Source organism: Microtus pennsylvanicus, chromosome 2 (genome assembly GCF_037038515.1).
Source record: "Microtus pennsylvanicus isolate mMicPen1 chromosome 2, mMicPen1.hap1, whole genome shotgun sequence".
Lineage (NCBI taxonomy): Eukaryota > Metazoa > Chordata > Mammalia > Rodentia > Cricetidae > Microtus > Microtus pennsylvanicus.
The window spans coordinates 27,802,256-27,945,101 of record NC_134580.1 but is presented as its reverse complement, the minus strand read 5'-3'; the positions used below and the strand labels follow the sequence as shown (position 1 = coordinate 27,945,101).

At 45.5% G+C, this 142,846-nt stretch overlaps 3 protein-coding genes across 8 annotated transcripts; 1 reads left to right on the top strand and 2 right to left on the bottom strand.

Moving 5' to 3' along the window:
• The first annotated feature begins 21,418 nt into the window (after positions 1-21,418).
• On the top strand, positions 21,419-30,692 carry Mcrs1 (microspherule protein 1). 3 transcript variants are annotated; one of them, XM_075960602.1, is made up of 15 exons: positions 21,419-21,550; positions 22,841-22,960; positions 23,246-23,384; positions 23,748-23,886; positions 24,437-24,595; positions 24,750-24,859; positions 26,000-26,108; positions 26,346-26,484; positions 28,794-28,869; positions 29,146-29,174; positions 29,269-29,361; positions 29,520-29,602; positions 29,753-29,840; positions 30,070-30,197; positions 30,289-30,692. In XM_075960602.1, exons 2-15 carry the CDS (start codon positions 22,951-22,953, stop codon positions 30,373-30,375), a joined length of 1,389 nt encoding a protein of 462 aa, XP_075816717.1. In that variant the 5' UTR covers positions 21,419-21,550; positions 22,841-22,950; the 3' UTR covers positions 30,376-30,692. The 3 variants fall into 3 exon arrangements, with proteins under 3 accessions (XP_075816717.1, XP_075816718.1, XP_075816719.1); XM_075960603.1 differs by lacking the exon at positions 22,841-22,960 and having other exon boundaries at positions 21,425-21,550; XM_075960604.1 differs by lacking the exons at positions 21,419-21,550; positions 22,841-22,960; positions 23,246-23,384; positions 23,748-23,886 and adding an exon at positions 24,155-24,277.
• Kcnh3 (potassium voltage-gated channel subfamily H member 3) lies at positions 30,686-48,002 on the bottom strand. 3 transcript variants are annotated; one of them, XM_075960598.1, is made up of 15 exons: positions 47,870-48,002; positions 46,410-46,643; positions 45,866-46,000; positions 44,932-45,065; positions 44,297-44,540; positions 43,770-43,927; positions 43,475-43,682; positions 39,501-39,785; positions 39,186-39,385; positions 38,538-38,787; positions 34,916-35,133; positions 33,423-33,754; positions 32,458-32,564; positions 31,696-31,772; positions 30,686-31,608 (listed from the first exon to the last, which is right to left on the bottom strand). In XM_075960598.1, exons 1-15 carry the CDS (start codon positions 47,943-47,945, stop codon positions 31,009-31,011), a joined length of 3,258 nt encoding a protein of 1,085 aa, XP_075816713.1. In that variant the 5' UTR covers positions 47,946-48,002; the 3' UTR covers positions 30,686-31,008. The 3 variants fall into 3 exon arrangements, with proteins under 3 accessions (XP_075816713.1, XP_075816715.1, XP_075816714.1); XM_075960599.1 differs by lacking the exon at positions 31,696-31,772 and having other exon boundaries at positions 31,061-31,608; XM_075960600.1 differs by lacking the exons at positions 44,932-45,065; positions 47,870-48,002 and having other exon boundaries at positions 46,410-46,548.
• A 9,618-nt stretch (positions 48,003-57,620) lies between these two features.
• On the bottom strand, positions 57,621-124,755 carry Spats2 (spermatogenesis associated serine rich 2). 2 transcript variants are annotated; one of them, XM_075960597.1, is made up of 13 exons: positions 124,618-124,755; positions 100,942-101,198; positions 94,910-94,989; positions 92,893-93,001; positions 91,204-91,253; positions 87,589-87,847; positions 85,809-85,988; positions 82,253-82,388; positions 70,730-70,788; positions 65,707-65,816; positions 63,211-63,313; positions 60,736-60,944; positions 57,621-58,808 (listed from the first exon to the last, which is right to left on the bottom strand). In XM_075960597.1, exons 2-13 carry the CDS (start codon positions 100,964-100,966, stop codon positions 58,497-58,499), a joined length of 1,632 nt encoding a protein of 543 aa, XP_075816712.1. In that variant the 5' UTR covers positions 100,967-101,198; positions 124,618-124,755; the 3' UTR covers positions 57,621-58,496. The 2 variants fall into 2 exon arrangements, with proteins under 2 accessions (XP_075816712.1, XP_075816711.1); XM_075960596.1 differs by lacking the exon at positions 124,618-124,755 and adding an exon at positions 93,884-93,982 and having other exon boundaries at positions 58,353-58,808; positions 100,942-101,104.
• Positions 124,756-142,846: the final 18,091 nt, after the last annotated feature.

Below are 142,846 nucleotides of genomic sequence, written 5' to 3'. Positions count from 1 at the left end.
GTCACCGCCTCCCATTTCCCTCCCCCTCCCCCGATCAAATCCCCCTCCCTCGTCAGCCCAAAGAGCAACCAGGGTTCCCTGCCCTGTGGGAAGTTCAAGGACCACCCACCTCCATCCAGGTCTAGTAAGGTGAGCATCCAAACTGCCTAGGCTCCCCCAAAGCCAGTACATGTAGTAGGATCAAAAACCCATTGCCATTGTTCTTGAGTTCTCAGGAGTCCTCATTGTCCGCTATGTTCAGAGAGTCCGGTTTTATCCCATGCTTTTTCAGACCCAGGCCAGCTGGCCTTGGTGAGTTCCCGATAGAACATCCCCATTGTCTCAGTGTGTGGGTGCACCCCTCGCGGTCCTGAGTTCCTTGCTCATGCTCTCTCTCCTTCTGCTCCTGATTTGGACCTTGAGATTTCAGTCTGGTGTTCCAATGTGGGTCTCTGTCTCTGTCTCCTTTCATCGCCTGATGAAGGTTAATATTCAGGAGGATGCCTATATGTTTGTCTTTGGGTTCACCTTCTTATTTAGCTCCTCTAGGATCACGAATTATAGGCTCAATGTCCTTTATTTATGGCTAGAAACCAAATATGAGTGAGTACATCCCATGTTCCTCTTTTTGGGTCTGATGAAAAGTTTTTAATTAAGTATTAATTATAATTGTTTAAATGCCATATTTCCCAGATCTCTGAGCAGTAGAGGGCTGTTTACCAGGCATAGATGAGTTATAACTACAGTATAGAATCTGCCTGGAGAGCTGGGTCGAGCTTGACTATACTGGCTCTCAACTTAACAAACAGGTAAGATTTATACCTGTAAAAGACAGAAAGAAGAAAAAAATGCTTCCAATAGAAGCATTAATGGTAGAACTGACAATAATAGAGAACAGCTTAATATATTTTAAAGCTAGCTGGGCAGGTGGCACATACCTTTAAGCCCAGCACTTGGGAGGCAGAGGCAGGCGGATCTCTGTGAGTTTGAGGCCAGCCTAGGCTACAAGAGCTAGTTCCAGGACAGGCTCCAAAGCTATAGTGAAACCCTGTCTCAAAAAAACAAATATATATATATATTTGTAAGAGACTTAAAAGTACATACCAATTTAAAACATGAGACTTATTGTTTTTGTAATCTGAAATGAGATACAATAAACAGACAATTATAACATTTAACAGTAAACATAGATGCATTTAAGTTACACATATGCACACACACATAGTGAACAGGAATTGAGCAAAGTGGATGCTTTTGGTGGGCCCTACCAAAGGCATGCCACTGCACAAAACACACATGTAACAGAGTCAGCACTAGGGGACCAGACAAGGCGTACCTCAGTAAAAATGGCGGAACTTGGTCACCTGATCTGGCCCTCCGTTAAGATGGTAGTGAGTCACCTGACCTCAGTCAAAATGGCAGCAGTCATGTGTTGTATGGAGAAGCCACATTTTTTGAGCTGTAGGAGTTTTAAATATAATAACACATACAGTGAACTGGGTCCTCCCAAATCAACCATCTATCAAAAAATACTCCACAGACCTGCCTACAGGCTGATCTAATGGAGAAATTTTCTCAGTTGAGTTTCTTCTTCCTAAATAACTCTAGCTTATGTCTGTAATAGTTTAAGTAAAATGCTGCAGGTCCCTGAGTGGCAGCAGGCAGTGGGCAGTGGGCCATGAGACCATGCCACAGGTCCCCAAGTGGTGGCAGGCAGCAGGCAGTGGGTCCTGAGACCACAGCAGGCCATGAAGGCAGCCAGGACCCTGGCAGGAAGCCACATGAGAGACCGAGACAGAAAGGCACTCCATGCAGAGTGAAGTTGGATATTTATTTAGTGGGTTATGGAAGGGAAGGGGAGAAGGGGAAAGAGCAGAGAGAGAGGCAGAGAGAGAGAGAGAGAGAGAGAGAGAGAGAGAGAGAGAGAGAGAGAGAGAGAGAGAGAGAGAAACAGAGGGGGGAAAGGGGAGAAGTGGGGAGGATGAAGAGACAGAAACTGCCTCTTCAAGAGAGTGACAGAAAGGAAGAGACTGCTAGCAGGAAGGAAGATTTGCCTGCCTCAGTGGATGGGGGAGCGAGTGGGTGGAGCTTGTCTCTTAAAGGGACAGGACAGACCATTACAGTGTCAAGTGGCCAAAAATCTAAAAGGGAGAGCTACCATCCTAAACATTTTAATTCTTGTTTTTTTTTTTGAGACAGGGTTTCTCTGTAGCTCTGGCTGTCCTGGAACTAGCTCTTGTAGACCAGGCTGGCCTCAAACTCACAGAGATCTGCCTGCCTCTGCCTCCTGAGTGCTGGGCTTAAAGGCATGTGCCACCACTGCCCTGGTAATTCTTGATTTTTGTGTCTTATTCTTTTCTCTCCTGTAATTACATAGGCAAGTACTTTCAAAGCCATGTTAAATAAAAGCAGCTACGGGAGCAAACCTTGTCACATGTCTCAATGTAATGGGAATAATCTAATTTTTTTATTAAGTATAATTATGAACTTTGGACTAAATGTGTAAAATTCTGGATTTTGTTTTTTATTTTGTTTTTCGAGATCGGGTTTCATAACAGCCCTGCCTGTCCTGGAACTTGCTTTGTACCAGTCTGGGTTCAAACTCTCATGGATCCTCCTGCCTCTGCCTCCTGAGTGCTGGGATTAAAGGTCACTACACCACTATAACCAGCTGAGTGTGGAGATTTAGTCATGTTGAAAACAATTAACTGGCCGGGCGGTGGTGGCGCACGCCTGTAATCCCAGCACTCGGGAGGCAGAGGCAGGCGGATCTCTGTGAGTTCGAGACCAGCCTGGTCTACAGAGCTAGTTCCAGGACAGGCTCCAAAGCCACAGAGAAACCCTGTCTCGAAAAAAACAAAAAAAAAAAAAGAAAACAATTAACTATGGGGCTAGTGAGATGTCTCAATGGGTAAAGACATGGGCTGCCAAAACCTATCTGTTGGAAGAAGAGAATTAACTCCCATAAGCTGTGCTCTGAGATCCACAAATTTGTCATAACACATACAATGTTATGGGGGAGTAGAGGGGAGAGAGGGAGAGAGAGAGAGGGAGGGAGAGAGGGAGAGACAAAGGAGAGAGAGAGGGAGAGAAGGAGGGAGAGAGAGGGAGTGGAGGAGGGAGAGAGAGGGAGAGGAGGAGGGAGAGAGGGAGGGAGGGAGAAAGAGAGAATAATAATAAAACATATCTTTAAAAAAAATACAACCAAGCCAGGCGGTGGTGGTGCACGCCTTTAATCCCAGCACTCGGGAGGCAGAGGCAGGCAGATCTCTGTGAGTTCGAGGCCAGCCTGGTCTACAAGAGCTAGTTCCAGGACAGGAACCAAAAAGCTACAGAGAAACCCTGTCTCAAAAATCCAAAAATAAATAAATAAATAAATAAAACCAAATGCCAGGTGTGGTGGTACATGCCTTTAGTCCTGGCATTTGGGAGACAGAGGCAAGTGGATCTCTGTGAGTTTGAGGCCAACCTGGTCTACACAGTGAGCGACAAGACAGCCTGGACTACATAGAGAGACCCTGTCACTAAAAACCAAATAAATAAGAAACGAAACCAAGGCATGAACTGATGGTGCATGCCTTTAATCCTAGCACTCAGGAGGCAGAGACAGGAGGATCTCTGTGAGTTTGAGACCAGCCTGGTCTACACAGTGAGTTCCAGGACAGGCTCCAAAACTACAGAGAAATCCTGTCTGGAAAAATCAAACAAGAAAGAAAGGAAGGAAGGAAGGAGGAAGGAAGGAAGGAAGGAAGGAAGGAAGGAAGGAAGGAAGGAAGGAAGGAAGGAAAAGAGAAAATAGTTTGACTCCAGATCCAGTGGTTCCAACCACTGTGTCTGGAGTCCTGAGCCAAGATCCAAAGGACCCCTGAACATGGCCCTCACTGTAAGCCACATCCATACCAGGAAAAGAGAGCTGGACCCTGAGGGCTAACCACACAGGATGATTGAAGTCATTGCTGTTTTGTTTTCATCTACACCCTCTTCTTTATTTTGTATGTTGGGAAGGGTCCCTGCACAGGTCTCGGCCCTTCCTCATTCTACCTGTCTCCACCTTCTACCGTAGGCATTCCCATCTGCATCTTCTGGTGGCTTTCTGTGCATCTCCAGGCCTCTTTCCTAGCCAAGCTCTCACATCTGCCTTGTATACTCAACACCTCCACCAAGACGCCGCACAGGGAGCACAGGTGCCCAAAGTGGAACCTATTTAACTCAGAGCTCTTTGTTTCTGCGCCTACACAATTCTGGGTCTCCCACGGAGTCTTCCCTTTTAGTAATTTGTTGATTACTCAACGAATATAAAGTACATACTTTAGTACTGAAATAAACAAAAACAAAAACCGACCCAAACAACTGCCCTCAGAGCCAAACAGTTGGGCAGGCATGAGGAGACAAAAGCAACTGAAAGCATAGTTCAGTGCTGAGAGCCAGGCTGATCCAAGGCTTTCCCCAGCCCCGATGTGTCGTTTCTGGTAAGTTTTAGGGGGTGTCTCTTTGCCATCTTATGCTTATACATAATTGAGTGTGCATATGATTAAAATCAGATGCATTATGGGAAGGGGCATGTGTAATAGGAAAACAATGTATGATTTAATCTCTCAATTAAAATAGAGAAACACTCAACTTTCTAGATCCAATAAAAAGAGACCTCCGGCTTTAGCTTAGGGGAAGGGCCCTCTCCTCACGTGGCCTGATGTCAGTCTTGACAGTGCATCCTTCTGCGACCTGTACTATTGCTTTGGTCTGATAAAGTTAGCCTGCTACTTCTGCCAATCTCCCTGAGCCCTTCTTTTCCAGTCTTTGAACAAGAGGTCCAGAAGACCACACACTGACAACAGGATGAGGTCAGAGAGGCAGCAGCTTTTTTCCGAGAAGATCGGGGTTTCAGACAGTGGTCAGAATAAGAAGTCCACAGGAATAGGAGCAGCCTGGGTGCGGTGAATTCATGGTAGGAAGGGCAGTAGATAGGGCAGGTGGAACCTGGGGACTCGGAGCAGGAGATGGAGGGAAAGCAGGCAAGGTGGTTTGAGATGTGAAATATTCTGCTCCTTTCTCAGCAGGCTTGCTATGCATTATGTGATTCCCCTGCTTCCATGGCCAAGCAGCTGCAATTTCAGGTGTGGGTCATAGCAGCCACCCAGTTTCTTAGGCTGTCTGGGTCTTGTTTTTTTTTTAATCCCCTTTCTTTCCTAAGGCTAATCCCAAAGAAACAACATAGATCACAACGTCACAGCCAAATTAATTAAAGCAGATCACACCATCAAAGCCTAATTAATTGAAGCAAATCACACCATCACAACTAAATTAATGAAAGCAGATCACACCATCACAGCCAAATTAGTTTAAGCAGATCACACCATCACAGCCAAATTAGTTAAAACAAATCACACCATCAGAGTGAAACTAATTAAAGCAAGCACGATGTGAGATTTCCCTCGGTTTGCTGTGAATGTTTTATTACCATTTGCTAATAAAGAAGTTGCATTGGCCTATGGCAGAGCAGAATATCCAAGCAGAGTGGAAAATCCAAGCAGAGATAGAGGAGGAAAGAAGGCAGAGCCAGGCAGATGCCGTGTAGCCGCCCAAGAAGCAAGCTGTGAGGTATCAAACTGTGGGACCCTCACCACTTATTCTCAAAGGGGCAAGAAGAAATTTCCTAGCAGAATGTTTTCCCAGGAAGATAGTGGCCTTCCCCTCTCCAGCCCAGCCAACCACACGGTACAGGCTGATAAAGATGGCCTAACTCAAGAACAGCGGCCTTGATCTAAGAACAAGAAAAAAAAGCTAATAGGAGGGAGCAAAAGTCCTTGTACCCATGCCAAAGCATCTTCAAAGATTCTCTTTATAGTTATGCCTTTAAAAGTTTACCCCCCCCCAGAGGAGATACAACTCCTCTCTACCTTGTTGTAACGGGGATGGAGATGAGTTCCAAACATGTTTGTATTATGCTGATTAAACCTTGCTTATTACAGTCTGGGTCTCTTTAGTGGTCTCTCTCTGGGGGTCACAAACCACGAGCCTCATGATAAAATATAAAATAAAAGAAGTGGGTTAATTTAAGATGTAAGAGTTAGTTAATAAGAAGCTTAAGCTAATAGGCCAAACAGTGTTGTAATTAATATAGTTTCTGTATGATTATTTGGGGCTGGGTGGCCAGGAAACAAAAAAGCAGTCTCCACTTACACAACAGTATCCCTGGCAGTCCTGGAACACGCTCTGTAGACCAGGCTGACCTCAAACTCAGAAATCCTCCTGCCTCTGCCTCTGGAGTGCTGGGACTAAAAGTGTGCACCACCATTGCCAGCAAAGCAAGATTCTTAAATTTGAGTACACAGGCTGCCCACCCCCCAAGATGCCAGCTTTGGATATGGGAAGATAAGATTTTTATAGGTTAGGAGGTTTCCAAATGGGGCACTTGACAGGCAACGAGTCATAAGTTAGTCATAATAACCTTTAAATCAAATACATGATTTCAAGGTGGTCATAAGATAGTCACAACAACAGGTAGTCCCAATAACTTTTGAAACAGTTGCCATTTCCTGGAGTAGGCAATACAGGACCATTTATAGCTAAGGCTACAGGTAAGGCGTAGCCCAATCCTTGAGAAACAGAGGGTTAATGACAAACAGGAGCTCACCCCCTGAACTCAACTCCTAAGCCCCTAAACTGAAACCCCTGAGCTGAACCCCTGAGCTGAACTCCTGAGCTCACTCTCTGAACTAAACCCCTGATCTCACTCTCTGAGCTGAACCCCTGTGCTCACTCCTTAAGCTGAAACCCTGAGCTCACCCCCTGAGCTGAACCCCTGATCTCACTCTCTGAGCTGAACCCCTGTGCTCACTCCTTAAGCTGAAACCCTGAGCTCACCCCCTGAGCTGAACCCCTGATCTCACTCTCTGAGCTGAACCCCCGTGCTCACTCCTTAAGCTGAACCCCGGAGCTCACCCCCTGAGCTGAACCCTGATCTCACTCTCTAAGCTGAACCCCTGAGCTCACTCCCTGAGCTCACCCTCTAAGCTGAACTCCAGTTCACCGGCACTGGAACTGCTTCCCGTTGCTGACCTGCCTCTTCTTCCGGCCCTAAGTTGTGCTCTTCACAAAGCGGTAAAGATTGCTCTAAACACAGAGTCACATCTCAGGATATTCTTTCTTATTTGTAATCATTAAGGATCTAATATATCAAGAATAAGAACTAAAACCTAGCTGGGCTGTGGTGGCGCACGCCTTTAATCCCAGCACTCGGGAGGCAGAGGCAGGCGGATCTCTGTGAGTTCAAGGCCATCCTGGTCTACAAGAGCTAGTTCCAGGACAGGCTCCCAAGCTACAGGGAAACCTTCTCTTGAACAAAAATTAAGAAAAAATAAATAAAACAATAAAATAAAGAACTAAAATCCAGCTGGGCGGTGGTGACGCACGCCTTTAATGCCAGCACTCAGGAGGCAGAAGCAGGTGGATCTCTGTGAGTTTGAGGCCAGCCTGGTCTACAGAGCTAATTCCAGAACAGCCAGGGCTACATAGTAAAGTCCTGTGTCCCGGGGAGCAGTGCAAAACCCACACTGTGAGTTACAAGGTAACACGAGCTTTCCTGAGGCACACTGCTCCTCTGCTCCCACCTTCTAGAGTGTTTTCTTGGTCATTCTGCTCCAGCCACACTAGGATCCTTGTTCTTCAAATTCATCAGATTCTGGGTGTGAAGGTCAACTCCCATCACTCATCTGATGGATTTAGAATTACCTAGGAGACACACCTCTGGGTATCTTTACGAAGGCTTTTCCAGTAAGGACTGACTGAGGTGGGGAGGACCACCCTGAATATGGGATGCACTACTCTAAGAGCTGGAGTTCCAAAGTAAAGAGAAAGAAACCACGAGGAACAGGAGCGTGTCTGCTCTGTTTACTGACTGCAGATGCAGTGTGACCAGCTGCCTTCCACTGCTGCCATCACTGCTTCCCTGCCATGATAAAATGCACCCCTCAGACTATGTGCCAAAGTAAATCTGTCCTTAAACTGTTTTCGTGAGAACACAGTAAAATGAACAAGTACAGAAACTCAGTACTGAGGATGGGGTATTGCTGTGATAAACATGACCTATATATGGTTCCTAGGCCTCTGGAAATGGTTTTGGGTTTGGGAGTGGAAGACTTTGGGGTGGTAGGCAAGAGGAGTCCTAGAATGCTCTATACACAGACTTTTTAATGCCACTGTGGTGTGAGTTTGGAAGAGCGGAGCACTAACAGGCAGACGGTAAGTGCCATGCTCCCAGGATCTCAACAAGAGCGGGCAGCACCATTCTTGTGGCCTTCCGCCAAACAACCTGGCTGCACTCTGCTCATGTCCTGAGAATGTGAGTGAGGCTGATTTTAAAAAGTAATAAATGAATTTGGGGGGTAGGAAATGTCATGACTGTTATTCTTTTTTAAAGTTATAAGGGGGTTAGGCTGGTCCCATGAGGGGCAGCCGACCCATGAAGGGTAGTGGCGAATGACCCGAGACCTCGGCAGTACCCCAGGCCTCAGCTAGTCCCCTGAGGCCTTGGCAGTCTCCTTGGCAGGTGGGAGATTGCGGAAGGTGAGAGACAGCCAGATACATCATGCAGAAAGAGAGAGAGTTTAGGTACAGAGTTTATTTAGTGGGTTATGGAGGGGAAAGGGGAGAAGGGAGAAGAAAGGAGAGAGGTACAGCCAGGCGGTGGTAGCGCACGCCTTTAATCCCAGCACCCGGGAGGCAGAGGCTCTGTGAGTTCGAGGCCAGCCTGGTCTACAAGAGCTAGTTCCAGGACAGGCTCCAAAACCACAGAGAAACCTTGTCTCGAAAAACCAAAAGAAAAAAGAAAAAAAGAACAAAGAAAATAAAAAAAAAAACAGTGAATATTTTCAGTGGTATTCTCAATTTAGGCTCTCAAATTTTAGTTTTCTTAGGCTAGTGTCTCAGTGAATGGGGTATTGCTTGCAGGGCACCTTTCCTATTGCCTGGCTCTCTCTTTTACTGTTGGATAAGTTTAGTGAGCAGTAACCATGAATATAGCCTGAACACTGTGTTGTCATTGTTAAGATCTGCTGGCCTGGCCTGTCACCTGGGCACACTGTCCCTTTAAGAGACACCCTCTCCCAACCCGTCTTCTTCTGCTGAGGGAAGAGGATAACCCCCCTCCTCCAGCTTGTACTGGCTCTCTTTCAACTCTCTCCTGAAGAAGTAATTTCTGCGCTCTCTCTCTCTCTCTCTCTCTCTCTCTCTCTCTCTCTCTCTCTCTCTCTCTCTCTCTCTCTCCCTCTTTCCTCATCTGTCTTTCTACACCTCTCTCTCTCTCTCTCTCTCTCTCTCTTTCCTGAGAGTGCTGGGATTAAAGGCGTGCGCCACCACCGCCCGCCCGGCGAAAATATTCACTGTTGAAAAGCAGCAACTAGAGAGACACTTTCCCCAGGTGCTCCAGTGGCACTGGTGTGTGCAGAAGCCAATGCAACTGTGATAGAAAGGGGACAGACTATATCTTGAAGCAACAGTAGAACTTAGTGGCACCCACATGGTGTTGGCTTTACAAGTGTTGCAGGATATTTGATCACACTATGAACCCCGAGATTACGTTATTTATTGGAAAAACCTGTTCCTAGTTATGATGTGGTTCAACCCTAGTGTTAAGTTGGGAGCGTAGGCCCCAGCCCCTCACATCTATCCTAGCCCCCTGACCCTGAGAGCACTCCAAATCCCAGCAGGCCAGCAGTCCCACAGAATATTTAAGTGAACTCCCAAAAGGGAAACACGTGGTCTTTTTTTCTTCCTCCCGGTGTTCGCATTTGCACGACTTCCCAGTTCCCCCTTGGGGCCACCGGAAACTCCCATTAAACCTGGATATCTCTTAATTTGGCTTGTTTTGATTTGGCTTGGTTGAGATTTTGCTGAGAGCTCGCATTAGGAAAATATTCCCAACACCTAGCACACACCTTTAATCCAAGAGCTTTCTGCTTATTGTAAACAGGATTAAAGTCAAGAGGCCGGGCAAGCAGCCAGTTGACAGGAAAAAACCATAGAGAGCAAGAGGGAGTCAGGAGGACGGATAGAGAGGCACACAGGAAGTACAAGGGAGGGGCAGCCGACTGAGAGTTTTGAGACAGCCTAGGAGAAAGTTCTTTCTGTGAGGTCAGTGGAGGTTTTCACCCCAGCATTTGGATCCCGAGTTTTTATTGATAAAAATCAAATGATTGAGATTTAGTCAGAGACAACATTTGGCACTCCAAAATGTGCCACAACCACCGGACGGAGAAATCATGCCAGCTGCAGACAAACTCCTTAGTTTATCCAGTTACTGCGCAAGAAAGACCAGGAGACAATAGACACCCTAAAGGTTGTGTAGAAGTTAAAAGGAATCCTACAGAAATATTAGATTTGAGGAGATTTAAGGAAGTAGTAGTTTCATATGGTATTCATTCACCCTATGGGAAACAAATATTAAATTCATGGGCAACTCAGAACAGAATTATCTCCCAAGACTAGAAGATTTGGCAACAGCAATATTGGAACCTGGTCCTAGTTACAATGGTAAACATGGTGGAAAGAGGAAGCTATCACCATAGAACAAAGAAATAGGGTTAGAGGTATTGGTAGTTCCCAAGATCAGTTTCCCTAGAAGTCAGTGTGCTGAGGTACAAAGGCAGCTTGAATTTGATGATCACACCTATGTCATTTAGCAGCTTTAAATGCTTGGAACAGGGTAGAAGAATCGGGAAAGAGGTCTGAGTCATGTATTAAAATTATATAAAGCCCAAAATAAGCCTTCACTGATTTTTTTTTTATAAAAATTGACTTTAGTTGTAAATAGAACAGTATCAGATCCGGAAGTTGGACAAACATTAATCAAATATTTGGCTTTTGGAAATGCGAATCCAGAATGCAAAAGGATGAATAAGTCTTTAAAGGCAAGGTCAGCATCAATAGATAAATGGATTAGAAACAGGGCTGATAATTGGATCTCACACTTATGATACTACTCTGATAGAAGTAATTTCTAAAAGTATTAAGAAAAATCAAAATGTCAGATGTTTTCATTGTGGTAAGCAGGGTCATTTCAAAAGTGATTCTAGGCAAGACATTCCTAGAAACAATGTTTTTTCTAGAGACAATCCAAAATGAAGGACCCAGTCTTCTGGAGTATGCAGAAGGTGTGGCAAAGGCTGGCATTAGACTAATGAATGCAGATAAAAAAGGGACCCACAAGGTAACTCTTTGTCATCAGGAAATGCACTGAGGGGTCTCCTGCATGTCCCAGTGTCAATTGGATTCAATCATTCCCTGACAGCAATGAAGAAACTCATCCACAGTGTAATTAAAAGACTTAATGTCTGTTGTTAAAAGCAATGCTGCTATGAATGTAGTAAGGACAAAACAGCTTCAGTAGATAAAATAAAAAATTCAGGAGAGATCAGTAAACAAGTATTTTGGCCAACTGCTATAAATGCTCTGAGACCAAAGCTAATAAAGTATATATATATATATATATATATATATATATATATATATATATATATACACACACACACACACACACACACACACACACACACATATAAATGGTGCTGCATTTGAAGGTTTAGTAGACACAGGAACAGATGTGACTTTTTTTTCACTAAAATCTTGGCATCCAGATTGGCCTCTTCAGGAGGTAAATATTGAGCTTTTATTGATTGGAAATTTATCTCAGGTAAAGCAAAGTGCAAGATGGATCAAATGTATAGAACCAAAAGGACAAATAGGAAAGTTAAAACCGTATGTGGCCAATATAGCCATAAATTTATGGAGGCATAGATTGTTGCAGCAATGGAAAACAAGATTGACATTCCTCCAATCTCAGAAACAAACCACAAAATAAAGAATGCTTCTGAGAAAAATATTAAAAGGTATTATCAAGAACAGTCACAGCCCATTCAGGCTGTACATAAGCAGGGCACAATACTTGTTGGTCTTTCAAAGATACCAAACTTCTTATCTTTTTGTTGTTGTTATTTTTTTTTTGAGACAGGATTTCTCTCTGTAGCTTTTGGAGCCTACCCTGGAACTCGCTCTATAGACCAAGCTGGCCTCGAACTCACAAAGATCTGCCTCCCTCTGTCTCCTGAGTGCTGGGATTAAAGGTGTACACCATCACTGCCCACCTCCCTATCTTTAAAATAGTTAACTGACAAGTCTGTGTAGGTGGAAAAATGGCCTTTGGCATCAGAAAATTTGCAGACAATAGAACATCTGGTACAGGAGCTCAACGTATTGAAGAATTGACCAGTCCTTGTAATTCTCCTATATTTGTCATTAAAAAGAAATCTAAAAGATGGAGGATGGAAATCATATCTAAGAGTCATAAGCAAGCATGGACTTCCAGTGTCTTCTTTATTACCTAAGGGATGGCCTATTATAGTGACTGATTTAACAGACTGCTTTCTTACTATACCTTTACAAGTACAGGATAAAGAAAAATTTGCTTTCACAGTGCCAGCCTACAATAACGCTCAACCATTAAAAGGTATCAATGCGGGTGGGAGAGATGGCTCAGAGGTTAAAAGCACTAGCTGCTCTTCCAGGATCCTGAGTTCAATTCCCAGCAACCATTATAGGTTGTTCACAACAGCCTATAATGAGATTTAGTGCCCTCTTCTGCTGTGCAGACATACATGCAGGCAAAACACTGTATACATAATAAATAAACAAAATATTTTTTCTGAAAGAAAAAATATCAATGGAAAGTTCTTCCATAAGAAATGTAAAACATTTTCACCAAGTTGCTGTGGGAACTCCTTCAGCCAATAGCCTTTAAGATACTGCCTACCAGCCCGGCAGTAGTGGCTCACACCTTTAATTCCAGCACTTGGGAGGCAGAGGAGGGAGGATCTCTGTGAGTTCAAGGCCAGTCTGGTCTACAGAGTGAGTTCCAAGACAGGCTCCAAAGCTAAACAGAGAAACCCCGTCTTGAAAAACAAAAAACAAAACAAACAAACAAAACTAAAAAAAAAAAAAAGATACTGTCTACCAACTACTCAGAGACTATTTACAATTATATCAGACAGTAATCTTAAAACTTATATTTTTGGTTGTGAGCCTAGCCTTTAATGGCTGAGCCATCTCTCCAGCCCAGTAATCTTAAAACTTAACCATCATTTTAGGTTTTATAGGATCCCATAGAAATAACATCGCCCCCATGACAGCTGAAAGTAATTCTAGAAGACAATGTCCTCTCTCCCAACAAAGTTTATCTTCAGGGTTAGGGACATCAATAAGAGGTTGATTATAACTGGTATATGGTTGGGGTAAAAATTATGTAGGCTCAGGGATTTCTTTTTTAATATTTATTTATTTATTATGTATACAATATTCTATCTGTGTGTATGCCTGCAGGCCAGAAGAGGGCACCAGACCTCATTACAGATGGTTGTGAGCCACCATGTGGTTGCTGGGAATTGAACTCAGGACCTTTGGAAGAGCAGGCAATACTCTTAACCACTGAGCCATCTCTCCAGCCCACTCAGGGATTTCTTTAAAAAACAGGGGGGCCGGGCGGTGGTGGCACATGCCTTTAATCCCAGCACTCGGGAGGCAGAGGCAGGCGGATCTCTGTGAGTTCGAGACCAGCCTGGTCTACAGAGCTAGTTCCAGGACAGGCTCCAAAGCCACAGAGAAACCCTGTCTCGAAAAACCAAAAAAAAATTAAAAAAATAAAAATAAAAAACAGGGGGATGGGATAATAGGTAGATTACTATGAGCTTACTCACACTAATAATAATAGTGAGTAATAGAGCGAATACTTGTGAGCTATTATTTATAGACAATTTACATTGGTATAGATTCTTATATATTGATACAAATTCAAATTGTATTTGTTATATTGAATATTCTTCTATTTCTGTTTACAATATTTGTACACCTATACAAAGTTATTTTGCATATTGTATGTATGCATGCTTCTACCACTGCTTAAGATATTATTTAAGATAATTTTAGGATATATTTATCATATTGTACTTTACATTTCTACCTCTAGTCAAGCTACTTATACATTGTTTACATTTTGAGGTCATTGACCTCATTTGCTGCACAGTTGTTTAAAGATTGTTTAATATTCTAATATGAAGTCTTAGTCTTTAAGCTATATAGGTATTAAGAATTATAGGTCAATAGTCGTCCATGTTTGTCATAGTTATAGTTAGACTAATCAGGTTCTTTAGATACATAGCAATTGTGTTCTACATATATAGGTAATTCATTTTTTTTAAAGATTTATTTATTAATTATGTATACAGTGTTCTGCCTGCATGTACACCTGCAGGCCAGAAGAGGGCACCAGGTATCATTACAGATGGTTGTGAGCCACCATGTGGTTGCTGGGAATTGAACTCAGGACCTCTGGAAGAGCAGTCAGTGCTCTTAACCTCTGAGCCATCTCTCCAGCCCCAGGTAATTCATTTTTTAAAAAAGATTTATTTATTATGTATTCAGTATTCTGCCTGCATGTATCCCTGCAGGCCAGAAGAGGGCACCAAATCTCATTACAGATGGTTGTGAACACATGTGGTTGCTGGAACTGAACTCAGGACCTTTGGAAGAGCAGGCAAAGCTCTTAACCACTGAGCCATCTCTCCAGCCCCATATATAGGTAATTTCAACCACTTCAAAGAACTGTAGAATATGGCATTTAAATATATCAGGGTTCTGATGATGTGAGACACAATTGCTCCTAGCAGCACCGATCTATTCCTGAGAGAATGTTGGGCACCAAAGACACTCCACTTTGAACTTGTTTTTTTCTTGGCAAAACTGGCCTTTGGGAAAAGAACTGCCCATGCCTCAACCACTAACCACTGACAAAATACACATTGTCCAGACTAGACAAGCAGGATACAAGAAAAAAGACTGCCAAACCTTGCCAAGACAAGGTAAGACAGTTTTGAAACTTTTCCTGCTTCTGAAAATGGTCTGTTGGTTACTCTAGGCGTTAGCCAAAGTTGGTTGCTCCAGTGTTGCAAATAAGACTTTGGGTGGTCGGTTGTCTCTGTCATTTATTGAACATGTTGGAAGCTTCTTGATTACACTTCCTGTTAATTCAAGCAGTATAATTTCCCTTCTCAAGTCTTTTATGGGATTGAAGACTAGATAGTGATAGTTACTTTCCTCTCAAGACTTAGCTAAGCCATTTCTAATACAAAACTTAGATTCCTTATGATAGGATAACTATTGAAACATTTAGCATATGTTTATTGCTTGATATTGTTTATGCTGGTTGTAATTCTAATTTTTTTAAAGGTTAGATTGGGAAACTCTTATTTATTTATTTATTATGTATACAATATTCTGTCTGTGTGTATATCTGCAGGCCAGAAGAGGGCACCAGACCTCATTACAGATGGTTGTGAGCCACCATGTGGCTGCTGGGAATTGAACTAAGGACCTTTGGAAGAGCAGGCAATGCTCTTAACCACTGAGCCATCTCTCCAGCCCTGTAATTCTAATTTTTATACTTGATATTTGTTCTTATTGTATATAGTTTTATATTAAGCTTAGAACTCTTTTATTTTAGACAAAAGGGGGAGGTGCTGTGGGAACTCCTTCAATCAATAGCCTTGAAGATCCTGGCCCACTTTGGGCATGGTCACATCTACTATATTTACAGATGTAAAAACATGTGCAGTCCCTTGGCTGCTGGATTCGGTTGCTCTTCCCTGTTCAAGCAGAGGACTGCTGATCTGTGAGTCTACTCCTAAGTAAAGGAACCTTTATTATACATTACACATTCTGGGCTAGTGTGGGACTATTTTATTGTAATAGACAATAACCTGTGTCAGTATTGTGTACAACAGCCACTAGAAATAATTTGTAAACAGTTTCCTCAATCTAAGATTTATTATTAAAATAATATATATTAAATAATAAATATATATTTATTATTAAAATAATATATGGATGATGTCTTACTGGTTGATTCACATGCAGATATCTTAGAAAAATGTTTGATGAAGAAAAGATAATTTTGCCTTGTTTTCAAATTGCTTCTGAAAAATACAAAGAAGAGATTCTATCAATTATGTTCTAACAATTATATAAGATAGGTTTATAGGAAATTTGACTACAGAAAGTACAAATAGAGGGAGATCAATTACAAATTCTTAATGATTTTCAAAAGTTTCTGGAAGATATTTACTGGATTAACTACTCAAGAGATAAGTAATTTATTTCAAACCTCACAAGGATAAGGACTTAAATAGTTCAAGAAAATTATCAGCTAAGGCTGAGAGTTTTAGTATTCAGGCATTATACTGGCCCACCCTTGGGGTCTTCAACTGTAGTCACTAAGAGCACTCCTTATGTACATGTGTTGGTTAGTAATCAGGCACCTACACTGGCCAGCCCTAAGGGTCCTGACAGAATATGTCATCAAGTTACGTGAATATCTACCATACCCCCTTATAAAAAGCAGGACCCTTCCTTGTCTCCCTCTCTTTCCTGCTGCTCCCATCCCGAGACCTCTTCTGCCACCCTGTCCCTTCCTTCCCTTCAATGAACCTCCAAAGAGTTCTGTTGTATAGTGTTAAGTTCCTTCTCACAGCTGCACCATACTGCAAAACAACAACAGAGATAGAATTGGCTCTGTTAGAAAACAGATTACAGGATGTACATGTAGATCACTTGATCCAAAGTTTTATTGTACTTTATTTATTTTACCTTCTACGCATAGAGATTCTTATGCAGAGAGAAGATAATATGTTAGAATGGATATTTTTAGCACACAAACAGAGTAAAAACTTAAAAGAGAAATGTAGAATAGGTTTCTGAATTGATTCTGAATGGAAAAAAATGAGACTTCACCAATTAGCAGGAACAGACAGCAGAAATTGTGGTACCTTTTACTAATGCTGAAATTGCCTATTATGAACAGAAAATGAACATTGGCAAAGAGCTTGCATTAATTTTTGGGGAGAGATTAACAAATATGGCAAAAGCAAGAGACTTCCACTTATTAAAAGAATTAATTGGATTCTCCCTCATATAATAAAAGAGACACCAATTTCTGGAGCCCCTACTTTCTACAGTGATGCAAATAAATCAGGAAAGGCAGGTTATAAGCCAGGAAAAATAAGCAAAGTGGATCAAAGTCCTTATGATTATGCTCAAATACTAGAGCGGTATGCCATTTTTATGATATTATTAGATTTTTATGAATCTATTAATATAGTTACTCTCAATATACAGTAAGAGTTGTTTTGCATATTGAAACTGCTGAACTTGTTTTATATAATTCAGAATTAACTTTGCTATTTATCCAACTACATCAAATAATCAGAAATAGAAACCATCTATTATATATAATGCATATTAGATCCCATATGTATCTACCTATGGCTATGACAAACAATGCTGCTATGAGCATAGTTGAGCACATGTCCTTGTGGCACGATTGAGCATCCTTTGGATACATACCCAAAAGTGGTATTATTGGGTCTTGAGGAAGGTTGCTTCCTAATTTTCTGAGAAATCGCCACAGTGACATCCAAAGGGGGTTGTACCAGCTTGCATTCCCACCAGCAATGTAGAAGTGTTCACTTTTTCCGCACAACCTCTCCAGCATAAGTTGTCATCAGTGTTTTTATCTTGGCCATTCTTTTGGTTGTAAGATGGAATCTCAGAGTTGTTTTGATTTGCATTTCTCTGATGACTAAGGATGTTGCACATTTCCTTAAGTGTCTTTCAGCCATTTTAGATTCCTCTGTTGAGAGTTCTCTGTTAGGTCTGTACTCTATTTTTTTATTGGATTATGTGTAATTTTGTAATGTGTAATTGGTGTCCAATTTCTTGAGTTCTTTGTATATGTTGGAGATCAGACCTCTGTCTGATGTGGGGTTAGTGAAAATCTTTTCCCATTCTGTAGGCTGTCATTTTGTCTTGTTGACTGTGTCCTTTGCTTTACAGAAGCTTTTCAGTTTCAGGAAGTCCCATTTATTAATTGTTTCTCTCAGTTTCTGTGCTGCTGGGGTTATATTTAGGAAGTGGTTCCCTGTGCCAACACGTTCAAGTGTACTTCCCACTTTCTCTTCTATAAGGTTCAGTGTGGCTGGCTTTATGTTGAGGTCTTTGATCCATTTGGACTTGAGTTTTGTGTATGGTGATAGATACGGGTCTATTTTCATTGATATCCAGGTATGCCAGCACCACTTATTAAATATGCTTTCTTTTTTCATTTGATATTTTTTGCTTCCTTGTCAAAGATAAGGTGTTCAAAGATGTGTGGATTGATATCCGGGTCTTCTATTCAGTTCCATTGGTCTTCCTGTCTGTTCTTATGCCAGTACCAGGCTGTTTTCAGTACTGTAGCTCTGTAATAGAGTTTGAAGTCAGGGATTGTGATGCCTCCAGAAGTTCTTTTATTGTACAGGATTGTTTTGGCTATCCTGGATTTTTTGCTTTTCCATATGAAGTTGAGTACTGTTCTTTGGAGGTCTTTGAAGAATTTTGCTGGGATTTTGATGGGCATTGCGTTGAATCTGTGGCTTTACCAAGTTTCATGCAGATGAATTTGAAGACATAATAGTTGAGAACCAGCTATCCCTGATGGTTATGGGATCAAATAACTCCCCAATTACAATCCCCTGGGCAAGTGGCAGACCATGCAGTCCTGATGGCTTCCACTGTGCTCTCCTATACCCACCCCCAATCACGTTCAGTAATAAATCTTACAGCCAGTCAAAAAAAAATGATCATGAGACTTTAGGGAATGTTATATTATTTTTTTTATTTTTATTTATTTTTATTTATTTTTGTGTGCGGGGTGGTAATCAAGACAGGATTTTTCTGTGTAACAGATCAGGATGTCCTAGAACTCACTCTGTAAACCAGGCTGACCTGGAACACAGATCCCCCTACCTCTGCATCTTAAATGCTGGGATTAAGGGCATGTGCCACCACCAACCTGGTCTACATAGTGTGTTATAGAACAGCCAGGGCTACATAGAACATAGAAAACTCTGACTCAAAAACAAACAAACAAACAAGAAAGGAAAGTGACATTTGGCAGAACTCCAGTAGCACAAGCAGTTAGTTCCTACACAGAGGTTATAAACTTTTTTTTAAAATATTTATTATGTATACAATATTCTGTCTGTGTGTATATCTGCAGGCCAGAAGAGGGCAGCAAACCTCATTACAGATGGTTGTGAGCCACCATGTGGTTGCTGGGAATTGAACTCAGGACCTTTGGAAGAGCAGGCAGTGCTCTTAACCACTGAGCCATCTCTCCAGCCCAGAGGTTATAAACTTGAGTGAGTGTCAGGAGTGTATCTGTGATAGTTGAACTTGTCTTTTTTTTTTTTTTTTGGTTTTTTTCAAGACAGGGTTTCAGGGTTTCTCTGTAGCTTTGTTGCCCGTCCTGGAACTAGCTCTTGTAGACCAGGCTGACCTTGAACTCCCAGAGATCTGCCCGCGAGTGCTGGGATTAAAGGCGTGCATCACCACCACCCGGCCTTGAACTTGTCATTTTTGCCTTATTTAGAGACACCTAGAAAACAACACTCTGGGTGTGTCTGTGAGGCTGTTTTCTGGAGATTGAACTGATATGGGAAGCCCTCCCATAAATGCAGGAGACACCATTCTCTGTGCTAGGGCACCCATACTTCATCTCTCTGCACCTCGGAACTGTGGACACAACAGGGAGCAGACACCGATGCATCTGCCACCGTGCCTTTCCTGCCAGGATGTTTTGAACCCTGCCCCCAAAGTGTAAGCTAAAATAACCCCTCCTGCCCTAAGTTGCTTTTGTTAGGCATTTTGTCACAGCCTGGAGAAAACAACTAACAGACACTGGACCATAGCAACCCAGCTCTTCGCCAGATTGATGCCTGGTTAGGGTAGGTGACGTGGCTTGGTGGTACAACGCTTGCCTAGCATGCACCAAGTGTTCAATTCCTAGTTTTTTGTTTGTTTGTTTGTTTGTTTTTTTAATGAGCCCCTTAGAGAAGAGCACCTAATTAATTCTCATCCAGCATAGATACTAAACTACATTCTATTTAGCACCACCCACCAGACTGGGTCCTAGTTTGCTTCCTATTGCCGAGACCAAGGCACCACTACTAAAAGCAACATGGGAAGGAAAGGGTTTATTCCATTCCAAGTCACACTCTGTTACCAAGGAAAGCAGGGCAGGAACTGAAGCAGAAGCTCTGGAGGAAAACTCTCCAAGGCTTGTGAACGCTGCTTTCATTTACAAAACAGGACCCCTGCCCAGGGACAGTACATCCCACAGGAGGCTGAGACCTCTCACATCTATCCCAACCAAGAAAATGTTCCACAGACCAGCCCGCTGGTCAATCTGATAGAGGCTTTTTCTCAATTGAAGTTCCCTCTCCTTAGATGACTCTAGCTAATGTCAAGATGGCAAAAATCTAACTGTTTTGGGGAGATAAAGCAGGTACATACTCATTAAATAAATTCGTGTTTAGAATCCCAGTAAATTAAATGGAGACTTGAAGCTAAGAGTTAATCGTAAAACTGTCAAGGTGAAGACGGGCAAGTCGTCCCTTTGACACTTGAATTCAGGAAGTCAGACACGTTAGGCAAAAGCTCTTCCAAGGAGCTACGCCTGCCACAGCTCCTTTTTGTGCCCCTCAAAGGGGGCATGAAACAAACAGAACTACTAAAGTCCGGTTTCGCTAGCTTTCTCAGGCATCTCTCACAGCCCGAACTCCCAGCGTTTTCTGTTCTCTGGGAGCTAGTTCTTCCCAATATTCTCTCAGGGGACACTGAAAGTGATTCGGCTGGTTTCCCAGCACCCACGACGACCCTCAGTCAAGGCAGAGTCCATGTGATGTAACCGACTGGCACCGCTCCTTCTCCTTCTTAGACATGAATCTTGCTTACCATACTGTATGCCAGTTCTTCCCTGCCTGAGCAAGTCTTGTGCTCCCCAAAAGGGCCTGACAGAATACTTTATCTAAAAACACTGGCCGGGCCGGGCGATGGTGGCGCACGCCTTTAATCCCAGCACTCGGGAGGCAGAGGCAGGCGGATCTCTGTGAGTTCGAGACCAGCCTGGTCTACAAGAGCTAGTTCCAGAACAGGCTCCAAAGCCACAGAGAAACCCTGTCTTGAAAAACCAAATATGTATATATTTATTTATAATAAATAAATAAAAACACTGGCCGATCAAACAATACAAAATTCGGTCCTGGGAGACTCTCCAAGCTTAGTGCTAATCAGGAAGCTCAAATTTATACTGCGGCCCCGCCCTCCCAGAGTGGCCTAGGCTGTGTCTCACCACATGCCCGCCCTCCCCGCTACTCTTTTAACAGGGAAACTTCTCTTAAAATTAATGCCTGGTGCCTCCCTAGGTGCCTTTTCCAATTGGGAAAGCTTCACTTCCGGCTTCCGGCAAAATGGTTTATTCTAGGCCACCTAGCCACGCCCCTTTCACTCTCGTTTCCAGCACGAACCGGAAAAGATCGCGCAACCCCGCGTTCACAACCCGGAAGTAGATGCTTCTCACGGAAGCCGGCTTTGGCCCTGCGGCTCCTGCAGTCGCCGCGGAGAAATTGTTGGAGCTGGCAGCCTAGGAATGGTGAGACCTCGCGGTTCGTCTCCTAGTGTTCTGAGTAGAGTTGGGGGCAAAACGGAGTTTCACAATGTGCCGCGGGGCACAACACCCCCCCAAGATTCGGGGCCCCGCCCCGGTATCGCCCCGAAAAATCTGCGCATGCGTGAGTCTGATCGAGCTAGAATCGGGCCTGCGGCGTTCCACGCATGCGCAAAGGTGGCATGTTTGAGGTGGGGTGAGACTTGGCCGGGAGTTGGTCCTGGTTCGCTGTCACCAGCCGGTGGGGCTCAGAGCCAGACTGCGAGCGCATCGCGGTTTATCGGTGCAGTACTGTGTGCTGCAGCGCTGACTAAATTACCACTTCTCTCCAGAGTCCCTGAAACAGCCCCGGACTGACCCCTCACCTCGGGTGGGCTCCCGCGGGAGGGGCGCGGAGGGACGGGAAGGAAGGGCGAAGACCGCTTCAGTTGCGTGTGGGACTGGGCACCTTTCCCCTCTCCGGCGGTGCCCGCGTTCCCCGGCCGTGACCTGCGGAGCAGGTCGAGGAGCGTCCTGCCGGGCAGAGCCCGGAACTTTGCCCCGGGAGGCACCAGAGTCCGAAGGGGCGGGGCCTGCAGACAGCCCTCCAGGAAGTCTGTCCCTGAGTTTTCCTGGGGCTAGAGGCGGGTCTGCCAAGGCAGTGGGGATTCACACAGTTCCCAAACCACTTTTAATCTTCAGCACCCACTTACATAAAAGCCGCAAATGGAAGTGGGAGAAAGGTGTAGTGAGACACCGGGATTCTGTCTACCCTCCCCGGCTGCGGCCTAGAAGAGGGGCTGGGGCTACTGCTGTGAGCGGGCCATTGAAGAAAAAAAGCGAGCCAGGAATCCCTTGACTCTCTTTTTGACAGTCAAGATGTTTCATTTGGGATTTGCTGGTAAAATTAGAGGGGTCTCTGAACCGAGTGTGTCTTTTGTCTTCAGCTTTTATCATGCTCCCCAAGGTCTCAGTGACTTAGATTTTTGTCTCTATTATTTGAAGCAGGGTCTCACTTTATAGCTCTGGCTTGCTGGGTAGGCCGGGCTGGGCTCAAACTCGACAGGGATCCACCTGCCTCTGCTTTCTGGTACAGGGATTAAAGGCAGGAGCCATCACACTAGGTAATAGCTACTGATCGTTAAGTGTAATTGGGAGTGGCGCTTCATGCCTCTTCCCACTACATTTGCCCTCCCTACCTCAGGAGACAGCAAACACGAGCAAGTTCAGGAAGTGGGAAGTAGGTTTGGCCCCTTAGAAACCTGAGCCTGAGGGAGCTTTATTTCTCCTTTGCAGACTCTCTACTCAACTTCTAAGCTCTCTTGGTCAGAATCCTTGGATGAGCGTGCGGGACCCTTCCTCCTAGCCCTGTGGTTTGGCGCCAGTGGCTTTGGGACTGTGAGAGGATGGAGAAAGGTAGTGAGGCCAGGCCAGCTCCCCAGATGCCCGGTGTGACTTGAGCGCCATGTGCTGCGCGACATGACAGGTGGCACCGGGAGAACTGCCCAGCGTGGAAGGTCTGGGCCAGGTCTGAGCCCAGACGGGATCTGGATGGCCGGAAACCCCACGTTAGAAGCTTTGAGCCTCAAGGAGGCAGGGAAAGGGCTGAAGGGACTAGCGGGGGGGGGGGGGGCTGAAAAAAGGGGTCCCATGTGCAGAGGGTGCCTGGGAAGCCTGAGTTCACCATTTCTATTTTTCTAGATTCCCAGGGGCTGCTAGATTCATCCCTGATGGCATCAGGCACTGCCAGCCGTTCAGAGGATGAAGAGTCACTGGCAGGACAGAAGCGAGCCTCCTCCCAGGCCCTGGGTACTATCCCTAAACGGAGAAGCTCCTCCAGGTAGCCGGGTTCCGAGAGACTGGGAAGGGGAGGGCTTGTGGGATTAGCTACCACATGCTTTAACCTTTGCTGGGAATGGCCCTCTGACCCTGCCTTGGGTCCAGACAGAGCCGGCGCTTTTCCTTTTCGAATTTCCCTGCTGTTCCCTCCCTGTAGCATTCAGGACAGGCAGAGGGGTTACCAGCCTCTGTGGCGGTTGCAGTCTCTAACCTGTAGCCTCTCATCTCAGGACTCGCTTATAGCCATTCCCTATGCACTAAGCCAGGCGCTGGTGGAAATGAAGGCAGTTAGCGCCCACTGGAAGCCTGCTCTTTGGAGGCTGGATGGGCTGACCAGTGGCTAACAGTGCAGGGCTTCCTACAGGTTCATCAAGAGGAAGAAATTTGATGACGAGCTGGTGGAGAGCAGCCTGGCCAAGTCTTCCACCCGGGTGAAGGGGGCCAGTGGAGGAGAGTCGGGCCGCTGCTCAGGGAGTGAGCCCTCCTCTAGTGAGAAGAAGAAGGTAAGGAACTGGTACAGCAAGGGGCCAGGCGTGCTGGAGTCTGTTTCCCCAGATAGATGAGGCTGTGAGGGGACCAAGCTGCCCCGCCCCCACTCTAGGCCCCTCCCTTCTGTCTTTCCCTACTCCCTTTCTTGCGGCACTCCTCGCTCTGCCAGTGCATCCTGTATCACATTCGGTGTGGGAGGCAGGGAGCATGTATCTATTCTGGGAGCAGACAGCTTGTTCCCAGCATTGCAGGGTGTAAAAATAACCCCCAGGTGGCATTACTCTGGCCCCAGACAGTGTACCAGCAAGAGTAGTTCCCTGGTATCCTCCCCACCCACCCTCCATTCTCAACCCAAGGGTACCACGAGCAGAAAGAAGACCCCATCTGGTCAAGAATTATGCAGAAGTAATTTGGTGGGGGTGGGTATTGGAAAGCTGAGCTCTCAGCTTGGCTCCCTGGTGTTCCCTGAGCCTGCAGCTGTCACAGTTTGTGAAGCAGTAGGTCGGAAGCCCTAGCTTTTCTGCTACCAGCTTTGAGTTTATTGTGGTCCTGCCCTGTACCCAGGTATCCAAGGCCCCCAGCACACCTGTGCCACCCAGCCCTGCCCCAACCCCTGGACTCACTAAGCGTGTGAAGAAAAGCAAACAGCCACTTCAGGTGACGAAGGATCTGGGCCGCTGGAAGCCTGCAGACGACCTCCTACTCATCAATGCTGTGCTGCAGGTAGTTCACCCCCCAACCCCACCATGGGACTGGGGCTCCCTTCCCCTACCCTCCAAATCCCGAGCCCCACACTAGCTCAGTAGGACCCTATGGCTTCCAAGGGAAGGATTCTTCCCAGTGCTGAGACTGGAGCAAACCAGTCTGGGTCTTGCAGACCAATGACCTGACATCCGTCCACCTGGGTGTGAAGTTCAGCTGTCGTTTCACCCTTCGGGAAGTTCAAGAGCGTTGGTACGCCCTGCTCTACGACCCTGTCATCTCCAAGTAAGTGGGCTAGCTCCAGTAGAGGGGAGGTGCTGGGGGTACCCAAATTTGGAACTAGGTATAGGAAAGCCAGATTCTACCAGGGCCCAAAGGAGGGGCTTGGGAGGCAGGTCTGGGGCCTTGTGTCCCCTGGGATAATTGGGGACCTGCCAGGTTCACAGAGCAGCTCCTTCCTCTAGCTCCTTCTAGTCCCAGGTGGAGAGAAGCAGCAGAGTCTGGCAGTAGAGAAGGTAGCATAGGAAACAAATGGCCACAGGTGCCAGGAGCCCCAGGTCCACCAGGGTCACCTCTGAACTTTTCCGCACTGGCCTCTCATAGATCCTTATATGAAGAGGGAACTGAGCCCCTTGCACTCAGGAGGCAAAGACAGGTGGGTCTCTGAGTTCAAGGCCAGCCAGGTCTACACAGAGTGAGTACCTGAACTCCAATGCTACACAGTGAAACCCTGCCTTGAAAACAAACAAACAAACAAACAAACAAAAAAGAGAACCAAAACAAAAGAGTTCCTAGACCCGCTAGGTTCAGAATTCCCACTAAGCTCACGCACATAGGCAGCTTAGTGCAGTGTCCTCAGAGCTCAGGCTGATGCTGAGCGCCCATCCTCTCCTCCACAGCCCTGCCACCCACTGTAGCTGTAGCCACAGCCCAGAGACGGCAGAATACAGGCTGGCCTCAGCATGGGAAGAAGGGGACAGTAGCAGTGGTTAATGAGTGCAGCGTTAGCCGTGTACTGGGGAAGTGCTAGAAGGAGTTACAGCTTGTCCCGTCCCAGCTCTTTCTTGTACGCTGTTTTGAGCCCAGGTTTTACTTTGTACACCTGCCTGATTTGGAGCTTATCTATAGCCTAGACTGGCCTTGAACGTTGAACTGTCCTCCTGCCTCCATCTTCTGCAGGCTGGAATTACAAGCGTGTGCCACCACACTGGGTTTTTAGAGAATGTGACTTCCATTTAATGAGTTGCCTCTTCATTCACTGGACCATGCCCCGGTGCTGTGCTAAGCCTCAGGTTATTTCTACCAAGGACTTCTAGGCTTGGGATCTCTAAGTCCCAAAGGTTTATAGGTTTGGGGGGGAGTAGGAACCCCAGAATACTTGACTCCCTCCGTTCAGCTCTGTCCTTCATCTCTTTCCATGCTCAGGCTGGCTTGCCAGGCCATGAGGCAATTGCACCCAGAAGCCATTGCAGCCATTCAGAGCAAGGCCCTGTTCAGCAAGGCTGAAGAGCAGTTGCTGAGCAAAGTAGGATCGGTAAGGTTGAGGACTGGGACAGAGTACCAGCTGGGCCACTCGGAAAACCACCACGTGGGTCTGCACACACGTGCAGATGAGCGCATCTGCTGGGACCTTTGTGATGGGTCTTGGGAGAAACCATTCCTGACCCCCTGGTTGACTGTTGCTTCTTCCAGTTCCTTGGGAGGGCTTGGGGACAAGGACGGGGCAGGAATGAGGAAACCCTGGCATGAAAAGCTTATTTGTTGTCTCCAGACCAGCCAGCCCACCTTGGAAACCTTCCAGGACTTGCTACACAGACACCCTGATGCCTTCTACCTGGCTCGTACTGCCAAGGCTCTGCAGGCCCACTGGCAGCTCATGAAACAGTATTATCTACTTGAGGACCAGACAGGTAACACCCCAGGAACTGCAGTGTGAGCGGCCAGGTGTTCAGGTGGGAGAGCTTGTGTGAAGTGCTCTGGGCACAGCTGCCTGCCGGTGTCAGAAGCCCCTAGTATCCTCTTCACCTCGGTTTGCAAAAAAAAAAAACAAAAAAAAAACTCAGCAACAAAACTTGCTTCCTTGTAGAGCTGGTAAGGCCTTTGGCGTCATGGAAAGGGAGACCAGCTTGCCTAGTATCTTGTGCTTAAAGTCCAAATAGCAGTTATTACTGCTTCTTGTTTTGGGGTCTTGTTTTTTTCTTGACCTATCTTGCCATCACAAACGATACATTAGTATATTATTTATAGGTAGCATTAAAACTGGAGCAGCCTGGGAGTGTCCGTCTTTATTCCCTCTTTCTCATGTCCTCAGAGATAATGACTGCCTTTACAGTTGCCCTGTCAGCATACTGCACCCCCTCCCCCATTGCCTTGTTGTGGACCAGGGAGTGTGTGTTGTCAGGTGGTTTAGGCCTAGGACTCTCCAGTGGGACTTGGTAGCTAGGCCCGCATCTACTTCTTCCCCGAGGGCTGGAGCGCTTTCTGCCACCCTCTTACCATTGAACTCCCTTCTCCAGAGAAGTACTGGGAAAGCCATCTTGTTAGGCTGCAGAAAGCCTGTAGGGGGACTGGTGACCCAGGTCCTGGTGTCTGTGGCTTGGGCACACTCTTCTTGCCTGAATCCACTGCCTGCTGTGTAGTGCACCACACCACCATAGTTCCCCGTACTAGGAAAGTGAAGCCCTTCACTGTGGATTCTCCTGCAGCTCTGCTTCCAAAAGATGGTCTCCTGCACGAGGCCCGTGGAAAATACAGCCACAGGTTTTAGTGCTCTGGGAGCTTTCTGTCTTACCTGTCACTGAGTCTTCACAGAGACCATTTGCTAGGTGATATTTATTTCTATGGCTTTAAAGCCAGCTTGTCTTTGTTTTTATTGTTTTTTTGGTTTTTCGAGACAGGATTTCTCCGTGTAGCCTTGTCTGCCCTGGAACTTACAGAGATCCCCCTGCCTCTGCCTATCAAGTGCTGGTATTAATGGCATATGCCACCACTGTCCGGCTTTATTTATTTATTTGTTTGTTTGTGGGTCTTGGTTTTCTACAGCCCAGGCTGACCTCCTGCCTCCATCTCTCAAGAACTGGAATTCTAGGTTTGTGTCACCAGATTCTGCCTCTTTTGCCATTGTTTTGGAAGTCACTCTGTTGACTGAAAGCCTTATCTAAAGGTCATAGAATTTTTTTCCTTCGAGAGTCTTTGTGTGGGAATTAGTTTCTCATTGCTTAGATCCCAGGGTCCCAAGGATCAGACAGTTTCCTTGGCTTAGCCAGCAGGTTGGTCATACATTAGTCATGGATTTCAGGTGGACCTGATGGAAGGCAGCTTGGTGGCAGTGACCAGAGAGCCTACTCCTCTGTCACCAGTCTCTGGCCTCCTGTGTAGCCCTCCAACCCCCAAACTGGCTGCTGGCTACCCTGCTGTGGAGCGCCACTGCAGTCTTGGCACAGCTGGCCAGAAGTCGCAAGTTCTTATATTCTGGGCTCCTCAGTTTCTTCTATTCTCACCAGAAACTTGAAAACTTTTCATGAAACAATATTTTTCCAGAACATAACCGTTCGGTTCTAATATTAATTCTCCTGCTCCGTTTCATCTCTTAACAGCAATAAAGCTAACTTCATGGCCTATAAGGAGTCACCCCCACAGGTTGAAGTGGAAGCAGTGCTGCAGGCCTGTGCTTTCCAATGCTGCACGCCTCTTAGGGCGGCCAGAAGGCTGGGGAGCGCGTTAGGTCCTGTCTGTGCCGAGCATCTGCCCTCTGCTGGCCCTCATATACAGGGGAGCTGAGCAGTCCTCCCCTGGTCTCTGACCCCTCACGTGTACAGGGAGCTGAGCAGTCCTCCCCTGGTCTCTGACCCCTCACGTGTACAGGGGAGCTGAGCAGTCCTCCCCTGGTCTCTGACCCCTCACGTGTACAGGGAGCTGAGCAGTCCTCCCGTGGTCTCTGACCCCTTACGTGTACAGGGAGCTGAGCAGTCCTCTCGTGCTTAGTATGAGATGTCACGGGTGAGCGTGTCATGCACCACAAGCCCATGCAGGTCAGCTGTAGATCCCTCATCTTGAACCGCCTCTGTCCCAGGACGCATTGTATCAAGTCAGAGTGTCGCTGACTTGGGACAGTGCTCCCTCTGGCTCTGGTACCCTGGCTACTCGGCTTGCCTGGCTGTTGGCAGCCGGAGCTGAAGAAGGAACCTCGACATTTACACTTCCTCTGTTGTTTGTTCAGTGCAGCCACTGCCTAAGGGGGACCAAGTGCTAAACTTCTCTGATGCAGAGGACCTGATTGACGACAGTAAGCTCAAGTGAGTTCCTGGAGAGGGTTGACTCCAATTTGTTGGGCACACCAGGCTGCCCAGCAGACGTAGCTTCAGTTGCAGCTGCTGGGCCTAGCCACCCTGTAGCACCCTCTCCTATGGGGGCCGCTTAAGCTCACTGCCTTCCCTTTCCCCGCCTGGTCCCAGGGCTAGGCCAGGCCTTAAACAACTTCCTGAGCCCCAAGGCTGAAGAGCCTGGGGTGCCCTAGTGGGCCAGGTACCGGGGCCTAATAGTGGGCCTGATTCACCCTTTTCACCACCCAGGGACATGCGAGACGAAGTCCTGGAGCATGGTAAGCCTGCCCTCCTGGGGACAATGGGGGTGGAGGGGACCAGTTCACGGTGCTTGTGGCATCAGTGTCCCTTCTTCACCCCACCTCACCTCAGAGCTGACAGTGGCTGACCGGCGGCAGAAACGAGAGATCCGGCAGCTGGAGCAGGAACTGCATAAATGGCAGGTGCTTGTGGACAGCATCACAGGTGAGGCTGGAGACCAGAGAGCATTCTCTGTGGTATCTGGCCCGTCGAGCCCCTTTGCTTGCCCTATCTGGGTATGCTGTTTGCCAGCCCAGTCCCTGTCTTCCCCACCCTGGTGCAGGGCTGGGAATTTCCTACTTGCTTACTCTGTTCTTCCTCAGGCATGAGCTCTCCAGACTTCGACAACCAGACCCTGGCCGTGTTGCGGGGCCGCATGGTGCGATACCTAATGCGTTCTCGTGAGGTAAGACAGTCACTGTTCCCACCCTGCCTAGGCACCCGTCCTTGTTGTCCCTTACTCTGCCCAGTCCTTGTTTTCTCATTGTTCCCTGGCCTATGTGGGGCTCCTTTCCCTCATTCCCTGTCCCAGCCCTCACCTCCACCATTTTCCCAGATCACCCTGGGCAGAGCAACCAAGGACAACCAGATCGATGTGGACCTGTCTCTAGAAGGTCCAGCCTGGAAGATCTCCCGCAAGCAAGGTATACCCTCCTGCCACTCCAGCGGCCTCTCACTGGACTTTCCAGCCATGGGCCGTGGGCCTCAGGAGCCCTCGTGGGCCAGTGAGGCAGGCCAAAGGAATTGGTGCCCTGAGGTCTCTTGAGGGGGTCTGAGGCGCCTTCAAACCCTCTTCCCCAGGAAGCGGAAAGGCACTTGGCTCTCTCTCCGGGTTGCCTCCCTTGTCATTCGTTTTCCTTTCTGCCTCCACAGGTGTCATCAAGCTGAAAAACAATGGTGACTTCTTCATTGCCAATGAGGGCCGGCGGCCTATCTATATTGATGGCCGGCCTGTGCTGTGTGGTTCCAAGTGGAGGCTTAGCAACAACTCTGTGGTGGAGGTGAGTTGGGGACGGAGCATGCCAGGGGCATGACAGTCCAGTCCATGGATGTCCTGTTCCACCTCTGTACTGAGCCGTCTTTCCTGCCCAGATCGCCAGCCTGAGATTTGTCTTCCTCATCAACCAGGACCTCATTGCCCTCATCCGGGCCGAGGCTGCCAAGATCACACCACAGTGAGGCGGGTAGCAGAAACCAGGGCATCCTCTAGCCTCAGTTTCCCCTGTCATTCCAGCTCCCTTGAGCTGGGAACTCAGGCTCCTGGAAAACCCTTCTACCCAGAGTGGGTAGTGGAGACCCAACTTCTGGCCCATTGATTTGAGCCTTTGAGGCAAGGTGGGAATCACCATGGGGAAGCAAGAGAGGCTGGGACCCCTGAGCCTCCCCAGAGCCAGAGCCCCCATCATTGTCCCATCACTCCTGTGTCTCCAGTGGGTCAGCTTTAGACTCTTCTTTTTTGTTTTTCTTTTTGTAAATAAAAAGCACTGAGTTCCAAAGTAGTTTCTTTTATTTTTTTTTGTGTTGTTTTGTTTTTTAATATAAAATACATGAGGACAGGTGGAGATGGGCACATGCAAGGAATGGCAGAACCCCTCCTTGAACTCAGGCCTCTGCCCCCATCTGGTGGCAGGTGAGTGGAGCAGAACCTGTGGACCCCTAGTCTGGGGCCTGTCTGAGGCTCCAGCTCACCCTCCGAGGCTAGGCTAAGCCTCTTCCTTTCTCGGGCTCCCTGCCCTGAGCCAGCGGGCAGCGCACAGCTGTGAGGCTCGGAGAGCAGCAGTGGCAGGTGTTGGTAGTGCTGACCTCCAGTGGTCAGACCCCTGTGCCTTCTTCCTGGGTCCACTGGACTGTGCCAGGACCGTGGCAGCCAATGAGCACCATCTCCAGGCTGTGGGGATCCCAGGGCAAGGCCCGGCTCCCTGACCCAGGAGGGGGCTCTCCAGTACTGGTAGCCTCAGCCTGGCTCACAGGTGCTGGGGTCCCAGTCCTAGCCTCTTCCTCAGGAGGGGGTGATGCTGGGGTGCTTGGCTCCGAGCAGAGGTCTCCAGAGCCAGGGGGCTCCGAGTCTGAGGTGGAGGTCCATAAAGCTGTGGCTCGAGGCCAAGGGGAGCTCTGAGATGCTGGGGGGCCCCAGGGCCAGGGTGCCATGAGGGGAGGGGGGTACCCTGGACGAGGGTGAGGCCAGGTCCCACTCAAGACAGAGCCTGCTGGGGGCTGCAGGCAATAGGAGGATGCCCCAGTGTCCACACGCAGGGGCTGTAGCAGCCCAGAGGCAGTGGCTGGGCACGGCCCCTCCCCTGATACCTGGGGACACTGGCCTTCCCCTTGGGGCACCAGGATGAGGTGCACAGCCTGGCGAAGTGACTGCAGTCCCTCTCGCATCTGCAGCACCTGTTCTGACAGCTCCATCACCTTGGGGGGAAGAGGTCACAAGGTCAGCAGGCCAGCCATCTCAGCAGAGCCTAGTCGTCCCTCCCTGCTCCCGTCTCATCCACCCACCGCCTGCCGCAGCTTGTCCAGTGTGTCTGTGCTCCTTGCCTCACTGGGCCCCAAGGGGACGGTGAGCAGGCCACTCTCTGTGGAAAGGATGGGGTTATCAGCCAGAGCTGCTAAAAGATAGACAGTTTAGGATCCAGGCCCGGCCTTCTTAGACCACTGACCTGGCTCACCCAGCTCCCTTCTGGGCTTAGTCAAGTTGTTAAGTTTTGCCTCAATTATCAGCAGCATGAAAACCCCTCCCAGCAGCCCTGAGTAACACTGTCCAGTGTCCTCCTCCCTGCAGGATGAGATAGTCTCATAGCCCATGGTACTCTTAGATCTCCTGAATAGCCAAGGCTTGTCTTGAACTCTGTCTGCTTCCACCTCCCTGGCATTATGGGCATATGCCACCATGTCTAGCTGGGAGTTGTTCTTTGCATCTGTCCCTCATTCTCCTAGAGGATGCTCTGTCACTCTGTCCACTTTGAGGCTGCCTCTTTCCAGCCCTCTCTCCATAAGGGCATTAGGAAGGTTCTCTGATTAACATGCACAACAACCCATCTTATAGACGGGAAGCCGGATCAAGATGCTGAGTTTATACTGTTAGAAAGCGGACAGGGCAGGCATCCAAGTCTGCATCCCAGTCCTCACCAGCAGCCTGCAGGGGCGTCCAGGCAAGCTGCCCCGCCAGTTCCTCTAACACCAGGCTCAGACACCACAGTGCTTGACATCCGTGAGGAAAATGGGGTGCCCACCCACACTCTCTGTCCCCCAGCCCAGTACCTGTTCCTGGAGAGGGGCTGCTGCTACATTCTGGGCCAGACTGACCCACTCGGAAAGAGAACTTGTGCTGGTCCGAGCCACAGCCATCCTCAATGCCATCTACGACCCTGTGGATCCAACAGATCAAAACAAAGCAGACGATAGGCAGCCACCGTGGTGTCGGGATGGGATGTTCCAGTGTTTACATGTGTCATCTGCAGAAGCTCGGGCCTAGCTGGGGACCTGGACATCCTAAGAAGCTAGCACATGGTCCCCTTTCCTAGGAGCTTGCATTTTAGTTGAAGAGTAAATTGGAGTAACAAAACAGCCAGAGTTAAGGGTCAGCCACCTACTAACAGAGGTTTTGCAGGTATTAGGAAAGGCTTCTTGGAGGAGGCAGGCTTGGTCCATGAGGGCTGGATGGATTAAGATGGAAGGATGGGGCTGGAGAGATGCCTCTGAAGTTAAAAGCCTGTTTCATCCTTGCAGAGAACTCACATAGAACAGGTTATAGTCACCTGTAACTCCTGTTCCAGGGGACCCAGTGCCCTCTTCAGGCCTCTGGGTACCTGCCCCACACCCCCACATTTAAAAATAAAATCTTGGCCAGGTGGCAATGGTGCACACCTTTAATCCTAGCACTTGAGAGGCAGAGGCAGGTAGATCTCAGCTCAAGGCCAGCCTGCTCTACAAAGCGAGTTCTAGGACGGTCAGGACTGTTAAAACAGAGAAACCCTGTCTCAAAAAACCAAAATAAATAGATAACAAATAAAATATTTTCTTAAATGTGAAAATATGAAACCAGGCATGGTGCACATATGTAATCCCAGCACTCAGGAAACAGAAGCAGGAGGGTCACTTGGTGGAGAACAACCTGGGTCACATAGTCTCAAAAGTAAAAATGGCTAACACTCAGGGCAGGGTATGCTTAACTGTACCTCCATCCTATCACCACAATCTTGCCATGAAGTCCAGGGCCTGCTCACCTGGGACTCAGGTCTGGGGGTACATTCCATGGCACGGAGGGCAACCTCAGCCCGTCTAGGGTCCTTGGATGAGCAGAGGGGCCAGCCTCGTGCTTCAAAACCCCTGGCCTACTTGGCCGCCCTCTGCCTCCTAGACGTGGTCGGGGTGCAGTTCGACGTGGGGATAGGAGTTTGGCAGCTGAGGAGGAGGAGGTGCAGCCAGGTGACAGCAGAGGACTGGAGGGCTCATCTGCTGGGGCCGGTGAGACCGTGTGTCCCTGTTCCCCGTCCGTCTCCTTCTCCTCCAGGGTGGACATGAGGGTATTGTCACCACTCAGGGAGCTGGTATCCACCTGGGGACAGAGGGGATGGGGTTCAAGATGGATGGCCACTGCTGTGCTTCTCTCCCTCCCCCCAAGGCACAGGAAAGACCCCCACAAAGAGGAAAAGGCCCTGGCAGAAGTAACCTGCACCACGGTTGATGACGAAATCACCAAGCCCTGGAGGAAATCTTCCTCCAGGTTCCACCCAAATGTGGATATAACACCCCTCTACTTAGTCCTTCTGACTGACAGAACTATACAGTGTGTGCTAGTGAAAATCCAGGGGACCCCCAAGACCTCTGTGCTGGGTCAAAGGCGAGATGCCCTCCCCCACAGTCTCAGGCATTTCAACACTTGGTCGGCTTCACTCTCTCCACTCACTGCCTGTGGTAAAGGACATGAGCCCTCAGCTTCCTGCTCCCATCGCCATGCCAGCTGCCGACTCCTCCAGCCCTTTGGACCCGTGAGCCCAGATAAACCCTTCCTTCTGTAAGACGCTGGTCATGTTTATCAGCAGGAAAGTAACTAATCCACCTCAGAACATGCTCTTTGATGATGAAGAGGGAGGCAAGGGCCTCCACGGGGCTCTGTTCAGAAGCAACCCCCAGGGCTGCTGCCGGTCTGACCACCCCTTCATCTGCAGCTCACAGGGTTCTGCAGGTTAGCAACTGCACGTGGCTTCCTTCCCAGTAGAATTTGTTCTGGTCAGAGCCTAGCATGTCTGGGAGACCAAAGCTGGACTGGCTTGTTTTTCTGAGACAGGTAGCCCGGGCTGTCCTGACCTACATTGACCAGGTTGGCTTTGATCTCACAAAGATTCACCTGTCTCTGCCTCCTCAGTGCTGGAATTAAAGAAATGTGCTACCATGCCCTGGCTTGGACTGACTTCTAAAACTGTTGTTAGCTGTGGTGGCAGCGGCGGCGGCGCACGCCTTTAATCCCAGCGCTTGGGAGCTCTGTGAGTTCAAGGCCAGCCTGGTCTACAGAGGGAGTTCCAGGGCAGCCAGGACTACACAGAGAAACCCTATGTCTGGAAACAGAAAAAGAAAGGGCTGAGTGTGGATTTCCGCCCTGAGGTGTGTGTGTGTCTTTCACACAACCCCACACCTCCGTCTTCACTCTCCCAACTTTGTTCACTTCACCTGCTCCCTGGCACCCCAGCCCCTCCATACACATACCCAGCACCCTTACCTCGGCAGAGACACCTCCAGCCCCCAGGTTGTAGCTGAGCTCCCCGCGGAGGCCACGGCTAAAGCGTGGGGCAAACTCAGGGTACAGGGCCAGGCTTTCATGCAGCCCAGCCAGCTGCAGACACTGCAGGACGCAGTATGTCAGCCCTTTCACATCCGCATTGGCCTTCACTACCTGCTCCCGCTGGGGTAGTTCACAGCCAATCAGATCACCCTTCCCTGAGGAGAGGAAGTCAAGGGTAGCAAGTCATTAGGGGAGGGGAGATGAGCTGTCGACTGAACACAAGAGCCTGGCTGGGGTGGGATGCCCAGGTCGCGCTGGTCACACACACGCGCACACACACACACGTGCACACACACACACGCGCGCACACACACACACACAGTGAAGAACAGTGGGACCCAGGCTCAAGCACAAGGGCCAGGCTGTGGTGGGATGCCCAGGTCACGCTGGTCACACACACACATACACACACACATACACACACACACACACACACACAGTGAAGAACAGTGGGACCCAGGCTCTCAAGCACTTCCAACGGTTGAAACCTCTGCATCTAAGTAGGATGTCATCAATTCCTGTGGTTCTCAGACAGGCAGTTAATTAGACTCCCCTGGGGAAATTAAACCAATCAGACTCCCAGGCCCTGGCCCAACTTTTACAATCTGATTTTCTTCACGGCCCACAGGTGATTTGGATGTGGCTTGTATCTGTTTAGTGCTCTGTGTAACATGATGAAGATGTGAGGTGGCTATGCGGTCCCTGGTCTGGGCCGCCTCCTCCACACTCGGGATGGGGAAGGGAGCGCCTTGATATCACCACCAAGGGTTTTCCAATGCTAAACTGAGACTACCACCTGGCTGACAGCAACTATCACATGACGTAATGTCCTACAGCCTCAAGGATGTTGGATGGGGAGGGTCTTAGAATCACACCCAGCGGGGCACTCGGGAGGCAGAGGCAGGCGGATCTCTGGGAGTTCGAGGCCAGCCTGGTCTACAGAGCTAGTTCCGGGACAGGCACCAAAGCTACAGAGAAACCCTGTCTCGAAAAACAAAAACAAAAACAAAAACAAAAAAAAAAAAAAAAGAATCACACCCAGTCTGTGGTCCTAATGGAGAGTACGGAGTGAGTCAGTGCTGGCCCCAGACAGAGCCAACCAGAGAACTAATTTTGTTGTTTTCCTCTCTCTTGTTCCCTTTTGGTTGTCCCTAGCCTGGGCACGGGCATAGGCAGCTCGGCCCTATCAGAGCAGCCAGGAGATTAGAAAGAGCAGTCAAGGCCTTAGGACAAGGCAGGTGGCTGCCAGTCAGCCCACACACAGCCCAGAGGCCTCTAAACGTCCGTGCACCTCATTTAAGTTCTCTGTTCTTGGTTTGAGGCTCCCTGGATCCTTCAAGAACTGTTTGGATTACAGAGATACTTTGTGGAAGGAGCTGTCTTTTGTGTCATCTGAGATAAGATAGGTGTCATTTGTTCTCATCAAAGAAATGACACAAAAAGGAGAAAACAGGGACTAAGGACAAAGTCAACAGCAACCAGAGACCTTCCACTGCACCTGGGCCACAGCCTCCAGGCCCAGCTCATCTAGTTGCCACCTCTATCAGAGGTCTTGGAACACTTGGCTGAATCAGTTCACAAACAGGCTGGGACCAGAATCACTACTGTTGACTACAGGGCCAGACTCACCTGCCAGGAGTCAGCTGGGTGCATCTGAGTGCCCAGCTGAGAGGCAGGTAGGAGGCCGGGATGAAAGCGAAGTGGAAACCAGGTCACAGCTGGGTACACTTACTCCCAGACCTCAGAGGCTAAAATAGGAGACTGGGCCACACCACACACACAGAACAAAACACCCAGTTCTCAGGCAGGATTGGAGCCAGGCACTCGCTACCAAGTGACCACCTTATAGTCCTGCTAGTCTGGCCGTCACTCTTTGTCTTTCCGGCCTCCTAATTTCTTTAGCTCAGTTCCTCGGAGGTTTACAGCCACAAGTGCCCCTCAGTTCCTCAAGGGTTACCAGCCATACCCGTGCGGCACAACTCTACCTTAGTTATTTTCTCTCTTTTGCTTTTTGAAACAGGGTTGAATTTATCCCAGGTCGGCCTCCAGCTCCCTATGTAGTCTAGGGTGGCCTAAACTTCTGATCCTCCTGCCTCCACCTGCTGGGATTACAGTGTGTGCCTCTGTACCTGGTTTTATGTAACATCAGGGCTAAGCTCGCACTCACTGAGCTTCATAGCAGGGCTTGCCCGTCTGCCTGCTTTCCTCTCTCCCTCCCTCCTCCCCTCTCTTTGCTTTTCCTTTCCCTTTCTTCTCCTCTCTCAGATGGTCTCGCTATGTTGCCTAGGCTGACTCACAACTCCTGGGTTCAAGCGAATCTCTTGCGTGAGTAGTCCACCTGGTTTGGACTCCAAGCATATGCCAATACCTGGCCGTAACTCCATTTTCTCAGTTCTAGTATACACTGCATCTAGGCTCATGAAAGACGAACAAAATGCATGCTTTAACAGTCTGTCACCTTGCTCGGACTCTGAGCCCTCATGTGGCATTTCCTCCTTCTAATGCCGTTGGAGGGAGTGAGAGTGAAGCCCCTGTAGCTGCTGGGGTGTCCAGCGTCATGCCACACCACCACCTTCCGTGTTCCTATGTGTTCTAGTCTCCTTAGTGGCCCACGCCTCTGGGTTCTAGCTGTTCCGTGACTTGGTCATTACCTCCCTTCCACCTGCTGCATGAACCTGCCTGCATTATCTAGGCTGGTCTCAGTCCCTTGCCCTCTAGGGTTACCTCCGTGAGCCCCCACAGCTGCACAGTAAAGCTCCTCTACCGGCTTCTCCTAAGTGAGGCCTGTGCTTCCCAGAGCGCGCGGGCATGCTTTCCTGACGCCTGTGTGCACACCAGGCCCTCCTGAAATGCTTCCGTTTTGTGGCCATGGCTTTCTCAAGGCACCTGGTAGACCGTGTAAGACTCATGAGATTTAGTCAGACAGCTGTGCTCCTGCCCACCTGGCCAACGCCTGGCTGTTTCTCTCTTCTGTGCTTACTTCCCTCCTGTGTGAAATGTGAACGATGGTGGTTTCTGTGAGTTTCCAGAGTCTCGGCATAGAAGGCCTGAGCAGACAATCCTCTGGGAGCCTCTTGTGCTTAGTTAACACTGTCCCCTCTGCAGAGGTGACCCCTGGTCCTCATCCAGGAAACTGATGTCTCCCATCCCCTCTTTCTTCTGCCAAAGGAAGGGTTTGCTCTTTTCTCAGTGAGTCTACCCTGTCACGCAGAGACATCTGGGCTTCGGGCCTGCTGCGTCCTCCCTCTGTCCACCCTACTAGAGTACTGTCCTCTGCGCTTTCCTCCCTGGCTTTTCCATCCCATCATGCACTGGATCTCCTTAAAAGCCAGCCTCCTCCCTGGCCTCTTCCTGGGAAAGCCCCAGGTTGTCATCTCCTCCTGTGTGATCACTAACTCATCCTTGTCTCTCTGAAGGGCTCTGGTTGTTTCTGACTCGGTCCTGTCTGTCTCTCCCCTCGGTGGCTTTGTGTGCACACCCCCACCTTCTCTTCTGCAGGATGGCTCTGCATCCCATAGACACATGAGCCCCCAAGCACCCTCTCTCCCCTCACACAAACCTAGAATGGCGAGCACGGTGCCACCTTTGAGGACCTCCATGGAACCCGAGCAGACAAAGTAGAGGGCCTGGAGAGCATCACCTTGGTGAATGAGGTACTCGCCGGGTGTGCAGAAGGCAGGTCTCAGTGCCAGGGACAGCGCCCGCAGGCAGCCACGGCTCGCTGCCTCGAACAGCGGCAGCTGCAGGACCTCCTTGTGCAGGTGCATGGCGATGTCTGCTCGAAGCTCGTCCGGGAGGCTCTGCAGCAGCTGGAGGCAGGCAGTAGGGCAGAGTTAGGGTGGCAGGGGAGGAGGCCCCTTCCAACCAGCTCCTCTCCACCATTTCCAACTTCAGGAGCAAAGGAGGGAATGGAAGGATGCCTGAGCCTCCTGAACAGCATTGGTCAATGGAAGAAAGCTCTTTGCAGCCCCCGCCCTGCCCCTTTCCTCCTCCTGGCCTCAGACTGACATCAGTGAACACAGTACCCACAGCCCCAGCTAGGGCTCTGCTCTGCCTCATGGGTGGGTGCTGTCCCTGCAAGAGAACCAGGAAAACCAAACTTCTGCATCTCCCACCTACCCACACCCCCATTCCTGATCGTTGAGACCAAGCACAAACCCCTTGAGGAAGCAAAATCTAGAAGGAGCAGCCTAGGAGGCCACCACACCTCAGTGGTGTCGATGCCATTGTTCACAGCCCAGGTGGCTTGAAAGTACTCAAGCATACGCTGCTTGAGGGGCTTGGGGATACGGTGGATGCGGATGTAGTCTCGCAGGTCACGGGTGCGGCTGTGGTACAGAAAGCGGCGAGCATACATGCGCTGGATGATGGCCGTCACATTCCCAAACACCACTGCATGCATGAGAGCTGGGGAAGAGTGGAGTGGAAGGGTCACCTCCAGGTCTGGCTAGCAAACATGTCCTCTGGGGACCCTGAGAGAGGTGGGCAGGGAGGGGCCCAGAAAACCATAGCCCAGCCTCACCTCCAATGAGCATGGTGCAGATAGAGAATATCTTCTCAGTGTCCGTGTTAGCAGACACATTGCCAAAGCCCACGCTGGTGAGGCTGCTGAGTGCGAAGTACAGGGAGGTGATGTAGGCGCTGCGTAGGGAGGGGCCGCCCAGAAGCTCCAGCCCGGTGCCATTGGCTTCGCCGCTGCTCCTGCTGCTACAGTTTGCATTCTGACCTGAGCTGTTCCCTTCATCTGCAGTCCGGCTCACCAGATAGTAGGGGGTCTCCAGCCTGCGTGCCAGCTCCTGCAGCCAGCCTGGGGAGAGGAAGGGGGAGGGGGGACTCAGAGAGCAGGACAATTCTGCTGCTCCCTGGAAGTGAGGAACCAGCAAACGTAGGCTCACCCCTGTGTCTCTGTCACCCTTTCTCTTCTCTGCTAACAGCACATCCTTAGCTATCCCTTCAGCTCTCAGCAAGACAGCACAGGAGAAAAGCTGCCTGGCTCCACAGCCGGATTCTGTTGGCGCCTCTGGTAGAGTAAGGAGAAGCACACCCATTTCTCCAAGGCTGCTGTCAGTCTCACAGAAGGTAGCCAGGCATAGGCGCTGGGGTCAGGGGTGGCATTTCACAGCATTTAGCCTCAGCCTGGTCCCCTAGTTTGGATGGCTGAGGGCACCCCCTCTACCTTGTCCACTCACACATTTTTTTTTTTTTTTTTGGTTTTACGAGACAGGGTTTCTCTGTAGCTTTGGAGCCTGTCCTGGAACTCACTGACCTAGAACTCACAGAGATCTTCATGACTCTGCCTCCGGAGCGCTGGGAATAAAGGCGTGCGCCACCACCCGCAAGCAAACAATTTTCTTTTGTCCAAGCTATCTGCTACTGAAAACCCTGTCCCTGCCCATCCGGCCATTCCCTGTCCCGCAACCTCACAGCCAGTCTGATATATGCTGTCACCAACAAGTCCACATGGATGTGTGCACTATGCCACTGAGGTGACCATATGCACCACACTATACCGATGTTTGGCCACAACCATGCCATGCACTAAAAAAGCCTGTGTATGCTTGAACACCTAATGGCCACAGGTAACTGCACACTGACACATAGGCAGAGGTGGGGACACACTTGCACACAGATGAATCTACATATACTTGCATAGTCACACAGGCGTGTGCGCTCACACCCATACGCCCTCCCAAACAAACAGACTTTCCTGCATGTACATGGCTACTACTGGGCGGAGGCTGAACTTACCCGGTCTTCTCTGGACACGGGAGAAGACAGCAAGTTCACAAGGTCAAAAAACAGACCCTGTGCCACACGTCCCCAAATTATTTTTGCACATGGCCTTGGAGGTCCTCATAGCTCTCTGCCCATCCACACCCATCCCCTCAGTAGCTGAACGCACACAGTGGCAAGGCTCTAGCAGAGGGGCAGAGGCTGTATTGTAGGATACGAACTAGCAGAGAGGAGCCGCAGGAGGGGAGCTAAACCTTAGGGTTACTGGGCAGGGACTCAGCATCTCCCTAGAACAGGAGATATGTGTACTTAACCTTAAAAGATAGGGAGGGATTTTTTTATTCAAAGCCCGCCTGCCTGCCTGCCTTCTTTCTCCCTCCTTCCCTTCCTTCTTTTCTCCTTCCCTCCCTCCCTTCTTCCCTCCCTCCCTCCCTCTTTTCCTTCCTTCCATGGGTACACCTGCCACGTTAAGCATGTGGAAGCCAAGGACAACTTGTGGAAGTTGGTTCTCTCCTACCATGTTGGCCCCAGGGAGCAAATGCAGGTTTGCCAGGCTTAGCAGCGAGTGCCCTTAATCACTGAACCATCTTGTATGGACTCAAGACCAAGGGTATCTGGATCAGTTGCAAAGAATGGGGTTCACTAGGGAACTTAGTGATTCAGGGCCACTTGGAAGTGAGCTGGAGGCAGGGTTGGAGTGGATGCTGAGCTCAGAGCGGCCTGGACTATAGACTCCCCCTGGGAAAGGCAGGTGCCAGCGAGCTGGAGCATCCCTGCTTCCACATGCTCAGCAACTAGAGGGCTCAGGGGAGCCGCCAAGTGGGCCCTCGGGGCACACACTGTCTCCATGTGCCCGGCAAGGAGAAGGTTCACAGGAGCCTCAGCATCTCTTGGGGGAAGCAATCAGAGCAAGTTCTAAGACTGACTGGTGACCCTGCTGAGGTCACTGGACACAAGAGGTCACCCAGGCAGCTGGAAACTTGACAAATGTCAGTTACCGAGACGCTGACAGAGGGTTGGAGGTGTGGAAGAAAGGTGTGCTCAGTTTGGGATGCACCAGACATTGGCACTGGCTGGAATGGGATTGTTAACTGGGAAAATGAAAAGTGTGTTCTGCGGCCACACCATGGGCTGGCAAAGGAGGAGGAGAGGTGCTAATAAAACCTGTCTGTAGGCTGGGGACTTGGAGGGGAAGTGTGTGGCTGGCAGTGAAGGCTATAGCCTTACTGGGGTTCAGGGGTGAAGGGCTATAGCCTTACTGGGGTTCAGGCGGTGAAGGGCTATAGCCTTACTGGGGTTCAGGCGGTGAAGGGTATAGCATTACTGGGGTTCAGGCAGTGAAGGGCTATAGCCTTACTGGGGTTCAGGCGGTGAAGGGCTATAGCCTTACTGGGGTTCAGGCGGTGAAGGGCTATAGCCTTACTGGGGTTCAGGCGGTGAAGGGCTATAGCCTTACTGGGGTTCAGGCGGTGAAGGGTATAGCCTCACTGGGGTTCAGGTGGTGAAGGGTATAGCCTTACTGGGGTTCAGGCGGTGAAGGGTATAGCCTTACTGGGGTTCAGGCAGTGAAGGGCTATAGCCTTACTGGGGTTCAGGCGGTGAAGGGTATAGCCTTACTGGGGTTCAGGCGGTGAAGGGTATAGCCTTACTGGGGTTCAGGGGTGAAGGGTATAGCCTTACTGGGGTTCAGGGGTGAAGGGTATAGCCTTACTGGGGTTCAGGGGTGAAGGGTATAGCCTTACTGGGGTTCAGGCGGTGAAGGGCTATAGCTTTACTGGGGTTCAGGCGGTGAAGGGTATAGCATTACTGGGGTTCAGGCGGTGAAGGGTATAGCGTTACTGGGGTTCAGGTGGTGAAGGGTATAGACTCACTGGGGTTCAGGGGTGAAGGGTATAGCCTTACTGGGGTTCAGGGGTGAAGGGTATAGCCTTACTGGGGTTCAGGGGTGAAGGGTATAGCCTTACTGGGGTTCAGGGGTGAAGGGTATAGCCTTACTGGGGTTCAGGCGGTGAAGGGCTATAGCCTTACTGGGGTTCAGGCGGTGAAGGGCTATAGCATTACTGGGGTTCAGGCGGTGAAGGGTATAGCGTTACTGGGGTTCAGGCGGTGAAGGGTATAGACTCACTGGGGTTCAGGGGTGAAGGGTATAGCCTTACTGGGGTTCAGGGGTGAAGGGTATAGCCTTACTGGGGTTCAGGGGTGAAGGGTATAGCCTTACTGGGGTTCAGGGATGAAGGGTATAGCCTTACTGGGGTTCAGCCCTAGAAAGCCCCACAACCTTGTGAGTGACATGGAGAGGTGAGAGAGGAAATGACTGAGTGGGTGGTGAGTGGAGGGAGGAGCCCAGCAGTGGAGGTGAAGTGAAGGAGGGGATGCTGGGATAAAAAGGCTGCGGTTTAGACCCAGGGAAAACATGGACTCAGAAACATATGAAAAAACATATGAACTGGAGATGATAAAGGCGGGGCAATGGCTTGAAGAACCCGTGTGGACAAGCTTCAAAGAAGCTGACGTAAACGGAAGCCACGAGGCCAGCAGGTCCTTACCTGGCCTTCCACGGCTGGACAAGAGCTTGAGAAATGTAATCTAGGTCTGGGCATTAGGAGGCTCCCACGGGTGACTAAGACTCCCCAGGTAGTCACTGGGCTGTTCCCACATGGCGGTGGCCATCACATACATGCACACCGTTTCTCTGACATTCCCACATGCAGACGGTCACATCCTGGCACCTGCCACGCACACCCTCCTCTCAGTCTGCCGTACCGATCTCAGGCAGCTCGGATTCGCTGCTCTCAATCTCCTGTTGGCCGATGTAGAACCAGACACAGGCCACCCAATGGGCAAGCAGCGCGAAGACAGCCATGAGCAAGGTGAGCACGACCGCGCTGTACTGCGAGTACCGGTCCAGTCTTGGCAGCAGGCGCAGCAAGCGCAGCAGCCTCACGGTCTTCAGCAGGTGAGCCCCAACATACTAAGATTGGGGAAGGGAGGTCATGCCGGGCCAACTCTAGCCCGCTGCTATCACCCAAAGCTCACCACCCAACCCGGCCACACTGACCACGTTGACCTTGAAGGCGTGCAGTAGGTCAAAGGGCAGCGCCGCTATGACATCCAGCAGGAACCAGGTAGTGACGTAATGGAGGCAAATGGACTTTGGGGCAAATACCACCTGGCCTGACTTGGACACAAATGTGGTACGAAAATTCAGCACAATATCTGTCGGAAGATAGGCAGGCATCAATAGGATACAGCTCTTCACCACTGGGCACTGCCCTGTCCAGTGCGTGGTCCTGCCCCAAGCCCTTCACACTGTGGCCAGACTAAGCTCTGTAGCTCTAGCATGCGCACATTGTTAGACCCATTTTACAGAGGGAGATACCAAGGCTTCCCCGGGCTAGTCTCAGCTCAGGTTCTAGACCACTGTATTGGCAGAGACACCTTTGTATGAATTCAAAACTCCTGGTGAGAAAGGAGGGAAGGCAAAGGAGATGCTGTGGGGCACTGCAGACCATGCAAGGAATGATCCCCACAGAAGCCCAAGGCGGGCTGGCCCCGAGGAAAGTAGCAGGCAGACATTACACGTACCAAGGATGAAGAGAACCTCCACGGCCAGGTCACAGACACTAGGCGGGCCACGGGCAGCGCTGGGCTCCCGCGCTGTGCTCACACACACGCTGTAGGGCACAGTGACAGCCACGTAGAGTGTGGCAAGAAGGATGAAGCCATCCCAGGTGGCTCTCAGAGCCCCACAGTGCAGCAGGATGAAGGGTGACTTCCGGATGGCAGCGACTTTATATTCAGGCAAATTTGGCTTCTCTCCAAACACTCCCTGAGTGAGGAGGGGCGGGTCCAGAGAGGAGAAAGGCTAATTCAGGAGCGTGACTAGGTGGGCATTCATCTCCTTTCTCTCCCTGCACTCTCAAAGTGGCCCTTATTTGCAGACCAGAAAGCTGAGGACGGGAAAGAGCCAAAGACTTAGCCGAGGCCAAACAATTGCTTAGGAGTGGAGCCAGGGTTGAACCCAGGCCCATACGACTCCACAGCTGAAGAGTTCTTTTAGGCCTCTGATGGATCAGATAGGATTTATTCTCTCTTTTCCACCCACAAAGGGCTGGTGGGACCCGAGTAACTTCTGGGCATTCTCTCTGAGGTGGTTTAGCTCTCCTCAGCCTGCCCTACCCTGCCCCCAACCCAAACACACACCCAGGTGCTCAGTCCACCTTATTGAGCTTGTGCTTGCCCTTAGGCTGCTTCTGCAGGTGGCCAGAGAGGTGATAGAGAACGGCTCGGCTTCGTCGCCGATTGGCATTAAAGCCTTTGCTTCCTGACCGGCCATATCGGCGCCGGCCACCACCTGCAAAACAGAAGGTCCTGTGATGTTAAGCTATGGGATAGGGGTATAGGACACTAGCTGCTAGTCTGTGGACCGATCTGGCTTGTTGACCCTCTTGTTTCTTCAGAGTGAGGGGTTAGGCATTCCTCACTGCACTAGGTGACTTGTCAATCAGAGCTGTACAGTCCTGGGGTACTCAGTACCCCAGTTCCAGGATCAGCTGCCTGTCTGGATCCAGCAAGACAAGAAAAGGAGAAAGGCCCGAGAGAGCAAGTTTCCATGAGGGTCTCAAGATGCAGAGGCAGTGGGATGCCGCCAGCAAAGGTGCGGGAGCTCTGTGGAGCCCATACTGAAGATTGACACCAAGCAGAGGCAAAGCCAAGGCGGAGTGGGGACAGAGCAGTGAGAATGGACCGAATTCCCAGCTTCCCGGACGGCACGGAGGCCTTGGACCAGTGTCTAACGACAGCTCTGTGACCTGGACAGCCTTGCCCAGTCCTTGGAGGGGGCTTTGCCCTGGGCTCCCCAACAGGATGCTGTGCAGAAAGGAGACAGGTGAGCATTGCGCAGCCTCATTGGTGGGAAAGGGGAGCTTCCTAGATACAGACGGAGTTTGCCCAGTGGCACTGGTTTGACAACTTCAACTTTGACAAGATCCCAGGACACCAAACACAGAGCAGCGCCGGCCACTCTGTCAGATGGAGTGGGACTCAGCGAGCACAGGAGGGGCTGGAACGGGGCACGTGTCCCAGCCGCGCCTGGGCTGAAGGTCCGAGTGTCCCAGCTTCAGTGGCGTCTAAATCAACATTGCAAGCACCCACCTCTTTCCTTCCAGTTGTCGGGGCCTCCGCGGGTCTTGGTATCACTGATGTCCTTGTGAGAGACCAGGAAGAGGGCCACCTCCCCCTTTTCATTTTTTATAGGAATCACATCCAGGAGACACCAGAATGGAAGCCCTAGGCAAAGAGACAGACTCAGCCCTTCCATTCTGAGTCCAGCTTAAGGTTGGAGCAGAAGCAAGCTGATACAGCTTCCTGGGGAAGAGCGGCAGCATGGCTTCATTGAGGACAGGGCTTGGGAGAGGGAGCAAAGGAGAGCAGACATAACCGCCAGACACTGAGATGGGGTGTTCTGCCCCCCTTCTGAATACAAGAATCTCAAGATTGGGAGGGAGTGGAGACAGACTGGAGCGAGGGTGATGGCTGGGGGGGGGGGCAGGACAGCGGTAGGGCAGAGAATGGGATTGAAGAAGAATGGATGGGTACATGGGAAGATGGGAAAGGAAGAGTGGCCACGAATGGGGTGGGTGCCCAGCCCACCAGGGTGGCACTAAAGGTGAGGCGAATTGGTACCATGGTGCCTCACCGCTCTTCCGGTACAGGATCAGTTCAGCTTTGAATTCCTTGTGTTCATCCAGGGCCTTGCGGATCTGTTGACGGACCAGCTCACTGGTGTCTGGCCCATAGAGGAAGGAGCAGGCACAGCCCCGTTGCATGACCTCAGCCCTGGAGAAGCCCGTGAGGTCACAGAAGCCATCCGAGCAGTAGACCACAGGGAAGAGCCCTGCCACCTGGGCGTTGCCCAGCACGAAGTTACTGTCTGCAAGAGAACACCCCTCAGAAGAGAGCACGGATTGAAGGGCACCTTCAGCTACCAGCCCTGCTTTGCAAAATACCCCAGGGCTCTGTGTACTGGCGAAGACCTGTTTATGAATGAGACTTAAGTATGTCATCTGTGCGTCAATATCCCCAAGGGTCAGCTGCCGGCTGCATGTGTCGTGGTGTGTGTGTGTGTGTTTGAGGGTCAGCCCATGCCAATGCAGATTGCCAAGTGCAGTCCAGTGTGGGCACTGTGCCCTGGCAGAGTGTGTCCTGAGCAGTTTGAATAAGGAGTGGGGTTAGGGGTTTCCCAAAACTGCACCTGCTCTAGGCCCACCTCTGCCTCTGCCAGGCTCACCCACCAACTGGATAAAAATGTTGGCTGGATGGCTCCTTCAATGAGACCCACTTGTTCCGGAAAGCAACCCAGGCCCCTGTCCATCCTGTGCCGCGTTTGCACCCTCACAGCATGGGCATGCCCTGGCTCTGGAACTAGTGAATGCGACCAGGAATGGGGGTGTATGGATAGTGACTGAGCAGAGCCCGGAGCCAAGCATGTATTGGGGAATGAGGGGTGCTGAATCAGCAGGCTTCAAGCCTGAAGCAGATGGAGAAGAAGTCTGGGTGCAGGGAGGGAGTCAGTGATGAGTTCCTAGGCTGTCTACAACAGGAGGAAGGGATGCTACTTAGAACCGGGAAGCCCCGCTGGGAGTGAGAGGGGGAGGGACCCTGTTTTTATGTTTCCCTGTGTTCAGAGCCCAGGAACCCGGAATCTGGGAGCTCAAGTTGCCATTTCCAAACTTCCCCGGTCCCGATAGGAGTCCCCAAGCTCATCTTTGGGCTGGGTGGGCATTCCAAGCAAAGTGTTTAGGCTGTGCGATGGTTTGCACACACAGTATCTGCTGAATCCCGCCTACTCTATCTTCCTTTGCAAATCTTATTTCTAAATCTGGATTTTGAGCCCTGTGTGCTGTCCACAGGCTTCACCCTACTCGGCCCTTGCAACAGCGCCGGGTCCGAGGTGGGGATGGGTTATTGATTCATCCCGGCCCCGCACCTAGGGACCCTAGCAGTGCTGACCCTGAAAACCTCCGGGAAACCTTCAGTGACTGGAATGAGAGGATGGCTTCAGCTTCAAGAGGGTGAGGAAGAGGGGAAACCCCGTGGGCGCCAAGCAGCAGGAGGCAGTGGACTACTCCCCAAGCTAGGGGCTAGGGCCTGACTCACGAGTCCCGTCGAAGCGCGTGGCGATGGTGTCCAGGAAGGTATTCTGTGGCGCCAGGAGCCCCCGCATGGCCGGCATCTTAGGCGGCGGTGGCCGCCCGCCCCATCCCTCCGGGGCGCGGGGACTCAGCGCCGGGGGAGGGCGCCTCGCTGGGCCACCCTCCGCCGGGCCCCGCGCCCCCTAGAGTAGCCGTCGGGGAGCAATGCCCGGCCCAGGCTCGCAGGCCCCACCAGCGGCCGGCGCACGAGGGGGCGTCCGCGCCGTCGGGGCTGGGCGCATGGCGCGCGACTGACCCCTCGCCGCCCACGGATTCCGGGCTGCCGGCCCCGCGGCCACCGCGCACTCTGCACCTTTCGTCTGCCCGCGGCTCCCGTTTCGGCTGGTGGGGTGGCTCCCGCTCCGGCTGGGCTCGGCGCCGGGTCCCCGCAGCTCCCTCCGTCTGTCGGGGAGAAGCGGCAGCCTACCTCCCGCACCGCCGCCGCCTGCACCGGGGTAACCATGGAGACGGGGCACACCCAGTCAGGGCCGCCTCCTTAAAGAGACATGCCTCCCGCGGAGGGATCCCCCTCCCCTAGGGACCTTGGTGGGGGCAGGGAAGGCTGCCGCCCCCTAGCGCTGCCACGCTCCGGGAGGCGAGAACCACTGCCGGGTGGGCTCAGACTGACAGCCTGGGGCGCAGCCCGGAGCTTCTCTTCTCCACCAGAGGGACCAGAGGACTTGGGGACGTGTGCGTGTATGTGTGCGTTGTAGATGTGCTTCGGAACGAGAAAATTGTCATGAGAAAGGGAACTGGCCTACAGAGAAACCCTGTCTCGAAAAAACAAAAAAACAAAAAAAAAGAAAGAAAGAAAGAAAGAAAGAAAGAAAGAAAGAAAGAAAGAAAGAAAGGGAACTGGCGACCAGGTGGTGGGGAAGGTCCAGTAGTTGGATGTTTGGGCCCCTGAGGCAGAGTGCTAACTGTGCCGAGCACTCCGAAAGGAGGTGCTTCTGAACCCAGCTTCGAGCAGCCAAGCTCCCCCCCACCCCGCCGACTCTTCTTGACCCCTGAAAAGTGCAGGCAGGTGCTGAGGACATTCGATGGTGGAGCGCCCCAGGAGTGAAGTCCAGACACCTTGGGCGAGACCCCGGAGCGCAGAAGGCGCACTGGACAGGCGGACCCCAATCCTCCGTCTTGCCTCCTCTCATCACTCTCTCAAGTTTCTGCCTCCAGTTTCCAGGCTACTTGAGGGTCGGAGACTGCTCGAGGTCGGACACTAGGGAAAACTTCCCACCCCTGTGTGTGCTCGCCTTGCGCCCCCCCCCTTCAATCCCAGAACTCGGTTCTCCCGGGAGTCCGCACATTCAGCGAGGGGGCGGAGAGCAGGGGCGGACGGCCGTCTCCTGTCCCCGCGCGCCGCGACCGTCCCCGCGGCCTCTCCTGCCAGCGCCGCTCCTCCTCCCTCCTACGATTTGCCAGTGAGTGAGGCTGCCGCCCGCGCCCAGAGGAGCCACCGGGGCCAAAACTGCAATTTGCTCTCCAATGGGTGAAGCCGGAGCTCAGCATTGCTCCGATGGAGGAGACACACCCACTGTCACCAGCGTTGGAAAGAGGAGTATACCCTGCTCCAACGACCCGTCAGCAGCTAGCAAAGGCTAAGCACAAGACACCTGTATTTAAATGAGCGGGCGCTTTGGGAAGAAAGGGAGGAAACGGTCCCCTCCCCCAGTCCGCTACACCCTGGAATCCAGCTCACAGGAGCGGGGGCGAGCCTTAGAAAAGTCCGCAGATTATGTCCCCCCACTCCTGATGGGTCCATGTCTGAAGAATAGCCAAGGGCTAGCAGCATTCCGCTAACCATTTTTAGAGGGACATTTTTTAGCTGTGGTTAGAAGCACCCCATCTGGGGAAACAGGCTAGCCGGCTTTATGTATGGCTCTGCCTCTTGCTATCTACGAGAACTTTTAAAGGCAGGCTTTGTTAACATTTCTGTGGTTCAGTTCTCTTCCCTGTGAAATGGAAAGGGCAGTAACTACCTCTGGGGGTTCTGAGGAAGAAATAAGGGGGCATGAATAAAAGACCCAGGACAACGCGTGATACTGCTTCATACAAATGTTTATTGTTTGATTTCGAGTCTCAGAGGAACCCTGAGCACAGCCAGGGTAGTCACTTCACAAAAGGAGAAGAGAGAGGAAAGAAGGGAAGGAGAGAAGGGAAGAAGAGGGACAAGGCCAGGGTCCCACCCCTGACAATCTCTCCCCACCCCAAACCTAGATCCTGTCCTCAGAATAGCTGAGGCTGTCTATACTTATAGCACTGATCATCAGGGGTCCTCAGGTCCTTCTGGTCCAAGTCATTCCGGTGCTGTCAAAAGGTGTCCAGACTCTCAGGCTCGCCAACCTGGACTGCCGTGGGTTGGCTTGGGGCCATCAGCGAAGCCAGAGGCATTGGATTAGAATGAGCAGGGAGATGGGGGGAATTACTGAGGGTCGCATTTACTGAGGCAAACACTGTGCTAAATTGGTTATTTGGATTCCCCTGTTAATTCTAATACTTAGAAGTGGTTCCTATTTGCAGCTGCCAGTGTGCAGATGAGAACATTAAAACAACGAGGCTGCAGACCTTGTCTAAGACGCATTGCCTGCGTTAACTCGCTGCCTGGGGTAAGCCTGGTCCTATTTCCAGGACATATGTACTGGATGTTGTTATTATGATCTATGATCACTTTTTTTAAAAAGGTTTTTTGAGATAGGGTTTCTCTGTGTAATAGTCCTGGCTGTCCTCACTCTGTAGACCAGGTTGTCCTCGAACTCACAGAGATCTTCCTGCCTCTGTCTCCTGAGGGAGTGTTGGGATCAAGGGTGTGCACCACCGCCGCCCTGATGACTACTCTTGTCCCAGAACGAAACTGCAGTCCAAGTGCCTTTCATCCCATCAACCCCGCCCTCAACATGTCTGTGTACACTTAAGGGGGCAGGTCGTGCCCTGTAGCCTGGGCTTTCTGTTTGAAGGATGTACTTGGACGGGGCAGGGGCTCTTCCTTCCATCTCTACCAGCTCTCAGATCTGCTCGGGTCTGGCATGTGTTTGTTTAGGCTTTCCAGCTCTGGGTGATTAATCCCTATCCTCTCCTTCCACCATCACACATGAAGGCACAGGCACCTGTGGCCAGGAGCCAGCGAGGAGGTTGCGGTGCTGAAGATGGAAGAGCATCAGGAGCAGTACTGTTTTCTCCCTGAGCTTTCCCCCTTTGGTCCCCAACCCCGGACTCATTCCGGGCCCTGCTCCCTGCTCTGAAGGTTTGGGGAGGGGCTAGGCTGAGGGGGAGCCCTACTCAGAGACAGCTCAAAACCTTTGTCAACAAGAAGAAACTCAGGAGGCTGCATTTTGGAGCAGCCGTGGGAGGCCTGTGGGAGTATTATCTACAAAAAGGAACAAGGAGAGAGAGCAAGGAAGAACAGAGCAAGGAAAAAGCTGCTCAAGACACAAAAGATGGAGAAAGCCCTCCTCCCAATCTCAGGGCGAAGGTGGAGTCAGACGCTGTGTGCAGGGGTGGGAACAGGTGGCTGTCGAGGAATGGGGCCCAGGACTCCCTCCTATCTTCCTGCTCCTTTTAGGAGGTCCCAGACCTGATGGCTCCTGGTTCCCAGCTAATGCGTCCAAGCTTTACTCTGGATCCTGAGGGAGCACAGTGGGAAGATCTGGGATAAAACTCTAGTTTTGCCATGAACCAGCAGGACCTGGGGTGGGATGTGCAAGCGAGGGTGTGTGTGTGTGTGTGTGTGTGTGTGTGTGTGTGTGAGAGAGAGAGAGAGAGAGAGAGAGAGAGAGAGAGAGAGAGAGAGAGAGTCGTCGCAGTGTGGGGGATGTCCTTGTAACATGATACTTATAAAGAATATTGTAAGGGCAGGGGAGGTAACTAAGTTGTACTTTGCCTTGCACACATGAAGCCTGGATTTCATCCCCAGTACCTCATATACTAGATATGGTGGCTCATGCCTATAATCCCAGCACTTGTGGAGGCAGGAGGACCAAAAGTTCAAGGTCACCCTCCCATACCTAGAGAATTGAGGCCAACCTGGGCTATATTAGACCCTGTCTCAAAAAAAGGAAGTCTAGTTGTACAGATCCTTTACATGTGGACATGAACTCAGGCTAAGGCCGGGTGGAAGGATCCTTATCCAAGCAGTACTGGAAGTCCCTGAGACCTTCAGTTACTTTTAGAGCGAGCATTCCTTCGCTTAAATGGAGGATCTAGCTGGAGTACAGCATTGTCAACAAGGGATCCTAGAAGGTCCACCCATGATTAGAGAAACCTAATACAGACCATAGACTTCTATGTAAAGGAGCCAGATCAGAATCGCAGTCCGGCAGGCTGGCAGCGGTGGGCTCCTGTGCCGTGCTCACCAGCGTCTTTCAGTGAACAGCCTATGGGAAGGGAGGGGCGTGACCATTTTGATGGGTAGTGTGCTGATAACCTTGAGTGCCCCAGGAAGACAGCCTTGACTGCAGCTTCCCAGGAAGGAGAACCCCATTTTCCCAAACTCTATGTTCTGGAAGCATCAGTCTGTTTAAAATCTGGTTAGAGAGAAAGTCTAAGTCGGGTTAAGCTGTAGAGACATAGAAGAGACCTGAAGTTTGCTTGAGGAGTCGGGAGTGGGTGGCATTTGTTTCTGCTGTTTTGACAGCAGCAAAGGGGCGGGTGGGCAGAGTCGGTGGGCTGATGATGGTGGGCGAGTTCCCCCATCCAGAAACATCTTCGGATAGGCTTTCCTCATTATCATAAAATTTCCTCGTCACCCTTATAGAAGTATGGAAACATCATTCCTTGGCAAGTTCTGACCCGAGTCACTTCTGCAGGCTGTGGTGACTGTCCCCTGGGCTCAGCTCTGCTTCTGGCCTGACCCATCCACACAGCCCTGAAGCTGGGCCAGGGGATGCTGTCCTGGGAAGCAGGGCAGAGCCCTCACAATGGACAGTGATAGTTCTGATTTCCTCCTTTTGATTAAGGGCGTCTGAAGAGATGGGACTGTTAGTAGGGCAGCGGAGACAGATGCTGAGGATGGGTAAGTGGGCCTTCTGCTCATCACAGGCCAGCTGAGACCAGGCGCTGTTCTGATCTCAACTAAAGTACTCACAACCGTGTTCATACCGCAACAGATTTAGAGATGCTTTGCCATGGTGTCTTCGAGGTCATCTACCAAGCTAGGAAACAGGGAACCAAGTCCAGGGTCTCTCTACTTGACCCTACTGGATGCCAGGCAGGGTTTTGCTGGTTGGGGAAAAGGTGAAGCCATTTCCTTTGTCGTCAGAACGTACCAAGTGGCTTCAGCCAGAACCTTGGTATTGTACAGCTACCGGCATCATTAGCTCCTTGCACTTACTGGCTAAACGGCTGCGGAACAGTGGTCTCCCAACAGGCCCTGTTTTGGATACCCCTTCCTTTCAGGCTTGCTGCCACACAGTCACACTGCTCCCGAGGCTGCCTCTGCACACCAGACAGATCAAGCCCTCACGTTGGATAGGCCAGGCGAGTTTCCACAATCACTACTCTGCTTCTTCCAGGGATACGCAGGTCAGCCAGCACGTCGATGGTCACGCATCTTGGATACTCTAGGCCGTGTCTAATCTCTAAATGGTTTGCCCTATTCCCTTCCATATTTATAAGACTGTGTCCTCACCTGCAGGTCTAGTTCCAGCCCAGGTGGGACCCAGTGCTTCTAGCAATATTTCCTCACCCTACTTACGCACAGTGATGTCACGGCCTTCATCCATCCATCACCTGCTCTGCACTGCATCTGCGTCTTCGCTGCCTCCCATCCTCTCTCACACTGAACCTCAACTCCAGCCCCTGGACCAATCAATTTCTCAGCTACTAAGGAGCCTGGAGCTATGGTTTTGTGTGTTGTTGTTTTGGAAACAATGTGGACATACACGTGGTCTCTCACTGGCCTGGAACTTGCCAAGGTTTGGCTGGTTGGCCAGTGAGCCCCAGGGGTCTGCTTATGTGTCTGCCTCAACTCTACCACACCTGGCATAGGGGGTTAAACTCAAGCAAGCACTTCACTGACAGAGCTACAGCGCCAGCCCTGCACGTATTTGTATTGTTTAAAGAAAAGTCTAAATAATTCAGAAATTCTGCATTGCTGGTCCCATCCATGGAGGCATTCTGAGGTTTCTAGTTAAACTCTACAGATCTCTGCTAGAGCAGGGATGTCCTAAGAGCGCAAGCCTGGAGACTCCACACCAGCATTTGTGAGCCACCTTAACACCCTGCTCACCGTATGAATCCCATGGTACGAGGCTAGCCAATGCGGCGAGTTTTCAGGTTTGTGTAGGTTGCTTGTTTTCTATTGATAAGCATCGCTACAATGAACAGGAGCTACCACAGGATCAGTTCTCACTTGTGAGGATACACCCAAAGGACACATGACTAGAAACCACTGCTGGAGCTCGCAGCTGACAGACTTCTCTAGATGACTTACTGTTCCTTAGCCCGTGACATCAAACTCGCAATCCTCCTGCTCCGTGCCCAGCTGATCTCTCTACTACTGACAGCGGTCCAGGTGCATGCCCTCACCACTAACGTGTGAGCACTTGCTCAGTGTTGAACTGTAAGCTATGGAGAAAGAACTAGAACAGGCTGTGTGGAGGCTCACACTTTACTCCCAACACTCAGGAGGCAGAGGCAGTCAGAGTTCTGTGAATTCAAAGTCACTGGGTTTAACATAGTGAGCTCAGAGTTCAGTTACACTGAGAGACCTTGTGTCAAAAACTGAGGAACACCCAAGGCTGACCTCTGGCCTCTACATGAAGGTGTACCCGTGAGCACACACAAATCTACCCCTCCAAAAAAAAAAAAACCTAAACACCTGTATGCTTTAATTTTTTTATTTTAAATTTTGTTGCTTCTGAGACAGGTCTCATTATAACACCCAGCTAATCATGCGATGGTCTTTTGGGGGAGGGGTGGAAGCTATACGGTCTTAGACCCAGAAATTACTAAGTAGCTGAGAACCTTGAACTTTTGACTTTCCTTTAACGCCTAAGTGCTAGCATTACAGCAATATGCTATCAGGCCTGATTTAATGCCTTTTTTCCTTTTTTTCTTCCCACCCCCTCTGTCCCTGGCTTTGGTTTTCTGAGACTGGGTCTCACTAAGTAGATCCCGCTATCCTGGAACTCACTATGGCCTTGAACTATGCCTCGACTCCCAGTTGTGGGATTAAAGGATACATCAGTGTGCCAAGCTTTTATGCTTTTTCTTAAAAACACAAAGTTAATAGTTAAAAAGCAAAGACAATAAAAAACAAGTTGTGTAAAAGTATGTATAATATTATTACCAGTTATATAACAGGAAGAATAATAGTTATTCCCAAATTCTAGAATGGCTTAGGAGACAGCTAACCACAAGGACCTGAGTTTGATCCCCAGAACTCAAGTGAAAAATCCAGATGTAGTTGCTCATATCTGAAATACCAGAGGGGGAAAAAAAAGAAAAAGAAAAAAGAAAATCAGAATCAGGCCAGGCAGTGGTGGCGCACAAATTTAATCCCAGCACTCAGGAGGCAGAGGCAGGCGGATCTCTATGAGTTCGAGGCCAGCCTGATCTACAAGCTCCAGGACAGGCTCCCGAGAAACCCTGTCTGGTGGTGGTGGTGGGGGGAAGAAAGCAATCTCACTGGGTGGCAATCCTAGCCTAACTGCTCCAGGCCAGTGAGAGTCCCTCTTTCAAAGCAATAGGGTGGGGGCTGGATTGCAAAGATGACTCAGAGGTTAAGAGTGCTTGCTGATCCCCCTCCCCCGCAATTTTCCAAAACAGGGTTTCTCCAAAACAGTTCTGCCTGTCCTGGAACTTGCTCTGTAGACCAGGCTGGCCTTGAACTCAAGAGATCCGCCTGCCTCTGCCTCCCCGAGTGCTGAGATTAAAGGCGTGTGCCACCACCGCCTGGCTTCATTTTCCCTTTTTAAGATTTTAGTTTTATTACTTTTGTTTGTGTGTGTGAGTGCCTGTCTGAGCCAGAAGATGATGGAGATGTTGGTTTCTCTGGAACTGGAGTTACAGTGGTTGTGAACCACCTGACATGGGTGCTGGGAATCAAACACAGGTCCTGAAACACAGCAAGTGGTCTTAATTGTGGAGCTCCAGTCCTCTTTTTTTTTTTTTTTTTGACAGGGACAATCACTGAACTGGTCCTGCTGACTGGCTGGGTTCCCTGGGATCCCAGGCATGCGCTGCAGTGTCTAGCTGGGACTCTGAACTCAGGTCTGCACGCTTGCAGAACAACCACTTCACTCACTGAGCCATTTTCTCCAGACCCCCAGTTTTTTGTTTGCTTTTTTTTTTTTGAAAGCTAAAATTATTACTAGGCATAGTGGCACACATCTATAACCTCAGCTGCTCCAGGGGCCCAGGCAAGTATATCACAAGCATAAGGCCTGCCAGGGCAACTTAATGTCTCAAAAGAAAGATTTCAAAGGGAGCTGAAGGTACCTATTTCAGTGGCAGACACTTGTCTACATGTGAGGCCTGGATTTAACCCCTCTAAATTTAAAAACAAGGGCTGGAGAGATAGCTCAGCAGTTTAGAGCACTGACTGCTCTTCCAGAGAACTTGGGTTCAACTCCCAGCAACCACATGGTGGCTCACAACCATTTGGTGCCCTCTTCAGGTGTGCAGGCGTAAATGCAGGCAGAACACTGTATACATAATAAATAATCTTTTCTTAAATTTATTTTTATTTTATGTTAATTGGTGTGCATGTATGTCTGTGTGAAGTTATCCGATCCTGGAGTTACAGACAGTTGTGAGCTGCCACGTGGGTGCTGGGAATTGAACTCGGGTCCTCTAGGAGAATAGCCAGCTCTCCCAACTACTGAGCCATCTCTCCAGCCCCAATAAATAAATCTTTTTTTTTGTTTATTTATTTATTATGTATACAATATTCTGTCTGTATGCCTGAAGACCAGAAGAGGGCGCCAGACCTCTTTACAGATGGTTGTGAGCCACCATGTGGATGCTGGGAATTGAACTCAGGACCTTTGGAAGAGCAGGCAATGCTCTTAACCACTGAGCCATCTCTCCAGCCCTAAATAAATCTTAAAACAAAAACAAAAAGGTAAAATTTCAACGAGGCTAAAAGGTAGAAGCCCAAACAGATAATATGATCTCTTTTCATGAAAAATAAAACAGAATTAGGGAGGGAAGCTCTCTTGGCCCTCCAGGGTCATGTTAGTCTCTGGATTCCTGGAAAGTATAAAGCAGTTGATCAGCAAAGGAGGCTTTCTCCAGAGCCCCAGCGGACATGGCGGTCAGTCCCTTGGAAAAATGACTTCCATGGTACTTGTGGCTGCTATTTTCCTGACTACAAGTCAATCTCATTCTCGTATTTCCCTCTCCTTTCTTCTCCCCGCTCCTTCTCCCCCTCCTCTTCTCTTCTCCCTCCCCCCTCCTCCCCCTTTGTAGCCACCCTGAACTCTTGGCAGCTCAGTTCCACTGAGAGCCAGGGGAGGCCTGAGGCGCCACCTGCTACACGCAGGAGCTCAGTTATATAGTTCCATTCACTCCTCCTGTCAAGGCACAGGGAAGAGCAGCTCATCCGCTAAGTCTGCATTTACTCATCCTGGCCTGCACATTTTAACCTGCCTCTAAAACCAGGCGACAGCAAACCAATGACTTGGGAATCAGATACCGTCGCTGAAGCACAGAACAAGCTGTCCGAGTGACTGCTACCCGCGAGGCCCAAAGAGAAAGAGATAATGAAGTCACCTGCTGCTGTGAAACATGGAACATTGATGCAGTTGCTTTTATTTATTCACCTATAAAGATGACGGCAACGATTGTGCTGAGTAACCCTCAGATTAACACTAATTATTTACTAGAGATGGGTTCCTAACCAGATCAGGGAAGGGCGAGAACAACAAAAATCTCCAAAACACTAAAACAAAGAAAAAACATTTTTTTTTTCCCTTTTAAAAACTTAAAATGCTACTTCCCCATAGACTTCTTTAGACTGGGTTGCAGCCTGAGGTAAGAGGAAACAAGGCTTTGGGCATTTTGAAGAAACTGAAGGTTAAGGTCAGTGCCAAGCATGGGACTGAAACCCTGATGTGAGCGTCTGATCTCAGGCACATTCCGAAGAGAGGCAGGTTCCCAAAGGATTCCTAGTGTTCGCACCTCTTCACACTATAACGCTGAGTTCCCTTTTCTGGCTGATTCGCTATGGATGAAGTCCCTCACTGCTGCCCCCCTTTAACCGACACTGAGGGGGAACCTGGCAGACCTGTGGCGTCTGCTCCGAATGGAAAGGTGACAGGCTAGCGCCGTCACCCTTCCTCTAAGGCAGCCTCTGCGGGCAGCTGGAAGACAGGCGCACTGGGCGAAAGGCTCCTTACCCTCGGGAAAACCAACCATAGCTGTCCTCATTCCTGGTGAAAATGACCAACCAGGTCAGTCCATATCACTAGGAAAGGCCAAGGAAAAACAGCTTTCTCTCAAAAAATAACAAGAGGAGAAAGCAAAAAATATTTAGTATGGCCCAATGTGATATGCATAAATTTCTTTTTGTTATTATATCTAAGTATACATTTCCTAAAGCCCAGTTACTAGATTGAACTGAATGGGAAGAAGAGAGAAGCCAACTGGAATTTCCCTCAAGAGTTCACAGCTTCAGCCTGAGAGGTCCTCGGTTTGCGCTGTGGAAGCCCCTTTTTGAATGAAGGCTTGGGAAGGCTAGGTGTCATGCTGGCTCCAACTCCATTGGTCCCTGAAGAATAAGCCTGGCTCCATTCACTAGCATTTCCTGAGGCCTGAGGTGGAGTATTCTGGTAGCGGGACCCAGATGAATACCACGAGTTGTTTCTGTAGCGACTCGCACTGTCATGCCGCCCTTGGCTTGTGGGGTCAGTGGTCTTCTGGCTTTGTGGTCTGTAGCTTTGGCCTCCTCGCCGGTTTCCTGGAAATACCTACAGATAAAAAAGCACAACGTTCACGGTGCTCTGTCATTATGATGCCTGCTTTGTTCCACTATTTTGAAAGCGTAATCAATCATGATTGGGATTCAATCCTACCAGCCAGTCCAACCTATTCACTCCTTCGGAATACACCTTCCATGAATCTCCCTGCCTCTCGTACTTAGGTCTTCCCTACTGAGGAGTCCCATCTCGTTAAGACATGCACAGGAAGGAAATAAACACAGAAGAGTCACAAGCTCTGAATCAGACAAGTGTCTGAACACATAGATCCCACGCCTCCTGTAAAGACACGAGCACGTGTGTAGTATTTTGAACGCAACTGTCCCCATTAAGCTTATAGGAAGTGACACTATTAGGAGGTGTGACTTCAATGGAGTAGGTGTGGCCTTGTTGGAGGAAGTGTGTCACTGTGGAGGCGGGCTTTGAGGTTTCATATGCTCAAGCAAGGCCCAGTGCCTCAGACCACTTCCTGTTGCCTTGTGGGTGGAGGGGTGTAGAACTCGCAGCTCCTTCAGCACCACGTCTGTCTACACGTCCATGATGATAATGAACTGAACCTCTGAAACTGTAAGCAAGCCACCCCAATGAAACGTTTTTCCTTTATAAGAGCTGCCATGCGAGGCTGGAGAGATGGCTTAGAGGTTATGGCTGCTCTTCCACAGCTCCTGAGTTCAATTCCCAGCAACCACATGGTGGCTCACACCCATCTGTAATGAGATCTGGTGCCCTCTTCTGGCCTGCAGGGATACATGCAGACAGAACACTGTATACATAATAAATAAAATAAATCTAAAAAAAGTTGCCATGGTCTCTTCACAGCAATAGAAACTCTAAGACAGAAGTTGGTACCAGGGACCAGGATATTTGTGTGAGAGGCCTGACCATGCTTTTGTTTGAAGGAATATGGACCATGAGACTGTGGATTAGAAAAGCAGTCAAGTCAGGCAATGGTGGCGCACGCCTTTAATCCCAGCACTTGGGAGGCAGAGGCAGGTGGATTTCTGTGAGTTTGAGCCATCCTGGTCTACAGAGCAAGTTCCAGGACAGCCAGGGCTACACAGAGAAACCTTGTCTTAAAAAAAAAAAATCAAAAAAAAAAAGCAGTTGAATGCTTTAAGTGCTGCTCAATGGGCCACTCTTATAGGAACACAGAGGGTTTGGACTGTGGGGCCTGGCTCCAGAGGTGTCAGAGGGGAAGAATTTAGTACGTTACCTAGAGACAGTCTTATGATATTTTGGTGAAGAAGGTGGATGCTTTTTGCCCTTGTCCAAAGAGGCTGCCTGAGGCTAAAGTGAAGAGTTTGGGACTAATTCTGTGGCCAGAGGAAACCCTAACTAAGATACACGCAGCATAAGAAAAGTAAGCAGAGGAAGTCCGCTTTGCTGGGTCCTACAAGCCGTGGACAAACCAGGAGCTGTGGAAGTCAGCATGCCTTTCACGTCACAGCCCAGGAAGCTCCTAGGACTGGCTTTTTTACCTTCAAACCAAGGAAACGAGACCATGGGTTACTCTGCCACTTTCTAGAGTTTGCTCCTACCCTACGAGGTTCACTTGTTTTGCCCTGATCTACTCTTACTGGGCTCCTGAGTCCTGAGGCTTTCAGCTGCATGGTGGTGAACCTTGACACTTGAAGTACTTGTCTACCCACTTGAGATGGGTGCACAAATCCTAGCGTGACTAATTATCAGACAACATAACCTACAACAGACTGCCAACAAATGTAAGTCAGCTGCTGGGGCAACAGGAAGTCTCAACTGGCTGGTGGTGTGGAATACTGTCTCAAATGATTTCCCCGGAACTAATGGAGACTAGATGGAATGGGAACAGAGAGGAAGGTAACACAATGAGCTATCAGCACTGAAACACAACAACTGGGGGTCATTTCCCCTGAGGCACTCAGTGTGAAAGCTATATTACCTCCCGATGAGCCTGGCCGGGTCCATCACTGGAGTCTGTCATGGCTGCTGAAGTCTCTCCTGGGGCACAGTGTCTCTTGTTAGCACCTGGAAGGCTGGGAGCACAGGGGGAAGAGGAAGCAGGAGACCCATCACCCGGGCTGTTCAAGGACACAGATACCACGGAGCTGCATCGAGATCTGGTCGAATAGCTGTTCTTTGGATGGGACACTGAAACAGGAACATGAGGAATATGCTGTGGTCATATGATGCATTTCACGGTGAGCAATTTAAGGGAAAGAACATTTGAGGGCTGCCGTGCTGGCGCAGTGCATGAGAGCACATGCTGCACAAGCCTAGAGCCCATGGAGCGGCGGGCAGAGAGAAACAATAAACACGTGTTCGGACTGTCCATGGGACAGTCATAGGAAAATCTACAAAATAGCAAACCTACTGCCCTGTGAAGGATTCCAAGACAGGAGGACAGCCTCAGACAAAACCACACCGGCCTCCACTGATGCCTCTCGGCATCTCCTCTACCTAAACTCCTGGCTGTACTTCCAGCAGCCTGGGAACAACAGGACAGGCCTATGTTTTGTTTCCTATGCAAGTTAAATAAATAGATCTTGTCTTTACAACAAACACACATCTCACTGCATTTCTTACTACAAAATGACCCCAAATTCAATAACCCATATAACTGAAAAATATTATTTTCAATTCAAATGTTCTTAGATATCACAGTTTGAAACAATCCCCGGATGTCTTCTTGGTTCTAAGCCTGAGCTATGATGGGGCCAGCATGTCACTGTTTTGTTCTGTACAGCTGGAGAGCAGACCCACGGTCCTTGACACAGAGTAGGCAAGTGCTCCCAGCCCCCATCCCGTACTGACAAGAAGAAAAAGGGGCGTAAGCTCAGAAGCCTGATCTTTATGAGACAGGGTTTCTCCATGTAACTTTGGAGCCAGTCCTGGAACTCTGTAGACCAGGCTGGCCTCAAATTCACAGAGATCCACCTGCCTCTGTGGGGTGGGACAATTTCTATATTCTGTCAATTATGTTTTAAATAAATGCTGATTGGCCAGTAGCCAGGCAGGAACTATAGGTAGGACAACCAGACAGGGAGTAGAGGCAGGTCAATGAGAATAGGAGAATTCTGGGAAAAGGGAAGCTCTCTCTTGGCAGTCCTGCCCAGACACTGAAGGAGGAAGATATGACCTGCCCCACTGAAAAAGGTACCAAGCAAGCCATGTGGCTAACATATACTAGAATAATGGGTTAATATAAGTTATAAGAGTTGGGGGCTGGAGAGATGGCTCAGTGGTTGAGAACATTGCCTGCTCTTCCAAAGGTCCTGAGTTCAATTCCCGGCAACCACATGGTGGCTCACAACCATCTGTAATGAGGTCTGGTGCCCTCTTCTGGCCTGCAGGCATACATGTAGACAGGTTATTGTATACATAATAAATAAATATTTTAAAAAAAGAGTTAGTAAGAAGTCTGAACTAATGGGTCAATTAGTTTATAACTAATGTAGACTCTCTGTGTGGTTTTCTTTGTGACTAAAAGGCTGCAAGAACCGGGCAGGACAGAAAGCTCAGCCAACACCTCTGCCTCCCGAGTGCTGGGATTAAAGGCATGGGCCACCACCGCCTGGCACCTGATCTATTACTACAAACTCTCATTTTGGGGCCCTGTTTTTATTTTGTGTGTCAGTGTTTAGTTTGAATGTATGTATGTGCACCATATGCATGCCTAGTGCCCATGAAGGTCAAAGGAAGACACTGAATCCCTTGGAACAGGAGTTAAGGATAGTTGTCTATTATTCCGTGGGTACCAGGAATCGAACCCAGGTCCTTTATAAGAGCAACAAGTAATCTTAACTAGAGTCATCTCCCCAGCCCCAGAGAGATTCATTTTATTATTTATGTTTGTGTATATGTGTCTGTATGTGTGCAAATGCCTACAGAGCCAGGGTTACTGGGGCTAGAGATATGGATGGCTATGAGGCATCCTATGTGCGTTCTAGGAATTAAACTCTGGTCCTCTGGAAGGGCAGCGGTCCTTTCAACCCCCCGAGCTATCTTTCCAGCCCCAGCTTGTTCCCATTTTTATGCTATTATTTAAAGGCCTAGTATGTGCCTCTGTTTGAGGAGTAAAATGATGTTCAGGACGTCAATGCCGGAGAAGGATTCGACCTGGTCTGAGTTCTGAGACCCTGCTCTTCACACTCTCACAGCTCTCGACTCAGAGGGAAGACTGCTGGAGACTGGGGAAGAGATCTACAGCCCGTGGAAGTTTAAGGCCAATCTGAGCTCCAAAGAACAAAACGTATTCCATATGTCAGGACTGTCAAATACCAGTCTCTAGAGTTCAAAGTACCTGCAGCCCCGGACTCCTATGTATCCTGGTGATTTGAGGGGTGTACAGTGGAAGGCCAGCCAGCACAGCTGCCCACCAGAGGACAGTCTCCTTAGCATTCTAGAGTCCTCTCACCTTGTCCAAATGAATCGATACTCTGTTTCAGAGTCTCCACATCACAGGTGAACCGGGCCACCCTTCCCAGGTCTTCATCGTACTTCCGCTCACTGACAAAGTGCTGGAGAAAAGAGAGAAAAGCTTCCAGGTAAGAAACATTGTACAAAGAACCTAAAGCACACACAAGTGAACGGAATCATCTTCAATTTTCTCAGTTTTACTGCTTTAAAGTTTGCTGTGCCCATTACATTTGCAACAGTGAGTACTCAGACGGTCACTCATTTTCAAGGGCCCGGCTAAGCCTGACAGCTCCATGACATGTTAGAAAAGGCCGACAACGCTGGCATAACCCGAAGGCAAGGTAAGGAAGAAAAAAGAATTGATGGCAAAGGATCTTCTTCCCCCTGAGCTATTCTTCACACAGTTCCAATGTAATCGTAAGCTCCAACTCTGCTTAAGTAGACGCTGTTGTCCTTTGGTAGGATCCACCTTCAGAAAAGGCACTGCGTCTCCTTTAAAACAGGGTTTCAGAGTCTTTGAAAAAGAAGCAATTTCTTGAGATAGAAAGTCATTCATGTGGAAAGGCAACTCTGCAAACGAGACATTTATGCTGCAAGTGATTTAATCCTTTTAAAAGCGGACTGAGCTGAGAAGTAACAGCCCCCTGGGTCAAAGGCTGACTATACTATGGGAACTGTGGGGCGAGGAGTCAGTCAGGAAAGAAGCAGTTCTGGGGATCTGTTAAACAAACAATGTCTAGGGGGCCAGGATCACCCCCACCACACACACCAGATGAGTAGAGGAAAAAGAAAAGTGAAGAGCTCTGAGAGAATTTGTAACTGAACTCCTCACTGGGGGTAGTCTACTCCCACTTCAAATGCATCCGAATTCTTGGAATGCATCCAGAAACACCAAAAGAGAAAGAGAGAGAAAAATTACCCTTGAGACGACATCCTAAAAATTCTGAGTACACTGCAGCTTAGGGAAGTGTATAGACCTCCTGTAATGGCGCTTTCAGATACAGAGGATCTGTCTGATATTAATTCTGAAACAAATTTTAGGGTTTGTTGAGCCAAAGACATAATAGAGATGACAGAAGTACAATGATCTGGAAATAAGACATTTAAATTGCACAGCACCCACTCCAGTACATCAGAAATGCGGAAAGAAACAGATCCTTAGTCAGCCTGCAGAAATATTTCTAGAAACCTTTCAGCCTCGTAGGAAGAGGAACAGATGAAGCCTATGGGAGCCAGAATTCTCATCTAATTACGAAGGGATTTCTGGTTTCTCCTAGACAGCTGAATGAGACTGACTGGCATCAGTGTGAGGGAAATGTTCTCCACAATCCCGTAATGTGCTATTAGTTAATAGGAAATAGGAATTTTAAACTTACATTTTTTGGGTTTTTTTTTTTTTTTTTTTTTTTTGGTTTTTCGAGACAGGGTTTCTCTGTGGCTTCGGAGCCTGTCCTGGAACTAGCTCTGTAGACCAGGCTGGTCTCGAACTCACAGAGATCCGCCTACCCCTGCCTCCCAAGTGCTGGGATTAAAGGCGTGCGCCACCACCGCCCGGCGCAATTCTCAGGGGAAGGAGTGAGGGATAAGAGACACTCAACAGGTTTGTACGAGCGCTGGTTCAAATGGTGCCCAGAAGGCTCTCGATCACCTTACAGCCATGTCTGTGCTTTCTCCAGGCTGTTGTGTGCCTCCACAGGAAGCATTCCTCTCAAATAAGTCAATAAAGTTCATGTGTTCATAAGAGCAGAGGTGAACGCTTAGGAATAGAAAAGGTCACCCCCCACTCCTTGCTTGAAAAGCTTTCTGTTCATAAACAGTGATTTAGAACACGGTGTCCATGGGTATCTACAAATAACCCAACCTCTCTCGGGGTCACACATTTAGTATCAGAAATACAATTTTAAAAATTTATTTTTACTTTATGTGCAACGAATACTTGCTTGCACATATGCATGTGCACTGCATGTGTGCCTGGTGCCCAGGGAGGCCAGAAGGAGCAATGGAGCTCCTGGAGCTGGAGTCACAGAGAGCTGTGAGCAGCCATGGAGTGTGGGGAACTGAACCCGGGTCCATCTGTGTTTAAGGATTACAGAAGATTTGAGGCAGGCTACTCAAGTATGAGAATCAGATATGGGGGTGGGGAGAACAGAAAGACTTGAGTGAGCCCAGTGCAGAAGGCCAACCTACGGCTGAGCAGCTTGACCGCTGTGGTAGAAATGGAGATGAAAATCAAGGTCACTCTGAGGTTCAGCACTAAGTCCAAGGACTGGCAGGGCTCCCTGACAGATTAATTCGAGGGTGAAGAAGTTTGCCAAGATTTCCTGCCTAGACAACTGGAGAGACGACAGAACCATGTAAAGAAAAAGAAAGTCTGGAAAGAGGCCACGCTTGGAAGGGAAGTTCATGGTTTAGTGTCCTCTGTACAGCCATGTCTTCTGGAGATTTGCTGTGCTGGTCCAAGTCAGTGCAAGGCAGAAAGGAGAAGGATGTTCACCTTGATATCAGCCCTGAGTTCAACCAGCTGCTCCTCTGACATCCGTACAGCCACATCCGTCATCTTCTTCAGAACTTCTGCTTTCTTCTGCCGGCTGAGCAAAATTTCCACTGTGGAAGAAAAAGAAGCATGAAGTCCATGCTGAGGTTAAATGAGATACGGAATGGGAGCACACGCCTTGAGAGTGCACCAAGACAGCCAAGGGCCTAGCTGCCCACTCATCCCAAAAGTGAAAATACCAAAGGTCTAGTTTCTGGCTTAGGAGTCTCTGAAGGCAGTTAAAATACAAACACTGATGAATAACAAAGACTTATAAATCACTTGCCATTTCTCTCTCCTCTTCCTACCTCATTTTTTTTTCTCAAGAAGCATATAAATTAAGACAGAAATATACATATAAAACATTTGACACAAATTCCATGAAGAACCAGCGGGTACAGAATGTCTCTCTACTTCTGACTTTGCTGTCCCTACTCAGAGCCACTAGCAGCTTCCTATGTGTACTCCAAATGCTGTCTATGTATGGACAGCACAGACCTCTCCCTCCCTCGTGGGGTATCTGTAAAATACAGTCTTCTCTTTATCATAGCCGGTCATCTAATCTACAGATATACCCCAAATACTGAGCACATCTACTAATGATGGATATCCAAGTCCTTACGCTCTTTTTATAAAAGCACCTGTCCCTAGGGCTATGGTAAATAACAGACCAAAACAAAAAAGGCAGGGAATCGCTATTCCTCGCTAGCACTTGTTCTGTTTTGGGACAGCATCCAGGCTTGTCTGGAACCCACTATGCAGACCAAGATGGCACGGTAGTCTTCCACCACAAGTCTATAAGCACTGAGACTCTACATATAAGCCCTCACACCCCACTCTGTCCTGCAAGGTTATATCATTGGGTTTTTTCCTTTCTTTTTAAATTTACTCATTTTGCCAGGCGGTGGTGGAACACGCCTTTAATCACAGCACCCGGGAGGCAGGGGCAGGCGGATCTCTGTGAGTTCGAGGCCAGCCCGGTCTACAGAGCAAGTGCCAGGACAGGTTCCAAAGCTACTGAGAAACATTGTCTCAAAAAATAACCCCAAAAATAAACAAATAAATAAATTTACTTATTTTTATTTTATGTGCACTGGTGTTTTGCCTGCATGTATGTGTGAACACGTTGGGTTCCCTAGAACTGGAATTACAGACAATTGTGAGCTGTCATATGGGTGTTGGGAATTGAACCCAGGTCCTCTGGAAGAGCAGCAGTGCTCTTAACCACTGAGCCATCTCTCCAGTCCCTGATCATTGTTTTTCTAAGTCCAACACTTACTTTCATTCATTCTTTCAGTCTGGATTTGTTTGTATGCATGAGTGTTTGCCCACATGTATGTATGTGGACCACATGTGTGCCTAGTGCCTATGGAGATCATATTCCCCCTGGACCTAGAGTTACAGTCAGCTGTGAGCATCATGTGGATGCTGAGAATTGAGCCTTGGTTTCTGTCAAGATCAAGAGCTCCTAAGTGCTGAGCCAGCTCTCCAGCCCAACACTTGACTTTCTTAAGAGCTACAAAAGATCTATTGACTTAGCTCCCAAGATAAAACCCACCTGCCGTTCACATCAACCTCAGTTCTCAGCCTCCAACACTGGGATTTTAATGCAAAATTATAGATTTCAAGGTAGACAAATATATTTAGTAATAATTTCAATTTTTTATTTAGTTTCATATGTGGGAGTGTGTTGCCTGCATGTATGCCTGTACACCAAGTGCATGCAATGCCTGAAGAAGTCAAAAAGGGGCATGGGACCCTTTGGAACCGAAGTTACAGGTGACTGACAGACACCATACATGTCAGTGTTGGGAACTGAACCCAGGTCCTCTCCAAACCCTCAATAAAGACTTCTACAACACATCACAAGACTTGGAAAACCAAATTAGGGTTTGAAAAATGGCTCAGTGTTTGAGTCTCATCACCCACACGATGGCTCACAACTCTGTAACTCTAGTTCCAGGATCTGATGCCCTCCTCTGGCCTCCCTGCACACATGTCATGGTACACACACACACACACCCCACATACAGGTGGGTATCTGAGTTTGAGGCCAGTCTACTTTACATATAGAGATGCAGGCCAGCTAGGACTACACAGTGAGAACCTGTCTCAAACAAAAAAAGAACAAGAAAATTTTATTTTGAGGGGGCTGGAGGGGTGGCTCATCAGTTAAGAGCACTGACTGCTCTTCCAGATGACTCAGGTTCAACTTCCAGTACCCACACAGCAGCTCACAACTGCCTGTAACTCCAAGATCTGATACTCTCACACAGACATACATGCAGGCAAAACACCAGTGCACAGAAAATAAAAATAAATCATAAAAAATTATTTTGAGGAAAAAAAAAGAAAATCAAATATGATACTGAACAAGTCATATTTTTCCCATACAAGTTTCTTCACTTATTAAATAAGAAGATTAAACAAAATAAGAAAACCTACCTACTTCAAAGTATTGGAATAAAGGATATATATGAGTATGTATAAAGAAATTCTGAACTGTGAAATAATATAAGTAAAGTATTTAATAAACTAAAACATGCTTTCTTGACAGTACTGGTAACACAATTATTACATCATATCCCTGAGAACCAGCAATTTCAGAGAGAACAAAGATAAAGACATAAAACTGATGAAGTTAGGTAAATTTTTGTAGCCTCTAATTTGATAACTGGTTTAAACTGGGTGATGGGACTCCCTTCGCCTCTCTATTGAAATTTTCTATAGATGATTTGTGTATTCATACTCACATATGTGAGCACACGTGGAGAACTTGGGTATCTCCCTCAATTTAAGGGTCTCTTGCTAGCCTGAAGCCCATGTTTTGGCTGACTGGCCAGGACAGTGAGTCCTTGAGATATCCTTGTCTCTGGACCCAGCTCTGAGGTCACAGACTCAGGCTACCACACTCAGCTGTCCTGTGGGTGCCAAAATTTGAACTCAGGGCCTTCTGCTTGAGTAGCGAGCACTTCCTTTATCCCAGGTTCATCTTTCCAGTCATGCTCCGCTCTGTTGTCTGAGACAGGGTCTCTCGCTGGGATCTAAGCCTTATCAACTGGCTAGACTGGCTGGCCAATAAGTTCCAGGTAATCTATTTTTTCTTCTCCAGAGCTGGGGTTACAGGTGTGTGCCACCACACCCAGCTTTTAAGGTGGGTACTGGGGATGCTAATGCAAGAACTTTATTGACTAAGCCATCTTCCTAGCTCCCTCAGACAGACAGACAGACAGACAGACACACACACACGCACGCACGCACGCACGCACGCACGCACACACGCACGCACGCACGCACACATGCACATGAATGTTTTGCTTCAGGCTGGCAAGATGGCGCAACAGTTAAGAGCATTGCTGCTCTTCCAGAGGTCCTGAGTTCCCAGCAGTCACATGGAGGCTCAAGACCACCTATAGTGCGGTCTGATGTCCTCTGAATAAAGGTGTACATGCAGATAGAGCACTCATACATAAAGTAGATAAATAAATCTTAAAAAGGTCTGTCTGTTTACCCTGTGCATGCCTGGTGCCCATGGAAGTCAGAAGAGGGCATTAGATCACTTGGAACTGGAGCTTACAGGCGGTTTTTAGCTACTATGTGGGTGCTGGGAATAGAGCTCAGGTCCCCCACAAGAGCAGCCAGTGTTCTTAACTGCTAACCCATGCTCCCACCCTTAAAGGATTTATTTTCAAAAAGTACCTTCTCCTCTAAAGTAAGTGTGTCTTTTCACTAATGTTAGTTTATCTGAACCTTTATCTTGGAAAGAATCAAAGAACAAGAATAGGGTACAGATGTGAAATAGGAGATAGAATGCCTGCTTCATTCTCAATACTTCCCTTAAAATGGACTGAACTAAATTCTGCTCAGTATTTTCAAGGTGTCTCTTCTATGGCTGTGTTCCACAGGCACAACGATCACCTAATAAAGTAATTCTATTCTTACTAGTTTGAGGGTAGGTTAAAAGAAACAACCTTCCTCAATAAGATGGCATTCAATGCATGAAGACAACCACCACCAGACCAGTGAGATGGCTCAAAGGGGGAAGCACGTGCCATGCAAGCCTGACAGCCTGAATCCCATCCATAAATCCCAGGGGGGAAGGAAAGGACCAATTCCATAAAGTCTTCTCCTGGCCTCCACACCTGTGCTGCACACCTGCACACACACCTGTGCTGCACACCTGCACACACACCTGTGCTGCACACCTGCACACACACCTGTGCTGCACACCTGCACTCAGAAGCACAACCAGGTTTCTGGTTCTTCCATCAAAAGCCACACAAATTATCCAAGCTAGACTTCATTCCTCCAGAGTCTACTTTAATAAGCATCCGTGGCATGTTGAATTCTCGGCTCACCGCCCTCCCCCACTCCCTGATTACAGACACTGAATAAGGATCATCCTAAAATGGAAAAACAAAAGAAATTCTGTGACAGCAAATGACAAGAACATACACTCAACTGCACGGTGAAGCCTCCTCAGATTAGCCTAATGTTTTAGCCTTATCAAAATAAACAAAACCCAGTGGAACCGCTTAATCACTAGAAAGAAAAACAAAACAGAGGAAAGCCCAGGCACCTGCGGGGAGCTTTATTTCCTAAGGGCGATGCTATGGCAGCAACACAGTGATACAATGATTTGTAGACTAAATTCTACATTGAGAATGCTAAACATTTGGGGGGAAAATGTAAAAGACTCTTGTGAAGAATTAAAAGTAGAGTATAACTGCTCAAGACTGACTAACTGAATTCATAAACTTGTTTGTTTTACTGACAGTATTTAATACATGAACACTAAACTCTGACTGAGAGGCAGCTGCCTACTCTTTGCATTGGTAATAGTTTTTTCCAAGTTACTATGTAGACCAGGCTGGCCTCAAACTCACAAAGATTGAACCGTCTCTGCCTTCCAGGTGCTAGGACTAAAGGTGTGCGCCACGCCCCTGGCTCAGGAATAGCTTCAGTTAACTATCAGTCATCTTACTTGCTTCAGCTTTCACTTTGTCCATTTCTGCAAGCAACGCCACTTCTCGGTCCATTAAACTAGGGGGAAATGACAAAGAAAAAAGGTTAGATAAGAAACTCAAATACCAAAATAGTATATAATTAACAATGGAGAAAAACTAAATTTGTTCACTAAAAACATATGGTTAAGAAACAATGAATGGACACATGGAAGTCTAGTATTGTATTCACAACAAAGAATATTTAAAGATCCTCAAGAAAATAATAGACCCATGGGGCCAGAGAGATGGTTCAGCGGTCACCCACATGGCAGCTCACAACTGTCTGCAACTCCAAGATCCGACACCCTCACACAGGCATACATGCAGGCAAAACACCAATGCACATAAAATAACAACAAAATAATAGTAATAATAAAATGAACCCACTCCCTTTTGTTCTATGTTCTAGCAGCAATTCAAGCTACTAGAAATCCAGGTTAGAACCAGCAGATGGCAGTAGCAAGCCACAAAAATTTTTTAGTTATGCTAATGTAAGAATTTATGGAAATTATTTATTTCCACAATTTCTATATTTTGATTTATCTCTTCATAAAAAAAATATGGTCTCACTTTGTATCCCTAGCTGACCTGGAACTGTATGTAGACCAGGCTGGCCTTGAGCTCTATAGAGATCCACTTGCCTCCGCCTCTCAAATGCTGGGATTAAGGTGAGCACTGAGCTTGGTTTAAACAATTTGAAAGTTGTTTTTAATTTTACCAGGTAGTATCGCTTTCTGCGAGAGTATAGAAAGTTGTCCAAGATTAGGATCTACGTATCCAACATGTGAACACCATATTATTGCAGCCAGATCAATGGCGCTACAATCCCTAGGATACGGAATAGTTCGAGTTGATTCCTGATACAAAACTTAGCAGTAATTAGAAAAGATGGAATTAAAAGTTTCGTACAGATTTTTCCATTCCTCCATGTTGGGGACCAGACCAAGGGCCTTGTATAAGTGGTGCAAGCACTCTGCTTCTGGTTTCCTTTCCTCCTCTGCAGACTGGAGATGGAACACGGCCTTGTGCGCTAGGCTAGCATTCTGCGATTGGAGCTATTCTTCCAGCTCTTGTTTTTGTAAAAAACACTCTCACTGACCCTGAACTCGTTATTCTTCTGCTCAAGCATCCCAAATGCTGGGATTATAGGTGTGTGTTACTAATCCTGAAATTACTAAACCTCAATTTAGTTATTTATTCTTTATTACATGTTTATTTATATGTGTACGTAGACTGTTGGAATCAATGCGCAGGAGTTCACTCTCTTTTGTCACCATGTGGGTCCAAGCTAGAACTCAGTTTGTCAGGCACGGCGGCAGGCACCTTCACTCTGAGCCATTCTATCAATTTGAGATTTCTCCTTAATAAAGTACGGCAGCCAGGCAATCTGGCACCCGGAGGCAGAAACAGGCAGATCCCTCAGTTCAAGGCCAGCCTGGCCTACAGAGTGAGTTCCAGGACAGCCAGGGCTGTACAGAGAAACCCGGTTTTAAACAGTCCCTTCCCCCAGAAGTATACCGCTCTAACGTTAGTAGAAATCTTACTCTTTCTGATTGTAAAGGCAATCACAGACACATATGACCATTCAATTTATCTCACTATGTAATTACGTTAGCACAGTTAATACAGAGACTACAAACAAATCCTTCACAGAAAACTGCCAGAGAACACCAGTTTGATGATTATCCGTGTTAATAAACAGACTTGTAACTAAAAAACAACAACAACAACAAAAAAAAAAAAACCTGGGTGGCAAATTAATCCAACAGCCCCAGACACAAGAGAAAAAGACAACGATCCTGAGGTGGCCACTCTCTGCTGGGAACACTTCCCACTTGGGTAGTTTGCTTAAGAACCCCAGCCGCCTCTGGAATACCCAGAAGGCACAACCGGGCCAGGAACTGCCAGGCCTACAGTTTGGTGCTGCCAGTTCGTCTTACGATGCACACACCGTGCCCACCAGATGACAAATTCTTTGTGTTTGGCAAAACTTATAAAATATTTATTAAAGACTTCAAAAAACAAGTGTTTCACATCTCATGGTCTTCGCTGAGAAAAGAAGAGCTGTGTGGGATGTTTCCAGCAAAACCAGTTCTACAATGGCACGGTACCAGACCGTTCTTGTGGGAATATGAGGGGGAAACGTGACTGACATTCTTTCCACTGTAACGACCAATGGTGTTCACTGGTTTCTTGACTGATTCACTGGTCACAAAAAAATTCATAGCACACTGACTAGCAATGCAATGTTATGGGAATACCTGTTACATTCTAAGAGACTATAACTTTTTTTTTTTAATGTTTATTTATTTATTATATATACAATATTCTGTCTGTGTGTGTCCGCAGGCCAGAAGAGGGCACCAGACCTCATTACAGATGGTTGTGAGCCACCATGTGGTTGCCGGGAATTGAACTCAGGACCTTTGGAAGAGCAGGCAATGCTCTTAACCACTGAGCCATCTCTCCAGCCCCCGAGACTATAACTTTTGCTGGACTTCACAGCCAGATTAATAATACACCTCTGGGTTACTTAGGCTTTAGACTGAGAGCCTGCTATGTACTCAGACTGTTTGTTTAACCTGCCTTTAGAACAGTGTGACACCCAACTTACTTGCCCTGGATTTCCCAGTAGTCGGCTTTTACAAGTGGAGCTAATGTCACTGTAAGCCTGAACTACTCACTCTTTCATGCACCCGACCTAGAGTAATGCATGTGCACCACTGCTGAGAGCAGCAAGTGGAGTGGTTGAAGCAATCTTATAAAATGAATATCCACCGCTGAACACATTCACGGATAATGTTGAACTTAACTACTTGATTATAAACAATGATATTTGCAATACTGTCTGTCATTTGGGTGAGCAAAAAAATTTCTCTATAAAGTACTCCTCATTTCTTCTTATGTAATATTTTCTGTGCTGTTTAACTGAAGAGAGCAAAGCCACATTTAGGATCAGACATACATATACACATTTGTTGTAAGAAGGCTTCTTGGTCGTTCTGGCCACTCAGGAGTTCAGACCCGAAATAATCACACAGAAACTATGTTATTTGAATCACTGCTTGGCCAATAGCTTAAACATATTGCTAGCTAGCTCTTACATCTAGAATTAACCCATTTCCATTATTTTATATTTTACTACGAGGCTCATGGCCTACTGGCAATGTTCCACCTGGCAGCTCGCACACCTTTCCCCTCCGGTGGCTACATGGCATCTCCTGACTCTGCCTTCTTTCTCTCAGCATTCAGTTTAGTTTCCCCCTCTAATTCCTGTTCAGAGGATCTGATGACCTCTTCTGACCTCCACAAGCATCAGGCATGATGTGGCAAACAGACACACATATAAGGAAAAGCATTCAAGTAATAAAAGTATAAAAAAAAGAATGTGTAACGTGGGATTCCCCTCTGTATGCTGTGATTACCATTCATGAGTAAAGAAACCACTTTGGACCTATAGCTGGGCAGAATTTAGCCAGAACGTCAGGAGTCTGGGCAGCCAGGGAATGAACAAGTAGCTTCCCACAACAGATTGGTGCTCCAATGTGTGCTAGCTAAATCCACAAAAAACCTGATAGGGCTTTGAAAGGAACTGAAGACACTAAAAAGCAAAGTTTCAAAACGACAGCTTCCTGGGCTGTGCTCTTTCAGGATGTTCTCCACTGAGCATTACAGACCACAAATGGGGTCTGTAGCGGAGTGCTACAACTTGCTTAGTGGCAACACAGACCTGTTGTGGCCTGACCCTGGATCTGGCTCTCAGAGGCAGAAAACATGCCTCCATCGTGTTGGACTGGGCGGAGAAAGCAGGCAGGGCTTTCATAAAAACATAAAAAAAGGATGCTTCTGGTCAGGAAATAATGACAGACACTCATGCAATAAAGACCAATCCAGATGGAAAAGACCTCTAAATGGGTTACAGTGTTGGATAAATGTACATAGATAAGCTTGGGAGAGAAAAAAAAATAGTTGTCAAAAAAGTAAGTGGTTTAAAAAAATAAAACAAAGTCTTTACAGAGACAGATTAAACTTGAAGAAAAAGTAATAGGAATAAAGAAAAATAAGACAAATAGAGATGGAAAATACACAGTCTGGATTATGTATTGTGGGGTTTTTTTTATAATTTTTTGACTGAGAAGAACTAAGTACAGAGAGACATTTCATTGTATGGGCTGCTAAACTAAGCCAACATATAGATTTTAAAGGTATCGTAACTTCAAAATTTGGGTCTAAGGATTTGTTTCTTTGGAAAAGAGGTTCTTCTTTTGTTTCCAGAGGATGAGAACCTATGGAATCCTTCCAGACTAACATGGTTTGATGGACTAAAACCCCCCTCCCAAAAGGTCGCTGTGAACCCCCCTCCAAATTACTTTGCCCAACAAAAAGCAGGAAGCAGTTTGGAGAGAACTACACCCAAATTCCCTAAATGATTGTTTATATATGCTTGTTTACATTTAAAGAGAGATATGATATAAAGATGGATACTTTACATTGGAATGGATTTTGGTTTCTTGATACAAATTTAAGGTCAATTTTGTTATATTTCTGCTCTTGATTAAGGTATTGTGTTTGTGCAGCTCATTTAAAATGTAATATATAGGGCTGGAGAGATGGATCAGTGGTTAAGAGCACTGGCCGCTCTTCCAGAGGTCCTGAGTTCAATTCCCAGCAACCACATGGTGGTTCACAACCATCTGTAATGAGATCTGGTGCCCTCCTCTGGTGTGCAGGCATACACGGAGGCAGAATGTTATATACAGAATAAATAAATAAATTAAAATGTAATGTATAATTAAGAAACATAGGTTAATAGATGATCATCTGTAATAGTCAAGAATGTAGTCATGTTAGTTAGATTTTCTAGATATATAAAGATATAGTTCAGTTAGATAGGTATTCTTCAAATCTTTCGGAGACCTTCAGAATATGGCATTTAAAATGTTTTAAGAACTTAGGACTTTTCATGACTGTGAGACACATCTTCTCCTGGCAGCACCAATAATTTCAAAAGGAAGATGGGCACCGAAGAGGCTCCTTATGGAGTTTGGGCAAGAAATCGCTCTTGCCTGGACTGCTTGATGTTATGCTGTATGAACTGGACATGCAGTACTCACAGAAAAATGACTGCTGAAGCTGCCTAAAGAAGGTAGATGGTCCTTCAGGGTTCCTGCTTCATAAAAGAACAAAACAAAAAGAGTCTGCTAGATATTCTGCAAGACACAGAAGAAAGTGATTGACAAACTGACAATATAGGTGGAACTGTCTTTGAAATTTCCTGCTTCATGGGAAAGTCTGCTGGATATTAGGGGTCTGAAGGCTGAAGATGGATGCCCCAATGGTACAGAAGAATTTTGGGTGACTGTCCAGGGAGAGAGATGTCTCTGTCAATTCTAAAGTTGGAAGTAGCTTACAATGCACTTCCTGTTTTCTTAGGTAAGATTATATCTTCTGGAGTCTTTGATAAAACTGAAGAATAGATGGCTATAATTATAGTTTTCCTTAGTTATGATAAAAAAGATATAAATATTGTAACTGTAATTCTTGCTTGATATCTGTTTTTGTTATATGTAATTTTACTATATTAAAGTTAAAACCTTTCTTTTTATTTAGACAGAAAAGGGGAGGTGATGTGGGATTCCCCTCTGTATGCTGTGAAACTTAACTATTTGTTGCTGAGATAAACAGTGGTCCCGGTATGTCATGGTGGCTGAGGGATCCATTGTCCATGGTGTGAAGTAATAGTTCTTAGATATCATAAATGTATTTGATATCAGAATGAGCTCTCACAGAATGACAAAGGCTCGCTCAGGCTGTCAGACTTTCCATGACCTTGCTCACTCCAACACCTCAGGCATAAGCTTTCCTCAAGGTTCTCTTCAATGGCAGTAAGCCACGAGCATTGGATAGGCTGTGAAATGGATAACGCAGTTTGCTCAACATTGCTGGGACCCTGCTTGGAAAGATACTAGGTTTTATGAAGCCTGAGCCCTTATGTAGTGTATTTAAAAAAACAAAACAAAGCAAAACAAAACAGTATATCTCCCCGGTCAGTAGTGCCGTCTGTCTTCAATCCTAGCACTTGGGAGGCAGAGACAGGAGGATCTCTGTGAGTCTGAGGCCAGCCAGGTCTACAAGAACAAGTTCCAGGATAGGCTTCAAAGCTACAGAGAAAACCTGTCTCAAAAAACAAACAAACAAAAAAAAAACAACCAACCAACTAACCAAATAAACAAACAAAAACAAACAAACCAGGATTTCTCTCTATAGCTCTGGCTGTCCTGGAACTCGCTTTATAGACCTCAAATTTAAAGATCTACCTGTCTCTGCCTTGGCCTCCCAAGTGCTAGGATTAAGGCATGCATCACCACCTGGCTTGGTGTAGATCATTTCTGTACCTTTAATCATTAAATGGTCACTTTACTAGAGAACACTGGCCACTGAATGTTCTCTATATTCCCTTCCCTCTCAGGACTTGTTACAGAACTGCAACTACTTACCTTATTTTAGAGCCTCTGCACAATTTACTGCTCAGTAGCTGCTACTACAGCAGCACCACAAACATCTGAGATATTTTCTGTGCCTGTCATTTCAAGCAAAATCTTTGATTGATAGTCCTAACATCAAACTATTCATTTTGAGACTAGTCTTGCGTTCAGTAGTTCCTACGTACCAAAAATAATTATCATTTGTTTATGGTTATTGCATTAGAAAAACACAGTATTTTAAATACAACTGTAATTCTACAGCAAATTATGTAACAGGGTAACACTCTGTCTATTATTAAATAATAATAATAAACCACTTAGTAGGAATCTCAGGTAATAATTTTTACTTGATTTTGTTTTGCTCAAAACTTAAAACATATTTATCCCAATATATTTGCAAATCAGAGCCGAAATTGAAGCAAAGCCAATGAATGGATCTTTTTTCCTTTTAAGACTTTATTCTTCCCATTTAAAGCAAATGGGAATTAAAAGAATTATCAATAGTTTGTTTTTGAAACAGGGTTTCTCTACATCCTGGCTGTCCTAGAACTCCCTGTGTAGAGCAGGCTGACCTCAGACTGATAAGATCCACCTGCCTCTGATGTCCAAGAGCTAGAACATGCCTGGCAACAGTTAAGTGCATGGCTGTTTTGCCTGCGTCCAAGTCTGTGGTTCACCAGTGGCTAGTGCCCTTGGAGGCCACAAGAGGGCTTAGAGTCCCCTGGGATGTTATCACAGATGATTCATGGATGAATCCAGTATAGCATCATCTGATGGGTGCTGTGAACTGACCCTGGATCCTCTGGGAAAGCAACAAGTGCTCTTAGCTGCTGAATTGCCTTTCTAGCCCCCAACAGTTTTACAGCAGAGAATAAATGACATTTCCTGTGTTCTCTAAACCTCCACACCCCTAGCACTGATCTTCCTGGAGTTTATTCATTCTCCTGTGCTCAGAACAAAAAGTCCTTTTTTACTATAAAAAAGAAAACTACTTAGTAGGAAAGAAGTTGGGATAAATATATCAGGCAATCTATCCAAGCACGTTTAGTAAGATATTTGTGCTAGTTAGTGTTGTCACTGTGCTACCCAGAAGGAAGGAATCTCAGCTGAGGAACTGCTCCTCTCCAACTGCTGTAGATACAGCTGAAGCATTTTCTTGGTTGCTGATTATGGGGAGGTTGAGCCCACTGCGGACTGTATGCCCCGGGCAGGTGGTCCAGGGTTGTATTAGAAGGGTGGTACTTCAGTTCATGCGCTGACTTCTCTCAGGCAAATAAAGCACACAGACTTTCTCTCATCTTGGTTTTGGTCAGTGTTTGTTACAGTGACAGGAGACGAGGCCAGCACCCTAGCAGTAATTTTCACAGATAGTTAAGAGAGCTTTTTAATGTGGGTGTTTCATAAAACTAAAACACTATTTTTATTCAAATAGAAACGCTAGCATATTTTCTGTAGGCTTTTTGCAGGCGCACCTTGACCATCTTCTACTACACACCACCTTTCAGGATGCATTTACTTCAAATCCTGCTTCATTAATAGTCTTCAGCTTGAGCCAAGTAACTAATCTCACACTGTAAGTTTTATAGATCAACAAGAAAAGTAAACCTGGGTCTAGAAATTGTTATTACTAAGTCATCTTAAATAAGGATGGATTTTAAGTTTAAATACCTCGCTGTCCTGGAACTCACTCCACAGGCCATGCTGGCCCTGAACTCACAGAGATCTGCTTGTCTCTGTCTCCTGAGTGCTGGCATTAAAGGCGTGCGCCACCATCACCTTTTATAATCGATCTTATTGTTGCAAATCTGTTAAAAATTCTTTGGGTTTTTTGTTTTGTTTGTTTCGTTTTTTAAAAAAAGCCAAGTGGTGGCGGTGCACACCCTTAATCCTAGCACCTGGGAGGTAGAGACAGGTGGATCTCTGTGAGTTCAGAACCAGCCTGGTCTACAAGAGCTAGTTCCGGGATAAGTTCTAAAGCTACAGAGAAACCCTGTCTTGAAAAACAAAATCTTTGTTTTTCTTTGCTATTATAACAAACACAAACATGACTTTCAGCATTAATTCCAAGCTGTTTGGTGCCAAATGAAGTTAGCTTGCTTGTCCATTACGTCTTATAGTAATAACTACAAGATGCTCGGAAGAAGGCAGCTTTTAGAGCCCCAAAAGCCTGAGAAGGCACCAGCAGAAAAGGGCAGGAAGTTTCTGACCTTCAAGCTCAACTGACCTGGTTGTTAGCCTGCTGATCTATTGATCACACAGTTCCCAGGGAAGAAACCATTTCACCTGTCCTTACTCAAAGAGGTCCCTCCTGGCTGGGCTCCAAGACAGCAGGAACTCACAAATCTCTCTCAGAAGTGTGTTTCCTGAATGGAATCGGGTCCTGTAGCCGAGTAAGCAGTAAGATGAATGATCTTAAGAGACTAGAGACCTACCAAAGCAAAGCTGCTTTTCCAAATATGCCAATCAAATGTTAAGAATCTCTACGGAAGACATGGCATGTCACCCTTGTACGTGTTGAGAGCAAGGGCACTTCACTACAGACAGCCACAGAAGAATGCATCGAATGGGGAAGGTGGCACTAACTCGGAGGAAAGAGGAAATCTAAGTTTGCAATGAGTAATTTGGCAGGAGCAAAGATGTACATCAAGAAAGAGACGACATGTTATAGCTACAAAACTGAAAGGTAGAAACGGGGGCTCCAGGGCAAGGTCAGACTACGAGGTGAACAAGCTGTCTTAATCAGTACTTTTTTGGAGCTGGGCAAGTGGCACAGGTTCAAAGCCAGCCTGGACTACATAAAAAAAAAAAAAACAACCCTCTCTTAAAACACCCCTCACACAAACACGCAAGTACGTCTTGGTTGTAAGGACAAGGTTTTGGAAGTGTCATTTCGTTTTTATTACCGCACTCTCTTTTTTTCAATCCCAGAGACAAGGAGGACTGAGGGGACCCACAATCACAATCCTCTCTGCCCTGCTCCTTCCATCTGCTGTGGCACACAGGGACCAAAGAGATACGGTCAGGCATAAGCTCGGGGAAGAGCACGGCTCATCAGTAAGAAGGAAGGGGATGCGCAGGGCTCTCTGCACCACTCACTATAAATGTAGGTAGTTCTTACACAAGCAGAATGCACAGTCCTACATCTAAGTGACCCCTGGCTGTCTTCCTGACATTTTCCTTTTTAAAATGACATATACTAATTTATCTTTATATCTGTGGGGCAGGGGAGGTGGGAGGTGCACGCCATGGCATGCCTGCAGAGTCAGGGAACAGCGTTAGAGAGATAAATTCTCTTCTGCCACGTGAGCCCTGGGGATCACACTCCAGTAGTCAAGCTTGGAGGCAAGCACCTGTTGAGCCATCCTGCCTGCCTTTTCTTGACGTTTTTGGAAAGTTTGTTCAAAACATTTTTTTAAAAGCATCCTTTAAAAATACAATTCCTAGCTGAGCAGTGATGGTGTACACATTTATTCTCAGCAGAGGCAAGAGAATCTCTGAGTTCAAGGCCAGCCTGGTCTATAGGGCAAGCTCCAGGGCAGCCAGGGATACACAGACAAACCCTATCTCAAAAACCCAAAAATAGCAGGGCGGTGGTGGCGCACGCCTTTAATCCCAGCACTCGGGAGGCAGAGGCAGGCGGATCTCTGTGAGTTCTGGCCAGCCTGGTCTACAGAGTAAGTTCCAGGACAGGCTCCAAAGCCACCCAGAGAAACCCTGTCCTGAAAATCAAATAAATAAATAAATAAATAAATAAATAAATAAATATATATATATATATATATATATATATATATATATATATATATATATCAGGGAACACTGTGGTTCAGGGTTAAACATTTTTTAAGAAGTGTTTTCTGGAGTCTGGGAAGATGGATCAATGGGCAAGAGTGCTTTCTCTGCAACACTGGGACCTGAGTTTGAATCTCAGCACCCACACAAGAGACTCAGCATGGCTGAACATGTGTGTAACTGCATTTAGGTGCAGGACTGAAGAAGGTGAATCCTGAGAGTTGGCTGCCCAGACACCTATGAAAACTCGCAGAACAGCGAGAGTCACAGAGGATGACACAGTGCCCTGTTCTGGACACTGGAGCACATGCATACCCGTGGGTCCACACAGTCACATGTGTGCACCACACTCTCCCTCCACACACACACACATGAACTATTCTCAAGACTTGAGAGATGGCTCAGGGAGTAGTCCAGACAAAGTCAGGCACATGGTAGCAGCTTTCTATAATCCCAGTGTTGCTATGGTAACATGGCAGAGACAAGACAATTCCTGGAGGCTCCTGGAACAGCTGCAGGTATATTGCAGGGGCAAACAGGAGACCAGTTTTGCTAAGGTGGAAGAGACCACCATCCATGCATAAGTATTTTCAAATCTTTACCAAACCTGCTTTTTTCCCCAACAGAATACAAACTGGTACATTTTAAGAAATGAGTACAGAACACAACTGGTAAAACACAAGACCAAAAGTAAATAAATGATTAACAGGGCACTGAAGAGATTATTAGGGTAAGAGAGATAAGAAAGATGAAAAATTCAAAAAACAGATATTCTCTACCTTACGCGTTCTGGTTTTTGTTTCAAAATAAGGTCATGCTTGTAGCCAGGCTGGCTTGAAAGCTGGTGATCCTCTTGCCTCAGCCTCCCAAGTGCTATGATTACAGGGTGGCTAAACACACCTGACTTTCTACTTTACAGTTTTAATCTAGCAGTATGTCATTTATCATATTGTTGGCTCAACAGACTGGCCCTACTCTATAATTATTTGCCTCTTCCAAAAAAAAAGATTCCCATTAAGCCCATTTCTAGAGCACTGTGAGTTCTACCACTCAATCCCATACTATGGCCAAAAGAAACTGAACAAAGCAGAAAGTTAGATACACTATAGGACTTTTAGGCTATCCCCACACGTAGCTAGAAGGGCATTAAAGAAGCTCGTGAATGGCTGGCCATATTTATAAATGAACACTGTGCTAATGATGTGTAAATGCAACTCCTCTTACCAGCTCTGCAACTCAGCAAACGCTTGCTTCATTTTCTTGATGGATGCATCCATCTCTTCTTTAACTACCACTCGGTACCGCGCAAGAGACACGGTGCAGCGCTGGAGGTCTTTCACAGATTTCTCAATGTTAGAACCTTGGAGGGAAAAAACAAGCCATTACTTTAAAAAGAAACATGCAAATTAAAAGTTGGATCTGAATGTGTTAAGTCAAACATCATCATATGGACTAAGACCCAAATGACCACCTTTTCCAATTCCAACAAAAGAAACTCTTTTTTTTTTTTTGTTTGTTTTTTTCAAGACAAGGTTTCTCTGTGTGGCTTTGGGAGCCTGTCCTGGAACTCGCTCTATAGACCAGGCTGGCCCCGAACTCACAGAGATCTGCCTGCTTCTGCTTCCTGAGTGCTGAGATTAAAGGCATGCGCCACCACCGCCCAACAAAGATGCGCATTTTTGTTTTCCCTGTCTCTCATTTCTGTTTTCTAAGATCAAGTCTCTGTAATCATGGTTGGCACTGGAATTCATACGTGTATACCAGGTCAGCCTTGAACTTGACATGATCCTCCCGCTTCTTCCTCCTGAGAGCTGGGATTAGACAGCAACTATCAATAGTTGTGTATGTATGTGTACAATATGGGCCTACACACACTTTTAATTTTACATGTATGTGCATGCAGGGGTATGTGCCAGAGATCAACCACGAGTTTCATTTCTCAGGAGTCACCCACCTTTTTTATTTCTATGTTTTAAGATTTACTTTTTCATTTTATGTATGAGTTTTCAGCCTGCATATATATGTGCTTACCCAACTTACAATAAACAGTGGGATGGAAGCTATGAAAAAAAATGTGTTTACCATGTGTGAGCTATAATGTGGGTCATGTGGGTTCTGGAAACTGAACCCTGATCCTCTGCTAAAGCAACTTAACTGCTGAGCCATCTCTCTAGCCCCCTACCTTGCTTTTTGAGAGAGAATCTCTCACTGGGACCTAGGGCTCACCAACAGGGAAGGCTGGTTGGCCCAGAGACTCTTCTGTCTCCAAAGCACAGGGCTTTTCATGCACCTGACCACGCCTGGCTTTTCTATGCTGGGCTCCACACTCAGGTCCTCATTCTTGCACAGCAGACACTCTGCTGACTGAGCCATCTCCCCAGTAGCTACATTTCCAATTGCATCAATTTTTTGGTGGACTCTTAGTATACTACTCAGGCTAAACATAAACTCCTCAGTCTCTAGAGCAGCTGGAACTAAAGCCTTTGCCAGTGAATCCTGTTGCAGGGAGCCACTTGTTGCTTCCTGGCTGCTCAGCAGCTCAGCCCCGAAATAATAACCAGGAACTATATTATTTAAATCAATGCTTGCCCCATTATCTCTAGCTTTTTTTAAAAAAAAATATTTATTTATTTGTTATGTATACAATATTCTGTCTGTATGTATGCCTGCTGACTAGAAGAGGGCACCAGACCTTATTACAGATGGTTGTGAGCCACCATGTGGTTGCTGGGAATTGAACTCAGAACCTTTGGAAGAGCAGGCAATGCTCTTAACCTCTGAGCCATCTCTCCAGCCCTCTAGCTCTAGCTTCTTATTTGCTAATTCTTACATCTTAATTTAACCCTTCTCCATTAATCTTGCATCACCACGAGGTCATGGCCCACAAGCAAAGTTTTAGCGTGTCTGTCTCTGGCAGCAGTTCCATGGCTTTTCTCTGACTCCTCCTTCTTTCTTCCAGTATTTAGTTTTCCCCGCCTAGCTAAATTCTGCCCTGCTATAGGTCCAAAGCAATTTCTTTATTCATTAATGGTAATCACAACATACAGAGGGGAATCCTACATCAGAATCCAGTTCATTTTTCAATACAAATTATTCCTCCTTCCAATTTGATTTCCTTTAGGATTTATCTAAGTTTTTAATCCCTGTGCATACTTTTATTTTTGCTTGGTTGGATATTCTCAGTCTGGCCATTCGGCAGCAAGCTGGGGGCTACTACCAAATGAAAAGGAAGTGCTGACCAAATGTAGGTCATGAGCTAGCAAAAAGGCTCAGAGGGCAAAGGCCCACACTGTCAAGCCTGACAATCTGAATTTGACCCCGAGATGCCATGAAAGAGAAACAAAATTGACTCCCAAAAGTTTTTCTTGGAGTATATGGTAGGCAGGCAGGAAAGCACAGACACACACACAAAAATAAATAAATAAATGAATAAACAAGTGAGTGTTGGTGGGGTGGTGGTGGTGGTGGTGGCACACAACTTTTAATCCCAGCACTTAGGAGACAGAGACAGGCAGATCTCTGTGTGTTCAAGGCCAGCCTGGCCTACAAGCAAGTTATAGAACAGCCAGGACCATTATACAGTGAAACCCTGTCTTGAAAACAAGTAAATAAATAATGTAATAAATAAATAAATATAAAAATTTTTAAATGTAGCTCTTATGGAAAAATATTTTTAAAAATAGCTACAACTTATGACAGCCCTCTATATTTCTATCTCATTGTTCACTTGAGAGGATCGTTACATACATACATACAGACAGACTAGTATGTCTGTTTAATAACTGACTGTTCATTTAAATGATTATTATAAGTTTAGAAAAACAGGACTTGTTGGATGGGGTGATGAATATCTTTGATCCCAGCTCTCAGGAGGTAGAGGCAAGCAGATTTCTGTAAATCTGAAGTAAGCCTGATCTACAGAGAGAATTCCAGGCAAGACAGAGCTACACAGTGGGACCCTGCTTCAAAATACACACATGCATGCACGCTCAGCGAGAGTTATTATTAGTTAGTGCTAAGTATTATCTGTTGTTGAGATGAGGTCAACTGCTTTAGCCCAGGCTAGCCTAGAAGCTGTGGTCTTCCTTCCTCAGGCTCCCGAGCACCAGGATTACAGGTATGTTCTAAGCATACAACTTTCTGCCAAAATAAATGATTATAATAGTCGTATTTTAAGAAAGAACTGGGCCGGGCAGTGGTGGCGCACACCTTTAATCCCAGCACTCGGGAGGCAGAGACAGGCGGATCTCTGTGAGTTCGAGGCCAGCCTGGTCTACAAGAGCTAATTCCAGGACAGGCTCCAAAGCCACAGAGAAACCCTGCCTGGAAAAACCAAAAAAAAAAAAAAAAAGAGTAAAGAACTACCACCACCAATCAATACCAAGTATTTCAGAGGACATGCTCCTGTTAGAGCATCCATCTGCTGGACTTCAGGAAGAGCACAGAGCTGGAGAGAGCAGTGAGTGTCCTGTCAGACACAGGCTTTCACACGTTGATTCAACCAGAATAAACACGAAGGAAACAGCATAGGCATCTGCAGTGACGCAGAGGGAACAGGGCAGTGTTAGCTAGGTCATCCTGGCAGTAGGATTTGGCCATAACTCACAAAAAGGTCCCTGCTGCTATATCAAGACACTGTAACATGCAGGGATTACAGCACTGGCAGAAACGGTCGCCTGAGGCCCCCTGGAGCTTCAGCCACAGGAGCAACAGTCACGCTGTTCTCTTTGGTCAAAACAGCTGCTTTTTTTTTTCTCTCCCAAGTGGGCCTTGGATTTACCTAGCTTTTTATTGGTAGAAGACGATGGAACATTCTCCATTCCCAGATTTGAAACCTGGGCTCCTGTGGTGGCTCTTGAGAGAGATTTGGCAGCATTCCGGGACTGCTGGGCATTCGGAACAGAGTGCGGAGTCAAAGATTTGGGCTCAAAGTCAGAGACACCATTCTCCAGCACAGATCCTGTGCAAGAAAGAGGGGGAATTATCTAAGTTGTATTCAGTATAGAAAGAAAGCAGATAAAAAGTGCTAGACAAAGCCATGCCTATTAAAAAGGCTATTGGCTTCCATAAGCTACAATGAAGAAAAAAAGTTTCATAACGTCTCAGAGGAAAAAAAATAATTTAAAAGTTTTAGGGAGTAAAGAAAGGGCAGAACTGGAAATAAGAGAGCGCTTGTACACAATGAACTAGAATCCACTGGTTATCGTTGGTTTGGTTTGTTTGCAGCCAGGTACAGTATTTTTTTCTCTGCATCTTTAAAAAAATATGTATGTGTGTGAATTAGCCAATAAAAAAAAAAACAGCAAAAAAGCAGAACAAAATTTTTACACTAGGGGGCTGGAGAGATGGCTCAGCGGTTAAGAGCATTGCCTGCTCTTCCAAAGGTCCTGAGTTCAATTCCCAGCAACCACATCATGGTGGCTCACAACCATCTGTAATGAGGCCTGTAGGAAGAATACTATATACATAATAAACAAATAAATAAATATAAAAAAGATATCCCTACAAAAAAAATTTTTACACTAACATCACCTTTAAGAACCCAGGTACACTAAAGCAGAGGGAACAAGATTAATAAACAAATACCTTTTAAAATGTAATTATGTTACATTTGTTTTATTATTTTGTGTATATGGTTTTTTTTGCCTGCATGTGTATCTGTGTAACACATGCAAGCAGTGCCCCGGAGGCCAGAAAAGGGTGTCAGAACCGCTGGTACTGGAGTTATCGATGGCTGTGAGACACAGTGTGGGAACTGGGGATCAAACTGGGCCCTACGCAAGAGCAACCAGTGCTCTTAACCACTGGCCCAGCACTCCAGACTCCCTCCAAAACAAAAACATTACTTTTTCTGTTCTTTTCGCTCTTTGTTGTTGTTGGGAGGGAACAGGGTTTCTCTATGTACCACTGGAACTCTCTGTATGAGACCAGGCTGGTCTCAAACTCCCAGAAATCTGCCTGCCTCTGCCTCTCAAGGGCTTGGATTAAAGGCGTGTGCCACTGTGCCTGGTTTCCAAACAAGTTATTTTTCAAAGAGAAACATTTACAAAATCATTAATACAAGATAAATGAATGCAGCACGAACAATAAAAAGCCAGAGACAAATATCGGAGTTCAATTTGAAGATCAGAAAAGCAAAGCAGCCAGTCACTAGAACGACCTTTTACCTCTATCAACTCTGTAGACTGAAAGGGCGAGAGCCTGTCTCCATGAATCCTCAGACTCCACACTCCACTGAGTTCCTGTCTCTTCCCCTTTATATGCCTCTTTCTGCCCAGCCATTACCACACTCGTCTCCACCTCCCTAGTACTAGGATTAAAGGTGTGAGCCACCATCACCTGAATCTGTTTTTGGATCTTGTGTAGCCTAGGATGGCTTTGAACTCACAGAGATCTGTCTGCCAAGTGCTGGGATTAAAGGTGTGCGCCACCACGGCCCAGTGACCAATTATATTTAATGTAATAATAAGTGTCTCAACCAGTAGACCCCTTCACTGTCCTATTTTTTTTTTTTTTGCGCAAATTAACTTCCCAAAATCTTTATAAAAACAAAAACTCACCGGTTCTATCCAGTGTATCTGGTGTGGCAAACTCAGGATCTTCCAATTCTCTGGCATCTATAGAAAGTGTCTCCAACCCTTCACTGAGTGAGTCCACAGACTCAGCATCATTGATGGCACCGTTAACATGGTAACCATTGATGCCACCTTTCTCTGAAGATGCAGGTTGTTCCTCTTTAATGGGTACTGACTTACTGGAGTCTGGGACACTGTTATTTGCTTCTGATGCAGGCTTTGGTTTGCTTTTCTTCTTTTTGTTCTAAGGTTATCAAAGATTCGAAAAAAAAAAAAAAGGAAAAAGCAGATCCTCCAACACAACTCAGAGGTAACTAATTCCAGCTACAAAAGAAGTCAGTGTTACCAACTTTGTACACATTCTTCTAAAAACTGAAGCAATTTTGTTTATGTTGAACTAATGACAGAAACAATACTTTACTATGTAAAACTGCATTTTGAATGAACTCTTGAAATAAAATACTTTTCATAGCAAAACATATTTTTATTTCTTTTTATTTTATGTGCATCGGTATGACAGTTGTTAGCTGCCATGTGGGTACTGGGAATTGAACCCAGGACCTCTGGAAGAGCATTATAAGTGCTCTTAACCACTGAGCCATCTCTCCATCCGCTGCAAAACCTATCTTTAAGCAAAATGAAAAGTTATAAAAAGTAAAAGGCAACAACAAAAAATGTAACATATTTTTAAAGTGAAATATAAACAGAGCTCTAAATAACCACGATAACCACAAAAAATAATAGAGAAAATATAATCTATAAGTAATTTAATGAAGCATACCTCAGTACAATAACTGACAAATAATGAAACCTGTGCTGCAGTGTGGCTTTCAACTACTACATTAGCAAAGGTCCACTCTGCAGACAGCTAGGACTGCTCTGGAAATAGCCAGGCATTTTCATAAATATCAGGGTGAGTGGAAACCTAGTAGTGCTTTTGAAAGCTACAAACGCACACACCTTTCAACCGGCAGTTCTAACAACAGCAATCTATCCTGGCCAGCACTGTCAGTGTATACAGGATTATTCATCGCAGCACTGCTATATTAATGAGGACGGAGAAATCATGCAAATGTATGTCAGTAGAGGACTGAGACATTCCAGGCTCCATTACATGGAATGTGCGAAGAAGAAAATGCATATTTGCAACTGTTTATGTGAATAAAGTATCTTGGAAGCTACATAAGCTTGGGGTTGTAGCTCAGTGGTAAAGCACTTGCCTAGCATGCACAAGGCCCTAAGTTTGATCTCCAATGCCAAAAACAACAAAAAATTAATGAATAAATAAATAAACTAATAATTCTGTCTGCCTGGTGGAAAAGTGGGCACCAAATGGCTGGGGAAAAGAGGTAGGGTAAAACTATTACAGGGTACATTTATACCTTGGAAATCGGAAGCATGTAAATAAAAAAATCTTTGTTTTAGCAACAGATAGCTATGCTGGCAAGCTTCTATCCTAAGACTAGATGAGTAAACCAGTCAGTTCTCATGCCAGGCCTTCTGATGACCTTGTCCAGCAGAATAACTCCTGAACTTGGCATTCAGTTTCCTCCTCTCTCTTACTTTCTCCCATGTTATTACACATGTGTAATTAGCACCACACACTCATGTCTTATTAGGCTAATTTAAGGGTTGTGTTACAGATTCAAGCACTGGAGAGTATCAGACTACTCATCTATTTTCTTCCACCAGTTCATGTCACACACATGCACACACACACACACACACACACACACACACACACACACTAGGCACATGGCTTGTGTTGTTAGTAATTTATGTTTTGAAGTCAATCAATCATGACACTGGTGTTTTGGGCACTCAAAGCTATGTATGCTGGGTGAAGCCAGTGAGACAGTATGAAGAGCAGCAGGCCCAGAAAGCTTCATGAGGACCTGAACAGCATAACATGACTCTGGGAAAAAAATTCTCAAAGGTTAATAAAGCCAAACCTGGCTTGGTCAAGAAATCATTTCAGGGCTGGCAAGACTTGTCAGTGAGTAAAGTATCTTTCACACAGCCTGGGCACCTGAATCCAATCCCTGGAATCCACGCTGGAAAGAGAGACCCAACTCCCCCAAGCTGTTCTCTGCACCATGGCAGGTATACACCTACACACACACACAACACAATAATGAAATTAAAAAAAAAGCATTTCAGAACACAACACTAACTTAAAGGAAAATGCTCCTAAAAGAGTTGGTACTTAATTCAAATCGGCACTTAAGCATTCTTTAAAGTCAGCACACCTGGGTTACAGAGCCTTGGGAAGAATTCAGAACCCAGCTAGTGTACCACGGGAGGGAAGCAATTTGGGTCTTAGAAGGATATAAGTAAAGGGATTAAGAACTAATGTATTAGGCATTATAATGAGAATATGTATGTATTAGTATTTAGTATTATTGTAACTTTGTTGTGGCTTTCCCCCCCCCAGACAGGGAATGGCCTTGAACTCCTGATCCTCCTAAGTGCGGGGACCACAGGTAAGAGCCATCACATCTATATACTTCTACTTCATAGATGAGCAAACTAAAGTCAGACGATACCCGCAGCTCACAAGACCAGATGAGGCAGAACAGGACAGAAACCCAGTTCTGACTGACTCTGAAGCCCAAATGCTTTCTATTCTTTAACATGTAACATCAGATGTCCCAGGAAGGCAAGCAGCCCGAAGGAACAAACTATGGGCTAGTAAGACAGGCAGCAGGTGAACATGACAATCAAACCCGGCAACTTGAGTTCCACCCACAGAAAGCACTTAGAGGTGGAAGGAGAGAACACACCCCACAAAGCTACCCTCTGGCCTCCGTGAGCTCACATATATGCAAACATACAAACAATAAATACACATACAAGGATGAAGCTTTTAAAGAAGCTAAAGCTCCCATTTGGCTTTAAGTCAAAACCACTACTACCAGAAACATGACACAGTTGTCTGACCTGAAAATGAACTGTTTAGCCTATGAAACAAATCTGACTGGAAGCCAGTTGCCTTTCCTGGAGGCACTGTATTTCTGACATGCTTGCTTGCTTCTCCTCTTGTCTAGAGCAACCCCAGCAACTGTACCTGCAAATTTAATACTTTCTGCCTCCAACCACAGGGGGCAAACTCTGGAATACAGCAGTGTCGCAATGTCAAAACGGCATTGTCGAGATGGTAAACAGATGGCAAACATATGGAAACATTTTCTTTCAAATATTATGGGATGTATGGAGTTGGCTGTGAAATCTGACGTCAGTGATCACCAGGGTAGATAGACAGGTGTCCCGCCTCCACCCACAATGCTCCTCTACTGGAGCCTCCAAAGAAGCTCTAATGCTCTTTAAAGCCTTTTTTCTTTTTAAAAATTATGTGGGGTTCTTTGTCCTCCTATACATATGTGCACCTAATGCCTGTGGAGGTCTAAAGAGGTCCAGACCTTCTGCCCCTTGAGTTACAGATAGTAAGCTGCTATGTGGAGCCAGGAACTGCACCCAGTTCCTCTGCCGGAGTAGTAGGCTGCTATTACCTGCTAAGCCATCTTGCCAGCCCCTAAAGACTAATTTATAAGGAAACAAAACAATATAAATATCATGCTCTTACATATAACTCATCTGTACCTTTTTCTTGCCTGTTACTATCCATTCCTTGAGTACTTCACTGGCACTGCCTGAAAAAGAAATCAGAGAGATAGATATATTTCCTCTTGTGCCACACACACGGTAAAGGAGGAGTCAGTCTGTTTCATAATTGCTGGATAGAGTAGTGAAGTAATCATGTCATGCTTCTGCTACACTGGCCTACCGCGGTCTCCTAGCCATTTAAGATTCTCTATATATCTCTGTCTGAGCACAAGGATGACTAGTCTTCCCCTAAGTATGCTGTCTGCCTCCTCCATGTTACAGACCATCTTGACTGTGGTGTTTGGGAAGAGCTGCACCCTACATCAGACTCAAACCCTAATATGAAGAAAACATGATGACGGAGGAAAAACTCTGTAGACTTTGACTTGTTTCTCCTGTATTCACAAATCCAGGAAAGGGCAGTGGGGAGTCCTGACCTGACACCACTCTTCTTAAAGGCAAAACAGCTTCAAGTAAGGTTATACTGAAAGAATTTTAAAAGCACTTAACTCTATAAATTCCAGAAGTTGAACAAGATTATTGTTTTCTATCTAACATATAGAGAACATAAGGAAACTGAACTCGGGCTGGAGAGATGGCTCAGTGGTTGATGTGGGAGTGTCATATATCAATCTGTTGATTTCATTGGTTAAGCAATAAAGGAACTGCTTGGCCCTCATAGGTTAAAACATAGGTGGGAGGAGAAACAGAACAGAATGCTGGGAGAAAGAAGCTGATGGTTCTCCCACTCCAGGCAGACACAGGTTAAGATCATTCCTGGTAAGCCAGCTCGTGGGCTACAGCAGATTATTAGAAATAGGCTACTCCAGGTGTGAGAGCTAGCCTAGAAGAGGCTAGATAGAAATGGGCCAAGCGGTGTTTAAAAGAATACAGTTTCGGTGTAATTATTTCGGGGCATAAGCTAGAGCTAGCCATGTGGGCAGCCGGGTGCCAGGGACGCAGCCCCGCTGCTCTTATTACTACAAGTGGTTAAGAGCATTGCCTTCTCTTCTCAAGGTCCTGAGTTCAATTCCCGGCAACCACATGGTGGCTTACAACCATCTGTAATGAGGTCTGGTGCCCTCTTCTGGCCTGCAGACATACACACAGACAGGATATTGTATACATAATAAATAAATAAATAAATATTTTTTTTTAAAAAAAAGGAAACTGAACTTATATGTTTGAGTTACCTGCCAGAACCAAACTAAATGATAATGGAGTTTGGAAATAAATGCTGAGTCCTTGAATTGGTCAGCTGTTCCTGGCTGCTGAGTTACTCCTTTGTAACAGTCACTTAAATTACTTTATCCAGCTCCATTCAAGCCCCTTATACCATCAGTTCGTTTGGGGAGGGGGAACATAATTTTTTAAATGGGGTCTCACTGTACAGTGGGAGACTGGCCTAGAAGTCACTATGTAACAAGGACTGGCCTCAAGTCATAGTTGCCTCAATGTCTCAAATACTGGGATTGCAACAATGTGCCACCACACTTGGTCTGATTTCTTAAACACTAGTAGATAAAACTTTTAATAATAAAGGAGTTTTCTTAGTTTGTCTCTTTCTATAGTTTTTCTATAGCTTGGGAATGAAAAGAGTATCTCACATTAACAAAATATCACAGTACACAGTAGACTGTGAGCTATGGTTCAGGTCCCAAAAGTCTAAACTTGAGATAGGATTACCTTCCATGAATGCTTGAACTGTTTTGTCCACACAATTATCAAAGTGCTGCAAAACCAGGATGATTTCATTGTTGCTCCTATTAGGAACTATTGCACGCACTGCGTTTATCTGCAAAAGATGACAGAGTTGTGTAATTCTAACACGAGCAGGTCACTGGCCAGCTGAAGTGCGTCAGGGAGAACACAGTGTCATTTCACTTTCAGCAGTGTTATCGCTCTTTAATGTCAGTAAGGACACACACAACCATCACACTGGGAACAATAAAGAGAAAAATGATAACGCCACATGAAAACTTAATTTCAAAAAGGCAGAACATTTATAGAAATAAAAGGGTACCACTGAGATGGCCGGTGAATAAAAGCATTTACAGTGACCCGAGGATCTGAGCTCAATCTCTAGAACCCACGGTGAAGGCAGAAAACTGACACCGCCACACAAGCTACAAGGTCCTTATACATCTGCATGTACACACCAACACACTCTCTCTCCCACACACAAATAATATTAATTTATATTTTTAAAGTTAGAGGGTGCTGAGTATGGGCTTAACTCCCTGCACTCAGGAGCCTGGCAGATCTCTGTAAGTTCAAGGCCAGTCTGGTCTACTTAGTGAGTTCCATGTCTCAAAAAAACAAAAACAAAAACAAAAAATTAGATGGTATGCACAAGATTATATGCCAAGAAAGAGTAGGCAATTAAGATATGGTGTCACACAAATGTAGTTTCATTTAGGTGCCAGCTATTAATTTACCATCAGTGGCTCTTCACTGTAAGCATACTATAGATTAAGTAGAAAATTTAATGAACCATTAACCCTAACAGCTTAGGTTTTTGTTTTTTAAATGTCTGTGTGTCATGCATGTGTGAGTCTGGTATACAGGAACATATGTGTGTGAGTACAAGTCCCCATGCACACTGTAAAAGCCAGAGGGCACTGGCTCTTCCATTCCATAACTCTCTACTTCATTCCCTTGAGGCAGAGTCTCTCACCTGGAGTGCGGCTGGCAGCCAGCAGACTCCAGGGGTCCTCCTGTCTATTCCTCCCATCGTGCTGGGGGTCACAGCTACATGCAGGTCTGTGTGTGGGTTCTGTGGATCCAAATTCAAGTCCTCATGCTTGCACAGCAAGTGCTCTCACCACTGAGTCAAAATTTTTCCAGTCCAACAACTTAGATTTGTATACAGCACTATTCAGAACACTTGTTACAGAGATAACTGACAGAGATCGTCTGAATTATTATAGGCTATTTTAGGTGCATAAAACATAATGCAGTAGCAATAATCCAGCTTAATAAAATAAAACAAATGCAAATAAAGTCCACTGGACATCTCCTACATCCTGTTTCACCAGGAATTCCTATTGCAAAATTTGATTTAATTTTAATAATATTTGTATTTTCATGCAGTATATGTATATCTCCATAAATAATATATACTATTTTATATAAGTATTATTTCATCATGGCATACCTTTTTTAGTTTTTTGCCACACATTATTTTCTTCATATTGATAAGCATGTTTGTTATTCATATATTTTAACACACACATTGTACACAGCATTCCTACTGTATAATATATCTAATTTATTCATTCTCCTGTTAATGGGTAATTAGAACTTTTTTTGTTGGTTAGCTTTTGTTTTTGCAGTGCTAGAGATTTCACATGCTAGGCACACACTCACTGGAGCCCCAATCCTAGAACAATGAAAAGCCATGTCTTCTGTGTAACTAGTAGAATTCTGATGGCGCCACCACCACCTAGCTCATTTTCTTTTTTCCTTTTTTTTTTTTTTTGAGACCAATATCACTATGTAACCCTGACTGCCTGGAACTTACTATGGAGACTAGATTTCTGGCTTCACAGAAATCCATCTGCCTCTGCCTCCTGGAATTACAGGCATGTGCCACTACACCAGGGCAGATTTCATATTCATAATGCATTTGTGATAATCACTGCTTATATTAACAAATTTTCCTATGGTATTCAAATTTAATATCCATAGTAATTAATCTTACCTTCTCTTTCATGTTCTCAAAAGTTCCTCCCTGGGCAAATACGGTATTGGACTGCAAATCAAAAATGAATCCTGAAGAATCTAAAAGAATATAAAAAAACCTGATATACTCTATGTGCTGTATTCATCCAAGACAAAAAGATCAAGAAAAAGAAGAAGACCTTCCCCCATGTAATTACTAATAATTTAGTTACGACTTAGAAAATCCCATTATATACACAGCTCATATATAACTACATTTTGAGTTAGTCATAAAATCAAATTTTATTTTTTAAAAGATTTATTTATTTTTGCCAGGTATGGAGGCACACACTTTTAATCCCAGCATTTAGAAGGCAGAGGCAGGTGGATTTTGGTGAGTTCAAGGCCAGCCTGGGCTGTACAATAAGTTCCAGGATAACTAGAGGTACATAGTGAGACTCTGTCTCAGAGTGTTTGCCTGCATGTATACATGTGCACCACATGTGCCTGGTACCTGCAGATGCCAGAGGGAGCACTGGATCCCCTAGAAATGGAGTCTTGGAAAATTGGGGGTCAGCAAGTAGGTACTAGAACTTTTAATTAAAGTTTGGTTTAGCCGGGCGGTGGTGGCGCACGCCTTTAATCCCAGCACTTGGGAGGCAGAGGCAGGCGGATCTCTGTGAGTTTGAGGCCAGCCTGGTCTACAAGAGCTAGTTCCAGGACAGGTTCCAAAAGCTACAGAGAAACCCTGTCTCGAAAGTACAAAAAAAAATAATAAAGTTTGGTTTAGAGTTTAACTTTTATCTTCTTTCCAAATAACTCCTGGTTGCTATGAAAGATCCAAGTTTTATGTTACGGTAAGTAAGATGCGGGCAAGTGTGAAAGACGACACGAATACAACCCACGTCATTTAAGAGAAATTATGTTTGCCAGTTACAATGAATTGTGAATTCATTGAGCTCTACTAGCCTCTGTTAACACAAAAGGACCGGGAGGCACTTAGACAAACTCACCATGTGTACATCTTCCAGAGGAGTACAGAACATGGGTAGTTCTCAATTATCTTTATCAATTGGAAGAGATGCGCTGAGAAAGAGGAAGACCCTAGACAGCACAGCACTATCGTCCAGACCTCCTGAGAGCACAGAGCAGTCAAATGATATCATCTGAATGCTGCAGTGAGCTCCCTCGCTCCACTGAAGAACTACCAATGAGCAGGGGGATGGTACAGAGACATCAATCATCTATCTACTTACGGTTACAGACTCAAACCACCGATCTCCTTTCGGAGAGGGGACAGTCGGATTAAAACAGCAATTTATAGTTTCTGTTAGAGAAGGATGCCTACCAGCCTTTTAATTATTCCCCTCACAACACACCAGCAAACACAAACTACAGAGACAACAAATGGCAGCTCTCCACTCAGCTCCCAAAATTAATCTCCATATTATTTGAATTTATCCAGCATGCCAATTAACATAAAACTAACATACAAAACAACTTGGGTGTAGTAAAGCATGTCTGCAATCTCATGACTAGATGGGTGAATGAAGGAAAGGAAGAAAGGAGGAATGAAAGGGAACAAACTCAGATTAATAAAATTAGAATAGTTAAAAAATAGGGTCCAGCTGGGCATGGTGGCTTTAATCCCAGCATTCGGGAGGCAGAGGCAAGAAGATCTCTGTGAGTTTGAGGCCAGCCTGGTCTACAGAGCTAGTTCCAGGACAGCTAGCTGTTACACAGAAACCCTGTCTCAAAAAACCTAAAAAGAAAACAACAACAACAACAAAACCATATATATGTATATGTTTATTTAAGAAGATCCTATTACCCTACCCCTTGGCTAATAAATGCAGTACTCATCCCTGCCCCCAGGTCCTAAAGAGATAGGGGACTAGGGAGGTGGCTCAATGCTAAAGTCAGAAGAGTATGTTGGATTCCCTGCAACTAGAGTCACACAGTTGTGAGCTGCCATGTGGATACTAAACTTGAACTTGGGTCCTCTGGAAAAACAGTCAGTGCTCTTAACCACTAAGCCAACTCTCTAACTCCCAACCAATTTAAAAAAAAAAATTCAAGCATGTTTGTGTTTGTAATTCAGCCCAGGGGAGGCAGAGACAGGCAGATCCCTGGAGCTTGCGGTCAGCCAGCCAATTTATCCTCCAGTGAGCTACAGACCAACAGAAGACCCTGACTCTGATCGGGCATGATAGTGCACACCTTTGATTCCAGCACTTTGTAGGCAGAGGCAGGCAGATTTTTGTGAGATCCAGACCAGACTGGTCTACAGAGCAAGTTCTGGGCCAGACAGGGCTACACAGTGAGAACTTGTCTTTAAAAAAAAAAAAAAAGACAAAAAGTATATTAATACGACAGCAACTAAGAATTAGCTTATCAAACTGCATATAACTAAAACCATACAACAGCCAGGCTTGGCAGTGCACATTTTTAATCCAGAGCTTGAGAGGTAGAGGTAAGTGGATCGCTCTAAGTTTGAAGCCATTTTGATTCACACAGTGAGTTCCAGGCCAGCCAGGGCTACACAGTGAGAACCTGTCTCAAAATAAACAATAATAATAATAATAAACCATGCAATGGACTCCCACAACAGCATTTATGGAGTAGAGATTACTAAAAGCCCCACCACCCTAGACCCTACCCCAAAAAGTTAGCCAAAGCTAACATTATAAATATACAGAGGCTCTCTGAAGTACTGAAGGGAATTTGATTAACAGATTTCTCTTCATCAAAGCCCTGCCCACCCCCAACTCTAGACTGCTTACAGCAAACTCAAGTGTACAGATCTGCTCAGGTATGAAGTAAGTTGAGAGGTTCTCAGGAAGCTACTAAATTTGCATCTATTATTCAGACTGCTTACACCATGTCCGAAGAATACAGACAATGACAAATTATTTCCTTGACAAAGTGAGGTGAAATTGGGATTATAAACTCTGAGAATCCCTCCCCATATTCTGCAATTCTGGGCAATGAGCTCAAGGCTTCCTACACGCTAGGTAAAAGCTCTACCACTGAGCTATACTCCCATTCTGAACCTTGTTAAATTTTTCACTGATGGAAAAACGAGGAAGTCAGTTGCAGTATTATCCCTTGTCCAGAGTAACACCCTTAGTCCTCCTGGAGAGTCAAGGGGAGTCCGAGGTGTCAGACAACACGGCTGCTGCTACGCACTGGATACTCTACTTCTTAAGGGTCCATTACTCTGACAACTCCTTGGCAGATCACAGCTGTTGGCTACTCACTGTTATACACAGATGCACAGCAAGATGAGGAACAATATGGCTAACATTTTTACCAGGGCCAAAGGAAGGCAAGAAAAGGTAAGATCCAATTAAAAGGGTAAAGTTGGAGATAAGGAAGTCTAGAAACTCAACTACTTTTAGTCATCTTTATTCTTTTATTCAACGTCCTTTTAAAAATTAAAAGGTTAACTCAAGAGCCCACAAGATGATTACACAGGTAAAGGCCTCACTGTCAAGCCTGATGACCTGAGTTGGATCCCTGGGACTCAAACAGAAGAAGAAAGTCGACTCCTACCAAGTTATCCTCTGAGCTCCTCAGGAAACTGTGTATGCACATGTCCTCACACACAAAATAAATAAATATGCAAACAAACAGATACAAGTATTTTTAAAGCTGAAATGAATGCTTGAGCAAATATAAGCTCTTGGAAAAGTGGCTATTGCATGAACTGAACACAGCTGGCATGTGGCAATCAAAGTGACCATTTCTCAGACATTACCTCTCACCACCGGTCTAGGCTTACAACTAGACTAGGTCGGCTGGACAGTGAGGATCAGAAAGCCATCTGTCTCTGTCTACCTAGCACTGAATTACAAGATTGATAGAAGGGAAGAAGGAGGGGAGGGGAGGAGGAGAAAGAGAAGAAGGGAGGAAAGGAAAATAGGAAAGAAGGGAAGGGGAGGGAAAGAGAGAGAATAAGTGGAAGAAAGGAAAGGGAGAAGGGACAGATAGAAGTAAAGGAAGGAAGGAAAGAGGGAAAGAAGAGGTGGAAGGGAGGGGTAGAAAGGAAAGGAGCAAGGGACTGAGGACATATTATGAATAAAGGGACAAAGCAGAAAGGTAAAGGTGGGTATTCTGTCTATGTGTTACTTTCATTGGTCAAATAAAGAGACTGCCTTGGCCTTTGATAGGACAGCAGCTTAGATAGGCGGAGTAGACAGAAGAGAATGCTGGAAAGAAGGGAAGTGAGTCAGATGCCATAGCTCTCTCCGAGATGGACGCAGGTTAGAATCTTCCTGGTAAGCCACCCTCGTGGTGCTACACACATTAATAGAAATGGGTTAATCAAAATGTGAGAGTTAGCCATCAAGAGGATAGAACTAATGGGCCAGGCAGTGTTTCAATGAATACAGTTTGTGTGTTGTTATTTCCGGGGCTAAGCTAGCCATGCGGAAGCCAGGCAGGATGAAAAGCAGGCCTGCTCACCTCCTCACTATAGGTATCTACATGGTAGTTCCTAAAAGATAGGTCAGGAGGTTGCCAAAAACAAATACAGTGGCAAATGAGGTTATAACTTAGCTCTTTCCTTATGAATGAGCCTTAGATTTTCCTTTTTCTCTAACAGTTTAAGAATAATTTAAAGCTTAAAGTGAAAGGCTGGGTGATGGTGCTGCACACCTTTAATCCCAGCACTTGGGTAGCAGAAGCAGGTAGAACTCTGTGAGCTCAAGCCCAGCCTGATCTACAAAGCAAGTTCCAGGACAGTCAGAGATACACAGAAAAACCCTGTCTCAAAAAAAAAAAAAAAGTAAGTGGTGCTGCTTCTTTCTTCCCACGGACACTGGAAAGTGTAGGAGCTGGTCCTACTGTACAAACCTAAGTGCAAGGAAGAAAGCATGTTGTTGCCAGGTAGTGGCGCAAGTGAGGCAGAGTCAAGCAGATCTCTCAGTTAGAGGCCTGCCTGGTCTACAGAAAGAGAGTTCTAGGACAGCCTAGGCTACATAGACCCTGTCTGAAGAGAAAGGCAGGCAGGCAGGCCACTGTCACAGAACTGCTAGCTAATGCCTAGAATACTCCCAAACTTCAAAACTGAAGACAGCACCAACTTTAGTATGCGAGAGATAATCTTCTCTTCTGCTAATACTACAATGAAATTAGTTTTCAAAACTATAAGTAACCGTGGCTTATTATCTTTTGAGGTTTTTGAACTTTCTAATCTAAATTAAAAGCATTTCCACCACATTGAATCTGTGAAGACCTCAATCTATGAAATTCTGTTTTGAATTAAAGACCATATTAAAAATGAAAATGAACAAGAGAAGAAGGTCACTCTCTGAATGAATCCTGTGCAGTGGCTCAGCTGCTGTTACACTTGCTATCCCAGCATACTTGGAAAGGGGTTCTACACAGCCTCTGTTTTGCTTCCCCTCACTATAACCTCTTTTGATATTTCATGTCTGTATCTTCCATTCTGCCAGGGTAGCAAATGCGGAAAGAAAGCTAAAGAAGGAAACAAAGCCTGGAAGTGTTCACTCTTGCTCCATTTCCTGTCCCTTGGAATATGAAGCATCCTGCAGGAAGCTAGCTAGCCTCTATTGCATCTCCCTAATACATGTCACTCTACAAAAGTGTGCCATCAGGATACGTCCCACTCGCTAACAAATCTATTGCAATTGGATAAATCTGTCTGAGTAGAAAAACAAGTTCTACTAGTTCCAAAGCTACGGAGAAACCCTGTCTCGAAATTAAAAAAAAAAAAACAAGTTCTAGTAAGATCAATTCTCAGACTTATACACAAAACTAAAACCTAACACAATCCTTGCAAAATCATTCAGAATATGTTACTAAAGGAATAGTTGTAAAACATACAGACGAAAGTAAGTATTGTTGGTTTACAACCATGCTTTGGTTTTAAGTTTTGCAGTTCTTGGGGATCAAATCCAGGCTGACCTCATGCATGCCACTAAGCGCGTGAGCTTTATTCCCCACCCCAGGGCCCTGTGCATGCCGGGAAGCTCTCTACCACTAACTACACACATTCCCCAGACGGCAAAAACTATTCCAACAATTTATGCACATATGTGATCTTACCCTTCTGGCTTTGTTTCCTAGACATTGCAGTTTTCTCAATGTCAAAAAAAAAAAAATACAGAAGAAAATATCTTGTCCAAATTCTGGGAATCCTGATAATTTAAAAGTATGCAATATAAGTCTGTAGTTAGAAGTAACAAATGCAAAATCCTGGTTGTTTAAAATTCTGTTCACTAGCTGTTGATTTCTTTTCCTTCTCTGGTATTAACTTCTTGTCAGGATGTATCATTGCAGACAGTCATGTCTTCTTCCAGAATCTAGAAGGAAAAATACAAACACATTTACTATTTCAATAATATCAGTAAAAACTGTGTAAGTGACATATGTGGGTTTTCAATTTCTGCAAAACTAGTTTTAGCTAATGAAAAGCACCATTTTCTGAAAAAAACTTAACCTTACAATCTGATCATCTTAGTTGGTAAGTATGCTTTCTCTCTCGCCCCCCTCTCCTCTCTCTGGGACTCACCGATCCCTGACACTTTAGCCTGCCCACATGCACAGAGACATAAGCATAGCACTAATTCCTCATGAAAGCGTCTTTTTCATCAAGATTATTATAGAAAGCCACAACTGATCCAAATGCAGAGAACTACTGACTGGGGTGCCCAGCCCACACCAATACATCTACAACACAGCCCCTACACTTAAGGCTTGGGGATCATTGTGGAAGATGGAATGGAAAGAGAAAAGAGAAAAGCAGGAAATCTGCTGCAAGGCTGTGTCTAGAAATGACAGGGAAGCTACATCCATGATACTCAACTATAAATAGTTGCCCTAACAAAACCTAACAATGACACCAGCTGGCAGGCCGTGGATGAGGGTAATCTCTCCAGACCCCATCCTTAGATGAGAAAATACAGGCCGTTAATAGCCGCTGAGAGAGGGAGAACTAGTCTGCCCTAGGGTGAGTGATCCAGTCCCAAGTGCTCACCCCTCAAAACACATCACACAACAGCAACACTAACTGTACTCAGCAGATTGCATGATGTATTTTTTTCACACATATGTGTAAGAATAATAACTAAAGAAACCATGGATTTGATAGGAGGGAGGCAGAACATGAGAGAGGTTGGAGAGAAGAGGGAAGAAATAATCTTTTGGGGGCGAGAGTTTTAAGACAAGGCCTCTCTGCGTAGACTTGGCTGTTCTGGAAATCGTTCTATAGACCAGGCTGGCCTGGAGCTCTGCTTGCCTCTGCCTCCCAAGTGCTATGATTAAGGCATGCGCTACCACTGCCCAGTTGATATGATTATATTTTAATTAAATACATTTAAAAGTATACTCTCTTTTTTATTTCTTATTTTATTTCTTCAAATTTTTTATTGATCAGGAGCTACTCTATTAAAAAATACAATTGAATCCCATCATTACTGTCACCATGCAAATGACCTGCAAAGAAAACTGCACACATGAATATTTTGTTCCCCATTTTCAATCAGGAAACAGTTGTCACTGATAAGCAGATAGTTCAGAGTCTGCTAAGAATGCTCAAAGTACACTGCTGCCCATGTTACAACCAAAGCTCACTGGGACATCTGTGGTCTGGACTGTTGCCTAAAGCCATGTTAATATCTGTGGTTTCAGAAGAGCTGGCCCCACACTTTGCCTGTGAGCACAGGGCAGGTAACATCAATACATATAAAATTTTAGGGTGGTGTACACCTTTAATTCCAGCATTAGGGAGGCAGAGACAGGCGGATCTCTGTGAGTTCAAGGCCAGCCTGGTCTACAGAGCGAGTTCCAAGACAGAGCTACAGAGAAACCCTGTCTCAAAAAAAAAAACAACCAATAAATAAATAATTTGAATTCTTTTTTTTTTTTTTTTTTTTTTTTTTTTTTGGTTTTTCGAGACAGGGTTTCTCTGTGGTTTTGGAGCCTGTCCTGGAACTAGCTCTTGTAGACCAGGCTGGTCTCGAACTCACAGAGATCCGCCTGCCTCTGCCTCCCGAGTGCTGGGATTAAAGGCGTGCGCCACCACCGCCCGGCTAATAATTTGAATTCTTAAAAGCACAGATTGTAATTACGATTAAGTCTGACTTCTGTAGGAAAACTAAAACAGCTTCAGACAGAAACTAACTGGCCCCAACAAAATGGAAGAAGGAATACTGGAAGAGACCAGCAAGAACGACAGCAGTTACGAAAACTCATGCTTTCTCCACTGTGTACTTCCAACCAGACATTCTGAAAGAGGGTGGCTTTCATCTGCTAAGTCACTAAAACTCTCTCAATTATTCAGCAGCAGTTTAATTAAGCTTTCTTCACTTTTTCCTAGACAGTCAAAGGTTTGTTTTAGCAAATACCAAGAAAAATATAATCATAATTAATTTAGTAGGAATAAAAATACATATCCTGCTTTATGATGATTCTTTAAATAGTCAATAATACAGATATTTAAGGCTATTTTTTAGGATTTATTTTTATGCTATGTGTATGAGTGTTTTGCGGGCGTGTAAGCGTACCACACACATGGATGCAGTGCACGCTGAGGCCAGAAGAGAGCACCAGATCCCCTGCAGTTCTAGAGGGTTGTAAAATGCCAGGCCCTCTTTAAGAGCAGCAAATGCCTGGTGTCTAAGCCATCTCTCTAGTCCCAATCCAAGACTATTCCGTCCACCGAACTGTTTAAAGAGATTTTATATCACTATATTCAATAGTTTATAAAAAGCAAGGAAAGGTTAGCGTGCATACTATAATCCCAGCACTCAGAGGCTGAACCAACAAGACTGCTGGGCGTCCAAGGCCTGCCTGGGATACACAGCAAAATCCTGTTTCAAAAGAAACTAAAAACGTCTGTTTAACCCTTAATGAGGTTGTGGTTTTGTTTGTTCTTCTATTGTTGTTGGTGTTTGAGACAGTTTATCACTGTGTAGCTCTGGATGACCTGGAACTCAGGGACTGTCCTGTTTTTGTCTCCTCAGTGTTGAGATTAAAAGCATGCACCACTACATCCTACCAACGTGGCTGATCTAAGTATTAGTCTGGGCTTTGGGACTAACGGCAAAGAAGAGTCTTCTCATTCAGAAAAAGGTGGGATCTCTCTTGCTCACAGGGCAAATATTTAGGTTCCTACTTTAAAAAGTTTTGTTTTGTTTTTTATGTCCATGATGGCCTGGAACTCCCAATCTTCCAGCCTACTTGTAGGTAATGTTGGCATTACAGGATCGTACAGTCATGCCAGCTGTCTATGCACATTTCCAGCTTAGTAATAAGTAAGCACTGCTTTCACAATGAGCCCCACAACTACCTAGTAACTTTTGCTTTGTTCAAAAGTTCTACTGTTGTTCAATAAAATTAACTTCAGACCTGTCAGAAACTGCGGAGGATGGCAATACACCTCTTTAACCTGAGTAACTAGAGGCCAACCTGAGCTATACAGAGAGTTGCCTTAAAACAAACAAACAAATAAACAAACAGGTTTTAGGGCAGGAGAGACAGACGGCTGAGCAGTTAGGAGCACCTGTTGCTTGAGACCCCCCAGGTTTGAATCTCAGCACTCCCCCACATGGCTGCTCCCAACACCTCTATCTCCCTTCTCAGGGATGCCACACCCATTTTGATCTCCCTGGGCACCAGGCTTGCAGAAGGTACATACACAGACATGCAGGTTAAATACTCATACATATAAAATTTTAAGAAACGTCAAAGGCTAGGCTGTAGCTCAATGATAGAGTGCTTAGCCAGAATGCTAATGAGTCTGAATTTGATCCCCAGAGCACTGAAGGAAAAAAATAGTAGAAACAACCAGGGGCCCAAGGTGGTGCAAACCTATAATCCTAGCACTCAGGAGGCAAAGACAGAAACCCTGGAAGATCAAGATTAGCCTCAGTTACATGAGATTCTTTTCAAAATATTTAAAAACTGCCAGGCGGTGGTGGTACACGCCTTTAATCCTAGCACTTGAGAGGCAGAGGCAGGCAGATCTCTCTAAATTGGAGGCCAGTCTGAACCCTTTCTCAAAAAACAAAACAAAACCAAAAAAAGTCAGGATGGTGATACATGCCTACAATACCAGCATTCGGATGATGGAAGGGTTATGAGTTCAACTGAGCCTGCCTGTGTTACATACCAAGACCCTGTCTCAAAAAAAAAATACTCCTGGGGGAGGAGGGAGGTGAGGTGGGAAAACTCAGTAGAGGGGAGAGAGGGGAAACTGGTCGGGATATATGTTAGAAAAGTTTTTTTTTTTTTTTTTGGTTTTTCGAGACAGGGTTTCTCTGTGGTTTTGGAGCCTGTCCTGGAACTAGCTCTGTAGACCAGGCTGGTCTCGAACTCACAGAGATCCGCCTGCCTCTGCCTCCCGAGTGCTGGGATTAAAGGCGTGCGCCACCACCGCCCGGCTAGAAAAGTTTTTTAATAAAATTTAAAAATGAAAAAGAAAAGAAAAAACAAAAACAAAAAAACCTACTCTTGGGGCTGAGAGTTGGCTCAGCAGTTAAGAGCACTGGTTGCTCTTCCATAAAATCCAGGTTCAATTCCTAGCACCCACATGGAGGTTCATAATCACCCACAAGTCCAGTTCCAAACAATCTGACACCTTCTTCAGGTACCAGGTACACTCGTGGTGCACAGACTTACATGTAGGCAAAATACTCATACATATTAAAGAAATTTTTTTAAAAATTTAAAACTGCTCCTAATAATATCAGACATAAGATTACAGAGAGACGCATTAAGATGATAGAACATGCCTGTAATGCTATCACTCAATGGGCTCAGGGAGAAAGATCTCCAGCTTAAAACCAGCTTAGGGCACAGAATGAGACTCTTGGAAAAAATTTAAATATAAAAAAGTCTGGCTCCAAGGTTTGTAGTTCACAAAACTGACAGTCTACATTTACTGGATCAGCAACAGTTGTAGAAAGGTCTTGGGGGAAAAAAAATCAAGTTTTTCCTACTCCATTTGCCCTGAATGGTATGTCCAGGTGCGATACATGGAGTCAAGACACTTTTACATTCCCAGAGAGTATTTTCCCTCTCCAGCTGGGAGAGATATATACTTTGTTAGACAGATATACACTTAGTTGTTATTTCTGTTTTTGTTTATTTATTATTTTATATTTATCTGTGTTTTGCCCTCAAGCGTAGCTGTGTGAGGGTGTCAGATCCCTTGGAACTGGAATTACACATAGTGTGTAAGCAGCCTGCTGTGGATCCTAGAAACTGAACTCAGGTCCTTTGCAAAAGCAGCAAGTGTTCTTAACTGCTGGGCCATCTCTCTAGTACCCAAGTCTCTTTCTGAAAGACGAAAATATAAACATTTACAATACAATGTGATCAACAGGATGAACAAACTTTGAATTCAGACCTCTAGATTCGAATTTTGATACTAATACTTAAATGTTTAACATTAGATATGTTATTAACAACTATGTAGAGGCTGGGAGACAGTTCAGGTGGTCAAGTATTTGCTATGCAGTCATGGGACCTGAACTGGATACCTAGAACCCATGCAAAAAAGTCAGGAATAGTGGTATATGCTTATATTCCCAACACTAGAGAAGCAGAAACAAGCAGATCCCCGGCCAACCAACCTAATCTAATCATTGACTGCCATTTAGAGACCTTGTTTCAGAAGGCAAGACAAGAGAGACTTACCTCCACACACAGATGCACACATGTGCACGCGCACACACATGCACACATGTGCATGCGTGCACACACACACAGATTATAATATAAATAAGTGTACATATGTAAATGTGTAAAGCATTAAGCATGATGGATTGCTGGCGGCTAGTTATAATCCTCATCTTAATACAATATAATCTATGAAACCATTATGATGAACTAGACTAGATGCCAGCTAACTTTTCTGTAACAAGATGGTAATTATTTTAGCTTTCTAAGTCATACAGTCTCTGTCATAACCAAACGCTGATGCACTGTGGAAGCGGCCATAATGGCAACACAGAAAGAGGTCAAAAGAAGGCATTTCATCCCCTGGAACTGGAATTATAGACTGTTGTGAACCGCCATGAGGGTGGTGAGAATTGAACACAGGTCTTTGCAAGAGCAACAAGTGTTCTTAAGCACTGAGCCAATTCTCCAGCCCTATGTATATGTATTTGTGTGTGGTGTACATGGAGGCCAGAAGAGGGCATTCCTGGAATTCCCTGGAGCTAGAGTGCCAGGTGCTTGTAAGCTGATGAGTGCTGGGAACCAAACTCATGTTCTCTGAAAGAGAACGTAAGTGCTCTTAACCTCTAAGCCATCTTTCTAGACCCCTTTTAAATAGCTTAACATCTCTGAAAATCAGAAGCCGCTGACAACATATTATTGTTACATATGTGTGCCAAGTTCCTGGAGCACTACTAATCTGAAAAAAAGAAAATTAAACTGAAAAAAGAATAAATAAAATTTATTACATGTGGAGAGATGTCTCAGTGGTTAAGAGTATTGGCTGCTCTTCCAGAGGACCTGAGTTCAATTCCCAGCAACCACATAGTGGCTCACAACCACCTGTAATGAGATCTGGCGCCCTCTTCTGGCCTGCAGGTACACATGCAGACTAAAACAGTGTACACATAATAAATAAAATCTTTTAAAAAGAAAAGGAATTAAGACAGGATCCCCTGAAATGAGAGTTATGGATGGTTATGAATCGCCAAATGGTTGCTGAGATCTGAACCAGTGTTATCCGGAAGAGCAGCCAGTGCTCTTAACAGTCAGTTGAACCACCTCTTCAGCCCCACTGAAACAACTTCTAATTTAAAATCTCCATTTGATAGATGGATCTAAAAAACACATATTGAGTGAGGTAACCCAGACCCAGAAAGACAAATATATGTATTCATTCATAAATGGATTCTAGACAGGAAAAAAACCAACCTACAGCACAGTCTGCAACCCAGAGAACCTAGACAACAAAGAGGACCCAAAGAGAGACACCCATGGATCTACATAGGAAGGAGGAAAAAACAAGACCTCCTGAGTAAACTGGGAGCATGAGGGTCACAGGAAGGGGCGGGGGAGAAAGGAGGTAGCAGAGAAAAATGTATAGCTCATTAAAAACAATTAAAAAAGAATAAAAAATAAAAATCAAATCTCCATTTGAGATTTGGTAGCCTGCAGTTTGGAATTCACACTCGTGTTTCCTCCGCCTGCTGAATGCTAGGACGACAGACTTGTACCAGTATGCCTTGTTTGACTTATTCCATTCTCAGCTGTAGTAAGGGTCCTTCAACAGACTACTTCCACTTTCCAGTAGTACACAAACAGTAGTGCTTCTTAATACAGACAACAGAAATAACAAGCCAAAGATGTTCATCAGGGAAATGGAGATACAAAGAACGTGATATCCATTCTTTGCATCTCCATTCTCCAGCACAGAAAAGACAGGGAGTAGCACTGCCTAGGCTTAGAGTCGAGCCTGACACAGAGCAAGTACCAGGCCATCCAGGGCTGTACAGGGAGACACTCCCTCAAAAAAATAGAGGTAGGGTGTGAGATAGCTCGAGGGGTATGGTGCCTGCTACCAAGCCTGAAAATGTAAGTTTAATCCCTAGACTCCACAGTGAAATGAGAGAACTAACTCTCGCAGGCTGCCCTCTGACATCCACATGTGCAACACACACACACAATCAATTAATTACCAACAGGTAAATGACTTTTAAATTTATGTATTTTTATGTATTTATTATGTATACAGTGTTCTGTTTGCATGTATGCCTGTATGCCAGATCAGGGCACCAGATCTCATTACAGATGGTTGTGAGCCATCATGTGGATTCTGGTAATTGAACTCAGGACCTCTGGAAGAGCAGCCAGTGCTCTTAACTGCTGAGATATCTATCTCTCCAGTCCTGTAAATAATTTTCTTTTTTAAAAAAAATATTTATTTATTTATTAAGTATACAATATTCTGTCTGTGTGTATGTCTGCAGGCCAAAAGAGGGCACCAGACCTCTTTACAAATGGTTGTGAGCCACCATGTGGTTGCTGGGAATTAAACTCAGAACCTTTGGAAGAGCAGGCAATACTCTTAACCACTGAGCCATCTCTCCAGTCCCCGTAAATAATTTTCAAAAGAGAATACAGACCTGAAGCCAAATAAATAGGTAAAAATACCTACACAATACCTACATACATAAGATAAAACTCATCCAATCCATCCAGTGGCATTGCTGGCACAGTTCATAGAAATAGGTGTGGAGGCCTTGGGAAAGGCAGGAGAGCTCAGGACAAAGCTAGGTAACACACGGAGAGAGACCATCAATAATTACTACTTGCTGAATGTATATGATTCATAACATTTAGTCAAAGAGATTAAGATTTGTGGTCAGCTTTCTGTACATTCTGCTTAAAACAACTACTCCACCCCAGATGATGGCATCATGAAATGAGCAAGTCTACCTGCCACCCCGGCAGGAAAACAGCCATCAGTCCCAGGTGGCTGTTCTGTGCCAGCATGGTGATGCACTCCCACAATGCCAGCACTCAGCCGGTGAGGCTACGATGGACTACATACATAGTAAGGACCTGTGCAAGAAACAAACAAAAGATCCCCCCTGCAGGGTAAAATCCCCCTTTCTTCTACCTCTGACCATGTTGTAGCAGCAGAAAGATGACGGTGATACAAGGCTGGCAGTTGGTGGAGTCCTTGCCTACCATGTTCTCCAGCACCAAGTATGGGTGGGGCAGAATAAATGCATCAATGCCCAGTATCATTAACTATAAAAAGTGGGCTTCCCCAAAGACTTCCTAAAAGTATTCTAATTGTGGCATTTACAAGTTAACTGTCTCCTAAAAGGGCAGAATGAAGGAAAACTTGTCTAAGTATCAGTGTAAGTAGATGGTGACTAGACGGTCTCCCTGAGATACTTGGTTGGGCAGGAGTTAGACACTGTTCAGTGTTGTTGAACACTACAAGTCCACTGTAATGTTTGCCTTTATTGAAAGCACCCCTTTAGTGTTTACTCTCCCTTTAAATAAGCTAAGGTATTGGGAGCCAGAGCCATTTGGTTCTTTAACTAACAGCTGTTAGACCCTTCCCTTATCCCCCACCAAACTTCAATGGAGGACAACACTCACGCCAGCACTAGCTGCTTTGAAGTTTCTGTGGCTGCCTTGAGGAATCTGCATAGCAATCACAGCTGGTTGCTGCTTAAACAGGCACCGTACCAGCCACGAGTGTTTGAAAAGCTAGTGCTAGACATGTGCGTGCCACCATGAGCCTCAGTGGACTCTAAATGACCCTGCAGCTGTTTCCATCCAGGCTAGAAGAGAGGCAGGTCCTCTGAAGCAAGTCCCTTCAACATGGGGGACTGTAGTGGATTGGCACAGAGTCTTTATTTACATGAGGGTCTCCTATGATTGGTGCAAACACCCTTGCCACACACACCCATTTTCCTGTGTTGCCCCCTACTGCTGGAACATTTGGCCCAATAAAAGATGGGCTGGTGCACATCTGTAATCACAGTACTCCAGAGGCTGAGGCAGGAAGATGAACCCAAAAGAACTAGAAAATGGAGGTCATCAACAAGATGAAGCCTGTGAGATTCTTGATGAAGCTGAGACATGAACCTATAATCACTGGATTGAAGAATGGAACACAGGGCCATGGAACAATGACCAGCATAGATCAATCAGCACGGACACATGCTGGAAAATAACCTGCACAGTAAGAAACAACAAGTATTTGAGGAACGGCACTTAATTAATCCATTACCAACAGTTTGCCAGTGGATAGCCTACTTGTGGATGCTGGCTCTAAGAAAGGAGGCTGCTGCAGGAGGCAGAGGTAGAGGAAAAGGATGTGGTCTGGCAGAGGAAGAGGGACTCCCTAATTAATAATGTCTCTCACAATTACTATTCCAAGGGCTTTTATTAACTGGTTTTTTATTAATTGTTTACTTATCTTTTATTTTATATGTATGCGTATGTAATTGTATAAGTTTATGTGTCCGACATGCATGCAGGATCCTGTGGAACAGAAGAGGGTATTGGATCTCCTGGAACTGGAGTTACAGAGTCACCATGTAGGTGCTGGAATTCAAACCCAGGTCCTCTAGAAAAGCAGTCAATGCTCTTAACCCCTGAGTTCCAGTTCCAGTTTGGAAACCTTTTTCTCTCTTTCTGTTTGTGTATCTGCCATGTGGGTATGGATGCCCACAAAGGCCAGAAGAAGATCCTCTGGGGCTGGAGTTGCTGTGAACCAAACTGGATCCTTTGGAAGAGCAAAAAAGTGGTCTTAAATACTGAGCCATCTCTCCAGCCCCAAATCTGGTATATTTCTTATACAGGTTCTGTCTTTGTTGTTGTTTGTTTTTTGAGACAGGGTTTCTCTGTAGCTTTGGAGCCTATCCTGGAATTAGTTCTTATAGACCAGGCTGGCCTCAAACTCATAGAGATCTGCCTGCCTCTGCCTCCCAAGTGCCCCCACCACCCGGCATGTTTGTCAGTTTTTAATAAGTATAGACATGAAGGGAAGAAGAAAAAAAACCTCAAGTGATCTTTTACTGGCCCCTTTTTTGGTTGTTATTGCTGAGAATAGAATCTAGACCCTCGCATACAGCAAGCAAGAGCTTTACCATTGAGTACACTCACATTCAAAGGCTTCTTGGTTTTGCTTGTTGTTTTTAAAAATTGAGATGGGGTCTCATGTAGTTCAGACTGGCCTTAAATTTACTAGGTAGCCAAGGCTGACCTTGAATGTCCTCTACCCCCACTGAGTTCCGAGGTCAAAGGTACTGGCCCTTTCTAGCCTACTTTTGTCCTTCACCATCAGTTGAGAGGACTGGGCTAGAACAAGAAAGGACAACAGAAGCAGCAGCAAGTGTTAGCAGGCTGAAGACAGCAACAGTGACAGTGGAGGAGCAGCAGTAGCCACAAAAGGGTAGCTGAAGCAAAACAGCAGGGAGTGGAGGCCTCAGGGACACCAACGGACAAAAGAAGAGAAACTACAGGGCCTGGTCACTGGAAGACTTCCAAAGAGCCAACTCTAAAAAGCCAAGGAGTTCAGACACCTAGGACTGAGGATTCTGAGAGCCCAGACCTGAGTCACAGTACCATCACTACAGGGCCAGGGGTTCAGCACCTGAGGCCTAGGCAGGAGCTACGCACGGGACAGGGCCATCTGCTGTTCGTCGCTGTTGTCAGCTGCCCGCCACACACTGCTGCTGGAAGCTAGCTGCCAAGTGATCACGCTAATGGCTGTTAAAGCCCAGAGCAATAAGCTTCAAGTAGACTGCCTAAAACTGTGTGCTGATAACTTCTAACACGTAGAGCAGCAGGCCCTAAGCATCCAGAGCTTATAAAAGTCTAGGAATCCACCAGTCCAACCTAGATCCTGGCACTCCATGGCTCGAGGACTGTCAGCTTTTCTTTGCCTACCCACAATTCCTCCCTGGGTAGAGCATTAGGACCCCAGCAGATAACAGAGGCATTGGGGATGACTTAGACACTGATGATTTAGGACATTAAGAGCAAAATATCAACACTGGCAGTTAAAACTTTAATTGACAATAAATATAGATTTTGTGGTTTCACCTCCTACTTTGGAAAACGTAAGCACCATTTCCTGCCAATGCAGGTAACGATAGCAAATGTGATCCTAACTGTAGGATCAGCTAATATTTACTGAGTACAAATCATGTACACTAACAGAGCCAAGTGTTCCTAGCCACTGGCTCAATAGTCATACGGAATCTGAGGCGGCAGGATAAGAGTCTAAACCTAGTACCAGGCCGGTCTTGGCAACAGAGACCTGTCTCAAAATTAATCAATTTAATTAATTCTAGAAATGGAAGAAAGATTTCAATATACATTCCTCTAAAAAAAATACAGAAAGAAAAAAACACATGACAAGACACTCAACTATGGTCTGGAAAATTAGATGTCACAATGGTAAAGAGTACTTACTGCAGAGGACCGGGGTTCAGTTCCCAGCACATGTGGCAACTCACAACTGTGGGTCACTCCAGTTCCAGGGGATCCGTGCCCTCTTCTGTCCTCCATGGATTGCTGCATGCACATATGCACATAAACTCACCCAGGCACTTACACATACACAAAGTTTTTAAAAGATGCTCAACATTAACCAGGCAGTGGTGGCGCACGCCTTTAATCCCAGCACTTGGGAGGCAGAGGCAGGTGGATCTTTGTGAGTTTGAGGCCAGCCTGGTCTACAAGAGCTAGTTCCAGGACAGGCCCCAAAGCTACAGAGAAACCCTGTCTCGAAAAATCAAAGAAAATAAATAAATAAATAAATAGATGCTCAACATCACTAGTCAGTAAAGAAATGCAAACCAGAACTGGGCAGTAACGATGCACACCTTTAATCCCAGCACTTGGGAGGCAGAGGTGGATGGACCTCTGAGTTCTAGGTCAGCCTGGTCTACAAGAGCTAGTTTCAGGACAGGCTCCAAAACCACAGAGAAACCCTGTCTCGAAAAACAAAAACAAAAAACCTCACAAAATCCCACAAAACCCACACAACTACATACCACTTCACACCTAAGATGTCTACAGTAACAATCACAAGCAGGTGGGTGGGACAGGAGCAGGGCTACAGAGGATGTGGAGAAATTAACACACTGTATTACTAGTGCAACATAAAATGGTGCATCTGTGGAAAACTACGTGGTAGCTCCTCAAAATCCTAGTCTCGAATTCCTACTCAGCTCATCAATTCCACTCAGCTGTAGATGGACCCAGGACTGAGAACAGGCACTCAGCCGAAAGCTCAGGAAAGCTCACTGGGACAACAGCTCAGGGAGGCTTGCTCAGCATTTCTTTTTTCCTATTTCTTTTTGTTTTTTGTTTTTCAAGACAGAGTTTCTCTGTGTAGCCCTGGCTGTCCTGAACTCTCTCTGTAGACTATGCTGGCCTGGTCTACTCTCGGAGATCTGTTTGCCTCTGCCTCCTAAACATTGGGATTAAAGGCATGTACCGCCAGCACTATCTCACTATATATCCCTGACAGGCCTAGAACTTGCTAGGTAAACCAGACTGGTCTCAAGAACCAGAGTCAGGCGATTGTGGTGCATGCCTTTAATTCAGCACTTGCTAGGCAAAGGCAGGCAGATCTCTGTGAGTTCTACAAGAGCTAGTTCCAAAAAAACAAACAAACAAAAACAAAAAACAAAACAAAAAAACAAAAACACAGCGATCTATCTGCTTCTGTCTCTGAGTGTTGGGATTAAAGGAATGAACCCCCAAGCACTTTTCATAATAGCTAAAGGTAAAAATGACCAATAGTCAAAAGAGAAATAAAATATGCCATCCATATAAAATAAATAGCATTGGGCGATGGTGGCGCATGCCTTTAATCCCAGCACTCAGGAGGCAGAGGCAGGCGGATCTCTGTGAGTTCGAGACCAGCCTGGTCTACAGAGCTAGTTCCAGGACAGGCTCCAAAGCCAGAGAAACCCTGTCTCGAAAAACCAAAATAAATAAATAAATAAATAAATAGCATTTAGCCACAAAAATGAGTAAGAACCTGACAGAAATACTGTGAACTATAATACTATTCAATAGATTTTCATTTTGGGTATCAAACGGCAGTCCCCTTCAGCTGAGGTAGAAGGATCAGAAGTGTGACTGCAGCCATGATTACATAGGGAGATTGTGTCTCAGGAGAGAGAAAACTATTTATAATGACACTTATACATGCAAATGCTACAAGGAAACCCATTACACTGTATATTTACTCTAAAAAATTAATACAATTAATAATCTTTAAAAGTTAGGTATGATTATAATTCTGGGACTGGAGAGATGGCTCAGCAGTTAAGATCACTGGCTGCTCTTCCAGGGGAGCCAGGTTTGGTTCCTATCACCTACATGGTAGCTCACAGCCTTCTTTAGTCCCTTGAGCTCCAATACCCTCTTTTGGCCTCCAAGTATGCCAGACAAGTACATTGTGTACAGATTGCATGTAGACAAAATATCCATACACATTAAATAAAAAAACAATTTCTTACCAAAAGCAATCTACAGATTCAACGCAATGCTCATCAAAATCCCAGCAAAATTCTTCAAAGACCTCGAAAGAACAGTACTCAACTTCATATGGAAAAGCAAAATACCCAGGATAGCCAAAACAATCCTGTACAATAAAAAAAAAAACTTCTGGAAAAGCAAAATATCCAGGATAGCCAAAATAATCCTGTGCAATAAAAAAAACTTCTGGAAAAGCAAAATACTCAGGATAGCCAAAACAATTCTGTGCAATAAAAGAACTTCTGGAGGCATCACAATCCCTGACTTCAAGCTCTACTACAGAGCTACAGTACTGAAAACAGCCTGGTACTGGCATAAGAACAGACAGGAGGACCAATGGAACTGAATAGAAGACCCGGATATCAATCCATACATCTTCAGACACCTGATTTTTGACAAGGAAGCAAAAAATATCAAATGGAAAAAAGAAAGCATATTTAACAAGTGGTGCTGGCATAACTGGATATCAACATGTAGAAGAATGAATACTGTTATTCTTTCGGTCCCTGCCCTGGCCACGCCCACTCCTTTTAACCTCTGACCTCGCCCGCCAGTGCTCTCTCCCTGTGCTCTCTCCTGGTGTACACGCGGGGCTCTGCCTCTCTCCTCCCTCCCTCCCACCCTCCCTCTCTCTCTCTCTCTTTCTCTCTCTCTCTCCCTCCCTCCCCCTTTTTAATAAACATTTATGGCTATTTTCTGTGTTTATATGTCTGACCCGCCGCGTGCGTGCCCTCCCACTGGTGAGAAGCTGTAGAGCCCCGCCCAGCACTGCTGGGACCCGCCGGAGTTTGCTGCGGGGCGGGGGACCCGAGGGATATTTTTTTAAGAATAAGAAATACAGACCCATATCTATCACCATGCACAAAACTCAAGTCCAAATGGATCAAAGACCTCAACATAAAGCCAGCCACACTGCACCTTATAGAAGAGAAAGTGGGAAGTATACTTGAATGCATTGGCACAGGGAACCACTTCCTAAACAGAACCCCAGCAGCACAGACATTGAGAGAAACAATTAATAAATGGGACCTCCTAAAACTGAAAAGCTTCTGTAAAGCAAAGGACACAATCAACAAGACAAAACAGCCTACAGAATGGGAAAAGATCTTCATCAATCCCACATCAGACAGAGGTCTGATCTCCAAAACATACAAAGAACTCAAGAAATTGGACACCCACAAAAAAAAAATGGAGTACAGACCTAAACAGAGAACTCTCAACAGAGGAATCTAAAATGGCTGAAAGACACTTAAGGAAATGTTCAACATCCTTAGTCATCAGAGAAATGAAAATCAAAACAACTCTGAGATTCCATCTTACAACCAAAAGAATGGCAAAGATCAAAAACACTCATGACAACTTATGCTGGAGACGTGGGGAAAAGGGAACACTTCTGCATTGCTGGTGGGAATGCAAGCTGGTACAACCCATTTGGATGTCAGTGTGGCAATTTCTCAGAAAATTAGGAAACAGCCTTCCTCAAGACCCAGTAATACCACTTTTAGGTATATATCCAAAGAATGCTCAATCGTGCCACAAGGACATGTGCTCAACTATGCTCACAGCAGCACTGTTTGTCATAGACAGAAACTGGAAACAACCCAAATGCCTCTCGATTGAAGAATGAATAAGAAAAATGTGGTACATTTACACAATGGAGTACTACACTGCAGAAAAAAATGACAGCTTGAATTTTGCAGGAAAATGGATGGAGCTAGAAAACATTATTTTGAGTGAGGTAACCCAGACATAGAAAGACAATTATCACATGTACTCACTCATAGGTGGTTTTTAAACAGAAAGCAAAGAAAGCCAGACTACAAACCACAATCCCAGAGAACTTAGACAACAATGCGGAAACTAAGATTTACAAAGATTTAATCTACACGGGAAGTAGAAAGTAGAAAAAGACAAGATCTCCTGAGTAAATTGGGAGCATGGGGACCTTGGAGGAGGGTTAAAGGGAGAAGGAGCGGGGAGGGAAGCGGAGAAAAATGTAGAGCTCAATAAATATCAATAAAAAATAATTAAGGCCATGTACAGTGCTCTCACACCTGTAATGCCAGTACTGGCTAGAACAGAAAAAAAACTATTAGTTAAACGCCAGCCTGGTCTACAAAGTAAGCTCTATGGGGAGAACCTATCTCAAAAGACTAAAAGCCAAAACAAAAAAACTTCAGTTATCAAGAAAATTAATAATAAAAAATTAATAATATACTTTTGCTATTTCACAGTAGCCAGTAGAATATGTAAGAATTCTTCTATATTCTCAGTTTCATTGTCTAATCAAAGATGTAGGGCTGGAGAGATGGCTCTGCAGTTAGAGCTCTGGTTGCTCTTGTAAAGGCCCTGGGTTCAGTTCCCAGCACACATGTGGAGGCTCACAACCATCTCTAACTCCAGTTCCGGTGGATGTAATTCTGACTGACCTCCACAGGCACTACACGCACATGATGCACATATCAAACATCCACACACATCAAATAAATAAAACTTTTTTAAAAGAAAGAAAACAAAATATTATATAACTGAACCTTATTATAAACACTGTCAACCTAATAAGAAATTAGGCAAACCATCTCAAAAAAATGTTTGAATCTAACCTAATATCAAGGCTGGGTCTAAGCTAATGCTGACTTAGTCCTATGGTGGCTCTACGTCATCAACTGCTCAGAACATAAACACATTAGTTGTAAACAAATTCCACTATTTTCATTAAGTACAACAGACCCAGTGGGTGTGGTGGTACACACCTTTAATCCCATCACTGGGGGGAAGTCTGTGAGTTCAAGGCCAATTGGTCTACAGGGCAAGTTCTAGGCCAACTAAAACTGAACAGTGAGAATCTGTAACAAAATTAAAATTTTAATTCATTAATTAAAATATAAATGTAACAAAGTCCGTCATGCTGAGATCCTTACATAAAGGGTTTGTTCAGAATATGCAGGGAGGCTACAAAGGCAATTTATTATTCTGTCACACACTAATGCATACGTAGAACTTAGGTCACAGTAGGCCAGCTAGACCCAGCTGTGTGCTGAGCACAGACCAAGTGGGTAATTCAAAGGAGAGCAGTGCTCTACAGTTAACAGTAGGCTTACAGGGGCTGGAGAGACGGCTCAGAGGTAAAGAGCACTGACTGCTCTTCCAGAGGTCCTGAGTTCAATTCCCAACAACCACATGGTGGCTCAAAACTATCTATAAAAAGATTTGGGGTCCTCTTCTGGCCTGTAGCATACACGCAGGAAAAACCCTGTATACATAACAAATAAAAATCTTTAAGAGAGAGAGAGAGAGAGAGAGAGAGAGAGAGAGAGAGAGAGAGAGAAGAGTAGGCTTACAACAGTAGCGAGCCAGTACAGACCCATATGTATTCAACACAGAAGACACTGCAGATTTTACAAACTGATGTTTTCACTGCTACCCAGACCAACAGGAACTAATAGCAGCAGTATTTTCAAGTTTAAATGTTCTTTCATATTTATATTCTGCTCAAATACATAACGAAGCGCACTCAAAACCCACTCCCACGAGCTGCCATGCTATACATGAACACTGACAGTAAATACTGGCCACTGGTGAATCCTTACTAGTCAAAAACCTAAGAGATTTTTAAACCTCAAATATGTAAAATAGTTCAGGACCAATTCAAGTATCAAGCAGTTAGCCTGGGCTTCAGACAAACGCCTCCACAGTGACTGTGGCCTAACCAAGTTTCCACAGCGCTCCAGGCAAACAGCATATAAACCTACAGCCACTTTGAGGCCCAAAAATCATCGGTAAGAGGTAGGAATAATTAACTTCCGAAAGACATTTAGAAAGTAATAAAATGAGAGGTGAGACCATCCTAAGGGACATTTTGCTTTATATTTGGTATAATGTGACGATTCATATCCATATGAGAAAAAATGGAATCAAATTACAAATATTTGAAGTAGCTGGGTATAGCATCATACATCTGTAATCTCAGGATACTAAGGCGGGATTGTCTCAAATGTCCAGGTCAGCCATGATAGACCAGCCTAGACCACACAGTAAGACCCTGTCTAAAAACAAAAGCAAAACTGAACAAAACTTTCAAGCATATGCCAGCAGTCAGATCATTTTCAACGAATGAACTAGATATAAAAGATCAACAGTAGGCTGGGCATTGCTGGCACACACCTTGATCCCAGCACTTGAGAGGCAGAAGCAGGTGACTTTGAGGCCAGCACTGTCTAAAGAGTTCCAGGACGGCCAGAGCTACAAAGAGAAACCTGGTCTCAAAGCAAACAAAAACAAACATACAAGCAAAAAACATCAATAGTAACCAGCAACTGATACGTGTAAAACCTCTTTAAATGAAGAAAAAATGTTTACCCAAGCAAGTGTACCGGAAATTTGCTACATTATTGATGCTTTTTTCAGATAGGTACAACACTCTGAAGATAGCATCACATTTGCATATGTGGATAAAAAGATCTATATAGCATAAATGGTCCCTTCTACATCAAAAAGAAGAAAACTGAGAAAAAAAACATTTTCTTTGAAATCATTTCTACAAGTGTTCTGCCAGTATAAACAAAGTTAGTGAGCAAGCCCCACCTTATACATAAGGTGGAGTGCTAACTTCAGGGGGTCAAGCAATGAAATTACCAGCCTAAAAGAACTTAAGCTTCCTCGAAACAAAATGCAAAGCAAGGCACATGGCACACATCTGAAAGGAAAACGGAAGAGGGCAACACTGAGCTCACAGCCAACCTGGAAGACCGTCAAGACTGCCATGGTGGCACACGTCTTTAATCCCAGTGGTAATAAAGTTAGAGGCAGGCAGATCTCTGAGCTCGAGACCAGCTCCAGGACACGCAGGGCTCCACAGGCCAACCTAGACTCCATACTGAACCCCACGCCAGTTTGGGCTACAGAGTGAGCACTTGTCTCACAAAACAAGCAGATAAATAGAAGGTGGAGCGGCACCGGCTTATCATCCCAGCACTTGGGGAGCAGAGACGGGAGGATCTGGAACTCAAAATCATCCTAAACTGCATTATTAAATCTGAGGCCTGTCTGGGCTACATGAGACCTGGTGTCAAAGGAAAGAGACTTTCCGAATACGGTAATTCTTTGTTGTTGTAGTGTGTTTTGTGAGATGGCCTAGGCTGAACTTGAACTAGACATTCAGTCTTACGACTTAAGACTCCAAAATTTTGGATTGAAAGTACAAGCATACCTGGCTTGATCCCAGCAATATCACTAAAAACTGAAAGATAGTCCAAAGAGGTAAAGCAACATAAATGTCCACTGAGGATAAATAAACAAAAGGCAGTGTGGGAGAATACAGTAGCAAACACCTGGCCTCAGCTATCTAGGAAATGAGCCAAAGCTGGGCGGTGGCGCGCGCCTTTAGTCCCAGCACTTGGAAGGCAGAGGCAGGTGGATCTCAGTGAGTTCGAGGCCAGCCTGGTCTACAATGCGAGTTCCAGCACTGCCAAAACTGTTAACTGTTACACAAAGAAACCCTGCCTTGAAAAAGAGAAAGAGATGAGGCAAGAGGCTTATTTGAACCCAGGAACTCAATGGTATATTGCATATGGCCCTAAATTCAATCCCCAGTGCACATGGGCAGGTACACACACACATACTCACACATACTCACATGGTGGGGATGGGGGGATAATACAGGATTCCATTATCTATCAAATACACAGAGTAGTCAAACTCATGGAGGTAGATAGTAGAATGGTGATTGACAGGCTTAGGGGAATAAGGAGTTGTTGTTTGATACACAGGGAGTTTCCCTTTCAGAACAAAAAAGTTCACGAGAGGGCTGGAGAGATGGCTCAGTGCTTAAGAGCATTGCCTGCTCTTCCAAAGGTTCTTAGTTCAATTCCTGGCAACCACATGGTGGCTCACAACCACCTCTGTAAAGAGGTGCCCTCTTCTGGCCTGCAGACATGCACACAGACAGAATATTGTATACAATAATAAATAAATAAATATTAAAAAAAAAAGTTCACGAGATAGCTGATGGTGTCCAGCCATGTGAAAGCACCTAATACTGTGGTCTGCGCATTTAAGACGGTTAAAACGTCCGCTAATATGATTCTGGTTCAATAAATAAATAAATTAAATAGTAAAATTTTGCGGTATGTTTGTTTCAGATGAGGTGTCACTGTGTAGACCTGACTGAACTGGATGTATAGTTTACCACAGTAATAAAAAAACAAGAAAGAATAAACCCTTGTGGCAAAATATCAAGGAAAGCAGAAAGGTGACCAGGCACGCTTCGCTGTCTAGAGACCAGATGATTCCCCAGGAAGTCAGGGCCTCACTACAAAGGGGATAGAGCTCTCAATGGCGCCGAGCACACACGGAGCAGCAACAGTGGGGAAGGCTGAGTCCTACTCTACAAGGTCCTTCGGTTACATGGTCACATGAGGAGTAGACTCCTTCCCTGAAACAGAGCAAACACAAGCTTTACTTCAGTCTCCGGGGAAAGCAGCAAGACTGATATAAGCAGCTGCACTTCTAAGAGAGACTAAAGCGGTCCAAACGAGCGGAGTCTTTTCCACTCCCAGCTTTCACGTGGTGGTTCTGCAGCGGGAAACTACAGTAGCAATTTAAAAAACAGTTAATATAAATTTCTTTTGACGCCAACATTGAGTGACTACACAGTTTAGCACACGAAACACATAAAACCTCAACAAAAGAAGACTTCCGCGTCCCCTCCGTTACTAACCAGCTTCTGAAGCCTAACCAGGCTCCCTGGATCGTGCATGCGTGCTGATGTTTTGGCTGGTAACCTGCAGCGCCTTCCTCAGGCCCTAGCTGTTTCTGTTCTTCTCATTCTGGGTTTCCAATAGCATCTTGTCTATATTTAGAAGTAATGCCAGTATCAACTGTGGGATCAACAGGTGCTTGGAGAGCACTTGAGCACTGAGCAGTTCTCAATTGTATTCCCGAGACAATTAGTTCTGGCTCTGCTCCTGCTGTCTTGACTTCTCTAAGTTTGAGTACCATGTACACTACATAAACTAGACTAAACAGAAAAAGTGTGATCACAAGGCAAATCTTAGTGAGATGCTTTTAGCATTAAAACTAGAACCTAGAAACTTTAAAACCAAAGGAGCAATAAATTTTCCAAAGATTCTACAGATGGAATTGTTTGCCTACGAACCAATCAAGCAAAAGCGTCATCTGCATCAGTCAGGCGTGGTGGTTCATACCTGTAATCACATCTGGGAGGTTAAGACAAAAAGATTAAGGAGAACTTGGGCTATATTACAAGACCAAAAAAACAGAGGATGGCAGGGGATGGGAGGCAAGAATGAAACAAATGACTATTATCATATTGGACTCAAGTTAAAGCCAGATCATACTGCTTTTTATCAATCAAGATAGGGAGCAGAGGAGCTTGAGAGATGGCTTAGCAGTTAAGCTCGTCCAGAGGAGTTTGGCTCCCACATCAGGAAGCTCACAGCTACCTGTAACTTTTGCTACAGAAGATGTGACACCTCTTCTGGCCTACAGCATACACACTGCAGACGTGCGTGCACACAGACACAGACACACGTCTTTTTTTTTTGGAAAGTATAAGGATGGATACACCAGTTCATTCCTGCAATTCCAACAATTGGGAGACTGAGATAAGAGGATCACATAGTTCCAAGTGAGTCTGGGCTTTAGTAAAAGCCTGTGAAGTTCAGCCAGGCATGACTGCTTCTTTGGCCCAAACTGAGCCTGAGACAGAAACAATTACTATGAATTACAGACCAGATATTGAGTGTTATCATCTCAAAAAATTTTTTAATCGAAAACCATTGGACTATTGAGAAGATCAGAGTTCGATTCCCAGTAGCCATTTCAGGAGGCGCAAAACTGTCTCTCCAATTCCAGGGAAGTCAACCTCCTCTTCTGGTCTCTGGGGCACTGCGCTCACATGTACAAACACACTGACATGTATAATTTAAAATAATAAATAAGATTTTTTTTTCCCCCGAGACAGTGTTTCTCTGGGCTGAGACAGTGTTTCTCTGGGTAACAGCCCTGGCTGTCCTGGAACTCGCTCCGTAGACCAGGCTGGACTGAGCTCACAGAATGCCTGTCTGTCTCTGATTTCCAAGTACTAAGATTAAAGGCATGCGCCACCACCACTCCAGCAAGAATTTTTAAAAGTGTAATTGGATATGATTTTTGAATATTTATAAGGTAGCCTAATGTTGCTTGCTATCAGAAACATAGCTGACACTCCTTTTATCCCGGCACTCAGGAGGCAGAGGCAGGCAGATCTCTGTGAGTTCAAAGCCAACCTGGGCTACCAAGTTCCAGGACAGGCTCCAAAGCTACAGAGAAACCCTGTCTCAAATAACCAAAAAAAAAAAAGAAAGAAAAAGAAAGAAAGAATAAAATAAACATAGCTGAAAAATATAAAATGCCCAGAAATTTTTAGTTTAGATGAGTCAGCAAAAGGAAACACCTCACAAATGAAAAGCTGAACAGAGATCTATGAATATGTAATGCTAATGACAACTTCAAACTCTGCAATCTTCTAGTTAGTGCTGTATCAGATTCTGTCTTGGAATGCAAGTATCTAGAAAATACAAGTCCAACATCATGGTCCACACCTGTAATCCCAGAATTTGGGGAGTCTGGGGCAAAAGACACTTCAAGAGGAACTGGGTTACACAGTTGGTTCCAAGCCAGGCTGAGAACCCTCCAAAGGGTGGAGGTGGGGGGAGAAGTGGATACAAATTCCACAACCCAGAAATACTTTCTCACAGTATTCCCGGGGTCACCTTACCTCAAACTGGAAGGTACTCAGACCGCTGGATCATTAGGAATTAGCACCCACTGAACAATTTCTCAAAAACCCCAATTCTCTTCCCCAAGCACAAAACCAAAATTAGATGGCTTATGAACATTTCTCACTGGAAAACTGAAATTCTAACAAAGATCAAACAATTAGATTTTCATCACAGCTTTCCACTCCAAACACCTTGAACTCTGCAGCATTAGTGACCTCACTCCTAGCAAGATATTTCTGGTAATGTGTCCTCTCCCGCTTCAATAAATGCAGAAAAATTATGTAGTCTGGTGAGCTGATCGGGAATAAATATTACAGCTTTGTCTTCCAATAAAACTGACTACAAATAATTATAAAATTATTGAAAGACTGGCTTGCATGACTTAGCAAGGGGCCAAGTCTAAAACTAACCCACTTTCTAAAAAGATCCAATAGTGCACTTATCCGATACTGTGCTTTAATTTAAAACCAAACTCCTATCTCTTTGCCTCTCTTTGCCTTCTCAATTCTCAAATTCCTAAATTGTTCTTCTATCCTTTAAGACCCATGACGGCACTTGCGTCCTAAGGACCGCTGACACCCAAGCAGAAGGTTTTTCATCCATGCCCATTTCGCTGTACTTCACATTTCTAATTACCTATTATTTCATTCTTTTCGATCACACTCGTAGTTTTCTAAACCCAGTACCGCACACGCTCAAGCCAGAGCCCCCTCACTCCATTGTTTCTCTGGCCTATCCTTTGGAAACTCCGCAACTCGGACCCGTGTGCTTCGCTCGCCCCTTTAACTCCACAAACCCTCCGCCCGCTGCACGCTGCAGGTCCCGAAGGGCTCACGGTCCTCCTCCTCTCGGTACCCCACCCCCCAACAACTGCTCCCTACCTCGAGCCCCCCGCTCCACCTCTGGCCCCTCTCACCCCGCCACCCACTTCACCCAACACCCTCAGCCTCACCTAGCCCGGGCTCCCTGCAGCCGCCGCGTCCCCCAGTTCCGGGCGCTGCGTCCCGGACGCTCCTGGGTCTGGGATGAGGAAAGAGCCACCGCCTCCTCCTCGTCCTCGTCCCCGGGAGCTGCCGCCGTCGCTGCCGCGCTCCTCCCCGAGCTCGCCCAAGGCCCGCCGCCGCCCCGCCCCTACGGCCGCCTTCCCCGCTTCCCTCGTCCGCCGGGCGGCGGGCAGAGACTCGCTGGAGCGGCTGCGGCCGGAGTGCCCGCGGATCCACAGCGACCCTCGCCCGCACTCGCGCTGCTCGCCCCTCGCCCCGCCTCGGAGCCCGCGCGCGCGCGTGCGCCCCAGCCAGCCAGAGCGCAGGGCGCGTACTCGCGCCAGCGCGACGCCACTGCGCCGCGCGCGAGGAGGTTGCGGCCGAGAGGCGCGCGAGGGAGACCTGAGCCGGGGGACCTGGCCCGAGGGCGCGCGGCCCGCAGGGGACGCTGGGCGGTCGGGTTACCGCTCGTCTCGGGCGCTCGTCCTTCGCGCCGGTTTCGCGTGCCCGAGTTGCGGGAAGCCGGGGTGCGGGTCAAGGGCCAAACAAGAAGGAACGGAGAATGAGTGGAGGCGCGTCCGCGTGCGGGACAGCCAAGAAGCTAGGTGAAGCGGCCGGGCTAAGGGTGGGCGATTGCGCGCCCATCAGTGAAGAGCTGAGCGGGAACTGGCGGAAAGAGCCGAAACTCTCCGGAGGTGGCCGAAGGTTCCCAAAGGGGCACCTAGCGCTTTTTGCTCCAGGTCCGCAGGGAGGTCAGTCCTCTCTGGCCGAGTACTATTCAACTGCTCACGACTATGCCCTTTAACTTTGACCCCTTCCGGACTCACCTTCTGCTTCTAAAGGTCATTCCAGAGCCACGGGCCACTCAGCCTAGTGGAAGAGGGTCAGATCAGGAGAGAGGATGTACAGGCAAACAACCTCACATCCCTCAACGTGGCAGTATTTAATAACGCCTACTGTGGAATCTTTCTGTTAAATACCGATCTTCGTAATCAGTACTCTAAATCTCCAACTTCTCTAGGAACAGAATCATCTCTAGTATTGATGATGTATCTTTTGAGTTAGCGTCTTACGGCTTGGCTGATCAAGAGAGGGGCTATAGAAGGAGCTCACTCAGAGGCATGTCCAACCCACATGCAAATCGAGGAGCTTTCTTTAAACATAAGATCTGTTGTGGCGATTATTTTTAAAGTCTGGATTATGAGGCAGGCGAATCTCTGAGTTCAAGTCCAGCCAGGTCTCCATAGTGAGTTCCAGGTACCCAGTTTTATATTCCTTAACTTTGAATGGGTAGGAGCTAAATAGATTTGGAGCCAAATCAGTTGTGCAAATCAGTGCACATCTGTAATTCCAATTCTCAACCGCTGAGAGTGAAGAAAGGCCAGGTTTGGACCAGCCTTGTACTACATAGTAGGTTCTAAACCAGCCTGAGATGAAACACAGGCTGGAGAGATGGCTCAGTAGTTACATTCACATACAAAGTTCTTACAGAGGGCCTGAGTTCACTTCCCATTACCAGGTTGCTCATAAACACCTGTAACTCCGTCTCTAGGGTTTCCTACACCCTGGCCTCAATGGAGCATCTGCACTCCTGTGATACACACGGACACACACATAATTAAAATAAAAATAAATTTAGCAGCCAGGCCATGGTGGCACACGCCCTTTAATCCCAGCACTCGGGAGGCAGCGGCAGGTCTATCTCTGAGTTCAAAGCCAGCCTGTTCTACCGAGCAAGTTTCAGGGTAGGCTCCAAAGCTACAGAGAAATCTTGTCTCCAAAAACAAAAACAAAACTCTGAGATACAATGAGCCCTAGTTAAAACATGCCCAATTGGGGCTGGAGAGATGGCTCAGTGGTAAAGGACATCGCCTGCTCTTCCAAAGGTCCTGAGTTCAATTCCCAGCAACCACATGGTGGCTCACAACCATCTGTAATGAGGTCTGGTGCCCTCTTCTGGCCTGACATACACACAGACAGAATTTTGTATACATAATAAATATTTTTAAAAAATGCCCAATCTATTCCAAACACAATTTTACAGATTTAATAGGCAAACGGCAGAGCTCAGTTGTTAAAGTGTTTGCCATACAAGTATGAGGATCAGAACTGTTCAATTCCTAGAACTCTTCTGGCAGAAACAACAAAACTTGTTATCTCAGCATCAGATGAATTCTAGGGTGGAGATGGGAGAATTCCTGAGGCCTACCTGCAAGCCAGCCCAACCTACTTGGCACATCCCAGGAGAGCCTCAAAAAACAAAAGATGAGCTAAATTAAGTGTAGCAGCACATACTTTTAATCCCAGCACTCAGGAGGAAGAAGCACGTAGATCTCTGTGATTAGGAGACCACTTCCTGAGCTACATAGTGAGTGCCAGGCTGCACTCAGTAGGCAGAGGCAGGCAGATTTCTGTAAATTCAAGGCCAGTCTGGTCTACAGAGCAAGTTCCAGGACAGGCTCCAAAGCTACACAGAGAAACCTTGTCTCGAAAAACAAAAACAAACAAACAAAAAAAAAAACCGAGGGGAGCATCTGGGAGGTTGCTGTGGAGGATTATAAATCTAAGGCTTGCCACCTGCTATAAAATGCTTTATAATTTATAAAACTCTCAATACATTGTCTCATTTGATTGTCTCATCATTCCTATGATACAGGCAACATTATCCCCATGTAAGAAATGAGAAAACTAAACCCCAAGCTTGTTAAATAATTTATCCAGGATTACAGATTTATTAAATGCTCTGTTATTTGCTTTGGAGAAGACAAATCCTGCCCTTAAGGAGTTTGGTGAAGTTAAAGAAATGCTTGTAAACATGAGAAAGACAATCACACAGCAACACGTAAGAAAATCTTGAGAGACAGGTACAATTTAGACAAGAATACTAAAGGAATTCAAAGGGAATGCTTATTGAAGGCAGAATTAATCAGTGAAGGTTTTACTCCGGAATAAACCTTAAGCTAGGTCACAAAAGGAATGCAAAGGGGGGCTGGAGAGATGGCTCAGTGGTTAAGAGCACTGACTGCTCTTCCAGAGGACCCGGGTTCAATTCCCAGCACCCACATGGCAGCTCACAACTGTCTGAAAATGCAGTTCCATGAGATCTGACACCTTCACACCAATGTACATAAAATAAAGTTAAGTAAATCATTAAAATTTAAAAAAAAAAAAAAGGAATGCAAAGTTTCAGACTAGCCGCGGGGAAAGAGACAGGACAGCAGAAACAGCAGACACCCTGAAGGGTCTCACCAGCCAGGTGCTCGCAGGAGGTCACCTGCATAGAGGACTGAGTTCCCACTCTCCAGCCGGTGGGCGGTGGGCACGGCTTAAGCAGTCACAGACTTTCAAATTCCAATTATACAGAAGTGCAGTAATTTTAAACTGCTGCTGGGTTCCAGGGAAGAAAGAGAAAAAAATAAAAACAATCAAGCCCAAAGTAGAGAAGTAACGGGAGCCTTGATGGCTCTGGAGACTCTAAGCAGAACATGTGGACAGTGTCCCGTGTCGTGTCGTCCCCCCCTCCCCCGCCAACCCTTTCCCTTTCTTGTTTGTTTTTTTGTTTTTCAAGACAGGGTTCCCCTGTGTGACTCAGACTGTCCTGGAACTCGCTCTGTAGGTCAGGCTAGCCTCACACTCGGAGATCTGTCTGTATCTGCCTCCTGAGTGCTGGGTCTAAACTCCTGCGCCTCTAAGCCCAACTCATTTTTTATTGTTTTAAATGTGTGTGGGTGTTTCCCTGAGTGTATGTCTGCATCATGTGCCTGCAGACGCCAGAGGTCAGTTTTCTTCAGTCCCTGTCCCACACACACAAGCAATTATGCGTGCGTGTGTGTGTGTGTGTGTGTGTGTGTGTGTGTGTGTGCGTGCGTGTGTGTATAAAAGAGTCAAGGTCAAGTTTAGGCCTGGAGTCCAGCTGCTTTTGCAGAAAACCCGAATTTGGTTCTCAGTGTTCTTGTCAAGTGACTCACAAACCATGTATAGCTGCAGCCCCAGAGGATCTAACACCTCTCAGGGCTGCCCTGAGCGCTGTACTCACATCATGCACATGTCCCCACCATCACACACATACACACACACAAGACACATACAAAAAATACACACACACAATCTAGAAATAAACAAATAGCCGGGCAGTGGTGGCACACGCCTTTAGTCCCAGCACTTGGGAGGCAGAGGCAAGGCAGATCTCTGTGAGTTCGAGGCCAGCCTGGTCTACAATGTTAGTTTCAGGACAGGCTCCAAAGCTACAGAGAAACCTTGTCTCGAGGTCTGGAACAGTGTGAATTATATTTGTTCAACTTTTTTACACAGGACAGTGTTTTCTTTTGTGGAAACTTGTTAGAAAGATTTGCTTAGCCGGGCAATGGTGGCGCACGCCTTTAATCCCAGCACACTCGGGAGGCAGAGACAGGCAGATCTCTGTGAGTTCAAGGCCAGCCTAGCCTACAACAGCTAGTTCCAGGACAGGCTCCAAAGCCACAGAGAAACCCTGTCTCAAAAAACCAAAAAACAAAAAAAAAAAAGATTTGCTTAGCATTATAATCTGCAAATAAACAAATGGACAGGTAAAAGCTGGGTGAGCAGCAGGACAAAGGAAGAGAACTGGGAGGGAAGGAGAAAGAAGAGAAAGGAAAAAGCCTGTTAAAATGACATCTCTTTCGACCAGAATGCCACATAAATTTTTTACTTTATTGTTTAAAACTCACTGTAACCAAAACAAAGCAAAACTAAATCCAACCAGCAGAACAACTGAGGAAGTTTCAGTTCCTCATGGTGCCTTAAGGAAAATGTGAAGGACAAGTGCCCAGTAGAGAGTGAGCTCAGTAGTTAAGAGAGCACTGGCTGCTCTTCCAGAGGACCGGGGTTCGAGTCCCAGCACCCGACTGTCTGTGACTCCAGATCCAGAAGATATGACACCTTAGTACGAATAATAAAAACCCAGAGACAGATACCTAAAGATCAGAAAAGCAAAGCAACCAACCACTGGAGAGACCTTTTACTTCTACCAAATCTTCAAACCAAAGGGACAAGATCCTGTCTCCAAGAGAGAGCCTATCTCCATGAATCCTCAGGCTCCACACTCCACTGAGTTTCTGTCTCCCCTTTATATTCCTCTCTCCACCCAGCCATATCGCTCCTGTCTCCCCCTCCCTAGTACTGGGATTAAAGGCCTGTGATCCCAAGTGTTGGGATCACCTTTGTATGAGCTCTGTTTCTCTTTTAGACAGATTCAATCTTGCCTAGTCCAGGGTGGCTTTGAACTAACAGAGACCTGCCTACTTCTATCTCCCAAATCCTGGGATTAAATATGTGAGCCACTACTCACTGTCTTGTATGACTGACTAGTATGGTTGCTTTGCTCTCTGATCTTGAGGCAAGCTTTATTTATTAAAACAAAGTTAATATGCCACTATATTTCCCCTTTTTGTCTAAAATGAAAAGAAGGCTATAACCAACATAAGAAAAATATATACAATAAGTAAATAACTATATATAATAAATACAGGCAATAATTACATCAACAATGTCTAGTCCCTTTACATTTGACAAATTCAGAGAAAATACTCCATTTCTATCCTCTCTTGGTGAGTCCAAAGTCTTGGGCCTAATTTACTTTCTATCTACTGAAAGACTCCCGGTGTGGGGAGACTCTCACTCAAGTCTCGGGATAACACGACCCCCCCAGTAACTCACGAGAGACCGTCCTTGCTGCAATCACACGAGGTTTATTTGACAGGTACCAGTGCACTGGGGCCGAGACTCATAACCCACACGGGAGGAGTCCGACCCCGAGTAACTGGGAGAAGGGATTTTTAAGGGAAGAAACCACAGCCCAGTAATCCAAAAGGGGTAGGGAGGGCATCACAGAAAATTCCGAAAATACCAGTGATGATCACAAGGGGGCAACTCCCTGCTTCTCAAGATTATACTCAAGATTACAACCTAACTTTATCTTCAGCTAGTTCCTGAAACTGAACAGGCTAGTCCTAGATCTCTGATTCTTCTCTGCCTGCTTAGATTTTTGGCTCTATTTTTTCCTGCTAGGGGGGTCTGGATTTATCCAGGTCTTTCACTACTTGTCTGGTAAACAAGGAAAACTATAACTATCTGATTTTCAACTTCCTCAGAGACACAAGAAGGAAATAATTGAGTAGTCAGGAAGTGTGAGCAAGCGACTTCCAAAAAAATGTGAGAAATGACAGAAACAGCTGTCTGTCTGGAAAGTCACCCAAAGTTCCTCTGCAACATTGGGGCATCCATCTTCAGCCTACAGGCCTAGCATATCCTACAGACTTTTCTGTGAAGCAGGATATTCTGCAGGGCTGACCCTCCTTGTCTTTACAATGTTTTGCAGTCACTTTCTTTTGTGTCCTGCTCGTCCAAATAGGACAGCATACTGTCAGCAGTCAAGGCAATGATATTTTCTTGCCAAGTGACTTCCTTTGCCACAAAGAAAGTGCCATGTGGAGTTTCTTCGATGCCCATTATCTTCTCTGAAGTAGATTGGTGCTACCAGGAGCAAACATGCCTCATTGTCATTAAAAAAAAAAAAAGAGCCTATGTTAAACATCTTAAATGCTCTATTCAGTGGGTCTCTAAAATCTTTGAAGATGACCTGCCTATGTTTGGCCTTGAAAAAGCATACCTACTGTGACCACAAGTTTGATTGTAATAAGTGATGAACTACTAGCCTGTAATACCTTATTATCCTAAACAGTTGGTAATGATAATTTCTGCCAGGCAGTGGTGGCGCACGCCTTTAATCCCAGCACTCGGGAGGCAGAGGCAGGCAGATCTCTATGAGTTCGAGGCCAGCCTGGTCTACAAAAGCTAGTTCCAGGACAGGCACTAAAGCCACAGAGAAACCCTGTCTCGAAACCCTCACCAAAAAAAGTAGATTCAATAATCTACCTTTTATATTATCATATCTGTAACCTTCCTTATTTCTTTCCAGAGTAGATTCAATAATCTAACCTTTTATCCTATCATATCTGTATCCCCTTTTTTCTTTTCAAGACAAGAACTCTGAATCTAATCTCCTTTGATCAAATTCCTCCTGGCCATAACCAATAACAACTCATAACTAACCCCCCAAACAATGACAAATATCCATAACCCATTGAACGACCAAAAATCTCTCACCCCACCTCTTAGGAATGTGGGCATCATATTCTTAAATTTATTTCCTGCTGTCTGAGGGTGATGATGTCTTTTTTTAAAAAATATTTATTTATTTATTATATATGCAATATTCTATCTGTATGTATGTCTGCAGGCCAGAAGAGGGCACCAAACCTCATTACAGATGGTTGTGAGCCACCATGTGGTTGCTGGGAATTGAACTCAGGACCTTTGGAAGAGCAGGCAATGCTCTTAACCTCTGAGCCATCTCTCCAGTCCCGGGTGATGATATCTTTAGAGGATCCTGAAAAGAAAAAGTTGGGTTAATTGTCAAGTCCTGGGAGAGGTCGCTGTATTGTTTGTTGTCCAGTCTCTGTGTAGTGGGAAAGTTCAGGGCTCGTCTCAAGTCCTGGCTAGAGCAGTCTGTGAGGCTGGATCATCTCAGCTAGCCACCACGAAATTATTCTGAGCAGTTTGTAGCACAAAGATGATCTTTAGGTGGTGTTTTCCAGCTTAGTGGTGTTATCATCGTCCTGGAGGACTCGTGTTGGTGCCCCATCCTCCTTTAGGAGACGTCAAAGGTCGCTCTTAGGCGTGCTCATAATTCACGGTAGCAAACCCGAAATCATGTGCAGGAAGGTAGATGAAACCTTATTCTAGAATTAGTTCATGCTCTATATGACCATTAATATCATGACAAAAAGTTTAATATATATATATATATATTAATCTTACAAATCTAATACCTTAAGACAAGCTGTTAAAGAGTCGATACAAAACCAATGGATTATGAGATTAGTAGCAATAAAATAGTCCTTAAATGTTTGTTTTTCTTCTGTCCCATAGCAGGTGGCTCTTCTGGAGATTTTGTATTTCACTTTTAAAAAGCATGCTTGGGTTTAGAGAAAGAGAGAGCCCCACTCCAACTCCAGAGCAAGTTTTAATCTTTAATTGTACTGGGACTACAAAAAGGCCATTTGCATTATATGTCTATAGAGAATAGCAGAAAAAAACATTTGGAAAGATTTATGAAATTTTATCCTGTTGGAAATGTGCTATACCAATAGATCAATTTACTCTTTCTCTTGAGACTTTTTTTCTGAATGATATATCCTTTTTCTTCACATATCTCATTTGCCCAGTGTTCTTTAGATTCCTTAGCTGGATGCCTTTATTCTCTTGAAAAGACAGAAACAAAACCCTTCCCCAACCCTAAATTTGGGTAGATTCTCTCTTGGCAGGTTATATATGATCAAATGAAAGGCATTTGTTAGTTTTATAGGTTTAGTTTAGATTAAATGTCCATGCTGTTTGATGAACTATCATCTCTTCTAATTAAGAGATGTCTTTTATTCAAATAGAGTATCAACTTTGTTGGTATCCGTAGCTTTTCTCCTCCTGTGGAAACAAAAGCAAAACCCCTTCCTGAATGTAACACTTGTCCTGGTCTCCATTCTGAGGTCAGCACACCTTTAAAGTATATTAACTGATTTAATTCCATAATTTTTCCTACAATCTAATGTCTCTCTACAGCTGTTGTTCCTTTCTCGTTAGCATTTAGAAAATTCAAAGTTAATAAAGCATTATGCAATCAATTTCTGGGGGTCTTTATCATCCCTTTCTGCTTATTTAACATATCCTTTAGAGTTTTACTTGATCTTTCTATAATTGCCTGGTCTATAGTATACATTGTGTGGTACATGTGATATGCTTTATATTATAATAAGCAAAAACTGTTTCATTTTTTAGAGACATTTGCTGGACCATTGTCTGTCTTTATTTGTACAAGCATACCCATGGTGGTCATAACTTCTAGCAAATGTGTGATTATTGTATCAGCATTTTCTGAACTCAAAGCAGTTGCCCATTGAAAACCTGAACAGGTATCAGTGGTATGGTGTACATATTTTTGTTTTCCAAATTCTATAAAATGTAACACATCCATCTGCCAGATTTCATTCCTTTGAGTACCCTTTGGATACTTCTTGAAGGTAGTGGAGTTTGGTTGTATAAAGAACAAGTAGGACACTTCCTTAGAATTTCTGTGGCTTGTTGCCACATGATGGAAAAGTCTTTTTGAAACCTTTGCTTTTGACATGTTTTTTATGAAATTCTGAGGCCTTCAGCACATTTCCAATTAATAATTGATTGATTTCCTCTTAACCTGATGCTAGAGGACCTGGCAGACCTGTATGGAATCAGATGTGTGTTATGTATATGAGATATGACTATTGCTGGTTATACCTAGTAGCTGAATAAATAATAAAGTCAATTCCATATCATCTGGTATAAATTCAGCAGTTTTAATGTGCAAACACTCTTTCAGCATATTGTGAATCGGTAACCGTGTTGAGAGGTTCTTTAAAATCCCTTAGTACCATGAGAATAGCATATAATTCTGACTTTTGGACAGAATCATAAGGACTTTAACTTACTCTACTTCAATTTTATGATATGTAACCTGCCTTTCTTGATTTATCTGCATCAGTATAAAATGTAGGGGCTCCAGCTATTGATGTGTCCAATTCAATATGAGGAAAGATCCAGTTAGTTGGGTTTTGTTGTTGCTGTTGTCGTTTTGTTTTTTGTATTTTTGTTTTTGTTTTTCTTTTTTGTTTTTTCTAGACAGGGTTTCTCTGTAGCTTTTGGAGCCTGTCCTGGAACTAGCTCTTGTAGACCGGGCTGGCCTCGAACTCACAGAGATCTGCCTGTGGAGTGCTGGGATGTGGCATGTGACACCACTGCCCGGCCAGTTAGTTCTCTTTATAAATTGAGTTCTATTGTTTTGGGGATAGTTGTCATTAATCTCTCCCAAAAAATCACTACAAGCTTTGTCAGTGTTCACTTTCTTTCCATAATTCGTCAATTTCTTCATTATTAAAAGGTGCTATATTTTTTTCTGGATCTATTTCTACTAATTGATAAAGTCTCGATTTTCCTTTTAGAATTAATTCAGAGATGTTTCCCACCTAACTTTTTATTTTTTTACTTGGTTTATGTGGTAAAAATGATCCATTCTAAAATACTGTCATCCCTCTGCATTAAAATACCTGTAGTGGAAGGTTTGTAGGCCGAGATGACCAAAATGCAGGTAAAATGTGTATTCACATGTGCCTTCTGTAATTTCTTTTCAATCAAAGCCAATTCTCTCTCGGCTTCAGCTGGTAATTCTCTGAGACTCTTTAAGTCATTGTCACCATCTAAGGTTTTGTTTAAATTAATCAGGTTATCAGTTTTTATACCAATACTGCACCATAGATAGAAAATGTCTCATAGCAATCTTTGAAAATTACTAAGAATCTGCAAGTGATCTCTCTCTCTCTCTCTTTTTTTTTTTTTTTTGGTTTTTCAAGACAAGGTTTCTCTGTGGTTTTGGAGCCTGTCCTGGAACTAGCTCTTGTAGACCAGGCTGGTCTTGAACTCACAGAGATCCGCCTGCCTCTGCCTCCCGAGTGCTGGGATTAAAGGCATGCGCCACCACCGCCCAGCCCAAGTGATCTCTCTTAATTTACACTATTTGGAATCTAATTTTTTGTAAACCTATTTTATAACCTAAATAATTAATAGAATCTCTGTATTTTTTCAGGAGCAATTTGTAATCCCCAACAAGGCAAAATTTTCTTTACTTCTTCAAACATTTTTTTTTAATTATCTACATTTGAATCAGTTAGTAAAATGTCATCCATGTAAAGGTAAACTATAGATTGAGGAAATTGCTTATGCATCATTTCCAATGGCTGACTTATAAAACATGGGCACAGGGTGGGACTATTTAACATTCCCTGTGGGAGAATCTTCCATTGATCTCTCTTAGCAGGCTGAGAATTATTATAAGTAGGCACTGTGAAGGCAAATTTTTCTCTGTCTTTTTTTGTAAAGTTATAGTGGAAAAACAATCTTTTAAATCAATAACTATAAGAGGCCATCCTTTAGGCAATAGAGAAGACAAAGGAATACTAAACTGTGGAGAGCCCATTGGCTAAATCACCTTGTTAACAGTTACTATTCTTCATTTTCCAGATTTTTTTAACAACAAATACAGGAGGATCCAAGTGCTACTTGATTCTTCAACATGCTGAGCATCTAGTTGTTCCTCTACCAGATGTTTTAAGCCTGCAGTTTCTCTGTTATTAAAGGCCATTGTACAACCCATACAGGTTTGTCCATCAACCATTTTAAAAATAGGGCTGTTGGTACATTTGGAAGATCAGCAGCTGTTGTGCCCTGTTCTTGTACAACATGAATGACCGGTGACTATTCTTTATAATATCTTATAATATTTTTCCCAGAAACATATGTTAATCTATGGCTTGTTTTTAAGATTGGGGGAATGTCAATCTGAGTATTCCATTGCTGTAACAAATCACATTCCCACAAACTCATTGCTATGTTAGCCACATATGGTTTTTTTTTAATTTTTTATGATTTATTTATCTTTATTTTATGTGCATTGGTGTGAAGGTGTCAGATCCCCTGGAACTGGATTTTTAGACAGTTGTGAGCTGCCATGTCAGTGCTGGGAATTGAACCCGAGTCCTCTAGAAGAGCAGTCAGTGCTCTTAACTGCTGAGCCATTTCTCCAGCCCCCCACATATGGTTTTAATATTCCTCTTTGTCCTTCTATCCCTATACATTCAACCCATCTTGTTCTCTGCTTTGCCTGAGATAAAGTTCTGATCCTTAAAAACTGAACATTTACATCCTGAAGAGGCCAATTTGGATGCCAAGATTTTGATGAAATTATTGTTACATTTGCACCTGTGTGTACCAGACTTTTTTGTTTGTTTGTTTGTTTTTCGAGACAGGGTTTCTCTGTGGTTTTGGAGCCTGTCCTGGAACTAGCTCTGTAGACCAGGCTGGTCTCGAACTCACAGAGATCCGCCTGCCTCTGCCTCCCGAGTGCTGGGATTAAAGGCGTGCACCACCAACACCTGGTGGAACTAGCTCTTGTAGACCAGGCTGGTCTCGAACTCAGAGATCTGCCTGCCTCTGCCTCCCAAGTGCTGGGATTAAAGGCATGCGCCACCACCACCCGGCTGTGTACCAGACTTTCAATGACAACGTCATTTATTTGTATTTTCAATTTTGGTCTTTGTTCATTTATAGAAGCTTCCCAAAATACTCACTTTATGGGTTTCTCCTGAATTTTTTTGTTCTCTCTTCTATAGCTGTTCTATTATTCAGAGCAGTATGGTTTCTTTTTTTTATAGGTGTTCTCTTTTTTAAAAAATTATTTATTGGCGGTTGGAGAGATGGCTCAGTGGTTAAGAGCATTGCCTGCTCTTCCAAAGGTCCTGAGTTCAATTCCCGGCAACCACATGGTGGCTCACAACCATCTGTAATGAGGTCTGGTGCCCTCTTCTGGCCTGCAGACATACACACAGACAGAATATTGTATACATAGTAAATAAATATTTTAAAAATAAAGAAATTCTTTATTATGTATACAATGTTCTATCTGCATGTATGCCTGATCACCAGAAGAGGGCACCAGGGCTCATAGATGGTTGTGAGCTCATAGATGTGGTTGCTGGGAATTGAACTCAGGACCTCTGGAAGAGCAGCCAGTGCTCTTAACCTCTGAGCCATCTCTCCAGCCCACAGTATGATTTCTTAGAATAGGCATTAGTTTCTTTAATTGCTCTGTGAAGGAGTTTTTTCTACCATGACAAGAAACAACTGAACTGGATTTGGTACAGGGGCCTGTGAGAGGCCCCTCATGATGTTTCCTAATGGCAAAGAATTACCTTGAGTATTTCTCATTGACTTGCTTTCATCAGTCCAATGCCTGCCTTTGCCATACCCTCTGCATAATCTAGAATGGAGGGGCATTATTCTTAATGGATTTTGCTTAGAAAAAACATTGTTCCTAGGAACACCCTGTTTACAATCCCTTTTAAGGTTTGTAGACAGAAGTTTCTGTACCGCTCAGTCCCACAGCCATTCAGTCTCCAATAAACACACAAACGCTTTTATTAATTATAAACTGTTCAGCCTATTGCTCAGGTTTATTACTAACTAGCTCTTACAACTTAAATTAACCCATAATTCTTGTCTATGTTTAGCCACGTGGTTTGGTATCTTTTCTCAGTAAGGTATCCTCATCTTGCTTCTTTTGCTTCTGACTTGTGACTCTCTCTCTGCCTTTCCTCTTCCCAGAATTCTCCTAGTCTGGTCATCCTTCCTTTACTTCCTGCCTACTGGCCAATCAGCATTTTATTAAACTAATACAAGTGACAAATCTTTACAATGTACAAGAGCATTATCCTGCAGCAAAGGCGACCTTGTTTGCCACAATTGAAACAATTGACATTTCGATTTTTCCTCAAACCTCTAGAAATCACTTCTCATATCCAAGTATCATCAAGGTCATGAGACTTAATATTAACTGTATCTCAGATCCATTCCTCCAAAGGTACTGACCTTGCCTTTAACTGCCTGATTATCCTTTGCATTGAGAATTAGCATTTTCAAAAGCCAAAGATTCAATTATTATTTGTCTAGATTTTGAATTTGGTGTAATTCTATTTACTACTGATGTCAATCTTTGTAAGAAATCTGTAAAGGTTTCCTTTGGACCCTGTATAACTTTAGTAAATGACTCAATTTTCTTTCCTGTTTATCCAATTCTGTCCCAAGCATTCAAAGCGTGGCATAAATCCAAGGTGTGGTCATCACATACAGCCTGTCTTTCTAAAGTAGCATAATTTCCTTCTCCAAGAATTTAATCTTAGGAGATTTCCCTACCTCTAGCCTTACTCCATTGTTCAGTAATCTTAGCCTCTTCTCTGAACCAGGTACTCCATTGTAACTGTGGACCAGGCTCTAAAACATCTTTAGTCAATTCTATCCATTAAATAGAGATAATTCAATTAAAGTGACCATGAGTTTAGCACTTGCTTCACAAAAGGTGAATGCATGCCATATGGGACCATTGCTTCCTTGAGTCATTTTTTTTTCAAGACAGGATTTCTCTGTAGCTTTGGAGCCTGTCCTGAAACTAGTTCTTGTAGACCAGGCTGGCCTCAAACTCACAGAGATCTGCCTGCTTCTGCCTCCCGAGTGCTGTGATTAAAGGCGTGTGCCACCACTGCCCAGCTCCTTGAGTCTTCTTAAATCTAATGTTGGCACAGAAGCTCAGTTAGTTGTAACAGAGCCTCTGCTGTTTGGCAATTCCAGTAAGGTTAGTGGATATCTTAAGGTTGGTTGTTTGAAAACCTTAGGCTGTTCTTCTCTATTTTTATAATGCAATGCTGTAATTGGTTCTCCACTAAATTTCTCTCTCTGGATTTGAATAACTCTGTGGTCTGTTTTATTAGGTTTTTTTTTCTCTCTCTCTTTTTTTTATTTTCTCTCTCTCTCTCTCTCTCTCTTTTTTTTTTTTTTTTTTTTTTTTTTTTTTTTTTTTTGGTTTTTCGAGACAGGGTTTCTCTGTGGCTTTGGAGCCTGTCCTGGAACTAGCTCTGTAGACCAGGCTGGTCTCAAACTCACAGAGATCCGCCTGCCTCTGCCTCCCGAGTGCTGGGATTAAAGGCGTGCGCCACCATCGCCCGGCTTTATTAGGTTTTTCTAAGGCCTGTATCTTAGCACTCAGATTAACCAGCTATTTCAGTGATAAAACAAAAATGATAAAGCTGGGGCTGGAGAGATGGCTCAGTGGTTAAGAGCATTGCCTGCTCTTCCAAAGGTTCTGAGTTCAATTCCCGGCAACCACATGGTGGCTCACAACCATCTGTAATGAGGTCTGGTGCCCTCTTCTGGCCTGCAGACATACACACAGACAGAATATTGTATACATAATAAATAAATAAATATTTCTTAAAAAATGATAATGCTGATAATGTTTACAACTGACATTACATAAATTCTATCCAAATTAGTTATCCTCTCATAGAATTGTTCTATTTTCAAACTGTCCAGTGTATCATCAGACAGAGACACAAATCCCTCCATTGCAATGGAGCACCCCATTTGTTAATGTGGGGAAAAGATACTCTCTTTTAATTAGGTCCTCCCTGTAAAACTTCCCAAATTTTACAGACCAGATTTGGTCTTACCAAATCTGCTGACGATGTTGATGAGGATGTGAGACTTATTGCTGCTGAGTAGGCCAGTAAAAGACTGCCTGGATTTCAAGGCAGTTACGGAGTGTGACAGCAGCCTGAGAAGAGTTTTCAGGGAGAGCCCGCCCCAAGAGAGATAAAAGAAGACTTAGCCAGTAGGGTGTTGACTCTGCGTGTAGTTCAGGCCTATGCTGGCGACTGTAACGCTTTGTTTGTGAATTCGTACCCTAAACCCAAATTTAGCACGAATAATAAAAACCCAGAGACAAATATTGGGGTTCAACCTAAAGATCAGAAAAGCAAAGCAGCCAACCACTGGAGAGACATTTTATCTCTACCAAATCTTCAGACCAAAGGGACAAGATCCTGTCTCCATGAATCTTCAGATTCCACACACTCCACTGAGTTCCTATCTCTTCACCTTTATATTTCTCTCTCTGCCCAGCCATAACACTCCTTTTTTTAATGCTGGGATTAAAGGCACAGGATCCCAAGTTTTTCGAGACAGGGTTTCTCTGTAGCGTTGGAGCCTGTCCTGGAACTAGCTCTTGTAGACCAGGGTGGTCTTGAACTCACAGAGATCAGCCTGCCTGTCTCCCGAATCCTGGGATTAAAGGTGTGTGCCACCACTTCTGGTCTTTATGGCTGATTAGTATGGCTACTTTGCTCTCTCGTCTTCAGACAAGCTTTATTTATTAAAGCACAAATACTACTATAGACACCCTCACAGACACATACATGTAGACAAAACACCAATGTACTAAAATAAATCTTTAAAAAAAAAAACAGGGTTATGGGTGCTTAAAAAAAAACAACAGGGGCTTGAATCAAAAGCAAGGTCAATTTCTCAGGGCATAGGACTGGAGGTCAGAGGCCACCGGACAGCTCTCAGGAGTTGGTTCTCCCCTGCCAGCCTGTGGGATCAAGGAATTAAACTCAGGTCATCGAGCTGCCCACAGGGCCTTTATCACCGAGACTAAGTAAAATGAAATAGACTACTCCAAATTCCCCAGGAAATTACATCACAACTAAAGCCACCCTGCAAATGGAGTTTGCATTTAACAGCATCCCAAATTCAGCTTTACAGTTTCTCTGCCCTTTTCACCAAAAAAGGGGAATAACTGAACTCTGGAAATTATCTTCCTAAGGAGAGGCCACTATCAGACTTTGAAAATTGTATGGGGCGGGGGGTGGGGTGGGCGGGGGAGGTGGCTCAGAAGTTAAGAGCACTGGCTACTCTTCCAGAGGTCCTGAGTTCAGTTTCCAGAAACCACATGGTGGCTCACAACCATCTGTAATAAGATCTGGTGCCCTCTTCTGGTCTTCAGGGATAATGCAGGCAGAGTACTGTATACATAATACATACATACAGGGGGAAGTGGGCCTGAGAGATAACTCAGTTGAATACATGCCAGCAAAACACCCATACACATAAAACAAAAACAAAGGTGAAAAACTTTTTAAAGAGGGGCTGGAGAGATGGCTTAGTGGTTAAGAGCACTAACTGTTCTTTCAGAGGACTCAGGTTCAATTCCCAGCATCCACATGGCAGCTCACAACTGTCTGCAACTCCACTTCCAGTGGTTCTGACACTCTCACACAGACATACATGCAAGTCAAACTCCAATGCATATTAAAAAAATAATTAAAATAAATAAAACATTTTTTAAGCCAGGCAGTGGTAGCACACACCTTTAATCCCGGCACTCAGGAGACAGAGGCAGGTGGATCTCTGTGAGTTCAAGGCCAGCCTGGTCTATAAGAGCTAGTTCCAGAATAGGCTTCAAAGCTACAGAGAAACCCCATCTCAAAAATCCAAAAAAAAAAAAAGGAAAAAATAAATAAAACATTTTTTTTAAGTCAGGTGGTAGTACATGCCTTTATTTGTTTTTTTTTTTTTTTTTGATTTTTCGAGACAGGGTTTCTCTGTGGCTTTGGAGCCTGTCCTGGAACTAGTTCTGTAGACCAGGCTGGTCTCGAACTCACAGAGATCCGCCTGCCTCTGCCTCCCGAGTGCTGGGATTAAAGGCGTGCGCCACCATCGCCCGGCTAGTACATGCCTTTAATCCCAGCAGAGTCAAACAGATCTCAGTGAGTTTGAGGACAACCTGGTTCATAAATCAAGTTCCAGGGCAGCCTTGACTTTACATAGAGAAATCCTGTCTCGAAAAACTGAAAAGAAAAAAAAAGGTAAAGAAAAGAAAAAGAAAACCAGATAGTTGTGGAATATTATTTTTACTATGTAAAGATGTGTTACATTTGTTTATGCTGTGGAATATTACTTTAACCATGTAAAGCCATGTTACATTTGTTTATGCTGAATTTCTTTAACAATGTTAAGGATGTGTGTTTAATTATGTAAAGATGTGTTGCATCTGTTTCACTTTGCCTGCCTAAGGCACCTGTTTGGTCTAATAAAAAGCTGAATGGATGGGCTGGAGAGATGACTCAGAGTTTAAGAGGTCCTGAGAGTTTAATTCCCAGCAACCACACGGTGGCTCACTACCATCTACAATGAGATCTGGTGCTCTCTTCCGGCTTGCAGGACTAACACTGCATAATAAATCAATCAATCTTAAAACAATTAAAAAGCTGACTGACCGATAGCTAGGCAGGAGGGGGATAGGTGGGGCTGCTGAGCAGAGAGAATAAATAGGAGAGAAGAACTAGAGAAGAGAAGGAGAAAAGAGCAAGGAAGAAAGAGAGGGAGATGCCCGGGGCCAAAAGCCAGTCAGTTGCCAGACAACTAGACAGCAGAAGTGAAGGAAAGAAAAGCAAAAGGCCCTGAGGCAAACGGTAAATAAAGAGAAACAGGTTAATTTAAGTTAAAAGAGATAGCAGGAAATAAGTCGAAGCTAGGCCAAGCATTAAAAACTAATAAGAAGCCTCTGTGTCATGATTTGGGAGCTGGTTGGTGGCCTAAAAGAAAAAGCCTGGGGGCTGGAGATGGCTCAGTGGTTAAGAGCCACTGAGTTCAATTCCCAGCAACCACATGGTGGCTCACAACCATCTG

What these genes read in the sequence shown, in the direction of transcription:
- Mcrs1 (XM_075960602.1), top strand. An exon ending in AAACGGAGAAGCTCCTCCAG is followed by an intron (nt 23,385 to 23,747) that starts GTAGCCGGGTTC and finishes GGCTTCCTACAG; the next exon opens with GTTCATCAAGAGGAAGAAAT. An exon ending in CCTCTAGTGAGAAGAAGAAG is followed by an intron (nt 23,887 to 24,436) that starts GTAAGGAACTGG and finishes CCCTGTACCCAG; the next exon opens with GTATCCAAGGCCCCCAGCAC.
- Spats2 (XM_075960596.1), bottom strand. Translation starts at nt 100,966, where the DNA reads ATGTCTAGGAAACAAAGCCAGAAGG. An exon ending in TTCTACCAATAAAAAGCTAG is followed by an intron (nt 82,389 to 85,808) that starts GTAAATCCAAGG and finishes TTTCCCTCCAAG; the next exon opens with GTTCTAACATTGAGAAATCT. An exon ending in AACTCAGGGCTGATATCAAG is followed by an intron (nt 63,314 to 65,706) that starts GTGAACATCCTT and finishes TCTTTTCTCCAG; the next exon opens with CACTTTGTCAGTGAGCGGAA.
- Kcnh3 (XM_075960598.1), bottom strand. Translation starts at nt 47,945, where the DNA reads ATGCCGGCCATGCGGGGGCTCCTGGCGCCACAGAATACCTTCCTGGAC. An exon ending in CTGCACCATGCTCATTGGAG is followed by an intron (nt 39,386 to 39,500) that starts GTGAGGCTGGGC and finishes ACTCTTCCCCAG; the next exon opens with CTCTCATGCATGCAGTGGTG. An exon ending in ATGGCATCGACACCACTGAG is followed by an intron (nt 38,788 to 39,185) that starts GTGTGGTGGCCT and finishes GCCTGCCTCCAG; the next exon opens with CTGCTGCAGAGCCTCCCGGA.